This window comes from Nuphar pumila, chromosome 7, assembly GCF_984573655.1.
Source record: "Nuphar pumila chromosome 7, dmNupPumi1.hap1.1, whole genome shotgun sequence".
NCBI lineage: Eukaryota > Viridiplantae > Streptophyta > Magnoliopsida > Nymphaeales > Nymphaeaceae > Nuphar > Nuphar pumila.
In genome coordinates, this window is record NC_143255.1 from 100,816,829 (window position 1) to 100,961,007 (window position 144,179).

General features: G+C 38.0%; 4 protein-coding genes across 4 annotated transcripts in view; 3 read left to right on the forward strand and 1 right to left on the reverse strand.

The window, feature by feature from the left end:
* The first annotated feature begins 15,906 nt into the window (after positions 1 to 15,906).
* Positions 15,907 to 17,209, forward strand: LOC149832650 (uncharacterized). Its single transcript, XM_090012536.1, has one exon. It carries the CDS (start codon positions 15,907 to 15,909, stop codon positions 16,813 to 16,815), a length of 909 nt encoding a protein of 302 aa, XP_089868662.1. The 3' UTR covers positions 16,816 to 17,209.
* Positions 17,210 to 42,788: 25,579 nt separating this feature from the next.
* On the forward strand, positions 42,789 to 93,537 carry AKRP (ankyrin repeat protein). The gene is made up of 8 exons (XM_090014633.1): positions 42,789 to 43,634; positions 56,311 to 56,387; positions 58,338 to 58,436; positions 58,589 to 58,687; positions 91,009 to 91,107; positions 91,221 to 91,319; positions 91,591 to 91,766; positions 93,107 to 93,537. Exons 1-7 carry the CDS (start codon positions 42,884 to 42,886, stop codon positions 91,693 to 91,695), a joined length of 1,329 nt encoding a protein of 442 aa, XP_089870759.1. The 5' UTR covers positions 42,789 to 42,883; the 3' UTR covers positions 91,696 to 91,766; positions 93,107 to 93,537.
* Positions 93,538 to 94,762: 1,225 nt separating this feature from the next.
* Positions 94,763 to 96,313, forward strand: LOC149832652 (Tetratricopeptide repeat (TPR)-like superfamily protein). Its single transcript, XM_090013282.1, has one exon. It carries the CDS (start codon positions 94,763 to 94,765, stop codon positions 96,311 to 96,313), a length of 1,551 nt encoding a protein of 516 aa, XP_089869408.1.
* Positions 96,314 to 143,857: 47,544 nt separating this feature from the next.
* LOC149832653 (mechanosensitive ion channel protein 6-like) overlaps positions 143,858 to 144,179 on the reverse strand; it is a 3,805-nt gene continuing 3,483 nt past the window's right edge. Inside the window, exon 6 of the mRNA XM_090013284.1 lies at positions 143,858 to 144,137. Coding sequence (XP_089869410.1) covers positions 143,858 to 144,137 — 280 coding nt within the window. The remainder of the gene's footprint in view (positions 144,138 to 144,179) is intronic.

Sequence of the window (144,179 nt, forward strand, 5' to 3'; positions counted from 1 at the left end):
AAAATCAACAATGCACATAACATAGCGAACCAATTTAGTTTCAGAAATGTGCACATAAAATCATAATATATTGTCATACATCACAAGGAATCAAATAGACTCATCCTCATCACATGTTGGAAATACAATCTCGATGTTAGCCCTTTAGTAAGGAGATTTGTAGTTATTTTCTTTGTGTTGATTGTATCAATACACACTAAGTGATTCACAGTTCTTTCTTTAACAATAAAGTACTCTAACTTCATGTGTTTACATGAAGTGAAGCTCTTGTTATTATTAGAGAAAAATACAACAATTTCATTATCACAAAAAATCTTCAGTGGCCTTCTCAATAGAGTCCACTATACCAAGACATGAAATAAAGTTTCTAATCCATGTGCCCTGAGATGAAGTATCGTATAGAGCAATAAATTTTACCTTGAATATTTTTAGTCACTTGTAATTGTAAAAGCAACAATCTAAGCCTATTTGAGCGCTCTCACATCACTACAAGAAAAATGCCAATTAGCGACGGACACTATCCGTCGCCCATTCCGTCGCTAATGTGTTTAGCGACGGATTTGCGACAGATAGCGTCTGTCGCATAATTTTAGTCGCTAAATTCTGAAGGCATTTATCTGTCGCCAGTCCGTCGCTAATTAGCGATGTCGTAGTGACAGAGTATATCCGGATAAATTTCGTCGCTAAGTTTTGGTCGGCAAGTTAGCGATGGATTTAAGACAGAATATAATCCGTCGCTAATCCGTCACAAAATTAAAAAAAAATAAAAAAAAAGAGCCTCGAGGCGTGCGTCTCATTCGCCTTGAGGCACGCCTCAAGCCGAGGTGTGCGCCTCATATGCCTTTTCCATATTAAACACTGTGGAGCTAAACTCTTTCCCATAAACAATTTATTAAAAGGTAAAAGATCCCACAAAACATTGTTAAATTTTTATTTGCAAGGATTTCATAATTTTCTTCGGGCTCAAATTCAAACTATCACATTTGTTGACCAAGTGAAGAGCTGATATGAATATAACTACCATAAGAAATGTTGCATTATATACAAAATTATGTGACAGTATGTTCCATTGCAACAGTTTTCCATATTAAAAAATTGCACATGAAAAATGCTAAAATCTTGACAAATTGGATGTATAAGATACATTAGGCTGATATGATCTTGTGGACTCAAACTACTCTCCAAAAATCTTATCATTATCTAATCTTTGTTCAAGCATAGCCAACACTCAGCTCATCATAGTCATACTGGTCAGACTTGGACTACTCAGTCCAACTAGAAAAGAGAACTCTTTCAAATTATGTTTGAATTAAGAAAAACAATTCAGTAAGAAGATCATAGATGAACATAATGTCATCCATTTGATTAAACTTTATAACAAAATGTTGGGCCTGACTAAGCTTTGTGCATGGCTAAATACAGAGAAGATTAGGAAGAGGAAAAGGAGAAGTACATTTTGCATGTTAGGATACTTCCACACCATAATTTGGTTTTGGGAATATCCATGAGTGCTTACTATTTCATTTACATTTTTACTCCACAGAAGATTGCAAACCTGTAGCAGCATTATTATGAGGTTAATCAGCAATCAAGAAAATAAAGAATAGACATTACTAGAGAAAGAAAAAAACTTCAATCTTTAAAAACAACAAAGAGAATAAATAACAAACATTAGAAAAACAGAAAAAAGCTTCAATCTTTAACTGTAACAAAAATTTTACCTGACTTCCCGTGTCTATGAAATTTATTTTATTGTTGTTTGCAGTGTTCCAAAAGTGAATGCATCGGTCAGCAGTTCCACCACCTGATGCAAGAAGGCCACTTTGATGAGGTGACCAAGCAATGGCTTTCACAGCAACAGTGTGCTCTGTAAGCTTCAGAAGAGGTTGTTGTGAATGTTGATTCCATATCAAGAGCTGGTTCCAAAAAAATCATCCAGTTGTAAGCAATGATCAATTTTTAAAGCATAGAAAAATGTTCTCTGCATCAAATGAATTACTATCTTAGCATATTGCAGACCTGATTGTCATTTCCACCTGATGCTAGTTCTCTGTCGTCATGGGACCATTTTAATCCACATACCTATCATTATAGCAGGAAAAGTAGAAGATAAATGTTAATCTGTCCATCATGAACAAACACACAAGCACATATAATATGGGAGATAATCAAAATGGCATTAGCAAAAGCAGTACACCTCAGATTTTTGACCAACAAGTTTGCTAACAAAGTCATTAGGGGCACGAATATCATGTTGAAGGATGTGTCTGTCTCTATTTCCAGAAGATAGTATGCATGAGCTCCATGCTAGCACTCTTGTTCTTGTTTGATGACCATCCATGCTTCGGACTCTTTTGCAGCGAGTTCCATCCCATATCTGTTAAAGCACATGCAATTGGTAATCACTATCTAAATTGCACAAAATTATGTGACTGTGCATAGGGCTTTGGCCTGTTAAAATCTTCATGGTGAACGGAGAAGATTAAAATTGCACATGGAAAATGCAACAATGACAACTAAGCGACATGCAAGAAAATGAACAGATGACCGAAAAAAGGACTGATGTAAATTATAGTAACAGAAAACATAAATATAATCCACCTTCAAAGACTTACTCGTCGCCAACTATTCTCAAGGAATTCATTCACAAAAATGGCATTCTGCCCATACATAAGTGGTGAAATCCAGTAGCCCATAATCCACCATTTCTTAATATCATCTGTCGCAAATGAATACGATTCACTAAATAACTATAATTTTTAAGAAAATGCTTACATCTTAATAAAGAAGGATGCATCTATAAGAAAAAGAAAGAAAGAGAACAACCATATGGTAGCCTTACCCTTGAAGAGTATGAAACCACCAAGAACGACAATCTCAAGCATTGCGAAGGATCCAAATGTATTTGAAATAATCAGGTCACGGCCCAAGGAAGCAATTAAACGGAAAAGACCAAATGCCATTTGGTTAATTGCTAGAAGCAGGAGATATTGCCTGAACATCCTGTAGTTACAGCATGGGAGAACATTTTGTATTTGAATTGCATTAGATTCCAACTAAGGGATGCAATAGATTATTATTTCTTGTTCATACAATATTCTCTTGTTTAGGCAGAAAATGTGAAAGAGGCCATGATTTAATCAGATATACAAATAATCTTCAAAATGAAATTAATGTCTCACCTGCCAGCATTTGGATCAAAACCCACCACATAGTAAGTCAAAAACACCCATACAGCAGCCTCAACAATTGATACAGGGACGGTAGCAATCCATGCAGGGAGTGAATACGCCCATGCTGGATAGAAACGCAAGTCTCTTTGCTTATAAAAAACAGGCAGTTATGCAATTGTCATAGAAAGCTCAGCAAAGCCATTGAACATAAGTAAGACTAGCCCAAAAAACAGAGCACCCAGATAAATTACTCCATTATTCACAGTGTTCCATTGCATCTCAGTACGTAGAAAGAGTGTCATTGTGATAATGCCGACGACCGTAAGTTGTAACAAGATTAAAATATATAAAACGATTGAGCAAATCATGAAAAAAATCTTATCAATAAATTGAAAGTGCAATAAGGTTTAGGGAATCAGCAGTGTTTTTTTTTACTTTTATTTCTTGAACTTTTGTACAAGCCAAGCATTCTCAATTTCATCATAGGATTTGAGAATGAATGCATTTTAGGCCAACAAAAACCCCCAACAAAAAAGTGATATGTTAACGAGTGACAAAAACCCCCAACAAAAAAAGAAATTAATAAGCACGAACCCATCTCTCTCTCTCTCTCTCTCTCTCTCTCTCTCTCTCTCTCTCTCTCTCTCTCTCTCTCTCTCTCATAATGAACCATCGGCACCAAAATCCACACCTCTGAGCCCTCCAACTCCACCGTCAATGACCTGATCTTTGTCCAACTCCGGTCGTCGATTGCCTTCGACTGGAGCTCCTCCAGTGGCACATCGCCATATTTCTCAGCAAGGGGATCAGTCTCCTAGACAGCTGCGGCGGCAGTTGTGGCCGACGACAGCTTCCTTCCTCGCGGCCTCCTTGCTTAGGGCTTTGCCTTCCTCCTCCGCGAGCGAGGAGGGGTCGTCGTCGTCGGAGATGATGCGGATGACGACGGAGTCGACCTGGGGGAGGAGGGAGGCGAAGCGCCCTAAGCGTAACAAGAGAGAGGGAGGGTGGGAAAAAATGCACCCTAATTTGGTAACTTTAATCGAAAATTAGCGACGAAATTAGTGAGGGAAATATTTCATCATCAATCTGTCACTAATGTGCTATAAATGTTGCGGCAAAAATTTTTGTCGTCAATCAGTCGCTAATTAGCGACGGATTGGTGATGAAAGTTTTTTTGTCGCTAATTTCACGAATATTACGAAGATTGGCGACGAATAGGTTTCTCTCGCTAAGTCTGTCGCTAATTTGCGACGGAAAAAATTCATCGCAAATATTTGTCGCTAATCAGGGTTTTTCTTGTAGTGCTTCACATAGTCATTTGTGGTATGCTTTGTAGAAGTGAAAAATAAATACATAAATGTTTATATAAGATTCATATTGAAAATGTAAATGTGAGACATTTTATTATTCACCTTTTTTAAGGCAAGTATAATAGGGTCATTATCGTTCCACTTTGGTGAAAACAATAATACTCAAAGTTGCTTTGCCTTCTTAAGGAATTAACACTTAATTGGTGAAATTAGTAGAACATGTGACTAGAGAAAATTTGACATTGTACCTTTGGGTTAATAGCTTGTCTTCAATATCTAGTCTAAGAATGATAACTACTTTGAGAGGTGCTTTTATGTGCCATGCCATCTTGAAAGCACTAATATGATGCCCTATAACTCTTATGTGTTTTTATGCATTTTTTATAGAAAACCCATCCATTGAATTCCATTTGGAACATATCTTTAACCCCCGGTTGCCAAGTGTGTTTTCCAACCTCTATCGTGACCAAGGGAAAGCCTCACCCGAACATTGCAGAGTTTCATGTTTGGGATGATGTTAGTATCAATGACATCATTAATGTGTATCCCTCAAAGATCACTATACAAAATATTTTGAGAATTGGTAGGCCCTTTAGGAAAAGAAGACCCTGTTCCTTCCAAGGGTTAAACCAGAATTCTATTTCTTTGCCTCCCCCAATGATCCCTCGAATCCCTTCCAACAAAACCAATGTCCCAATCCGGACACCCCCTCTGCCCATGAGATAGTACCTTAAATTTCTTAGGAACCCACATAGATTCCTTATATAAGTATTTAAATTTAACTAATGAAATCCAAGAACTATTTTTATTTTGGCATATCCTCCATGCAAGCTTGGATAATACTGCTTTGTTAGTCTCTTCTAGATTCTTTATCTCAACAGCCCTCATAGTTTGGACTTACATACATGTTCCCAACTAAAAAGGTGAGTGTGCCTATGGGTCTCACAATCATGCCAAAGAAAGTTGCATAAGATTTTCTCAATATCCTGAATGATTGCCATGGGTAAGCAAAAACAACTCATTTAATAAAGATAAAAAGAGCTTAGCATTGAGTTGATTAAAACAATTCAAGCTGCCATAGACAGGAGCTTTTCATGCCATGATTCCAACTTTGCCTGAAACTTCTCTACCAACTTCCCACACATGCCCTTCTTTGATGTTATCTTAATTGGGGGAAGACCCAGGAATGTTATAGGGAGATTCTTCACTTGCCATCCACTAAGTTGTTAAATCTACAGAATCCTAGCTTGGAAGAGATTGAAAGGGGTGAAAATAGTTTTCTCCTTGCTCAACTGAAGACCTGACTGCGTCTCAAAATTATCCATTAAAGATAAAAAGTTTCTAATTGAGTTTTTCTAGTCTTATAGAAAGAATAAATCAATATTTGCATAAAAACTGTGTTTCCATCTAAAATATTTTACCTTCACTAAAGTCCAATTAAGGGACCTTTCCTTTCTTCTTGATTCATCTGATGAGATAATATTTTCATAGCTAACGGAAAGAGATAGGGTGACATAAGGTCTCCTTATCTGATGCCCCTGCCACTTGGGAAGATGTTACTAGTTTCTCCATTGATGATAACTATAAAGAGAGGGGTGTGTACACATTGCATGATAAGGTCAACCCATTTATCTTCAAAACTAAACCCATATAAGGTGTTCTCAAGGAGCTTTCACTATATTCAATCATAGTCTTTAGTCAAGTCTATTTTGAACAAGATGCATTTCTTCTTTCCATTCGCCATAGAATCCATTATTTCATAGGCAAGAAGAATATTGTCTTGTATTGATCTACCCTTCAAAAAAAAGTCATCTTATCAAACATTTCAGCACCCCTCTCATTATGTTAACCATAATTTTGGCAATTACTTTATACACAAAATTACATAAAATGATTAGACTAAATTGGCTAAACCTGTTGGCCCCCTTTACTTTAGAAATCATAACTCTATTGGTGTGATTAATACGCGTAAGCATTTTCCTTTTATTGAAGAAATCCATGTCTGCCTTATAAATATCCACTCCCGCTATAGTTCAGTATTTTTGAAAGAAAACACCTGAGAAGTCATCAGGGCTAGGAGCGATATCCGGGTTCAACTCGAAGACAACTTGACGAATCTCCTCCACCCTCACCTCTGCATTCATTTGGGCATTTTTCTTCATCGAAACTTTTGGTTTTGATTGCCCGTCAAGCGCTTCCCCATGTAAAATCTCCCCAAAAAATAGAGGACTGAAATAAAGAATAGCCTCTCTTGATATCTTCTTGGCCTTTGGTTTCTGACATGTCTTCCCTAAGGATACACTCAATATTCTTTTTCATGATATAGCGATTGACTATTGCATGGAAGAACCGAGTGTTCCAGGCTCCCTCTTTAAGCCATTTGCATCTTGACTTCTGCTTTCATAACCCTTCTTACATTTGACATAGGACTTGAAGCTCATCACACAGGTATAGCTCCTTAAGGACATTTCCTTCATTGCCAGATTTTAATTCCTTTTGGTAGGTCTCCATATCCTTCCCTATGGTTTTAATTCTAGAGGAGATATGTCTGATATATTCCTTATTCCATTTTTTGAGACCTTCCATCACTAATGTGAACTTAGCTACCAATCTTTACAATGAGCATACATTAACTCATTTCTCCCAACAATCTTTCACAATACCATCACATCCTTTTTTAAGTATCCAGAATTTTAAAATTTTTAAGGAGGAGACCATAAGGCGCCTAGTTTGGCTACCAAGCATAAGGCCATTGTGATCTAAGATGGTACATGGCAGAACTCAAACCAAAGTGTTTAAGTATTGATCAATTCATCTCTCATTAACAAGGACTATCGAGTCGACCCGTATGAAAGCAATTACCTTGTTGACCATTTTGCCATGTAAAGTGAGGACCAAAGTGTTTTGCTTCTATGAGCCCATGTCAACTGACCATATCATTAAACTAATTTGAGTCAAGGTGACCCATGTGGGAACCTTTATGTTCCTCAACATCCGTTGTGGTTAAACAAAAAATTTTAGGGATTTTTTTTTAATCCCTTTACATATTTTTTAGGAACACAGCGAAAACTCTTTTTAGATTCGGTTCAAATCTTGGGTGGGTTACAATTACCAACATACACTTGAAAGACTAGAATAATTAAATCAAATTATTAATTAAATTATAATAAATCAAATATGAGTCTTTCAAACATCAGAGTTTACATGACTAAAGAAAAATAATAGAATAAATAAAATCATTTAGTCCCTCCAACAAGCCTAAAGAAATATGAGTCTCTTGACGTCGCCCTAAGCCTTCTGTTATCGCCCTCTAGCTTATTTGTTACCTTAAATATTAAAATGTATGGGCATTAGCCATAGCCCCAGTAGAAAAATACCCTATACATAGGCATGAAAAGAACACAAATTCATAAAACATACATCATTTCCAATAAAATTAAATCATAGCATATAAACTCAGTACAGTTAAAGAACTAAAAAATAATAATTTAATCATGCAGGATTTCACAATAATTCATTCTTACCATCAAGTGATGTACCTGATAATTTCATTAGTAGTCAAGATCACAATCAATCATATCCATATATGACAATATATGCTTGAACTAGAAATTATACATGACATGCATAGAGATTTATTTCAATATTTTATATATCATTTAACCACTGGTGAACCTAATCTAATGCATTATTTTTCATTTCTTTCCTGAAGGGTACACACTCAAGATCTAATCCTGATTTAGCAATCAGATGGAGGTTTAATATGCTATGTATTTTAATTAACCCATTGATTCGAAGAGCCAGACCAAATATCCACTGAAGCAGACTTTAACCGAGAGAGAAACTTAACAGTAGTCCAGGGAATTGATTCCTACTTTGCAGAGCCTAACTGTCTACGTAGGATAAATTGACAACCTCAACCCCCTACACCAATGATTGGGGGCCCAAGAGGTGTCAATGCTCTCAAAATGTGTCAGTTGACGAGTGTACTCCATACCCTCTCCAAGGTAGGCCAATAGAACAAATGAGTTATTAGGTGTTATTCATATTGGGTCCAACTATAACACTCGTTGCACTTAGCACTAGGCTCAGCAACTGCAAGCTCCATTGGGCAGCTCAACAAAGTATGGCCTCGTAAGGCACAAACCCACACCTCCTACGGTCACTAAGGTATCTTAACATAACTCATTTGAACCCAAATCAAGGTACATACTCAACTTAAGGAGTACCCAAAAGTATCTCAAGGTACGTGCTCACATTAAAGAGTATTCAAGAGTATCTCAAGGTACATATTAAACTTAAGGAATACTCGAGAGTCCAATTAGAGTGTGTATATGTATGAGCATATTTAACAAAGTCAAACCAGGTACTCACAAGCACTCAACAAGTTCTACTGAACCTGACTCACATTTGAGCCCCATGTATGCATGTGTCACATGACTTACAACATATCACACTCCATGATGTATGAGACTCATTTCAATTTAACATGAATCATAAATTTCATAGAATAACACATGCATGATCATGCATACCATTTGATCTAATTAGCATGTTTAATTATCGTGTTTAATATGCAGTCTCATATTCCAGCATACCCAAATAATTTATATGCATGCATACAATGTATTCATGACAAATTTTATATTACCATATGCATGATGAATAACTCATATCAAAATCAAGCACATGATTTTAGAAACATAATTTCAAAAGTTAAGATATTATCTAAAATCAAGAACTATATAATATCATAATTTCCATGTTGTTAATGGGGCTGACAGACCATCAAAACAAACAGATATAACTCTATAAAAAATCATCGTCATGTCAAAGGATATTAACTTTTAATTTCAAATGGTAGATCTCAAAAAAATGATTAAATTTTCTCGTGAAAATTCACTGACCTAAAACTATTTTTCAATTCTTGATAAAACCTTTTAGAATATTGCTTCCCAAAGAAGCAGTCATCAGGCCCAATCTGAGAGGGATTTTGTCCTTTCAAATTTTTTGATCAAAGGTATGTTGGTTTCAGAATCATCTGAATTTGTCGAAAAACTCCATTATATGAATTTTTTATTTTTCTAGACCAGGCCTTGCCTGAGACAGTTCCAGATTTAGGTTTTCTGTAAAATCTTAAATCTTTCAAAATTTGTGTGAGCCTTCAAGATTATAAAAGAACAAAACATATTTTTCTTTTATTTTTCTCAGATCTATTCATATGATGTGAATGACATATCCAAAAATGAGTCATTAACTCAAAATCATTAATTTATTAGATTTTTTGCAAAATTGACTGTCAAGAATCGCTATGCACACAGAACATAATTTCTATCTTAGGTTGCAGCAGTCATAACCCTCACTTTTGTACCACCAATAAGGCCCAATATTTTTATGAGAAACCTCTCAGATTTCTAAAATGTCTCTATGAAAGGGTTTGGCCATTGGTGATCAGATTTGAGAGGTAAAATTATTTTACTACAATGGATCGGTCAAGAAAATCAAGAAAACATAAGAAATATAATATAAATCATGATAAAAAAAAAAAGAAAACTCAAGAATCGTTATATAATAACAATTTTTAATCATGCATCAACCCATGTTCAGTATCTATATATCATCTATAGTCATAGAGAGACGTCATATGATCATTATACATGCCTTGGAATCGAAACTATAAAAATAAATCATGATTTTTGCACAAAATAACTAGAGTAAGTGCTAGCATGCAAAAACACCATGAAACACATAAAATAAATTTGCAAGGCCATGATTCATAATGTAAATACATGCAAGAAAGCTAATATACATCCATTAATGCTGAAAATAAAGATTTTACCATCTAAAATTATGTAGGAACATGAAACTATGTGTTTCGGGTTACCTAATTTTTTGGTCTAGCCGTCCAGGCATAGATTTACCAAAAATGATTTTGTAGATCTTTTTTAAAGCATGATAATGAATTAAAAACACTTTCATAAACTTTTTTAAACCTATTTCAGATCTGATCTACCATGGATCGGCCTGTAGAATCGTCAAGGCGCATGGTTTATGCGTTTGCATTAGATCTATGCTATGTGTAGGTTGAATCCTACCTTAATCGGGTTCGCAAATGTAGATCAGACTTCGTCTTCCATCTTAGAACCTTAGAGGAGCTTCAATGGTTGTTGAAAGAGCTTTAAGAAGAAAGAAAGAAATAAGAAGAAGAAGAAGAAGAAGAGAAAAACCTCTCTCTCTCTCTCTTCTTTTTATATTAGAAAATCCACCAAAGGGGGGAGGGGGGACGTCCCTCCTTGGAGTCCAACCTTAATGTGACACTAGATAGTCTGATCCCTAAGAGTCCTATTCAAAAGACATTCTATCTAATCTTTTAATTAATTTAATTAACTATTATTTTAATCTTAATTAATTACTAATTAATCTAATTAGTTATGGATCCACTAGGGGGGAGCATCCCACCCTCTCTAGAATCCTCTAGGATTTTAAAAGACCTTTTAATGAGATCTCTAAAGTCTGAAGTGGATTCCATTTAGATTCAAATCCAAAATGATTTAGATTTAAAACCCCGTTCTAAATCCAAAAGTTTGATCTAGATCCAATCCCTATTTGGGTTGGATCGAAGAACTAAACAAAGAGATACACATCCAAAATGCATATCTAAACATAAGATTCAAATCCACATTGGATCAAACTTAGGTTTGGATCTAAACCTAACTCATCTAAGATTCAAAATAGTCATGCATCACCCTTGAACCCTTGTGAGCCACCCTAACCATACCTAACACCCTATTGGGCTGTGTGTGACCCCTTTGAGCCTCTCATGAACCCTGGTTTGAGTTCAAAATACTATTTATTCCACTTTGACTTTTGAATTTTGCGTGGATAAAAAATTAATTTTAACAAGAATTTAAAAGTTAAACTAAAACAAAGTCGCAGATGTTACACTCTTGACTTGCGTTATTGTGATCATACACTCCTAAAGACATTACCAAAAAGTTGCCTTTCTCCACCAAAATAGTAAAGAGCTGACTCGTTAGGAGCAAAACTTTCACTGAAACACTATTCGGATTCCACATGCACAGGATTCTACTATTTATAGTGGGTTTAAAATTTCCCACTATGCACCATCCTGGGAATTCATTTTGAATATTGGGAATTACATTCTCTGAAATTCTAGTTTCCAACATGAAAATGACATCAATTCCATGATCTTTAAGAACCCCCTGAAATATGTTTGCGAGCCCATCGCGTGCCCAGACCCCTAACATTCCAAGACATAATCTTCATGAATGGAGGTCTGTGGAGCATTGGAGACTTCATGGTCAATCTTCCCTACTTCCTCATTTATACTGAGCTCCTCCATACAGGTGCATCCTTCCAAAGTCACTTCCTGACATATCCCCTTCATTTAGTGGTTGAGCTAGAGAACAACCATCCTTCTCAACCATGTCAACTGTATCCCGTGACACTCCTCTACACTTAACACTGTGTCTCCCTTTGAAGTAAGGAGATATCCGTAGGATGCAGAACGGGTCGGGCTAGGCGCTGGATTCGGGTCCCAGTTAGAACCCGATAGGATATTCTTGGAAGAGTTGGGAAAACTTGGGGGCACTTCCATAATTTCGGGACTCCCTTGGGAAGAGGGAAAATAGTTGAAATGGAATGGGAGAGGAAGGTTAGTTACTCTGACATGGTCTGGTGAGGCAACCAAGGAGCTTGAATCGGGTCCGGAAAAAAGTGTTGTACACAATGAAAGGCAAGTAGGGGTTGGGCAGACCCCTGCTAGTTATTATTCAACTTACTACTGGGTTTTGAACCTGCAACGTCCCACCACAAGAGACGTGCACTGATAGCTCCTACCAAGCACGCGGAGCCCTGTTGGTGAAGCCAGCACTCCAATTGGAATGCGGTCAAAGACCACTTTGCCCCACCGAGGGCATTCAGTTTAAGTAGGGTGTCTTTTGTGTATCACATACAGCTCAGTGTGACAAATATTAAGAGTTATGAAAATCTCGCGAGAAATTGCCTGAAAGTTTAAAATGGCAATTTCTGGTGAGATGTTGTACAAAATATTATGAGATTTATGAAAAAACATAAATATCGTGATTTAAACGTGATATTTACGTTTTAAACAGCTATTTATCACAAAAAAAATCATGTGTTTTTATTTTTTAATATTTTTTATTAATATTTTCTTATAAAAATATTTTTAATTAATTTTTTTATTGCCAAAAAAATGCAAGATTTATGATTTTTTTTCAATTTCTCACGAGTTTTTTAAAAATGAGAAATTGCCGATAAAAACGTTTGTCACTATGATACAGCTCCATTTCACACAAATGTTATCAGTATCGGTGTGTATCGGCCTCAGAATTTTTGAATCGGCTATTTTTAATAAATGTAAAAATATATCAAAAATTGTTTTTTAATATTATTTTAATAGTTTTTAACACCTGTGACACGTGATAAATTTTTATTACTTTTTGGGCTGATACAGACAAATTCAGTTGAGTATCCATCTGCCTATACAGTCAGGGGTTGAGCCACACTGGAACTAGTGTGGTCACGTGCACGCCCTAGCTCAAAAATTTTCCCTATAGGGTGGGCACAAATGCACTTAGACTTTCGGGCAGTGCCCACCCTCACCCGCATAGCAGATCAGGTCATGCTGAACATAAGCGTTTTTGCTCATGCCGACATCGTGGCCATCTGATTTGCATTTTAAAAGCTCAAAAGTCAACAAAACCACGTGACATTCATCCAAAATGCAAACAGACGGCCACGATGTCGGCACCAGCAAAAACGCACGCTCATGTTCAGCATGACTTGATCTGTTCCCCCCTGACCCTGGGTATGATTGGGTCAAGGTTGGGCACACCTGAAGATAGGTGCACTTGTGCCCACCCTAGTCTAGATTATTGGCTCTGCCCTTGAATACAGCTGAGTAGGTGGCCAAACAACTCAGAGAACATTGACAAACTGTACTGTACATTAATATTTCTTTGAGAGAGGATCACGTCAGAGGTGCCTTGGATGTAGTTCATAACAGACACCCATCAAAACAATGAACAAGCTCATTGTGAGCCGTTCATTTTAAAACGTTCCGATGCCATTAGTCCTAAATATGAATGACATTAAAAGAAAAAAAGAGAGAAAAGAACGAAGCCCACCAAAGTGATGAGCATCATATTCATACAGAATTTGGATGCCGTTCATCTTGAGATCAACCGCATCTAGAGGTGGTCTACCGAATACCGTCCAAGCACGCTCTGACCTGATCCCGTCTCTATTTAATCAATCTGACCACGTTAATACTTTTGACATGACGTGTTGATTAAGAACTGTACTTTGAATTTAATTAGTAGTTTTGACTTAAAAAACGTAATATAAATTATCAGAACATTATGGGCCATTGACCGTTTAGGCTCTTAAAAATCTGCTTACCCAATATAATCAGATGATCCAAGAGACGTTTTTGACCAGACAAAACATGAATGAATGAAGCTCATGGGGTTTGATTGAAAAAAACCCAAGACCAAGTCCTATCTACTAAAGAGTCAATATCTTGTTTTTTAATTCTACAAGAAAATAAAAGGGATAAATATTTGGTACTGATGATGAAGAAATGAAGCTATTGATGTGGAAATCATAGGTGCAAGCTGTATTCAACTCGATCCAACGGTAGAAATGGATTCAACATGGTTTGTTTGCTAAGGATCAAAAAAACTTTGGATTGTGCTTTTGCTTTGGTTGGTTGTGAACTGTTGGTTCCTAAACTCTTAAAAACTTATTTATATGTCATAATTATATACTTCAAAAATGGTTCTCTTTCGAACAAACATGTAGGTTTTTTATCTATAAGAACTAATATATATGTGAAAATAAGGTGATTTCACTCAATAGTTGCATACCTTCGTTAGGAGAAACTGAAATATGTTTACCAACCAAATATGTATGCTGGTATAAAACGAGATTTTCATAGGTTTTTTTGCAAATCTAACCACGCATATGCATTCGGCGTGGTCCATTTGCTAAAAATAGAATGTTGGATCATTGTAATCAGATCAAGAAATGTGATTTTTTATGCTTAATATTTATGAAAATTCTAAGCCATTGATTTTCAACCTTTAAAAGAACATTCTAATTGGATGATCCAAGAGTCTGTTTCTATGAAAACCAAACATCCAGATCACATCTGAATGGTAAAAAAAAATTTGAAAAAAAGTAAAAAAAACTATGAAATCCTTGGTTCATACAACATGTTTCAGTTACCCCTTTCATTAGTACCTATATTTGCATGAAAAAAAAAAAGAGAAGAAATTTTAAAAGAGGTTAATATTTGGTGCTATGGAAGGCATGGCATGCATGTGGAGACCACCACCCCCACATTTTACATGTGGGGAAGCAATGGCAGCTAGCTCTCTTGAAATTCATCTATATATCCCCAAGTACATGGTTGTTTGGAATAAGTGAAATTGTTCAGTTTCACTAGTGCAGATGTTTGGAATGCGGTTGAGAAGTTGAAATTAAAAACTGAAAGAGCATTGGAAAGGTTGTTCGAGCAGTCATGAGTGTGGAAACTGGTGTAGTATTTGGCAACTACCACCTCATCTAAGTAGAAACTCAAATGTGGAAATGGAGGTGTCAAATACCATCCTAGTTTCATTTTCGCAATGAGTATTCCACATTTTTCACTCCGATTACCTCAGACGCCTAGTTTCCAAACGAGTCCTTAATATATCTTTTGAGAACGCCCATCACCCGGCCCTTAATTCGATATTTTCGTTCAGTTAGAGTTGTTGATAAGTATGAGCCCCCACTGCCGACCTTTCTACACTCCCCTTCTTCTCCCAGAGATTGTCCCCATGCTTTTCTGATCCACCCGTCTCTTTCTTCTCTCTTTCCTGTGGATTTTGGTTCGGTGGTTTTCGGTTGAGCGAGTGAAATTTGAACTCCCCAAGAAACCTACGCTCACAGAAGCTGACGCCATCACCACCACCACCATCCTCACACGCATTGCTTTCTTCTTCCTTCCTCTCTGTCCCCCTTTCTGCAGAGGCTTGTCCTTCTCCCCCCACCTAGTTGTTAAAATCTTGCTAACGAAAAGCGAAACACCTTGTGGGTATACTGCAGGGAATAAGGGGAGACCCTCAATTATGCGATGCGATGTGATTGTGCTGGTACTTTCATGTCGTTAGTTGGAGAGAAATCAAGAAGCAAGGTACCCATTTGCAGAAGAAAGAGAAAAATCTGAAGTAGAGTTTCCATCCTTTATCGTTTGCAACTTGAATTGCTGCTGCTGCTGTTATACAGTTTGTGTTCTCCTTCCAACCAAAACCACAATCATCAGCATCACCATCGTTACCATAACAAACATTCCTATAATTCGGAATTGGTGCGGGATCGATAAGGTGGGACGCAGAATGAGGGATTTAACTTCTTGTTTTGGGGAGAGTGGTGTTCAGATTGCCGATTTCTCGTCGTCTTCGTCGTCCTCTTCGTCTAGCGGGAGGCAGACGGCGCAGAATTTGGTAACATGTTTGTACCAGAGCATGGTCCGTGGCCGCCTTATCTTGATCACGGTTACATGGAGCAAGAACATGATGGGCCAGGCTATGAGCGTGGGTATAGATAATACCATCATCTGCGAAGTGGAATTCAAGCCGTGGATCTTCTCCAAGTGGAAAGGTTGCAGGACGCTCGACATCCATGGGGGCGACAAGATAGACGTCTTTTGGGACCTGTCTTCTGCGAGATTTGTGTCTGGCCCCGAGCCTCTGGATGGCTACTACCTCGCCCTGGTCGTCAACTGCGAGATGGTGCTCCTTTTCGGCGATTTGCACAAGGAGGTGTGCAAGAAGGCGAACGCGAGCTCGCCTGATTCAAGCTCGGTGTTTGTCGCGAAGAGGGAGCACGTCTTCGGCAAGAGCGTCTACTGCACCAGGGCGCAGTTCTGCAACAATGGAGGGGTTCATGATGTCTCCATAGAATGCGAGACGGCTGGGCTTGAAGAGCCGTGCCTGTCGATCCGGATCGATAAGAGGATGGTTATGCAGGTGAAGAGGCTGGCATGGAAGTTCCGGGGGAACCAGACCATATTGGTTGATGGGCTCCCTGTTGAGGTCTTCTGGGATGTGCATAATTGGCTGTTTGGGCAGACGATGGGGAGTGCAGTGTTCATGTTCCGGACCGCTCTTTCTGCGGAGAAGTTGGGGTCTAGCCTGAACTTCTCTGATCCTTCTTCGGTGTTGCCATGGCACATACTCAGGGAGAGGCAGTCGCAGGCGTCTTTAGGCTTCTCACTCATCTTGTATGCTTGGAAGAACGAGTAGACTGTGTATTCTCGGAGGATGATTTGCTACTTATCATCCCCATCATCCATTGCCTTCTGATTTGGTGCTCACAGAATATGCGTAGTGAGTGGTTGTTACTTGTTTATCCTCGTGCTGGATTATTGTTTATTCTTTATACGCTACCATTATTTTATTGACCGATAAAGATCAATGAACTTGTTTGTGTCATCCAGAATATATATTGGCATCGGGTCTTTTGATGATAATTGCCATAACATCTTACATATATGTATGTAAGTGTGCATCTTGGTTGCTAGATTTTCTTGTGTTTCATTCCTGCAAGGTGAAGTTGGGCTTGAGATGGGCATCTTGTTTATGTTAAAGTATCTATCACTTTGAAAACATTTCCTCTGTAGGGGAATTTAGATGACCATTTGAAAGTAGCCATTTCTCAACAGTTAACCAAATAAAGAAAGTACGGTTAACAGAATGTGTGATATAATGCTAACATGTGTTAGCTGTAATTCAAATGCAACAAACGCTAGATGTATTGGAATGCTGTCTAAATTTCAAGACAAATAAATCATTGTCAAGCCCTATAAACAAAGCACATGAAAATATGTATCAAGCTGCTTCAAAACTAGTAATCTTTGTTACTGTCTCTAGGATACAAAAAAGAGAGGAAGGAGCGGAGAAAAGGGTATGGAGTGGTAATGTGGAGACTAAACGTTAATCTATTAACACACACACATATTGTGTGTCTGTCAGCTGAACTCCATATCATGAAAGAGAAAAGAGAGTGAGAGATTTGTTTGCCAGAGACTGATATGTTCTTTAGTCTCTTCTGCATGTAATTAGCTGCAGATGCAAAGAAGCGCCATTAGCTTTTTTTCCCTCCTGGTTATGACCACTATAAAATCTGTCCATGCACCTTCGTAAGGGGCATGCAGATCATCTTTGCTTCAATGACTTATATGTAGAATTGTGATTCCTTTACTGTGTCATGCTACTCAGGCTTTAGTCTTCATTGCTTTTCTACTATGAACATCCTGCAATCGCTACATTTGCTTCTTGGAACCCATTGAGTAGTTGGAGCCGTTTTGGCATACCAAGTGTCTCTACATATCAGTCATGGGGTTTATTTCCTTTCACTTGCTTTTAATTGGAATTAGCTGGAGGGTGGATGCAGAAGCTCCAATGTGTAATGGCAGTATGTAGCAATAGAGCTATTTTTCTTCAGTCATTTGAATGTTCTTCTTGGCAGCACAGCGTTGAATTGATTTGCCTGGATGCCAAAAGCATTCTAGTTTTCAGTATGAGCGAGTATGTAGTTGAACCATTTCCTAATTTCATCAACTGTAATTTTATTAGAGTTGGATGGTTGATGCTGATTGTTTATTTGTGTGATGTTTTTTATACCAAGTCAAGTCACATTATCATAACCTAGAGTTCTCAGGTTCGAATTCCATGGGGATTATCCCCCAGTTCACTTATCAAAAAAAAAAAGAGGAAAATAAAAAAGGTCTGTCATCTGTGGGCCTTCCTGAAAATTATGTCCTTGCAGGAGGGTTATTTACTCTATGGACGTTCCAATTTGGTGGAGAATCAATCTCTTTGGATCGAAGGTATTGTTTTGCTGACTTTTGGGAAGACCAAATAATTTGTAGAAGGGAAAGTTATATTTTGTACCCATTGCCATTTTGTTTATTGGAATGATCGGATTATGTTTAAGGAATGTCATTTAGTTGTTCTTTCATAGTGTGCTATTTATGTGAATGTCTTTTGCATGTACATGTTATTTATTGGAATCTCCAGGCCATGATTATCCTCAAATTGTGAATAACTGATCATTAATATTTCAAATCCCTGTCATTGATATTTCTTTTTTATGTTTATTTGGTGAAACTTTCTCATGTTAATCCATGCTTATGAACACATGGTTACCAGAGGTTCATGCATATCCTTGGAAGCCAAGTCATGAAAGTAGACACACATATATAGTAGAGAATAACTGACTGCACCGATCCATGCCTACTGCTTCCTATGGGGCTTTTGGAGAGTTCTTTTCCGTGTTTTTCTGGAATCTAAGTGTACAGGTGTTCTATGTATTTGATTTTATATGAATGGAGTCTTGCAGCATTTGATTCTGATGCGCAGGTAGGTTTTTATAAGGTTTGAAAATCGACAGTGTAAAATTTTTATAAATATCATAAATATTCAAGGCTTACAAAATTATGTTTTTTTATCGAAAAACGTGATTCAAGTATCGTTTCCTAGCAAATCGACCATGCCGAATGCATCTGCATGGTCAGATTTGGGAAAAACAACTCGGAAACCCCCTTTGCTCACGGTAGGCTGCCATAGGCAGCTACTCCTCTCTCTCTCTCTCTCTCTCTCTCTCTCTCTCTCTCTCTCTCTCTCTCTCTCTCTCTCTCTCTATATATATATATATATATATATATATATATATATATATATATATATATATATATATATATATATATATATATATATATGTATATATATATGGATTTGAGAAGGTATATTACATAGAATTATAATTATAGCCCTTTACTTTTGGATTATGAAGAGTTTTTTATTCATTTCTCGAGCTCTTCCAAGTCTCTTCCCGATTCTTGCTTCTCATATATTTAAAAAATCAATACCTTTTGCTTCTGCTTCCAATATCTATGTCGCTTTTCAATTGTGCTCCCTTTTTGTCATCCTTGACTTTGATAATAGCATCTGCCCGTTGGTTTCTATGGTTTGTTTGTGCTTCTTTGTTCCTTTTGCTATTTCCTCAGATTCAATATCCATCTAAATTTCAAAGAGATTGAATCTAGAATATCTAAGGTTTGTGGGGTTCATATCTTAAACTCTTGGTCTCAATATTAAAATGTTAATTTTTATTCGTGAACATATATTGGCATTGAATGGCCCTTTATAGATAATATGTACCGCCTTCAATAAATAATTTCATTGAAAAACTTTAAGTTGAATTTTTTTAGTGCACGGTTCACAAACAGGTTTTTCTTATGCAATAAGGTGCAACTTCATGACGTAAGTCGCTAAGCTGATTACTCTTAAGCTTGTTTTAATTCTTGCTAATTTTCTTAAATGCAATGCCCTGAGATTAAACCTCTTAGCCTTGTTAATGGGCAATCTGATTCTGATGTGTATATTTATGTTTGATCAATAATGTATGCCAGGATTTGCATGCAGAAATGAACAGAAGTACAAAAAGTTTGAAAAGAAGTGTGAAGTTTAAAACCCTAAACATCTTGAGGTATTGCTAAATTTACTAGTTTGGGGTGCAAATGTGTCATGTAAGGTGTTACCCAAAAGCTTGAGATGTCAATAGTCTGATGCCTATTATGAATTCAATCTAAACATTAGGATATAAAGTTATAGCCAAAAATGCCAAATTGTGTACAGGTGACCGCTTGTACATGACTGAAGATGTCTCCTTATTTTGAAGTTCAAATCACTCAGTAAGGTGTTACTAGAATGCATGTAAGGAGTTACAACTCATTTCATGAATCATATTATAAATATTGGAAGAAAAAGTTGCAGCCAAAATAACAAAATAGTGGTGATTGTTGAAAATGCTTGGACTCAAAAGTTTCGAATGTGTGCAAGTTGTTCTGAGCATAGACAATATTCAAGCACACGTCCTATTTTTAGTATATGCAATTTCTGAATATATCATTCCAAATGTATGGTCTGATTTTTTTTTTCCAAAAGTAATAGACAAAATAGAATCAAATTGGTTATGCATATTAAAGTATGAAGCAAGCAACCTCTGTATTGTTTTTTCCAGAGCAAACACATGCACAAAGGTAACATCTTGTGAGTTGTTACTTTTGTGCATGTGGTTACTCATCTAAAGAAAAAGAGTTTCATGCACAGAGGGGATCCTCTCTTTAAAAAACCTAATCCCATCATTCCTAAGAAACCCCAGTAGAAACCTTCTTTCTTCCCTGGCATACCTCTGCAAACCTCCATTAATGGCATTCAAGCACATCTTCAATTAGAGGAGTTGGCATGCTAGTTTGAAAACGCCTATCTTATGCAAAACAAAAAGTGTCCACACGATCAACTCAAAGAATTTTATCTATTTGGCCTCTAAAAGCAAATTTGCAATTGACAAAAATAAGCAAAAATGGTGTAAGAACTCAAGGCCATCTGTGTATTATCATAAAGTACATCCTCTCAATGGAGATTTTCAGTTAAAGCCACTGTTCACTTTCTCTTGAGGCTCAAATCGGTATCGATCACTAAGGCAACTTTCATATAGTTTCATGCCACCAAAATAAGATCACCCCAAATCAGACAGCCTGCAGAGTCTCCTTATTGTTGTTATTTGGTTCAAAATTATAGCTTTTGAATCATCTCTTTTTTAACCTTCTTTTGTTTTTTAAGTTTTTGGAAAATTATTTTTTGAGGGAAACTCTACTACATTGAAAAAGGTTTAGTCCTATATTGATCGTTTTTTAAAAGCTCCAAGGGTTTAGAATTATATTGCGTAGAGTTGGACTGCAGGGTTTAGAATTATATTGCGTAGTTGATCATAGGTTATTATTATTTTTATGGTTTTGAACTTATAAAAAAGGTATTTTAAATTATTAAATGTCTTTTATTTCCAAACGGGTGTGCCATTTGGTTTTCAATGGTTGGGTACTTTGACTGTTCAATTAAAGGTCTTTTCTATCCCGTTTTTGGGGTGCCTAATGCGACTCTTCAAGCCTACTAGTATTCTAGACGTGTTTGGTCTCAGACACCGGGTGGTTTTGCTTTCTTATTCCCTTTCACTCTCTCTGTTCTTCTTCTTCTTTCATTTTGAGGCTGCTACCGTCTTGCCTAGTGTAGAAGGAAGTCGACATACCATGAGTCAAGCGCAGGCTTGGTTGTATCCCATAAGTGGAGTCGCATCGTACCCTGCTACATCTGAATCTATACCTGTGGGGGCGACTGTCACTTTTAAGAGAGTGCTTCATAGTGTGCCTCTAAGCCAACTGTCTGCAACCTTTCTTCTGCAGAAGACCTTCACATAACCATTTTTCTAACACTTGTGATGCAAAATGCACCCTAAGAGTGATTTAGAGTAATAGCTCATGAAGAGTGATTTGGGTTTTTTTGTAGGTTAAAGAACTATATTTAATGGATCATGTTTTTTCATGAGAAGATCATTGTAGATCTTGTGATACTTTTGTTATCAAATTTAACCAAGTTCCTGAGTTTTTTTTACCTAAGCATTATGTGCAGATGGATTTGCCATTAATTAAGATGAATTTGAAAATCAAAGTGAACAAGAGCAACCGCTTGGAGTTTTAATTGTCTGCTTGGGAGCTTTGTATTAGGATGGAAACACCACTTTCATGTATTGATAAAATATGGTTTTGCCAAAATGTGGTGTTGATCACGGAGTTGCCAAAAACATAGTCTTGGAAATGATGTTGAAATGTGGCGTTGAGCTCTGCTCCCAACATACCTCCCATCAAGGTTTCCAAACAGAGCCTAAAAGCCTCAAGCCCAATTTTGTTAGATTACCTATGGATTTTGAGCCCTTTTTTTTTTAGTTACTTGCATGTAGATCTTGATAAACCCAATGTCCTAGAAGAGGCATACTGGGAGTGAGATAGGATACAAAATGGGCCTAAGGATGCGTGCACGCACGCACATGCACACTCATGTGCGTGTGTGTGTGTGTGTATATATATATATATATATATATGTGTGTGTGTGTGTGTAGACTCCTACCAGTTATACAACTATACCATTGAGTTTTTGATGCATTGGAGGGAGGGAGGTTGCGACCATCTGGTTTGCTGAAATGGTTGGCACTATCTTCTAGAGCAATAACAAGTGGAAAGATAGCCACCCAAAACGTGGTGCTGTCAGGTTTTCTTTATTTCAATGGAGCCTCAATTAAACAATCGATGAAAACAATTGGAAAGAAGAACTAACAGGGCGTAAAAACAAACAACGCAAGCCAATGGAATAAACGAATGTCAAAAGAAAAGAAATTGCCGAAAGAAAAAAAAAGAACTGTTGTTGCGATTTCAATGTTCTTTGTCCTTCACGAAACCCTAGGCAGGGTATTAATAATGCCTGGATCGATCTGGGTCTCGGGTCCAGTCCTTGGACCAGAGACAACTCGTTGTCGTTGTACCCATGGCTGCTGGTGGATCGGGGCATTGACATTGTGCAGTGTTGCTTCCAGCCTAAGCTCGCCTTGAATAGGTACGCAGGGCACCAGACTCGCGATCAGATCCATTGTTTGGGTCTGATCGTTCATCCCATGAGAGTCCAGACCCATGGACCCGCTCGGGTTACTCTATGTAAACTGGGTCTGGTCCTGCTCTGCATCATTCTCTCCTGGTTGGGAAGAAGTCAGCTCTGACGACTTGTTGTCTCCACAGTAAGCATATAGATCAGACACATGGAAGATAGGCGGAACGTGCCAATCTTCAGGTAGTTCAAGGAGGTAAGACCGGTAAAATAGACCTGTGAGTCGGGGAAACCTTGTCTCCTTGGTGGGAAGAAGAACTATCTTATGACCCTTAAAGATAAATGTGTATGTGTTTCTACGGCCATCATGGATGGTCTTACGGTCAAACTGCCAGGGACATCCCAAAATGATGTGACACGAACTCATAGGGGCCACATCACACCACACTTCATCGTGGTAATGCTCTCCCATGAAGAACCGAACTAGACAACGCAGGGTGATAGATACCTCATTCCCTTTCTTGAACCATGCCATCTTATAAGGTTGTAATAGTTTTCCTGTTTTTAGGTTCAAGGTGGACACGACACTCTCGGACACCATATTCTCGCACGCCCCGGTATCAATGATAACACCACACGTGCACCCCTCACAATTGCACCGGGTTCTAAAAATATTATTTTGCAACCATTTTGTCGGGGCCGACTCTCGAGATGTGGTCAAAACGTGACGGATGGTTAACAAATTTTTGATGCTGCCATCGAACTTTATGACTTTCATCTCGTCATCTCCCTCAACAAGTGACTCACCCTCGCTCTCACTATCGGACGCTGACTCAACAATGCCCTCTGCGATATGGGTGTTTTTGCCCACAATGGGGCATTTGGACGCAACATGACCTAACTCTTGACACCTAAAACAACGAATGGTAGACTCACTGGGCTTACCTTTGGATCTGGTGTGGTACGTGGGTCCAGACTGATCGGGCTTGCTAGGGTCGACTCTAGGGGTGGACTTTGAGTCTTCTTTCCCAAGGGAGCTCGCTCCTCTGGTTGAGAAACTCAACTTGGGTTGACTGGGGTGATCACTACGGAATGTCCTATGTTTCTGCCTCTTTTTCAATTTTTTCTCCACAATCATGTCATAACTACTTGCCTGATCTGACTCGACTGTGATACAACTGAAGTCGTTAGAAATAATAGGACGGAGACCAGAAATATACCTCGTGACCTACTGGTGGGCGATCTCCTCAATCTGCACTCATAGGGAAAGACGATGGAACTCAACAGTGTACTCTGCCACAATATTGGTGCCTTGACGTAGGGTCAGGTATTCCTTGTAGGCCCTTTCAGCGTGATCTGACGGCACGAACTTAGACTGCATCAACCGCTGCATATCATCCTAAGTTAGTATGCGTTGCTATAGTCTCTGTCGCTCCCTCGACCTCTGCAACTCAACCTACCATGTCTGCGCTAGGCCTCTCAATCGAGTAGAGGCTAGGGAGACACGAGGGTGCTCAGCAACACCGTGGTAGTCGAAGAAGAACTGGACGACATAAGACCAGACGAAGAACTGCTCCGCATCGAACCGACCTGCGAACTCTGAAAGCTCCCGCTTCACCGCGTACGTGGAGGGGCGCTCTGGTGCTCTCTGCTGACGGGCCTCCACCATGCATGTGGGGTACTTGTTCCAAAAAGTATCATCATCCCACACTGCTTCATCAGTGTGATTCTGCTTGCCTGGCTGCTGGTGCTGATGTACTCCGACGATGTGTGGTTGATGCTCAGGTCGCGTCGGTCCCTGCTAAATCTACCTCGGTCTAGTTTGCCCATGGGTGGGAGCCATCTGTGGTCAATGTTGTGGCATCAGGATGACAGGAGGTCCAAAGTAAGGTGGATGGGTTTGCCAAGTCTCGGGCTCTAGGTGGGTAGAAACGGGGTAATATGGGTTTGGGTTATGGGTTGGATTGGGGTAGGGGCAATGGATCAGGTTTGGAATGGGGTTCTGAATCGGGGACGGGTTAATGGGTTGGTTTTGATTCGAGAATTAGGTATGGTTGGTATAATATTGGGTTGATTCCTAAATTACTCGTCGGACCTAGATTTGGGTAGGCTGGATCGGGGATCGAGTTATGTGGATAAAAGGCTTAGTTTGAACTCGATCCACGATCCATATGATTATGGGTCTGGTTTTGACCCGGCTCAAATTGAAACTCGAGCTCCGTCCGGGTCTGATATGGGCTTGGGTCAGCTGGGGATCTGAATTGGGGATCAAAATGAATAGGTTGGATTTGGTTTGGGCGACCCGCGAACCAGACCCAACTGGGTAGGTCGGGTACATGAGCTCTAGGCCTGGACCCGCTCCCTGGGACCCAAAGGATGGTCCCTAGGACCCGGGTCGGGGCCTTGATATCACAAGCTCAGGTTCGGACCCACTCACAGGGTACCGCCACCCTCTACACGCGGAGGGCCCGCGACAGCGCCCCCACGCGCAGGCCCAGGACAGTGGATCAGGTCGGTCCCTGCTCGGGCGGACGTGGTTGGGCCAGCAGCCAGGCCCAACATCACGCTGGGACCTGGCGAGCCAAACCCAGGTTGCGACACAAGTGTTGGGTCACGAGGCCAGGCCTGCGCACCCCAGCTAATGCTGGGAGGCACAGCCAGAGCTCCGTACTTGGCCTGGTAGGCACTAAGGGGCTGGTTTGTAGCCGTACTCGAGTCTGTCGAGAGGGGAAGTACCAAGTTTGAGGTGGTGGTGCGACCACGAGGATTCGATTGTAGCGACAACTATTTGATTTTTCGTACTGTCACCCACTTTTGCTCTTGTTTTCTGCATGGAGGTCGCACGTGCTTTCCTGAATGACTCGATGGCCTTGAGCCGTTCGTCAATCCCGTCCACGTATCTCGACAAACCCGCGACCTCTTTGCTGATGCACTGGAGATTTTCCTGAATCTGAGTTACTGCATCAAGCACCCGCAACACCGAATCTTCAACGGTGGTTCCCTCCCACTCTTTTCCTCTGATAGGATCGTGTCTCACCTCTTGAGCCATCCCGCTGCCGAAGGAGGATGCCTGGGCTCTGATACCACTTTGATGCAATGAAGGGAGGTCGGCTGAAATGGTTGGCATTATCCTCCCGACTGTGCAACGTGCAATGACAAGTGGAAAAACAGCCACCCAAAACGTGGTGTTGTCTGGTTTTCTTTATTTCAATGGAGCCTCAATTAAACAGTCGATGAAAACAATTGGAAAGAAGAACTAACAGGGTGTAAAAACAAACAACGCAAACCAATGGAATAAACGAATGTCAAAAGAAAAGAAACTGCCGAAAGAAAAAAAAGAACTGTTGCTGTAATTTCAATGTTCTATGTCCTTCACGAAACCCTAGGCAGGGTATTAATAATGCCTGGCTGGATCTGGGACTCGGGTCCAGTCCTTGGACCCGAGACAACTCATTGTCGTTGTACCTGTGGCTGGTGGTGGATCGGGGCGTTGATATTGTGCAGTGTTGCTTCCAGTCTGAGCTCGCCTTGAATAGGTGCGCAGGGCACCACGTCCTTGCGCTGGGGCACCAAACTCGCGATCCGATCCATTGTTTGGGTCTGATCGTTCATCCTATGGGAGTCCAAACCCATGGACCCACTCAGGTCACTCTGTGTAAACTGGGCCCAGTCCTGCTCTACATCAGTTTTGAACCCGCAAGTCCCAACACAAGGTACCAAACAAGTAGAGCCCATTGGTACATGCATGTATATATATATATATATAGCGAGTGAGAGTAGTGCGTAGGTGCATGATCACATGGAGCGGCGACTTTTATCGCCACTAAAAGTCTCAGCGGGGACCTTTAGTGGCGATAAAAGTTGCCGCTAAAGGTATGGAACCTTTGGCAGTGACTTTTGTCGCAATTAAAGGTGTTATTTGGCAGAACCTCGGGCAGAGCGTCCGAGTTCCTTCTGGTCATGTTCTAACCTTCTGGTCATGTTCTAACGTGATCATCCACCTACACATTTTCATATATATATATATATATATATATATATATATATGTTTGTAAGCATATGACACTAAAGAAAATGATAACCTGACATAAGAGATATGCTGAAAAAACGTTGATATGATTTTATATTATTGCATAAAGTTGATTACGACGTTTGGCAAGTTTTAGCAGAATACTTTGGTGTTGTTTGCTTTGACGTTTTCACATTTTTTGCTCTTTTAAAAAATAATTCTAAATGCGATGTTTTCTTCTAAAGAAATAAGTGTAAAATGCATTTGTAAGTTCAAATTAAGCAAACACTTACCATAAATCAAGTGCTCATGTCACAACAAAATTTGATAATAAAAATGATAAAAAAATGTGGTCAAATTGATTTGATCTAAAATGCAATGTTTTAGTAAATGAACAATGGTACACATTTTAGATTTGAAATCACTTGATTGGGCGTCATATGATCCCAAATCCAAAGGTAGAATATGTGTTTCGGAATCACACGAGATGTAAGTAAATTCAGCTAAATATTATTTCAAATCCCATTGTTCCATTTTTTCATATTTGTTTGCATGTGAGGAAAGGCCACATGAGATTACGTGTCTAGATGAAGCAAAGGATACATGGAAATATGTTTTGTTGAAGCACACAAAATTCGTTAAGAAATATACTTTCCTCCAATGTTGTCTGTATCGGTGCATATCGCCAGAAATCGATATGATACTGACCTGAATCAACTATTTTTTAATAAATATATAATATCTTAAAATTAATTTTTATTAATATTTTAATAGCTTTAACACATGTCACGTTTTGATTGACACATAATATTTTTTTATTGTTTTTTGATCAATTCAGAATGATTCACTTGAGAATCGGTATTGGCCTATTCACCTGAATTGTTGGCCAAATACAGGTTTCCGATACTGACAACATTGCTCTCTCTCTCTCTCTCTCTCTCTCTCTCTCTCTCTATATATATATATATATATATATATATATATATATAATAGTTGGAACTTATAGTAGGATGTTTTTGACCAAATCTAACTTAGTAGATATGTTCAACATGGTCAAAATAGTAGGAATCTAGTCATGGATCATATTTTTTCAATGTCATGATTTTATAGGAGTTGAAAGTTTGGTACATTTTAAGCCAGTGTTTTCAACCTTTGTAAAATCTTATATACATGTTGGCATAACGTGAAGCCTAGACACATTTAGAGGGTTAAATGTGTAAAATATATCAAAAAATTAAAATTATTACAGTATTTTGCTAGGAGGTTCCTTACTCACAAGGGTAGCAAACATTAACCATATATATACAAACAAGTTAAATGAAATGTGTTAAGTGGGATTTTCAGCTTTTCTGGGTGTTTTTTTCTTCAATTCCAACCCATGGATGTGTTCATTATGGTTGATTTACTAAGAATGGATACTTGGATCATGGATGTTTTTGGGCTTTCCTTGTTTTATTTTTAAATTCTGATCATATGAATGTGTTCTCTGTACTTGATTTTATAGGGATTGACTCTTGGAACATTAGGCTTTGACACATGGGTGGGTTTTTATAAAATTTGAAAAATCAATAATCCATTTTTTGTGTAAATTTTTTAAAGCTCCAATTACTTTTTTTTTTCATCGAAAATGCTTGATTTGGATATGTTTTATTTAACATGTTTTATTTAGGCTATGTTTGGGAGCACTGTTGGAGAGGAGATGAGAGTGGAGATAAAAATGGGAGATGAGTAGGGGTGTCAACGGGTCGTGTTTGGTTCGAACCAGATCCAAACCTGATTTGAGATGATGGCTTCAAGTCTAAACCCGGGTAAGGATTATATGAACCAGATCCAGTAAAAAACATTTTTTATCATTTTTACATTAAAAATTTGTGGATCTTAATTGGAACTCAGGTGGGGCCTGGGTCAGGTATGAAATTTCACAAACCATACCCGGCTTCATATATTAATCAGACCCTTCTAATCGGGCTTTCTTATTTATCACCAAATACTTCAAGCTCTCATGAAAAAAAAGGATCTAGATCAAACGGTGTTGGTGCACAGTGAGTTGCATCTAACGGCTAGTAGACCAAGATTGTTATGCTGAGATGCTGATGGGTGAATTCTGTGTTTTTGTTTTTCCTGATTTATTTAGTTTCTTTTTTTTAATAATTTATGTTAAAGTTGGATGAAAAAAACAAAAAAAAAAAATTGGAATTTTCATGAAAACCAAATTCAACTATTTGAAAGGTCAAAAATTTCCTCAAAGTGAGCCCTACTTTTCAAACAAGTTGTTTAAACAAAAGAACCCGCCTTAAACATAACTTTTCACTCCAATGTTGGATCAAAGTAATTCGTAATAAAAAACTTTATTTTTGGTTTTAAGAGGTCGAGAATGTTATTTCATGGGTCAAAAGTTCATTAAAACTGATTTTTCTTTGAAAAGTCCCAAAAACTCAAAAAATCATTGAAAATATTCTTCAAATAACATTATCAAACTGAACATTGTAAAATACCCTTTTAAAAATGTGTGGGTGGGTCAAACCCCACCCATTGACACCCCCCTTAAGATGATGCTAGAGATGTCAACAACATCCTTGTGAACAAGGTTGCTAAGACCGTTGGTAAAGGCATACCTTTTAAACGCCTCTACCTTCAATGGGTCTTGAGGCGCTGTATTGAGGCTTCATCTTCATCTGCAATATGGTGTGTCTTGAGATGCCTAAAGATTGTTTCATAGGTGCATCCAACAAAGATTGTTTTGTGGACGCTATCATGGCTGCCAAACTGACATGAGGTCCAACCTTTACGCAGCGGTTTGGCCCACTGCTCATCTTCCAACCTGCACTGCTCCCTCTTGTGCAAGGCGAGTTGGCAGGATGTGGGTACTAAGTGGTCAAGACCCACATCATGTCACTTTTCTTCATGTGCTCTACACGAGAGGGTGGTGTGTGTTGTTAGCTACATCGCGTGTTGGGGGGGTCTCAATGAGCGTCACGTATGTAAGCACATGGGGCTCGTATCCCCATGTTTGTTAGCATCAGAGCCTAATGTGGTTGCAAAGACTTAAGTACCCTTTCTTGCTATTCTTGCCATGAAATGACGATTCGAGAAAATAACAAAAATGTTCACTCAAAAAAAGAGAAACGACGGTTTGAAAAAAAGACAAATATTCTCCATCCAGAAAGTCGAGGATGATGTTAACTCTTCAAAGTCCAAACAGCGAAACAAACCTGAAACACTCTCTCTTTCTTTTCCATTTGAACTTTTTGTCATCATCATCTTCTTCTTCCTTCTCCGTGAAACATTGTATTAAGGGAGGCAAATAGCCGACGATTCGATGGTGATCGTCGTCCTCTTTCTGCTAGCAGTGGTTGGAATGCTGCCCTCAACCAGCAGGCAATCGACTGTGGCGGCCCCTCCGCCGCTTTCGAGGGACACCTACAACAGAATCTTCCTCTAGTACACCTACAACAGAGTCTTTCAAAGCACATTCTGTCTACCCCTACGTCGGCAATACTTTCGATCAGAGCTATGCCTTTCAGGCCACCCTGACGCTGCTCAACACAGGCGTTCACACCCTCAAGTCTTGGAGGGCATTCATCGAGTGCTGGCACTGCGAGGTTCTCATCTAGACCTACAATGTCGTGCTCTTCGACAAGACCCACCTTTCAGCCAAATCAATGGCAAATCGCTATGCGATTTTCGTAAATCACTATATCGAGTAGCGATTTACGAAAATCGCGTAGCGAAAATAAATGGCAAATCGCTATGCAATTTTCGTAAATCGCTAAACCGAGTAGCGATTTATAAAAATCGCGCAGCGAAAAAAAAAAACAAAAAATTGCAGAAAAAGGGTGTTATGAAAACCTCGAGCAAGAAACAACTGAAGGAAACATATGAGCGCCATGATCAAACATAATACTTTATTGCTCTTTTTCGACAGTTACAAGAGGGAAAGAAAAGAAAGAATTTATACAAGGCTCTAAAAAAAATTGTTCTTACCCCCCCGCCCACTGACCGCACAGCGGAACCCGCTCCGGGGGGAGCCCCCGGACCCCCCTCCTGTAAGGGCAAAAACTCTGAATCACGCTCCACAACTCATCAAGTTGAACCATGCTACAGTATAGGTTCGTCTACTGAATGTGCACAGAGGCAGTGTGCAGGTCAGTCGGTGCTTGATGGAGCAGTGTGGGATCGTATGCTGGATGTGCACAGAGGCAGAAAGAGAAGGGAGAGAGTGAGACAGGGTTGATGTTCATGGCCTTCTTCAGGGAGGATTCCTTTCTCGGATAATCCTGCAATGCAGGGACTGGGTCTTAAATAACCATCTTCGGGGTACTTAAGTCTTTGCAACCGCTCCTTTTCTAGAATCATCATTTTATGGCACCAATGGAGGAAAGGGTACTTAAGTCTTTGCAACCGCACACTGATGCTGACAAACATGGAGATACGAGCCGCACATGCTTACATACGTGGCACTCATTGGGACCCCCGAATACGCGATGTAGCTAACGGCCGTCTTGGGGGGGGGGGCATATAACCTGCTTCGGCTCTACATTGTTGGTTTGTGTTGCTTGTTCTTCGTTTTCTTTCTTGGTGATACCTTGTTACCTTTGCATTGTGTTAACAGAGTGTTGTGTTTGCATTGAATCCTATAAACATTAACGGTTTGTGGGCAGATTATTGCATCCAGAAGTAGCATGAAGGTCCAATCAATTTGAATGTGCTTTTGCTTTCTTTTTCATTCACAATGTAAAATTCTTTAGTTTAGAAGCCCTCTTATTTGTCAGCCATGTTGATACCAACTTTGATGAATGACTTTTCTAGATTGAATTTGTGGTTGTGTTGTGGTAGGTCTTAAGTGTAATACTCGTGATTTTTATCAGATAAATAAACTTAGATTTTAAGTCATTAAGGTGATACAAGAATATTTTATTGTTTTAATTATTTATTCATACTTGGATCTTAGATATCGATTAGTGAACATCAAAATGAATATTTAATAATTGTTAGGTCAAATGGATTTGTATCTCTGGTATTGGATCCTCATTATGAGGATCAAATTTGATATTGGATCCAAGATGAATGAAGCGGACCAACGAAGTTTAAATCAGACTTTTTGTGAAGAATTTGCTATAGCGGATCCATATATATGTATAATATCATATACATATATTTGAAAAAGGAATAATAATAATAATAGTAATAGTAATATAATAATAATCATATATTAAAGATATATATATATAATTTTAATGTGTGGATCCATATGGATCCAACATGCGGATCCACACCGCAAGAGAACTGTGGATCCACCTCGCTGCTGGATCCCAGGTCTCGGACCCAGACCCAGGCTGCGCCCCGTGTCATGAGGTATGCAAAAAAAAAATGAACGACAGTGTGGCTCGATAAAACTGCGTTAGGGCTCATTTCTGAACCCTAACACAGCAAACGAAAGGAGTTGGGAGAAAGGGATGTGTCGTCGCCACTGGTGAGGGTAACAACCCTCTCTTTTCGGGCACCCTCCTACAAAATGGGGTCCCTGAGTCTCTACCTCCTACTCTCCTCTCCTCTCCTCTCCCTCTCCCTCTCTCTCTCTCTCGGTCTTCCTCAACTCCCTCTCGTTTCCCAGTTGTCTCTCTCGCTCCGTCGCACATGCCCTATCGCTTTGTTTCTTCCCTCTGTCTCTCTGTCTCTCTCGACCCGAGCTCGGCAGTGGAGCATTCGACATTGGCTGACCCTTTTCTCGCGACAGCAGTCTCCGATCATCGAAAAAGCGCCGAAAGAGGTAGGAATTTTCTGTGTTCTCCTTGTTGGGTACGTCATGGGTTGAGACTATGGTGTGGGTTGTCCGAAAAACCCCAAATCTTCGATTTGGGGATTTCGACTGCTGTGAAGGGAATCTCAAATCTGGTTCCTCCCTTATCCTCGGATTTCTTTTAAACTTAATGTCATCGAAAACACCAAATCACCGATTTGTGGGTTCCGGTTTTCTAAGTTGGAAAGGGGGCATTGGATTTGCTGTGTATCCCAAAGCAAAAATCTGGGATTTTGGTTTGTCGAAAATCCCAAATCCTCGATTTAGGGATTTCGGATTTTCGATAGTAGATTTTCCTATGGTTGCTGCTGATTGTTTGCATCAAGCATGCTCAACCCATTTGAGTGGGTTTAACCGATACAAGGGTAGAATCTGGGTTCTACATGCGTGCTTAGCATATTTTGTCTTTAAGAAAATCGGTATTGTATCTGCAAATCTTGTCTAAATTGGGGTTTGTAGGGGTTACTATGTTTCGTAGAATGTTAAGTTCAAGCATGAAACACAGTCTTGCACAATCTATGTATTTGATGAACCACGACATGCCTTTTTGCCTTTGTACACCTGTATGCTACGAAGGATGTTTGCACAATCTCTATATGAGGCGAATTATGGAATATGTTGTTATTCTATGTATTCGTATGCAACCTCACCTGCTGTATGCTTGCACAACATCTTCCTTTGATGAATCACAAAATAGGTTCGAAAAAGAAGAGAAGAATTTGAGCTTAGCTTGCTAAATGGCGATACAGATTTCTTTATAAGTGAACCTGTTATTTTATAAGATGGCCTCCTAATATTGTTTTCTTCCTCATTCAATTAAGTAGAGGTTGCAGGTTCTCATAAATCTTTTGAATCTCTGGGGTTGCATTCCTCAGTTATGAGTATGTCGTCTGTTTACAGCCTCATATGAGAATTGCAGTAACTTCTGACCCTTGAAGACAACCTAATACAAATTACACTGACGTACACATATAGAGTCAGGTCACCTGTAATTGGTTGAATTACTTTCCAAAACTTTACAACAAAATCAGGGATTTTAGTTAATCATAAGACAACTTATGGGAATACCTTACCCTTTTTCTGTAATTGTTTTATTAGGAAGTCTTTTGTATCCTAGTGGTAAGGATGAGTTGGAAATCATGAAAAAACCCTCTAATAAGCTAACCATTTCTAGTGAGACATTTCACGGGAGCACAAATTAATGACAATGATACACTCTCCAACACTGCAAATTTTGAGGATGAATTAATGACTATAACATTGATGGAAATTGTAACTGAAGTGGCCATTTCTTTCCCTTAAGCCGTAAGGTGTCTTGTATTCACATATCTATGCGGATTTGGTATTCTGATTGTTATTGATTCAATTGAAGCATTAGTTGCTGCCAAAAGCAATCTTATTAAACCCAACAGGAAACCAATACTTCAATGATTTCTCTGTTAACTACCTAACATAGATAAATTTATGTTTTATTTTGTAGGCTATCAATAATGTTAAATATATTGAATATGAATTCAGTGGTTGTCGATTTTTATAACATGAAAGTCTGGATTTTAATTGAGCTGCCATGTCAGAACTGATATAAGCTATTTGCTTATTAGTTGTCAACTTTTTCCATGGGGTAATTTGTGATTTCCAGTTCAAGATATTATGATTCATGTAAAGTTGTTGTTCGACTACATGTTAAGTTGAAGATTAAATATGCATTTTCAAACTGCATAGGAAGTTGATGCTCAAAATGACTACTAAGTTGCATATTCAGTTGAGATTTAGTTGCATATTTGTTGGGGATCAAATGTGAATGTGTTTGGAGAAAAGCATATTGTTGTATTATCAAATCTCTAAGATTACACTGCATGCTCAATAAAGAACACCAACAGTGTCTTTGCTTGTTTGGCGGAGCTTTTAATACATGTCACCCTATGTTGGGATGTCACAAGTCAAAACCTAATGGTACGTTGTGGCACATTGCTATTGAAGAATAAATAAATAATAATAATGATGATGAATGATGATCTGGTAACCGAACCTATGGGTCGGTTTGTTGTGGACATATGAATGTCAAGCCAGTGTGTTGAGGGTCATGCATAGACCATCAAAGTTATGATGTGAATCCACATGAAAATGAGAATATAATATTGTTGCCCGACTGGTTTAAAGGCACCGGGGCATTCGTGCTTGACTGGTTTAAAGGCACCTGAGCACTCTGAGTGGGTTTGTGCAATGAATATGAAAAAAAAATGGATATATGTATACCTTGGCAAAATGACTAAGGTTGGGAACTTACTACTATGGTAGTAGGAGGTAGATGGGGAAACGCCCCCATACTTCGGGAAAATAATTAAATGAAAAGAGTAACCCACTCAGATTCGAGCTTACCTTGGAGTGGGTAGGTGGTACAAAACTCTGGGGACGTGTTTAATTGTTTCGAGCTAAAATGACTCGTTGGTCCCCAGTCCTCGGAGTTGGGGGACCCAGACTACCAATATGTGCTAGGTGGTAGCTCTTTGTTCTTCTACAGAAGTTAGGGATGCATCCTGTTTTGGTTTTAGCCTTTGGAAGGCTCTCTCGGTCACTGGCCGCTCCCTTAGGGATTACAGTTTCGGTTAGAACGTTCGGGTCAATAAAATACCCCTGAATAATAAACCCCCGAATGTTCTCTTCCGTTACGAGTGATTTGGCCCGCGAGTACCCGCAGGATAAGATAATATAAACACTATTTAGAACAGTTAGGTATCACAGTGAGTGGAGTTATTAAATAGACATTTGCATATTCTTTCAGCATGCTTTATATTATGAATTTGTAATGAACTGAAATCCTGAAATGTGCAGATACGAGGTGATTGAACTATTACATGAAAGTTATGCATGTTATTGTTATTTGTTGTTGCATAACATACCTCACTTGCTTATTAATGTTGCATACTATACTTTATCTGCTCAATTATTGTTATTGTATAACTGCTTACATGCTCAAGTTTATGATTGTTGATTTCTGTTGCATAATCTGCTTACTTGTTTAGATATATGTTGAAAATCACCTTTGACACTCACATCACATGTGAGATTCATGATATACCTGCATTAAGAGTTACAATTTTCCTACTTAGACGTGGTAGTCTAATTCCTATAATTTTTATCATTTTCAGACAAAGAGTAGACCTATGAGCTGCTGAGGGATGAGGCATCGGATCGAGATTTTTGGATTTATTGTTCCAGGGATTGCTTGGCTTGATTGTAATTTAATTGCTTATATCATTTAAAACTTTGATGTTAATTTTCATTGATAATGAAAGGAAATAAATGTTTTGGGTTTGCTCTCCATGGTAATGTTCCGAAATGCTTAACTCTATAATATTTCTTGTTTCCGCTGTTATAAAAAAAATTTCCTCTTAAATTTGGGTTAAAATTTTGGGGCGTTACATTAAAGACTCGGGTTCGTGTTTGTTCTTTTCTTCAAGCAGGCCTTGGCAAATGAGTTGAAGGAACCTTTATTGGACAGAGAGAATTCATTTCTTAGCTTATATCAGTTGTAAGTAATCTATGTTTTTGTTTATATCTTAGTTTTTCTGGATGCATGTCCTAAATTAATGTGAGTGCGCATGATAACTTGCTTATAGTTTTTCTGAACTACTTACGTGAACTCTTTGCTGCAAAATGCTGGGGCAATTCATTTTGCATCAAGTTTTACTGCAAAAATAAGGTAGAATGAATTGAAATTTTATCAGGAATAAGATTTTTTTTTTTACAGAAAAGGGTAGAAAATTGACCTGCTTTACTGGTTCCCTCAAAAGTGCTTCTTGATATTGCTTTGACCTTCTGCTTCCTTACATGTTAAGGATCTTTTTATGGATTTTAGTTTCACTTTGGCTTTAAAAAAATGGGACTTTTATGCGTCTGTCACTTCATAAATATGTTGAACCAGAATTTCATTATTCTATGTTAATTCTCTACTGCATGCTTTTCCTTTACCGCCAAAAAACATGGTTAAGTTGATTCAGATAAGCTCTTAGAAGAAGAAAACCGGTGTTATTGCTCCAAAATGTTTTCTGCAAAGAGTGAAGAAACAAAATTACCCTGTTCATAGTTATATGCATCAGGTATTGTGGCAGTCATACTTTTTGTTCACCCCTTCTGGAAGGTAACCCAACTTTGCTTTTTTTAGGGAGGGTTATAAGATGCACATGAATTCTTGAATTTCCTATTAAATGAGTTTGTTTGTATTTGGGAAAGAACCAGGTACTGCAAATGGTTCTCTAGAGAATTCATCTTCTTCAGAAAAGACTGCAAATGGGCATTGCAATGTTCAAGCAAATGGCATTCAGAAGGAGCCTGTGACTACATGGGTTCACAAAAATTTTCCTGTACTCACTATTGTCTGTCAATCTAGCACCTTATTGAGTAACAAAATGTGAGTTATTCCAGATGAACTATTTTGCAATTTGTGTCAAGGTTCCTTGTAAGAGATGAAAAAACACATCAACATAACAAGGTGCCTGCGGTGTGAAACAGTAACAGCAGGGGATGAGTCATTTTTAGATTTGAGCCTTGGCATTGAACAAAACAGTTCTATCACCGGTTGTCTCAAAAATTTCAGTTTACTAAGACATTGAATGCTGAGGATAAATTCTTTTGTGATAAAGGTTGCAGGTTTAATTTTTAATCCTTATCTTGATCTTTCCTCTCAAACAACAAATGTAATTGTATTGCATGATCTTTAGTTGGTGGGAGGTTGTGCAACTCAATTTGCTTATTTGTTGGTAGCTCAAATTTTTTGTCATTTGCTGTAAAATATGGTCAATTTAAAGTTGTTTCATATGTCTTTGAGCCCTTTGTCAAACCTGCTTCCATTTGTTTACATCTTTTGGCTTTTTCTTTTTGCTTTTCCTTATTGCTTGGTAAGTTCTTCTTGATATTGGAGGATCCTGATGAGTTGTGGAGACTGATTCATTGTTTTTGCTCCAAAAGAATTTTTTTTTGGACTTATGTTTGGGACCCAGTTTTCAGTGGATCAAACCCGATTTGGTTAGAGTTAGGGTTGTCGCCCTTGCCTTGTTTATATTCTCGCTTTTCTTTCCCCATCTTGTAACTGTTGGATAAGAGTAATAAGATTTCTCTTTAAGCGGTTGTGGTTTTTTACTCTTTCGGATTGGAGGAGAGGTTTTTCCACGTAAATCAGTGTTCTTCTTGTGTTTTGTTTGATCATTTTTGTTCTTTATTTCCTTTTGGTTGTTTCATGCTCGTGGTTTTCCTAACAGATCCGACCCATAATCTATTAGAACTGGATCTGGATCCCAAATGAATCGAATCATATCCGAAATGGGGTCCATACACTATTTACACTTGAACTGGTTTTGTGATCAATACGAGGTGTTCCCGAACTGGTTTAGAGCCTTTTTTAACTGGTTTCTATCGGTTTTTCACTAGTTTCTAAATGTAGAGACCCTGGTTTCATGAATCATTGAAAGAACATGGATTTTTGTACTCGGTTTTAAGGGTTTATAGGCTTTTTTACATGCTTTGGACCAATTTGACAATTTTGGGAACATTTCAGGCCCTTAGTTGACTAGTTTGTGGCCATTTTAGACCGGTTCAAAGCATTTTTAGACCGGTTTTAGCAAGAGGACCCTGGGTTTTACCCAAAAGAACATGTTTTTGTTATTTTTCATGCTTTATAAGTGTTTATTATCATGAAAGCATGACTTTTTACATGCATTCGATGTTATTTAAAGTTATGCATGATGTTTAAGCATGAATTATGATTAAATTTTGATGTATTTTCATCAAAATTTATTTATGCATGTAAGTTGAAGCATAAACTTGTATTTTTTATGATATAATACATATTTTGTCATGAATATATATGCATCAACATGTGTGCATGAACATACTCTATAATATGAATATGTTTGTGGTAAAATACATCGATTAACTGACTCATGCAATCACCAAAGTGATCTGAGTTTTGTTAATTGAGGATTCTTTGGGATGTGTTAAGATTTGATATTATGATTGTGTGTGACTTTATGAAACAATGATTCTACCCAAAGATAAATCATTGTGTTCTAAATTTTGCATAGAGTATAATAATAAGATGTGTATACCAGCCTATGAAGCATGTTTGTACCCAAAGGTACAGTATTGAATTACTTCTAGTTATATGATCTATTAGTTTCACCAATTGAAATCAATTTCTTGCGAATTGAGGAGACAAAACAACTATAAGTATTATCTTTTTTACTAAAGCTGAACGATAATGGCTCAATTATGCTTGTCTCAAAAAATGTGAATAATAAAGGGTCTCACATTTACCTTTTTAATATAAATCTCATATAGAGCGATTAATTTCACACTCATACAAAGAATAAAACAATCACTCTGAAGGTTTGTCTATAAGAAGTGAGAGCACTTAAAAGGATGTCTATAAGAAGTAGGAGTACTCAAATAATCTTAGCATATTGTTTTTGCAATCGCGAGTGGTTAAGAATATTCGAGGTGTTATCTATCATTGCAGGACAATGAAGAAATTTTTAAAAGCTATTGGGGTAAAAATTATTTATTTTATACAGGATTTTATCTCAAGCCATATAGATTAGAAACTTCATTGTGAATATTGGTATAATGAACTCTATTGGGAGGTCATTAAAGATCTTATGTGATAATAAAGTTGGCGTATCCTTCTTGAATAATAACAAGTGCTCAACCTTGTGTCAACATACAAAGTTAAATTATTTTGTTGTTAAAGAAATGACTGAGAATCATTTAGTATGTATTGATACAATCTGTATGAAAAAAATGATTGTGGTCCCCCTTACTAAAAGGCTAACATCAGGATTATATCCCCAACATGTAAAGGAGATGGGTCTGTTTGATTCCTTTTGATGTATGATAATACATTATGGTCATATGTGATTACATTTGTAAAGTTAAATTAATTATCTATAACTTTATGTATTATTGATTCTGCATAAAGAATCTTTCATTCGGTTAGAAAAAATAACTAAATAACAATATTAAAGAACCAATAGAATGGGTTAGAGACTAATCTATTCATGAAGGTAATTTTAACATGCTAAGACACTGAAAATGAATTATATTGTAGTGCATAAAAATATGACATTTCATAAAGAAGTATTAATCTCTATTATTCATTCTTGTGATATAGGATAATATATGAATCCACAAAAAAATTGAATCAAGATAATAGTAAAACCTTGATAAAGTGTTTTTATATGTCAATGGGTCAAGTGGGAGAATATTGAAATATGGATCGAATCTAACTTGATGTGACTCAGTTTGACATGGGTACATCATGGGATGGCATGACTCATGAGAGTCACCCAAGGATAACCACTAATTGTGGTAACTACCCACTCCTCTCACTACAGGCTTCTCTCAGAAGCTTATAAGAAGGGGCCTGGTTGTTTGATGAGTACAACCAAAGGGGTATCCTCTTTTTTCTCACATTTGGGTTCAGGGTCCTACTCATTGTTGACATGACAACCTGGGTTCATCGTGGGCGTCGATAGGTTGAGGAGAATGCCGAGCACTTGCGTATCATTTCATCAATGGTGTATACTGGTATGTAATCCTGCATTTACATTCCGATTCTATTTTGAAGAACACCAACATGATAGAGATTGGACGGTACCCATTGGAAGATTGCTTGGTGACATGCTGCTTTTTTTTTATTGACTGATGGTTATGTGAGATAAATTTACAAGTGAATAAAGAAAACGATATATGTTGAGCACCTTAAATTTAGAATTGCCTTAAAAGCCATTGAAAGGTTAAAAAAATATATATAAGAGGGCATAATTGATATTGAACAAAGAATTAGAGGAAAAAAAAGGGATAGTTTTAATTAAAAAATCAATTAACAATATTTATTTTTATTTCTAAACTTTGATCCCCTAAAAAAAAATTCTATGTACACAAGTGCAGGGCATTGGATCCCTGTTTGCTATTGTTTGGATATGGGTCCATATCCAATTGATGAGATCTGGTAGAGTAATCTAATTGTTAAACAGGATTCATTGCATTCGTATCGGAAATTGGATGGAAAACAGAAACTAAAGCGGTAGATTTACCTATATCCCATTTGGTCTAATTTGATAATGCTTGCATCCAAGACGAATTTGGATCCTGTTAGCTGTTTTGAATCTAGTCTGGTTAGCTTGAATGGCTAACACCGAACAGGATCCAGATTCAATATTATCCTTTTTCATATGAACTTAAATTTGTTTAGGTTGGATTTAGTGATGTTTGCAAATCAAATGTGTACTTGTATCATACATTCATACGAGTGCAAATAGGCTTACACCTCGTTGCGCCTGAAGGCTTACTCATATTTTTCAGAAATTCCTCAACACGCCTCACCTTTAAAAACCTTGTTTGTGAGGATGTAGTTGGAAATGACCTAAATCCACTACCAACACCAGCCTAGTCTCCTAAAACGGGGTTCCCAAACACCTGTGAGTAAGGTGTCAAGGGGTCTGGTTTACCTGGACTTGACCCGAGCCAAACCCTATAGGGTCCAGGTATGGTGATAAATAAGAAGACCCGATTAAGACTCGGTTTCGGACCCGAAGGCCTGATTAATACATGGACCCGAGTATTTGTGAATTTTTATACCAGACCTGCACCCAACCCGAGTTTCAATTAAGACACACACATTTTCAATATAAAAATGATAAAAAATATGGTTTTACAGGGTTTGGTCCGGGTTTGGTTCATTAGTTCTTATTGGGTCCCGGTATGGTTTTTCTTATAATGAACCCAATTAAACCCCAATCCAAACCCGATACCATACCCAAAAATCAGTTCCAAGTCTAGTTTCACTTGGGTCCTACCCAAAGCAGACCCATTGACAACCCTACTTTCAACACCAGCCTAGTCTCCTAAAACGGGGTTCCCTCACACCTAGGGGTGGCAAAACCTGACACGACCCGCCAACCCGCCTGTTAGGCGGGTTCGGGTTTGGAAAAAATGAACCCGTTTAATAAACGGGTCAACCCGCCTAACCCGTTTATTAAACGAGTCGGGTTCGTGTTAGGGGTATGCCAACCCGCCAACTCACCTGACCCGTTTAATAAACGGATTAGGCGGGTGGGTCAACCCGCCAACCCAACCCGCCAACTCGTCTGCCAACTCGCCAACCCGACCCGCGAACCTGAGAACCCGTTTACCCTACCCAACACATTTATTAAATGGGTTGATGGGTCGTGTCGGGTTACCCGTTTATTAAACGGGCCGGGTTCGTGTTTGCCACAGCGGACCCGTTTAATAAACGGGTCGGGTTCGGGTTGAGGTATGCTGACACGCCAACCCGACCCGATTGCCACCCCTACTCACACCTGTGAGGGTAAACGGTGTTAATTACACCCTCACCCTCATTGAATGCCATCACTCTCATCTCCTGCCATATGTGGCTTACCATATTTGCATCACCTATGTGTAAAACAATTTTATTCTTGGTGAATTAACAACATAATAAGCTAATATGAATGCAGATGACAAATGATAAATTGCTGAAGTCTTTTTTTTTTTTTAATTTAGTTGTACAAAGAAATAGGAACTGGTAGATCATAGATCGACCCTCCACCGTAGGGCACATGGGGGGCTTGGGCTTGTCCAGTATTCACTGTATTGACTTGATAATATGAATAAAACATAGGGAACACCTCAATATCGCCATTAGGTATTCAACCTGTGTCACAAAATGTCGTTGGTATTTTATTAACATCATAATTTATTTGTTGATTTTTGATAGGTCGACATAAATTAATACCTACTCTCAAAAGAAAAAAAAGGTCGGCATAATATCAAAAGACATGATATTTCAGAATATCGATTATTTATAAAATGTCACATTTCTATCACGATATTGACGTGCTAAATTTTTTAATAATTTTCTCATTTTTATAGTCATATTTTTTACGCTTTTACTGGGATTTTCCCAGAAAATAGACCGTTTTGATGACATTGATTCGAAAAGACGACTCGCACGCAGGAGGCGGTGAGAGAGAGAGAGAGAGAGAGAGAGAGAGAGAGAGAGAGAGAGAGAGATGCGTGCCCTTTCGTCCTCCGCATGGCTGCGCAACCCCACGGCCTCCGCGCTTCCTTTCTCCCCCGATTCGAGATTCCCTTGCTCGCTCCCTCGGCCTTTCGTTAAAACCAATCTCCGTTTGTTTCCCCTCCAAGCCTCCAGTACGCGCACCGCACGCTTCTCTCTCTCCGCTTCCCCAGATTCCATCGTCGAAGACGCAGAAGACGTTGTCGTCGGCGACTGTGTTGTCTTCGAGGAAGGCATCTTCGACGATCCTTTCCCTCAAGAAGAGCGCCGGCAGCAGCGGGGGACGAAACGCCCAAATCGGCGGAAGAAATCTGCCGACGGTGGGAGCGCAGAGGAGAGCTTGGTTCCCGAGAAATGGAAGGACGTCCAAGCCGAGATCAACTTGACCAAGAAAGAGAAGCGGCAGATCGCTCGGGAGGCGGAGTTCGCTAGCCGGTTCGGGAGGAGCAAGAAGGAATTCGATGCGGAGCAGTACTCGGCTTATCGATCGCTCAAACTGTCTCAGTTGAAACCCCTTGTCCTCGATAACCCAGATTACCCTCTTAGGAACATCGATTCCGACGGAGAGGACGAGCGGCGGGCAGCGGAGATAGATGGGCACGAGCGGGTCGAGAATCCAGTGTCTTCTTCGAGCGGGAGGGTTCTACCGAGGAATCCTAGGTTGGATGTTGATGGTGGCTCGTTTCTTGACGTAAAACACTTGCTCGACAACAGTCATGAAGATGGTACCAAGGAATCTCAAGGTATTTGTTCCCCATTATATGCTACCCTTAGTTGCATCCTTAAAACTATTTCGCTTCATTATGGATGTTTTTTCGGTAGTTTAGTCTTGTTCTAGTTGATATTTTGATCTATCATCTTTACGCGTGAACTTCTACTAATGATAGGTTGGGCACTGCAACTGGTTCGAATTAAAGTTCTTTTTTTTTTATCGATAATGGTTTTTCGATAGTTAGTTTTGTTTATCACATCGTCTTTTTGATGGATTCCTGTATATCACTTCCTATAATTACAGTTGATCCCCGTCCTCTTTTGGGTTTATATTGGAGTGCTCTTATTGACCTAGGATATCCTTATTATCTACTGCTAAATCACGAGAAAAGAATTTGCTGATCCATTTACATGCTCTTGCCCAATTTGCGCATTGTGGCTTAGAGGTGTGGTGATGAGGTTGTTTAGGTGAACTTCTCACTCATTAGTTCAATTATTCTTCATCCAGTACCTTGGTGTGCCGATGCATAACTTTTGACAAATTCAGTGGACCAGAATTCTAGACTCTAAGATTATGTTGCGGGTGTGAAATGATATTGTCTTCGTTGGTTGAGATGTTTATCTGACTAACGAGGGTCTAAGGAAACTTGAATTGAAGTTTGACTCAACAACCAACCGATGGATTTGTGGGTTCTTTTTGTTTGATCGAGTAACTCCTGTATGATGCTTTAGGTAAGTCATCTCTGATTTGATCATGTTACCTCTAAGTGGCCTCGTGCATGGTCAACAGAGGAACACAAAGAAATACATCTGGATTTTTCATGATAAGGATTTGTTTGCTCTTACACTGTTTAGGCCTCAGAGAAAATTTAGATGTGCCATGATGCAATAAGTTAATCACATAACTCATGGTGAGAAAAGTTGGAAAATTTAGTTCCAAGTTGCAGTTGATAGAGCTAAAGATCTTCCACTCATCTTAGATACTGAATGTGGATTTTTTTTATGTACACATATTTTTGCATATTCAATAATTTCTTAAAGCTTCAGCAGCCATTTGTGTATTCCTTTTCCTAGAGCGGTTCAAGAAAATATTTAGTCAACCAACCTTATATTCGAGTAGTCTCATATGGAAACAAATAAAAGCCTTAGATTCTCAACAAATATAAACGGTACACCATAGACAATACTTGTGTTTTCTTGTGAACCATCAAAGAGAACATTCTCTACTCCTAGTTCTAGCTTTTAACCATGGGATGAAAATTGCTCTTCTTCAATAATAAAAATGCAGGAGAAGAGCAGGCATGGATCTCATAGAGCCCTTGAAAAAGTCTATTTGTCTATGTATTCTTTACTTGTATTTGTTATTTTGTATTCCGAGTCTAGATAATATATCAGACCCGACTCATACGGTAAACGAAGGATATATATACATGTTTTAGGTCACAATTTCAGTATTGAAAATCGTGACAGCCGCAACTCTTCCTTTCTCTTTCATCTCTCTTTTCACATGTGACAGATCCTAGTGAAATCTGACATGGTATCAAAGCAGAGATCCATCTAGGGCTTCGAAGCTGCTTCCAGAAGGTCTGACCTGAGAGATCAACCTGCATCCAATCAAGAGGTTTTCTTCTTCCACACTTTTCTTCTATCTTCTTCTTCTTTCTTTCATTTACTCCTTCTCTACTATTCTTTGTGCCTGAATATTCAGATTTGATGTGAATATGCGTTAGACCTGAAAGGCTCCAATTATTCTTTCTATTCCCGTATTACGGTTTGTATTGAATATTCAGATCTGATCGTGTACATGCGTCAGATCTCAAATTTTCTTGATCGTGCATATTCTCCGTCTCGCACCTCCTCGTTCTGTCAGATCTGAAATACTCAGATCTGATCGTGAATATTCTTTGTCTCGCAATTCCTATTTCTGCCAAACCTTGTCTGAAACAATCGGATCTGATCATCCATCAATATCAGGTCTGGAATATCATATTTCTTGATTGCTGAATCACACAAATCGTTGTGCCTGCAAATCGTTGTGCCAACAAATCGTTGTGCCTACAAATCGCAGTGTCCACAAATCGCTGTGCCTACAAATCGTAGTGCTTATAAATCGTTATGCCTGTAAATCACTGTTTCCACAAATCGCCTTGTCCACAAATTGCTGTGCCTACAAATCGTTGTGCCTGTAAATCGTTGTGCCTGCAAATCGTTGTGCCTGCAAATCGTTGTGCATGAAATACACCTGTTGTCAAATTTCATATTCACGAAACCCTTTTGTTCTTGAACCAACATAGTTCCCATCTGCGATTTATTAAAGTCTGTTCAGCGTGAACTGTTATGCTCCGTTTCTTGCATTTATCACAGCAAAAAAAAAAGGGGGACAAAGGCAAGAAGGGACGACCAACAAGTTTCTCAAGCAGTGGACTGTGCATCTCGTGAATACCTTGTGAACTTTGAAGCTATGGACTCCTCTCATTCTTCCCAATCTGGTCTCTTTTCGAGTTTTCTCAATCAGCTTGTTTCTGAAAAATTGGCCACCTCAAACTTCTTGATTTGGAAAAGACAAATCATTCCTTTTATAAGGAGTCCGGGTCTCTTGGGTCATTTGGATGAAACCACTTCAGTGCCACTGTAATTTGTTGCGCGAGAAGAGAAGGATGATAAGGGGGCAATCTCAATTGCGTATGTCAAAAATGTAGAATATCTCAACTAGGAAAAGAAAGACCAGTCAGTGGTCGCGTACATTACTTCTACACTCTCTCAAGAGGTACTTATTGCAATTCCTGACAATTGCACAACCATGCAACTTTGGGAGAGACTGGTTCAGACATATTCACAAGTTTCTCAGGCAAGAATGATTTTTCTCAAGAGAGAATTTCAGCTACTGAGAAAAGACTCCATGACTATCATGGAGTATCTAAACAAGATGAAGACTATCACAGATCAACTTGCGGTTATAGGATGTGCAGTGAGCGACAATGATATGGTGCAGCAAACCTTGAGTGGATTGGGATCAGAATATAACATGATTGTTACTTCATTACTGTGTTTGCCTGCTCTTCCCACCTTTGATGAGCTTCAGGCTAAATTAATTCAGTATGAAAGGCTTTTCTGAGGACAATCACACTCATACAAATACCCAAGAGGTCTTTGCCACAAGAATGACTTATGGTCGAGGACGAGGGCAAGGGCAAACTGGACACGGGGGACATGGATTACTTCCCACTCCCACCGTTACTCAGAGATCAAGACCCATTCCCACATGCTTCATTTGCAACAAAAGGGGGCATATCAAGGCGAATTGTTGGCATAATCCTGAAAATAAAGGAAAGTCCCATCAAGCAACATTCAAAAGGAAGTCCAGCAACACCAAAGACAGTGAAGAGATTAAAGAGTTGTTAATATCTACCTTGTCGGGATTGAATCTAAAGTAGAATGAACAAGGAACTTGGTTCGTTGACTCTGGGGCAGCAACTCACGTGACCGGTGATGCAGGTAAACTTTTCAAACCTATTCCCTATTTTGGAAAAAATAATATTGTCACTAAAGATGGATCTTACCACCCTGTTACTCACATTGGAAAGTCTATCATCCCCATGTCACATTCTACTCTTGAACTCTCCAATGTCCTTCATGCTTCCAATATCAAGAAAAATATTGTCTCTGTTTCTAAACTTGTTGATGATAATCATGCTTCAGTCGAATTTACTCCCTTCTCTGTGCAGGTCAAAGACCTTTGCATGAGGGAAACATTCACTGAAGGAAAGAGACAAGGCAATATGTATGTCTTTCAAGAAGATCTATGTCATTCGGCCTGTCCTGCTCACCCGGATTTGAAGTCTCCATTAGAGTTATGTCTTTCTGAAAATGTTCTTAATATTTCTAAATGTAATAAGCCTTCTCTATGACACTGTCGTTTAAGACATTGTGGGAGTCATTTTATTGAGAAACTTGTTTCTAATAATCTCATTCCAAAAGAAAGTCTCAATGTGGAACAGAGAAGTCAAAAGTGTTCCGGTTGTCTTTTATGCAAGAGTCATGTATTACCTTTTCGTTCCATTAATAAGAGAGCTTCAAAGCCTTTTGAGATAATATGTTCTGATGTATGGGGGCTTGCTCCAGTCATCTCTGGATTTGACAACAAGTACTATCTAATTTTTGTTGACAGTTACTCTTGATACACCTATATATACTTCATGAAAAATAAGTCGGAAGCTTTCCTTTTTGTTTCAGAACTTCCTGTCCTTGGTAAAAAATCAATTCTCCGAGTCCATTCAATTTTGCCAATGTGATGGAGGAGGGGAGTTCACATCCAGTGACTTCATTTCTTTTCTTCAAAATAATGGGATAGGAAGAAGAGTGTCTTGTCCACACACACCTCGACATAATGGGTATGCCTGAGCGCAAACATAGGCATATTGTTGAAAGTGCGATGAGTATGCTTCATGACAATCATCTTCCCATTAATCTGTGGACAAAAACCTTTCATTCTGCTGTACGTGTGATAAATAGACTGTCCATGGTTGTTTTAGAAAATAAGTCTCCTTATTATTGCCTTTTCGGAATCCATCCTAATTATCATGACTTACGTGTTTTTGAATGTGTTTGTTATGTGCATATTGATCAGTCCTTGAGAAACAAGTTTCAAGATAAGGCTCAGAAGTTACAGATGTTATGATCTCATTAGCAGACACATCAAAATCTCGAGAAATGTTGTCTTTGACGAACTGAACTTTGATTATAAAATTGACACAAGTGATATGTCCTCTATTTAAGTTGAAGTTTATTACCCTTAGCTGAATTCAGAGCTCTTTGATAGTTCGAATGAAGAATGTCATTCGGACTGTATGCAACACGAAGAAGAGAGTACCAAGATCGTTGGTACATCGGAAACGCAGAACTGTGAAGCACCACCACCATTGGAATCAGGAAGGTATAAGAGCATTTCCTACACCAGACAGAGAACGTCTGCTTCAGGACTCCTAAATCGGGCTCAAGAGGCTGCACCTACCTCCTCACACATCCTTGACGTCAGGAGATCCAGTCGCATGCGGCATCCTATTGATAGGTGGGTCAACAACAACAATTTCTCCATGGATTTTCAACTCTTTTTGACTGCTCTCAACAAGGAAGATGAACCTATTGTGTACTACCAGACAGCCACCTCTAAGAAATGGGTAGAAGCTATGAATGATGATGCATGAATATGAAACCTGGGAAATTGTTCCCAGGCCGCCTGACATAAATGTGGTAGGATGCAAATGGGTCTACTAAATAAAATATAAACCAGATGGGACCATTGAGAGATACAAGGCAAGACTCGTGGCGAAGGGTTTCATATAAGAAGCAGGACAAGTCTATGACGAGACTTTTGGTCCAATGGTGAGAATGGGAACAATTCAAATCATTCTTTCCTTAGCTGTTGAACATGGATGGACACTGAGTCAGTTTGATGTTAAGAATGCTTTTTTGCATGGAGATTTGAAGGAGGAAGTTTACATGTAACAACCACCTGGATACTATGAGGAAGATTGTAAGACAAATGTATGCAGACTAAAAAAGGCTATCTATGGCCTAAAGCAAGCATCTCACTCTTGGTTTGATAGCTTCTCTCTTGAGATTCAGAAGCATAGCTTTGCTCACTCCCTACTAGATCACTCATTGTTCATCTTTAGAGGGCAAAACATGATCACCTTATTGCTAATTTATGTTGATGATATTGTCATCACAGGAAACTCTGAGGATCATATCAAAGAAGGAAAGAAACTACGGAGTCAGAGATTCAAAATGAAAGACCTTGGTGCCCTGCGTTATTTTCTTGGAGTTGAAGTTGATAGCCGAACTGATGGGTTGACTCTCACCCAACACAAGTATACGATGGACGTTCTAACCAAAGCAGGTATGAAGGATTGCAAATCTCTAGGGACTCCAAGTATTCTTCACAAAAAACTAAGTGCTCATGATGGAGACTTGTGTGAGGATCCCACCAGGTACTGCAACTTAATAGGGATGTTACAGTATCTCACATTCATTCGACTTGATATTGTTTATTCAGTCAATCAGGTGTCCCAGTTCATGCATGAACCGCGTACTGGGCATATGGAGGTTGTTAAAAGGATACTTAGATATCTGAAAGGAACAATTGGGGATGAATTGATATATTCTCCAAAACCATCTGTTCCTGACATGTGCGACTGTGCAGGGGATCCAGATGGACGAAGGTCTACATTAGAATATTGCATCTTCATTGGAAGAAACTTAGTATCTTGGAGCAGTAGAAAAAAAGGCCATTGCTAGATCAAGGGCTGAGTTAACAAGATACTATGATCAAAACCTTAATATTCTTGATGATAAACACGTGCACACATGCACAATAAGCACTCTTAGAACACTTGTGCACAAAAGCACAACTCACTAAATCTCACAAATGCACAAAGGCATAAAAGAATAAAAAGCTTTATTGAAAAACACTTGGGCTTTGATCCAAAGCCATAAACTTACAAGAGGGGGAATACCCCTTTATATAGAGGAAGTGGAGGCCTTGGAGGGGCTCCACTTTTAGTCGTTGGAGCCCCTCCAACGGTCACAAATGTGACCGTTGGAAGGGGCCCAACGACTAGATGGTGGGCCCCTCCAAGGTGTACACTACCTTTTACAAAAAGAAAGGAAATAAAAAAGAAAAGAAAAAGAAATAAAAGAAAAATAATTACAACATATTCGAAAAATGAATATGTGCAAAATGACTAAACTAGCCCTACGACTATTACAAGAAATATATATATATATATATTTTATATATAGAAAGATACATGCACATATATATTTCATATATATGTACATGTATCTTTCTATATAATATATATATATATATATATATATATAATAGCATTGATTTGATATTACAATTTAACACCCCCCCTCAAACTTAGGGCATGATGACCGAAAGTTTGCCAAGAAAGAAGTTGAATCGCGGAGAACACAATGCTTTGGTGAAGAAATCTGCCAACTAATATTCTGAAGTAACATACGAAAGTTCTATGACTCCTTTTAGATAGGCTTCTCGAATATAGTGACAGTCCATCTTAATGTGTTTGGTTCGTTCATGAAATGTATGATTCTTGGCAATATATATTGCACTCTTATTATCACAGCATAGCTTGGTGGGCCCTTCTATTGTGATCCCCATGTCTTCTAACAACTGATGAATCTATATAATTTTTATGGTAGTGGTTGCCATGACATGATATTCAACTTCGGTTGAGGAGAGAGACACTTTTTGTTGCTTCTTGCATTTCCATGAGATCAGTGAGTCTCCTAAAAACACACAAAAACCAGTGGTGGAGCGACGGTTATTTGGGTCACCTCCCTAGTCAGAGTCAGTATAAGCAATTAATTTTAATTCAGAAGAAGACAAAAATACTCCCTTATTTAGTGTGCACTTTATGTATCTTACGACCCGTAAGATGACACTCATGTGAACTGCTATTGGTGTATGTTGAAACTGACTTGCACTATGAAGTACATGAGAAATATCTGGTCTAGTAATACTCAGATACATCAATGATCCCACGAGCTGTCTGTAGGGGGTGAGATCGGAAAGAGGAATACCATCATCAATCTTTATTTTGGCTCCTACTATACCAGGAGTTTCACAAACCTTATCATCTGTAATACCTGACCTGTCAATAATCTAAGAGGCAAGCTTATTTTGAGATAAAAAATACCCTCTATGAGAGTATGCTACTTCAATACCCCAAAAATAAGTTAAGAATCCCAAATCAGACATTTCAAATCTATCATTCAAAATTGATTTTATGCTTTTAATCCCTTTAGAATCACTTCCGGTTATAAGATATCATCCACATATAAAAGCAGAATGACAATCCCTGCATTGTTTTTTCTAACAAATAAGGCAGTGTCTATGAAACAGGATGAAAAACCATTTTCTAACATTACGGAGTTAAACCTATCATACCAAGCCTTGGGGGTTTATTTTAAACCATAAAGTGCTTTTCGAAGACGAAACACTTTCCCTTTGGGAGTCCCCATTCCTGGTGGAGCATCCATATATACCTCTTCATTCAGATCACCATTTAAGAAATCGTTCTTAACATCCATTTGATAGATGTTTCAGTTGTTGATGAAGGCAACAGTGATGAGACATCAGACAATGACCATTCAGGTCACATGGGCAAAAGTTTCTTCATAGTCAATTCCGTATTCTTGACTATATCCCTTTGCAACTAATCGAGCCTTATATCTCTTAAGAGATCCATCGCTCTTAGTTTTAACTTTAAATACTCATCTACACCCTATTGCTTTCTTACCCTTAAGAAGATCTTGGAACTCCCAAGTCTTTGCCCTGTTGAGAGCTGAAAGCTCACATTCCATTGCTTTCAGCCATTCATCATTCTTTTTGGCTTCTTCGAAGTTTCTAGGTTCTATATAGGAATGAATGGCACTAAGGCAGACTCTATGTTTAGGAGTAAATGAATTATATGAGATAAACCTAGAAGTCATCTTTCTACTTCTCTCAGTTCTTCGTAGGTTTTCATCATTTGTTGAATTGGAATCACTAGGTTCACTATATTTTTCAACTGCACTCCTAAAACTGGTTCTATCTCTATGAGTATATGTTATAGGATCTCTCAATGCTCCTTCATTACTATGTTGGGAGATAGGTTGATGGGATGAGCCATCTTCTTTATCATTGACGTCATTATGAATGAAATCGTTATCACTATCATCATCATGTGCTAACATTTCAAATAAAAAAGAGTAATCCATGTTTTCTTCAAAGGGTTCACTCTTTTCAAAACCATTAACATTTTCTAGAAAACTCACATTTCTGGAAACATATAGCTTATCATTCTTAATATCATAACAATGAAACCCTTTTTTGGTTTCGGAATATCTAAGAAAGGCGCAGACAATGGCTTTTGGTTATAGCTTATCGTTCTTGTCAGTAAGAACAAAGCATTTACAACTGAAAATTCTCAACCGACTATAGTCGGGTTCTTTGGTATACAATTTTTCAAAAGACGAGATATTGTTCAAGTTTTTAGAGGGTAGCCGATTTATCAGATAGACAGATGTTAGAGCTGTTTCAGCCCAAAAATCTTTTGGGATGTTTTGAGAAACAAGTAATGTTCGAGTTGTCTCTATTATATGTCTATGCTTCCTTTTGGCTAATCCATTTTGTTGAGGGGTTTTCGGACAAGATCTTTGGTAAAGAATACCATGACTTTCAAGATAATTTTTGAATTCACTTGAAAGGTATTCTCCACCAGAGTTCGTTCTAAAATTTTTTAGATTCTCATCAAATTGGTAAACAAGTTCTTTAGAATTTGAAAGGGAATTGACATAGTATAGATTACCCTTCCTAGAGCCTTCCTCAGTCAATCTCCCGGACCGACGATCCTGTATCCAACATTTGTTAGATAAAAACTTTATATCACACCCATGATCAGAGAGTTGAGAAACGAAAAGCAAATTCAAGTTTAATTTGGGTATAAATCTAATTTTTGGAATAAAGAACCTTTGTTTTTCAAAATTTTCTATTCCTTTTACTCTAAGAGATGTTCCATCCGCGGTTGAAACAAAAGAAGGAGAGGGATTATTTGAACATTCGGAAAAAAAAACTAAAACTTGGGGTCATGTGAAAATAAGCACCCGAATCTAAAAGCCAAGAGGTCTTACCGGGAGGAGAAGAGGTTGACATGGCGGCTCCAAAAATAGCCCATTTTAGAAGAGGTTGAAGTGCATCCATGATTTGTTGTAATGAGAGAGCTCAATTTGAAGATGACGATCACTCTTCTTTTTGAGGTTGGGATGTAGTAGCCATGGCTAGTAATTTTTTCCACTTTGGGCAAATAGGCTTAATGTGCCCCGGTTCCTTACAAAAGTGGCGTAAAAGCTTGCTATAATCTCTCTTTCCTCCTTGACCACATGAGTTTTGATTCTTGAAGTGAGGAGGCTTGTAAGTCCTTAAGTTACTCCCCGGTCTTGAGACGACATTAACACCTTCATTTTCTTCATTATTGGAGGGTGTAGCTAGAATACTTGGGTTGTTCTTGCTTATACTCATACGAGTCTCTTTCCCACTTAGTTTAGTAATTACATCTTCAAGAAAGGGGGAAGTGAGGCGGATAAAAGAGAAGACCGAATTTGTTCGAATTCGGGCCTAAGTCCATTCAAAAAATTGAAAAATCTATCTTCTTCCAATTGTTTATGACGAAACTCTATGGCTTTTCCACTCCATGTAGGTTCGAGCATAGCAAACTTGGCCCAAATAGAAGAGAGTTCGGCAAAATACTTCCTTATAGTCATCTCCCCTTGATAAAGAGTTAGCACCCTCTTTTGGAGGTAATATTTATGGGACAAGTTCCTAGAGGTGTACATCTTCTCAAGGTACTCCCATGCTTGAGAAACTTTCTTAAACTTGATAATATTAGCATTAATTCTTGTTTCTACGGATGAGAAAATCTATGAGAGAATTTTAAAATTCCTCATCTCCCATTCTTCATGCTTTTTGGTATAGTCTTCAAAAGCCGACTCTTTCTTCGCCTTCAAGGATTTTTATTTTTCCTTTCTCCATCAAGGTTATCTTTGGCTTCGGTTCGGGAATCGAGTCTTGGATATAGCCCCAAATCCCTTTTCCTTTAATATGAGCCTCCATGTTTTCGACCCAAACGTGATAGTTGGACTTATTGAGTTTGAAGCTGAGAGAAAAAATGAGAATCTTTTTCACCCATTAGAGAGGAGAGATGATGAAAAAGAATACGTACCACAAAGGATTTTTAGACCTTTCTTGATAGAAGAGTTTTCTAAAATATTAGATGAACAAATGGATCCACTCTTATCACCAAAAAATCGAAGGCACACTTTTCGAGTCACAAAAAAAAGTGAGAAACCACACGATCTTTCTTTCTCCAACCTTGCTCTGATACCATGTAAAAATATCTTTAACAAGATACTATGATCAAGACCTTAATATTCTTGATGATAAACACGTGCACACATGCACAATAAGCACTCTTAGTACACTTGTGCACAAAAGCATAACTCACTAAATCTCACAAATGCACAAAGACATAAAAGAATAAAAAGCCTTATTGAAAAACACTTGGGCTTTGACCCAAAGCCATAAACTTACAAGAGGGGGAATACCCCTTTATATAGAGGAAGTGGAGGCCTTGGAGGGGCTCCACTTCTAGTCGTTGGAGCTCCTCCAACCGTCACAAATGTGATCGTTGGAAGGGGCCCAACGACTAGATGGTGGGCCCTTCCAAGGTGTACACTACCTTTTACAAAAAGAAAGAAAATAAAAAAGAAAAGAAAAAGAAATAAAAGAAAAATAATTACAACATATTCGAAAAATGAATATATGCAAAATGACTAAACTGCCCCTACGACTATTATAAGAAATAAATATATATATTTTATATATATGTAGGTAGGTACGTGTACATATATATGAAATATATATGTGCATGTATCTTCCTATATATATATATATATATATATAATAACATTGATTTGATGTTACAATTTAATAGCCGCTACTGCTGAAGTCACATGGGTCAGGCATTTGCTAATTGAAGTGGGAGAAGTGATATCTCGGTCTATCTTGCTGTGCGACAATCAAAGTGCTCTCAACATGTCATTCAATTCGGTTTATCAAAGTTGTGCCAAGCACATTGAGATAGATCAACATTTTGTGAGACAAAAGGTTGAATAAAAGGAGATCGAGCCCAAATTTGTTAACACTGAAAGACAAGTTGCAGACATATTAACAAAAAGCTTGACCAAGGATCATTTTTGGACACTTAAAGGCAAGTTGTTCATGGTTCAAAACCACGATCAACTTGAGGGGGGGTGGGGTGAAAAAGTCTATTTGTCTATGTATTCTTTACTTGTACTTGTTATTTTGTATTCGGGGTCTGAATAATATATCATACTCGACCCATATTGTAAACGAAGGATATATATACATGTTTTAGTTCACGATTTCAGTATTGGAAATCGTGACAGCCGCAACTCCTCCTTTCTCTTTCATCTCTCTTTTCACGTGTGACAGATCCTAGTGAAATCTGACAGCCCTTCCCTCCTTCCTTCCTAATAAAGTACTTTGGAGTCTTCATTCATCTCTTGAGAATATGTACTTTTGCCTGGTTAGATCCTTTGGGGGGTTGTTACTAGTTAATAGGTCCATAATAACAAGTTTACCCCAACCATGAAATATGTTTCCTACAAGGAAGATGGAAACTGTAAAAGAGAGGAGAGATTAGCAACGGAGTTGTCTAGGCTTTTCCCTGACCACTAGGGATGTCCAGGACATATTATGTATCCAAAAATGTGTATAATTGCATATCTGCCCTTTACAAATGTATTTTCTTACAAGTGTATATAACTCTTTTAACTAAAAGATGAATATGCCCCTAGTGGCTAGAAAATGTCTATCCTTAACATGCCTCAAGGTATGCATAGTTTTGAGCCAACATGGATTTTGGCTGGCCTCATAACATGAGTTAGGTTCTTTTGCAACTTCTATGGTGCTACAAATGATTTAAAATCCATAGAAAAACCTCATAATTAATTTATTGAACCTACTTTTTGGGCAGCTGTGGATGCGTATATGCTAATATTCTTTTAGAATATAAATTTGATGTAATTCTTTTCCTTTGTTTATTGATTTTATTTATGTAGGTACTCGCAAGTTATTTACGAAGGAGGAGAAGTTACTGTTAAATAGAAGAGTACCTAATCTGGCAGATGCTACTTCAGTAAGTTCTCATTGTAAAGTTTTAAATTTCTGTATTAAGTTTTGATTGAATTTTCTGATGCATCTTGACTATAGGTGTGTGCATACATACGGAGTTGTTAGCTTCCATGGTGATATGTGGATGTTAACATATTCACGACAAGTATATACTCCTAATAACTTGAAAATGACATGGTGATTTCATGGTAATTTGTATAAGGAGAAATGACTCATTTATCACTGTCACTCTAGAAATGAACATTGTAGTTTAGCATGTTTTCTTTATAAAATTTATAAAAAATGCTCCTGCTGATGAAAACTAATGCACGAAACTGCCATGTCATTTTAAATTGTTAAGGATATAAGCTTGTGTCGAACTTGTTAATGTGCACATATAGTGCAGGAATAATTTGCTTTAACAAAATTATAAAAAATGGCATAAAAATCCCTTTAGATTAAAATATTTCAGTTTAAGGAAATTTCCTACTCTTAAGAAGAAATTTAGAAAGGAAATATTTACCAATTAGAGGTTTTTTTTCAGGTACGTAAGGATTTTTTTTTATACAAGAACCTCCTACATCTTTGTGACTTGAAAGGTAACTCATTTGATTTGGACCCCTCTGTGTGCGTATGGACCAAGTTTAACAACCCTTCCTTACAGAAGAGTCTAGATCAAACAAGTTAACTTTTCTGTAGTGGGGGTTCCAAATCAAGGATTGCATGTAAACAAAATAAGTGCTATTTTTCCTATCCATGGATTTGATTTAGTTGGCCTGTTCTATAAAGTTAATCTTTTTTTCAGTTTCCTTAGAACTAAGCTTAAAAAATAATATAGATGAATAATTTCTTAAATATTAAGATGAATTTTATAAATAAGAATAGCTATGTCAGAAAAAGTTTCCATGTTTGTTTTGAAAATTTTATAAGAAAAAAAATGCAACGGATTATCCCTGCATCAACTTTAATAGGTGTTACACAGAAACTCTTGCGAGTGTTTGTTCTTTCTTTCATGCACTTGTCAGCATTTTGTAACGAGTACAACAAAACATGATGAAGACTCCAAGTTACATTTTCAAACTATGCATGTTTGACCATACTCTCTTTGCTCTATCTAGGAAGACAGAATGAACACATTATCTGGGTTAAAATTAGTAGTGGGATTGGGAGACCTTGGCTAATGTTTAATGGCCATTATATATGACTAGATAATTGGCCCACCCATATGGTTGGGCCTTATATAATCAAATGGTAAAAAAGGTCTATATCAAATACATTTATCAAGATTGAAAACAAAAATAATTAGAATCGTAAACCTGGACCCTAATTAAGATGGGTTGGGTTTGGGTCTAATTCTTAGACCCGATTAAAAAACTTGTATATTGAAGACCCGACCCGATACATACCTGTACATGTTGACCTATATGAGTCCACAATTTCCAGCTGCACTTGGACCTAGACCCAAACTTCAATTAAATTGAGACGGGTTTTAGTCTAACTTTTAGACCCGATTTGGAATTGGGTCTGATAAGACCTAACCTGAACCTGACCCAGTTACACCCCTAATTTGCTAATAACCAAAGGCCTTGACAGTTATGCATGAAAATGACCAACCCCATTCATAAACATTTTTCTTTTTATGGCCAATGAGAGAGAGAGCAGTTATAAATGGTAATTAATTTTTTTTAAATTACAATGTGCCATGTAAGTAAGACTTCCTTTTTTATGAAAACTTTATGTAAATGCCTCTACAAATTTTTAAGTACATTCTCAATTCACATGACAAGAATGTCAATTAAAACAAAGTTATAAAACCTCCAATTTTTTTTACCTGATACCCTTGCTTCTGCTTTTATAATATTCATAACTTGTGAAACTTCGCACAATTTATTTTCATGTACATGTTCTCATATTTCTGGTAATGAAGTTTATGTAAATTGCATTAATTACTTTTCTAACTGGAATTGCTTTTCAGAGTAAATGGATACCAGTACAGACTCTTGCTGCATCTGGACAGTTCTACCTCCTTGATATGTTGCTTAAACATAATGTTGATATCAACGCTGTTGATAAGGTACTTTCTTTAGTGACATCAATTATTCTGTTTGTCATACATTATGTGTTTCTGTGTAGAGATTGAAAGGATACTATGGAGTTCATTTTTGTTGTTTCCGATACTATTTAACACCTTTCCCTTAGTTATGTTACCTGTTCCTTCACTTTTAGGATGGCTTGACTGCGCTGCACAAAGCTATACTTTGCAAGAAACAGGCTGTTACCAACTATCTCTTGAGAGAATCTGCAAATCCTTTTGTTAGAGACAGAGTGAGTATATATGAAAGCAAGTTTATTCATATGTTGTACTCTTCAAGTCTTTTTGGCTTCTTATAGAACCTGCTGGCCTTTTACCTTCTTTCTCTTGGGAGTATTGGAAATCCTTTTGTTAGAGATAGAATGAATAAATATGCAACAGAATCTATTTATATGTTGTTCTTTGCAGTAGTTTATGTTGCTGCTGATGAAACCTTCTGTCCTCGTGATTTTGAGTAGGTGAAGGTTATATCTTTAAACTTTTTTATGATTTTATGAAACAATTTGATTTTGACTTATCGACTATTTCTTGCCATTTATAACCTTTATTTATTATGTTTAAAGTTTGTATTATCTTATTAAATTAACGAGCCTAAAGAAATAAGGTTCGTGACCGTTCTCTCCCTTCCTTTTCTCTTGTGCATCTTCTTCCATCCGCTTCTCCATTTCATTTTGTTTTGAAAATTGTTCAACATATTAGTATCAAAGGTTTTCTTGTACAGCTCAGACATGGACAATCACTTTGGGAGTTAATGATTGGATAGTATGTTTTTTAATCTTTGTGAAAGTTACCTCTGGAAGAATATATTGTCCTACTTTGGTTAAGATGTGGAATTATGTATGTTTTGATGTTGATGCAATTATTGTTCACTGTTTCAAAGTCACACGTAGTATTGCTATTATGTGATGTAGGATATTTATCTTCAGTAATTCTTAGAACTTTGTGAACTATCTAGTGACTAATCTGCTAAGTAACCGCGACACACCAATTGGGCTGCCCTACCTGTGTTGACATAGGTATGGGTACCGGGCGCAGTGCGGGTACACTGTGGGTCGCATCCCACATTGTGTTGGGTCGGGTCTAATTAGATCCGAAACACAAAAAAAAAACAAAAGCAAAATTTCCCCGCCACCCCGTCCCCCACCCTCGAAACCCTCGATTTTCCCCTCTCTCCTTGGTATCGCTCTCGAAACCCTTGACTCTCTCTCCCTGGTCTCTCTTCGCCCCCTCTTTGGCTCTTGTCTTCGCCCTTCTCTCTCTCGCTCGATTTACCCCTCTCTCTCGTCTTCTCCCCTCTCTGTCTTCTCTCTTGTCTTCCCCCTCTTTGTTGATTTCCCTCTCTCATCTTCCCCCGCTCTGTCTTTTCCCTCTTTCTCTCGTCTTTCTCCTCTTTGTTGAATCCTCTGGAGATCTGTTCCTGCACAATAAACGGACAAGAAAAAAAGAAAGCAAAAGAGAGAAGACCTGTGGATTAGAAAGGAAGACGTCACACTAAATCTGACATCTTTTATTATATTTATATGTCGTAGTTTGTTGTTGTTGTTGTATATGTGTGTGATGTGTTACATTATGGATCTGGACCTAGATCCAAATCCATATACAAATAGTGAGTATTCTTAACATGCCCCCTCAAATTGAACATGGTAATGAACCATGGACAGTTTGGATTTCAACTACTAGTGTCGCTACACAGTAAGAGCTTTGGTAAAAAGGTCGACAATCTGATCTTCTCCTCGAATGAATATCGACTGAATTTCTTTTGTTTCCACCTTTCCTCTGACAAAGTGTTGATCAATTTCTACATGTTTCATCTTACCATGTTGAATTGGATTGGTAGAAATGGCCACTACACTTCGATTATCACAATATATTAGTGGGCTAGAGATGTGTTGGTGGAGACTAAAAAGAATATGCTTAATCCATGCAACATCTACAATAACTGTTGCCATAGGACGATATTCCGTCTCTGTGCTCGAACGGGCTATTGTTTTCTACTTTCGACTAGCCCAAGACACTAAATGAGTTCCCAGAAAAACTCCATAACCTATCACAAAGCGTCATGTAGAGGGATCATGGGCCCAGTCGGCATTAGAGTAGGCAATAACTTTAACAGAGACTTGAGAACTTAAGAAAGTAGGTCTGACATAAATAAGGTCATCTGAAGGCGTACCCTTAATGTACCTGAGGATTCTCTTCACTGCTTCCATATGTCTCACAATTCATTGAAAAAGCCAAGTTTGGGCGTGTAAAAGTTAAGTATTGTAAGGCTCCAAAGATACTACGATATTTCTCAGGCTCAGGCACATCAACATCATTTGCAAGAGTATTACCCAATTGGGCCTGAATTGCCATAGGGGTATGGACTAGCTTACACTCTAGTATGCCACTACGGTGGAGTATGTCTCTAGCATACTTGTGTTGTGAAATAATGAGTCCATTTGCTTGTTGATACATCTGCACACTTAAGAAGAATCGAAGAAGGCCCAAATCCTTCATGTGAAACCGCCCATGGAGAACAAATTTCAACTTTTTAATCTTAGCACCACTCTTGACGGTAATAATAATGTCATCTACATAGACCAAGATAATAGTAATATCAGATTTGTCACAGTGAACAAACAAAGAATAATCGCAGTGGCTACGCTCAAAACCAAGAGACCGGATCACGGTACTAAAAGTGTCAAACCATGCACGCGATGCTTGTTTCAACCTATATATAGATTTCTTTAATCTGAGCACAGTAGACTAAGTATCACCCTCAGGATAGCCAGGTGGATGTTCCATATATACTTCAAATAAATCACCATGAAGAAAAGTATTTTTCACATCTAACTGAAATAGATGTCATCCATTCGATACCGCTAGAGATAAAACAATATGAATCGTCCTCATTCGAACTACTGGGCTAAATGTTTCATCAAAATCGAGTCCATGTTCCTTAGTGTAACCTTTGGCTACTAATCTGCCTTTAAAATATTCAATGCTGCCATCAGATGTTCGTTTGACCTTGTACACCCAGCGACATCCAACAACATTCTTGTCTGCTGGTCGAGAGACTATCTTCCATGTATTACATTCATGAAGAGTTTCTATCTCTTTATTCATAGCATCCGTCCATCGAGGATGTTTGTTAGCTTCAAGGTAAGAACAAGGCTCTTGTGTAATATCGAGAGATGTGGCATACACCTGAAAATCCAATGAAAAGGCTTCATAACTGACCCATTTATCAGGCGGGTGACAGATATGAGTGGATGTGCGAGTGGCAACAAGTGGTGGCTGGATAGCATTATCATTCAAGGAGGGAACAAATGCTGAAATCAATAGACTACCAGTGGCTGAATTGTAGGAGTGCTGGTATCACACATGATGGGCAGCTGGGCAGCATTATGAACATCATCGTCATTGGGCTGATTATGTAAACTTGTTGGCTGATTACTCGCATCTAATAAATCTCAGTTTTTTCTGCCGTATACCTGCTTGAAGAATTGAAAATTGGACTGTTGTATTGGCGGTGGTTCAGCAGAAAAAGGAGTGGCTGCAACATCATCATTGAAGGCGGGCTGCATATTTTGAGGAGATGACGGCCAAAAGGAGTGCAACACGGAATTTCCGGCAGCGGATGATATTGCTCCACATACATTCTCGTGAAAAATATGTCGTGAGATAATTTTATTTACAGCATGATCAAAACATCGATACCCCCATATACTCCAATGAATTGACACACAGTTGCCGATGAGATAACTTATGACACAAGGAATCATCAATGTGAACAAAACATCGACACCCACCATATGCACGTAGCCAAGAGTAATTAGGATATGAACCATGCAACAAAGAATATGATGAATCACCGCCAAGATTGGACAAAGGCATTCTATTTATCAAACATACGGTTGTATGAATGACTTCTGTCTACAAACCAGTTTTGAGATTAGCATCATACATCATAGTTAATGTTGTTTCCATAATATGACGGTGTTTGCGTCCAACCACACCATTTTGCTGAGAAGTCCTTGGACAAATCAACTCATGCTGAATTCCATTATCGAGTAAAAATTGTGTGAGTTGATTGGACATGTATTCACTACCACCATCACTTCGTAAGGCTAAAATTTTTCTCGAGAATTGAGTTTCAACATGAGCTTTGAATCTACAGAAAACAGAAAACACTTGATCCTTGGATTTAAAGAAATATATCCAAGTGAAATGAGTAAAGTCATTCATAAAAATAACATAATATTTCAATTTTGATAGAAACATAACTAGAGAAGGTCCCCAAACATCAGAATGAACAAGCTCAAAAGGAAAAGTAACTCTCTTATTAGATCTTGAAAAAAGTTCATGACTCTTATAAATACGACAACTGATGTAAGAAAAAGAATTTTTTCTGTGTTGGGCAAAGAAAGAGATCCTTGTGGCAACAATGGTTTAGCACGAGAGAGTGTTGTTCCTGAGTGCCCCACGGATTTTCAACAGGATTATGATGCTGGTGGAAATTAAGCTGCCAAAAGCCAGCCATAAGAGCTAAGTCATGTGAACCAACAACAGACGAAAGATATGAGGTACGAGTAGGAGCCTGAATAAAATTTGCTGGAGCACGCAGACCTGCACCTGTTAGAGGTGGGGCCGCAGTTGCAAGTGCCCGAAAACGAGGAGGAATCGGTACAGTAGGATGGCAATAGGTAAGAACGTAATACCAATAACAGTTGGAACAAGTATGACCCTTCTTCCCACATATCTGACATACTATGATTGTTTGATTGGAAGAAAAAGTCGGTGTAGGGAGAATACCTGCTCTACGTCCACCAAAATTATCCCTACGGTCAAGCCCTCTTCTTCTGTAGGGATTGAAATTTTGGGCTGCAACCATAACCTTATGATGCACTTCTTTATTCTGAGATCCTGATGATATATTAAACATGGCCTCATGCTCCAAGTGTGTGGTTCTCAATTTATCAAAAGGTGGGCGAGGCATAGGGCTAGTGTAAACACTAATGAACATGTTATATTCTTGGCCAAGCCCTCTGATGGTTTTCGTGCATATATCTTCATCTGACAATGGTGATCCGATGGCAGCAAGTTGACCCACTAGAATCTTAATCCTATCAAGATATTCAGCTAAGGGTGAATCTCTTCTTTTAATCTCTGCAAATTATGCTTTCTTGGGAGTAGAAATCTCTTCGTACCATTGATGCAGAGTATCTCACAGAACTTTTGCCGGAACTCCAGATGGGATGTGTAGAAGAACTTCATGAGAGAGAGTGGCTGTGATGAAGGCTACATCTGACTGATCATTCTTCCGCCACATGATAACATCTGGATTTCTGACCATGGTATTCGAGGATTTCTCTGTACTTCCATCCTGCACTGAAACTGTTTGGGAAACCAGTTCCTGAGGCACAAGGATCGTCCCATCAAGGTGACTCATCAGATCATGGCTGAAAAGAAAAGGGATGATCTGCTTCTTCCAGGTGATAAAATTGAAAGAGACAAGTTTTTCTGTAATTATATGGTTGAGAAAAGAGGCATTGATAGCAGCCATTTGACGAGACGACATAAATTTTTTTTTAAGAAAAGACCGACGGGCACGATAAATAAAAGAAGATTCAAAGATCAATGAAAGAATAACAAAGAAAGCACACAGAATCAGTTAAAGAGAATTTTTTCGACCTTAAATAATATCTGCATTTTTTTTTTGCACGGATTTTTGCTTTGGTCAGATTAGAGTTCAACAACGAGGATACACGTCAAAAGTGATGTGTTTGGAAACAAAAAAAACCACGTCAACTAATATTGATGTGTTTTTTTTTAATCAAGATCACGTCAGATTGATTGGACGTGATTAGGGTTTTTTTTTTAATTCAAAACCAGACAGAAGGAACCGATTTTGAAATCGACCTAGGAGACATCTTGCAAAGAGGAAGGAGGATCAGATTTTGCGAAGAGAAAGGAGAAGATCAGATTTGGCTAGGATCTGATCAAATCTGTTGTTGATTATCAGTTTTGAACCTGACATAAAAGAAATGACGTCAGATCTGACTAGATTCAGATCTGATTCGAAGAGAAAGAAAAAGGGATTTAGGGTTGAAGAAAGAGAAGGATTTGAAGGTGAAGCAAAGAAAGAATAGCCAAGATCAATGAGGTTTACCTCTTTTCAAGCTCTTATACCATGTGAAAATCCTCCGGAGATCTGTTCTTGCACAAGAAACAGACAAGAAAAAAAGAAAACAAAGAAAGCAAAAGATAGAAGACCTGTGGATTAGAAAGGAAGACGTCACACTAGATCTGGCGTCTTTTCTTATATTTAAATGTGTGTGATGTATTACATTATGGATCTGGATCTAGATCCAAATCCATATACAAAAAGTGAGTATTCATAATACCCCCCTCTCTCGTCTTCCCTCTCGGTCTTCTCCCTCTCTTTCTCGTCTTCCCCGTCTCCACCATAGATTCTCTCTCTCTCATCTTCACCATCTCGTTTCTCCTCTCTCTCTCTCTCATTCCACTTTCTCTGTCTCGTTTCCCCCTTCTCTCCGTCTCTCTCGGTGACATTCCGACGACCCTTGGCGGGCGGTGAAGAGGTACTTGCCCCATTTGGATGCCTTTCTGTTATTTTTCTTTGATTACTAAAAGTATGTTATTTTGTGAGAAAAAAAGGTTCTCTTTTTTTGTTGAACATGGGGATTTTGAAGTTACCTGTTTTATCATTTTGTTGTAAGAAACACATGTAGATGCTGGTTGTCCAGTTCTTTCCTTTGATTAGCATTTGGTGTTATTGGCCCTTAACCAGTTCCTACTTGTAAGATTGACTGGGAAATTAATTTGCTCTTAGAAGATTTGGATCTTCAATCTCTGTTCTAAACTTTATATTCAGTTTCTAATTTTCAGTTTATATTCAGTATATATTTTTAATTTATAATTTATAATTTAGATATATTCAGTTTTTAATTTTCAGTTTGTATCTATTCAATATATATTTTCAAATTTCATTTTATATTTTAGATATATTCAGTTCCTAATTTTCAGTTTGTATTCAATTTATAATTTAGATATATTCAGTTTATATTTTCAGTTTATATGAATTTACATAGGTTAGTTCTTGATTTTGTCATGTATAGTTTGTTGATTTATTCTTATATGGTATTTCTGCTTTGAATTGTTTGATTGTGCGATAGGGTGGCTGATAAAGGAAAGGAAGTTTGTTGTAGCTTGTTGCTTCTCAGTTCTTGAATTTTGATTATTTGAATAAAAGTTGTTAGTGTTAAAAATTGTAATCTCATATGTAAATATCCCATAATATGTAATCTTTTTTTTCAGTTTAGCTACAATAGCACAGGTTAGTTAGATTTTTTACTTTTAGTTTATTTTTCAGTTTTGGACATAGCATAGACCTTTTGTTTTTTGACCAAGTCAAAAAGCAAAAGCTATTGTTTTTCAATTTTGGACATAGCATAGCCCTTAGTCAAAAAGCAAAAGCTATAGAGAGTCGTTGGACACTCTAACGACTCTATTTAGAGTTGTTGGAGTGTCCAACGACTCTCCCTTGCCATCTCATTTCATGTATAAATATGGGGTGTTACCCCATTGTATTATATACTTTTTGTGTGGGTTTTGTCCCACTTGAATGAAATATTTTCTTCACTTTTCATTTGGAAAAATTCTTGAGTATTTTGTGTGTGAACCCTAGTGGTTCTTAAGTGTTTGCTTTGTGTATGAACCTTTATGGTTCTTGAGAGAGCTTACTCATGAAGAAGCATTTGAAGTTTGTTTGAGGATTCCATTTTCTTACATGGTATCAGAGCAAGGTTCAAGCAATCAAGATAAGTCTTTTCGTGCATTGGGAAACGTGTCACACGAGGTTCTTACAAGTGGTGATCGTGTGGAGGCGTAAAAAGCTTGAAGGATATTCATACTCACCATTTGTGGTAGAGTATTTTTTTATTTATCTTTTCTCTTTCTTCTCTTATCTTCTTTTCCAAATATTGTAAAATTAATGACAATGATAATGTCACCGTTAAGCCCATCAAACTAAATGATTTCAACTATGTCACATGAGCTTCGATTATGAAGAATCTTATATGGGTCAAGGGTTTATGGAGTTTAGTAGATGGAATCAATGAGGAACCTACTCTAATTCTTACAAAGGATGAAGGAGAAAAAGAAATACCTCTCATGGAGGTAGAAAGAGTTAAGACCATGTCTACTTACGAGAAAAAGTGGAAAGAATGGCGTATGGGACATGCCAAGATCATGGCTTGGCTTATTTCGAGTGTTGATATAAAGAAATGCTCAAGTTTAGCAAAAATTGAGCATGCAAATGAAGCTTAGGACTATCTTAAGAGAATGTATTCTCTTAAGGATATTGCACATGTGTGCAATCTTTAAACCAAAGTAAGAAATATAGTTCAAGGAGACAAGAGCATTATGGAGTATTACAATGGCTTGTCGGAATTGTGAGAAGAATTAGCTCTTCTTGAAGCAAAGTGGCATTGTCCACAAGATATTGAACTCTGCCAAAACCAAATCATTGCAGAGCATTTTTTTCATTTCATTAGTGGATTAAGATCGAAATTTGAATCTACTGAGTCTATCTCCTTCATCGTGGAAAAGTGCTTTCAATAAAAGACACAATAAAGGAGTTAAGTATGGAAGAAAATAGACTCAAAAGTAGGATCTCCAAGAATGATGACGAATCAGTTCTAGCCAACTTGAAACCCGAAAACTATGTTAGAACTTACAAACCTCCTAACTATGGAAGAGGAAATGATGAAAAACAAGGAAATGATTTTGAAAGAAGAAAAATCATTTGCTACTATTGCCGTGAACCGGGACATGTAAAAACCCATTGCTCAAAATTAAGAAGGCCCTATGAGAAAAAGGTCGCCGTCGTCGGACCACCACAAGAATCAAGCGAATCTTCCATTGGAAGCATGTCTCTGGCACAATTGGTGGAGGCTTTTGGACCTCTACTCAAGGGAGCATCTTCGTCTACAGGAGCTGCAGTCTCTTCAGTTAGCACTTTCGATCCAGTCTATGGCTTCCTTATTTTCATATGACTCCAAATATTGAAATGTTGTCTGAATGTTATAATTCAAATGGGTTTAATATTTTTACTGCTGATAGAACATCACTAGAAATTAAAGCAATAGGGAATTTTGAAAAAACTTTTCAAAACTTAAAAGGGTTTCATATTCCTCAAATTAGATATATTAAAAAATTGAACCTCAATCTCTTATCTGTTTCTCAATTATCTGACCATGGATATAACGTTTTCTTTTCTTCTCGTGGTTGCCAAGCAGTCAAGGAAGCTGATTGGGGAAGGCCATAGAGAAGGAGGACTATACTACAACAACAACTACACCTTCATAAAAAAAAATGGGGTCGGCGATATGAACCAAAAAAGAAAATCATTTCGGGTCTTCCACATGAATCCTTCTCCTCCAATCATTTCTATCCAATGCCATGTCCTCAGTGAGGTTCAAAGCATTCATATCCTTTCTTATCATCTCCATCTAAGTCTTCTTAGGCCTACCCCGACCTCTTTTAACTAATATATTATCCCATTTCTCCATCCTTCTAACTGGAGCATCATTAGGCCTTCGCCGAATATGTCCAAACCACCGTAAACGATTCTCTCTCATCTTATTTTCAATGGATGCAACGCCTACCTTCTTACGTATCTCCCCGTTTCAAATCTTGTCTTTTATTGTATTTCCACACATCCATCTAAGCATACACATCTCAGCTACACTCTTTTTTTGAATATGATGTCTCTTGGCAGCCCAACATTTCGTACCATATAGTAAAGAGGGCCTAATTGTCGTCCTATAAAACTTTTCCTTCAACCGCAATGCCATTCTACGATCGCACAACACTCCGGTTGCACTTTTCCATTTTATCCACCCAACCTTTATCCTATGATTTACATCTCCATCAATTTCTCCATTCTTTTGAATGATAGATCCCAAATATTTGAAACAATCATCCATCGATATTTCCCGCTCACCAAGCTTCACTACACTCCCATCACTACTTAGTTGCTTACTAAATCGACATTCCATATATTTTGTCTTACTCTTACTCAACTTAAAACCTCTGGCTTCCAATGTCTGTCTCCATAATTCTAACTTAGCATTAACCCCAGCTCTAGTCTCATCAATCAAAACAATATCATCAGCAAACAACATACACCACGGTACATTTTCTTGAATTGATCTCGTAAGCTCATCCATCACTATAGCAAATAGGAAAGGGCTTAATGCAAATCCTTGATGTAACCCAACCGTTATAGGAAAATTGGTTGTCACCCCTCCACAAGTGCGGACATTGGTTACTACTCCGTCGTACATATCTTTAATTATACTAATGTACTTGAGAGAAACACCTTTCTTCATCATTGACCACCAGAGAACATCCCTAGGTACCCTCTCATATGCCTTCTCCAAATCAATAAAAACCATATGAAACTCTTTGTTCCTCTCTTTATATCTCTCAATAAGTTGTCTAAGAAGATGTATAGCTTCCATAGTTGATCTTCCAAGCATAAAACCAAATTGATTCTCTGATATCATGACAACCTTCCTCAACCTATACTCAATCACCCTCTCTCAAAGTTTCATAGTATGACTCATGAGTTTTATACCACGATAGTTTGTGCAATCTTGTATAGTACCCATATTCTTATATAGGGGCACCAACGAACTCTTCCTCCACTCATTAGGCATCTTATTTGTCCGCCAAATCTTGTTAAAAAGATTTGTCAACCATTCCAAGCCTTCCTTACCCAAGCATTTCCAAGCCTCGATAGGTATACCATCAGGGCCAACTGCCTTTCTTGATTTCATTTTCTTCAAAGCCTCTGCAATTTCTTTGTTTTGAATCTTGCGCATGAAGTAACAATTCATCTCATGAAAAGAGATATAGAAGTCTCCAAGATCTTAAGCATGACTTTCATTAAAAAGCTTATCAAAATAATATTTCCATCTCTTCTTAATCTCCTCATCTTTGACTAAAACCCTTTGCGTTTCATCTTTGATACATCTAACCATACCCAGATCCCTCGATTTCCTATCTCTCCTCTTTGCAAGCCTGTAAATATCCTTCTCGCCCTCTTTGGTATCCAACTTGTCATAAACCTCTTTATAGACCTTATCCCTCGCGTTTCACACTACTTTTTTAGCTTCCTTCTTTGCTACATATACTTCTCCAAATTCTCATTACCACGACTCTTAGATTCCTATAACACTCTCTTTTAACCTTAATAGCTAATTTGACATCCTCGTTCTACCATGATGTATCCTTACCTAGCGGTGCACCGCCTTTATACTCACTCAATACCTCCTTAGCCACCTTTCTCATGCAACCTGCAATCTTATTCCACATTGATTCTGAATCCTCCTCGGTACACCAATCAACTTCCTTAACTACCTGCTCTACAAGCATTCCTTGTTTAGCTCCTTTCAGTGCCCACCACTTAATTCTAGGATCTATCCTATGTCTATCCCTTTTGCGGCATTTTCTAATTCTAAGATCTAAAATTAAGACTCTATGTTGTGTAGCTACACTTTCTCCCGATATAACCTTACAATCAATGCTAAACTCCCTATCTCTCTTTTTAAGTAGGAAAAACTATCTTACTCGTATTAACCCCACTTTTAAATGTTACTAGGTGAGACTCCCTCTTCCTAAACCAAGTGTTTGCTAAGATCATATCATAGGACAAACCAAAATCTAAAATCCTTTCTCCACTTTCATTTCTTTCTCCTATACCATAGCCTCCATGGGTACTCTCAAATCCATCCCGACTAATGCCTACATGTCCATTTAGGTCACCGCCGATGAAAAGCTTTTCTCCATACGATATCCCTTGTACTACTCCATCTTAACATTCCTAGAATTGACACTTAATGAAATCATCTAAACCTACTTGAGCTGCATAAACACTAATAATATTAATAATATCCGTACCTAATACTAATTTAATAAGTAAAATCCTATCACCCTTCCTACGGACCTCAACTACATTATCTATAAGCTCACGACTAATAACAATCCCTACTCCATTCCTATTCCTATTTATTCCTGTATACCAAATCTTATATCCCTAAGGTTCTATCACTCTTGCTTTCTCACCTACCCATTTGGTCTCTTGTAGACATAAAATATCAATCTTTCTCCTACACATAACATCTACTAACTCTACCAGCTTACCCGTTAAAGACCCTATGTTCCAAGTGGCTAACCTAAGTTTATGTTCTTGAACTATATTCTTTACCCCCACCCGTCCAACAAAACGAGAGAACCCTTGCCTATTTGACACCACACCTGGGCGCCGGTGTGATGCGTCGCTTCTGGGCGACGACCTAGCAACCCTTGCCCATTTATCACTGCCTTCGGGCCTATCTAGTACAGTGCGTCGCTCAGTAGTGAACGCCCCAAGAGAAGGAGGCCTATACTACCTGGATTTTTTGGAAATTCTCAAGAATACGTTTTGTTGTAATGTTCAGAAAATTGACTTGGATTTATGGCACAAGAGACTTGGTCATCCTAACATATCCAAAATTCAGTTTTTTCCAAATATGAAAACCTTTTGTAATTCTGAGACATTTAAATGTGAAAAATGTATTCTTGGAAAAATGAAGAGATTACCCTTTCAAGAAAGAAATTTTATCTCAGACCTCTTGAGTTAGTACATTCGGATGTATGGGGTCCTGCACCTGTCATATCAGAAGGAGGGTTTTCATACTACATCATTTTTGTAGACATACCTGGGTTTATTTTCTCAAACATAAATCCGAAGTATTTTTACATTTTCAAATATTTTATAAACTGGTTAAGAACCAATTTAAGAATGACATCTCTATATTTTGCACTGATTCAGGGGGAGAGTATTTATCAAAATAATTTAGTGATTATTTAAATCTACATGGAATTTTACATCAAAAGTCATGCCTATATAATCCACAACAAAATGGTTTAGTAGAAACAACAAGAACTCTGCTCATTACTCGTCAAGTTCCTAAATTTTTTTGGGCCGAAGCTACGCTAACCGCAATATATCTCATTAATAGAATGCCATTATCTTTGTTAAAAAATGTATCACCCGTTGAAAAACTTTTTAAACAAACTCCAAATTATTCGCGATTAAGAGTATTTGGTTGCAAATGTTTTGTTTGTGAGAATGTGTTTCTAAGTTATTGTCAACAAAGAAGAAGGAGAAGATGCGTTGAGCAAGGGGCGACAACTGCTGAAAATAATCCTCGATACACACTCGTGCCCTATATTTCATATTATATATGTTACAATTTGGATCGGGTCTGACGGACCCAATAATGACAGTAATACAAAAGACGTTACATAAATGTTACATAAGGCCATCGGGTCCAGGGGTCCAGATCCAGACCCATGAACAAACAATGTACAATCTCCATATCCTCCCTCTAGTTGTGCATGGTCTTGCACCATGGACAACTTGTTCTTCAAGAACCAAAATCGTATGCTCGTAAGCCCCTTAGTGAACAAATCAACCACCTGATCAGTCATCGAAATGTAAGCTGGTTCCACTTCTCTATCTTCTACCTTTTGCCAAATGAAGTGCTAATCAATTTCTATATGCTTTATGCGACTATGATGAATAGTATTGAAGGCAATCTGTATGGCACTCTGATTATCGCATAAAAGGGTAGTGGGCAAAATATTTTCTCCTATTTCAGTCAAGAGATGCCTCAATCATGTAACCTCTGTTGTAGCTGCTGCCATGGATCAGTACTCGGCCTCAATGCTGGATCGAGAAACTGCACGTTGTTTCTTGCTACTCCATGTTATTAAGTTTCCATTAATGAAAACACATTACCCAGAAACCGACCGTCTATCATCTGAATTCCAGCCCAATCGGCGTCTGTATATACAACAAGTTGATGTCTCTCACCCTTAGATTTAGACTGATGATAGACTAGGCCATCTCCAAGAGTTCCTTTTAAATATCAAAGAATTCTCTTAACTGCATTCATATGTCCTGTGCGTGGGTCATGCATGAATTGTGAGACTTGATTTACTGCATACACAATGTCTGGTCTAGTGAATGTGAGATATTGAAGCATACCCACAAGACTTCGATACTGCCTAGGATCTCCATATGTCTCCCCATCCTGTGAGCTAAGCTTGTGATTAAGTACGCTAGGAGTAGACAACGGTTTGCAGTCTTTCATACCTGCCTTATCCAATAGGTCTAATGTATATTTGTGCTGAGTTAACAAAAGATATTCGTCATGCCGATCGACCTTAACCCCCAAGAAATAATGCAAAACACCCAAATCTTTCATCTTAAACTGCCAACTCAATAAGTCTTTTGTAGCTTTTATATGTTCAGTAGAGTTCCCAGTAATAATAATATCATCCACATATATGAGAAGTAAAGTGTTCACCTGATGATTTTGGAAAATGAACAGTGAATGATCGAGATGAGACCTAAGGAACCTGTGTCATTGAATTTCAAGTGAGAAGCTATCAAACCACGAACGAGAAGCCTGCTTTAACCCATAGATGGCTCTTCAGAGTTTACAAACATGTGTACTGGGACTGTGTTCTGCATAACCAGGAGGCTGCTCCATATACACTTTTTCTTTCAGGGTGCAATGCAAAAAGGCATTTTTAACATCAAGCTGACTGAGAGTCCATCCATACTGAACCGATAAAGACAAGATTAATCAAATGGTTTCCATCTTGACCACAAGGCTAAAAGTCTCCTCATAGTCGTGCCCATATTCTTGAGTAAACCCTTTTGCTACTAGTCTCGCCTTGTAGCGCTCAATAGATCCATTATGTTTGTATTTTATCTTATAAATCCATTTAGTCCCTACAACATTTTTGTCTGAGGGTCTAGGGGCAATCTCCCAAGTCCCACACTCATGCAAAGCCTTCATCTCCTCATTCATAGTCTCAACCCACTTGATTGACATAGAAGCTTGTACAAAACTAATGGGTTCATCCTGTTTTTCAATCTGAGAAATGAACAATTGTAATTCTGTGGAAAAGTTGTCATAACTTATCCATCTCTCAATGGGATGACGAATCCTATCAGACTTCCTGGGCTGCATGTCAAGACACTGCGCATTATTTTTATTCCGTCGCACGTAGACAGCCCCTTGATACTTTGTGATATCTGAGACATGTATTGCAATGTTATGTGCATCTGATGACTCTTCCCTTTGCATCTGTGCATTTGGCCCATTCAGTTCAGCAGGTAATGAATGATGTGGTGAAGAGCCATGTCTCTCCATCTGATCAAATAGCTCAGTCGCAAGCCATGGTTGATAGCTCTCAACATCTTTGCTGTGCCCATTTACCTTCACTAAATCCTCGGTATTGGTCTCATCAAATACAACGTTTCGTATTCTGATTCGATTAGTGGTAGGATCATAGCAACGATACCCTCTGTATTGATCAACATAACCAACGAACTTGCACATGTACGCTTTGTCCTGAAACTTGTTACGTTGAGAACTATCAATATGAACATAACATACACAACCAACCAATCACAATTCATTATAGTTAGGGTGAACAACAAAGAGTATAAAATAAGGAGATTGATTATCTAACAACTTCATTGGCAGGCGATTTATAATTTATAATGTGCACAACGGAATGAAAGGCTTCAGTCCACAAACTTAAGGAGATGCGAGTATCATGTAACATGCTCAATGCACTTTCCACAATGTGTCAGTGTTTTCTTTCCGCCACACCATTTTGTTGTGGTGTATAAGGACAAGAAATTCGACGGCTTATTCCGTTATCTTAAAGAAATTCAGTAAATTCCTTTGATAAATACTCTCCCCCACCATCACATTGGAAATGTTGAATTTTAGACGAGAACGGGTTACAGACTAGAGCATGAAATGAACAAAAGAGCTTAAATACCTCGGATTTATGCTTCATAAAGTAAATCCAAATGTATCTGGAATAACTATCGATAAACGTAACATAATAGCGACTACTTGATAAGGAAGGAGGGTTGTGGGGCAGGTCTCCAGACATCAGAATAAACAATCTCAAAAGGCATAGAAGCTCGTTGATTTATTGAATTGAAAGGAAGATCATGACTCTTACATAATTGACAACTGGAACAAAGTGACAAATTAAACTTAACACTCAAACTAGACCGTGGAACAAGTCCACCAAACGCAAGTCTCTAAACAGATGAGCAATTACAATGACCCAAACGACGATGACAGATTCTTGGCTTATTACACTGAGATAAACAAAAACAATTTTCGGATGACAATACCTGGACAACCTGTGATTTTGGTGAAACATCACGAACAAGTGAAGACTCCTTGATGACATACATATTCCCCTGCCGTTCTCCTTCAACGAGCGTCTTCTTTGTGAGAAGATCCTTGATACATACAAAAGGAGTAAATTCGACAGAAGAATTAGTATCATCAACACGACCTCCTTGACCATTTCTTACCTATTCTCGTCCTCCTTTAAAACCACCACGCCCCCTTCCTAGCACCATTCCTGTGACTAACACATCCTGATCCTGGCCTCTATTTAAATGCAGAATCCTGGCCTCTGATATCTGTGAATAAGTCTGCGCCAATATCTGCCACAGCTCCATAGCCGAACATTCATCTAGAATGGCCACTAATACCTCTTGGGAAAGGGTAGAGGTAATGTATGCCATAACCGCCTGATCTTTTCTCCTCCATGCTGCGAATTCTGGATTATGAACCAATTTGTTGGAAACCTCCCCTTTATCATCTCTCTCATCTTGCAAGACAAACTCTGGTGGTGCATGGACAAATCCATCAAGATATCCAGAGAGATCCAAACTCCTAATAAAGGGCAATATTTGCCTCTTCCAAGTCAAGTAATTCGAGTTGGTGAGTTTCTCAGAAATAAGTTGGCCAAGGAAGCTCGATGGGAGAGAAGGAGAATCCATGAAGAGAATAAGAATAAATATTGTTGAAGAGAAGAACGAGAAATCATGGTTTTAAAACTCGCCGAGTCAACTCGTTGACTCGGCTGACTCGACTCTCCGGCGAGTCAACCAGGCAAGGCAAACTCGGTTTGCCAAGACTCGGGCGAGTTCTGGGATGTTTGAAATTTGATTTTTGAGTTTCAAATTACAGTTTTGAAATATATAAGTACATATATTTTAACAAGGGTTACCCCCAGATTTTGTATAAAAAAGAAAATAAAAATTATTTAAAGATAAAAAATCATTTAAATCCATAGAATAAAATCGCCATGCTGTTGGAAGTTGGAAGTACTGTTCACCCGGTGCTATCAACTTATTCTAGCAAAATATTTTAAAGAAATGATTCTCACTATATATGGTGGGTCAAATGTGCCTATAGGAAGTCACATTTAGGTTTCATCATCCATTTGTTACGTGAACAAGCATTGTCCAGATTCAAATATTAGTAGTCTTTTTATAGTTGTGCCATTAATATATTTCCTGTATAGTTTTCATACATGAGAAAATTGCTTATTTATGTTGATATTGGGCATTCTGTAAACTTTCAATATGCACATATATCCCTATTTTACATTTATGGATTTGTTAGAGAGGGAATTGAAACTTTTAAAACAAGCTAGCATATATGATTGGCCATTTTAGGAACCGTAGGTAGTGCCGTGTTGATTACAGTTATGGCAAAGAAATGGAAAACTAGAATTGCCTCCTTGCCTGTTCCTTTGCTATTCAAAGTACATTTCCAGAATGTGGCTAAGAAATGGACTTAATGATTATCCACTCCATTGATATTCCATGATGTGCCTTATGTAGAGGTTATAAAATGAATATCATTATATCAGGGCACATATTTGTCCATATCTCCTTTCTGCATGCCATATTAAGTAATTTTAAAATATTGTTTTTCTTGTTTTTCTCCTTTCAGCCTTATGTAGAGGTTATATGTTTAAATGACAATTTATATATTGTTTTTCTTTTAAAATCAAAAGTTAACAAAACCTGGTCCGAGTCACCGAGCTGACCCGCCGAGTCACGAGTCAATAAAGAACGAGTCGAGTCCCGAGTCACGGGTTTTAAAACCTTGCGAGAAATAGATCAACAAGACAGTCCAACAAGTCAGAGAAACAATCGGCCCAACAATCTGAGTTCACCACCTATTTTTTAGGTCTGGCTCACTGCTTCTCTAATACCTTTAGTGGATTGCACGATCTGTACTGGTTAGAGTCTGATTAGACTTTTCACAGACTCCAAAGATATAAAGTCAAGTTTGACGAAAATTGGGTATGCAAATTTGAAACCCAATAAAGTCTGTAAGATGAGTATTCTGACGTGAATAGTCAGATCTAATGCTAATGCAAGACAGGAACAGGTGCAAGGCAGGAACAAATATGATGCACTAATCAGATCTGGAATCAACGAGAAAGATGGGTAAAAAATGGATTTGACGTTGGCAATAAGAAGAGAAACAAATCTGGAGGAACATATCTGATGCACCAATCAGATCCGGAATCAACAAGAAAGATGGGTAAAAAATGAATTTTGACGTCCGGAATAAGAAGAGGAACAAATCTGGAATGAAAACCAGATCTGAAATCCAAAGATTAAATCAAAATAAAATTAGAAGTTTGATTTTGAAGACCAAAGATTGAATCGAAATAACAAAATCAAAAGTTTGATTTTAAAATTAAAGATCGATAGTTTTGGAAGAAAAATATGGAGCAGATGGAGGAAACAAAGAGAAAAGATAAGACAGAAAGCTAAAGAAAATAGAAGGCAAATTTTTTTTTGCTAACCTGGAACAAAAGACGAATCTCTCAAGATACTTTCTGAAATCTGTTTCACGCCCTTGAACTGAAGTCAGATGCGATCCCACTCTGATACCATGTGAGAATGTGTGTTTCAAGTTATTGTCAACAAAGAAGAAGGAGAAGATGCATTGAGCAAGGGGCGGCAGCTGCTGAAAATAATCCTCGACATACACTCGTGCCCTATATTTCATATTATATATGTTACAATTTGGATCGGGTCTGACAGACCCAATAATGACAGTAATACAAAAGATGTTACATAAATGTTACATAAGGCCATCGGGTCCAGGGGTCCAGATCCAGACCCGTGAACAAACAACGTACAGTCTCAATATTGTTTTCTCCAACAAAAATGACAAGCTTTTCCCTCGGGCCATTCCTTGTGCATTCCTTGGTTATGCAAGCAATCAGAAAGGTTATAGATGCCTTGATCTCAGAACTAAGAAGTTATATGTGTTACAAAATGTATCTTTCTTTGAAAATGAAAGTTTCTTTGAAACTAAAAACGTTAGAGAGGTTGATGAATACTCCTTGTTGGACTTAGTTCCAGAAATTAATGAAGAAGAAGTTGATCAAGAAGATCAAAATAGTATAATCAATATTGAAACATCTCATCCAGATTGCATTCAATACTTCAAGCGAGGAAATCTAGAGCAACCTTGTGCTCTAAAAAAATATATTAAAGCACATGATCAAATAGAAACCAGAAAATCATCTAGGGTGTCAAGAGTACCCGAAAAATTTGTATCCTATGTATCTTTTTCACCAAAACATCAAGCATATATTGCCCTATTGCACTCCTATATAGAACCTTCAAAATATAATACAACAAAAGAACATTCAGAATGGGTCGAAGCTATGACAACCGAGTTAAATGCATTGGAAAAGGCGAACACGTAGACTATTCAAGATATTCTACCTGGGAAAAAGCCCATAGGATGTCGATGGGTATACAAAGTTAAAACTAAGAGTGATGACACTTTTGAACGTTTTGAAGCTCAACTAGTTGTCAAAAGCTATTAATAAGAATATGGAATAGGCTATGAAGAAACCTTTGCACCAGTCGCTAGAATCACCACCGTAAGAACTCTAATAGCCCTTGCCTTCATAAAAAAATGACATATCTTTCAAATGAATGTCAAGAATGCATTTCTCAATGAAAGTCTAGCCAAAGAAGTTTATATGGAACCATCTCCTGGCATTGAAGTTCCTCAAGGAAAAGCTCTTCGGTTACCTAAAGCATTATATGGTTTAAGCAAGCCCCAAAGACTTGGTATGATAAATTCAATAAGGTTATGCTTGATTTTGGCTTTCAATTTTGTCTTACTGACATAATTTTGTTTATTAAGAAATCTAATGCAGGGATCATCATTCTTCTTCTCTATGTGGACGACATGATCATCACAGGAAGTAATAAATAGGGAGTTGACAATATTAAAAAGTTTCTCAAAAACAACTTTGAAATGAGTGACTTAGGTTTTTTAAAATTTTTTCTTAGTATTGAAGTAACTTATTCTCTTAGAGGTTATTTACTAAGTCAATCTAAATTTGCTCTTGATATTATTGACAGGTCAGGAATCACAGATGACAAACATGTTGATACTCCTGAAGTTGTGAACATCAAAATGAAAAATAACGATGGGAAACCTCTTGAGAACCCAACACCTTATAGACAACTTGTTGGGGCGTTGTTTTACCTCTCCATCACAAGACCTGACATTGCGCATGCTGTTCACACAACAAGTCAATTCTAGCATGCTCCCACTTCTGTTCATATGGGAGCTGTGTTACACATTATTAGATATATTAAAACTTTCATTTTTAGAGGACTGTTTTTGTCTGCTTCTTTCACACTAGAATTAACTGCATATACTGATACAGATTGAGGAGGAGATCCAAATGATCGACACTCAACTACTAGACTGTGTATGTTTCTTGGAGAGTCATTGATGTCATGGAGGTGTAAGAAGCAACAAAAGGTCTCTCTTTCGTCTACTGAAGCCGAGTACAGAGCCATGACTACCACTATCATGAAAGTAGTCTTATTGAGACGACTACTTCATGATATGGTTGTTACAAGTACAAGTGCATCACGACTATGTTGTGACAACAAAAGTTTCATTTACATTGCCAACAATCGGACATTTCACGAACGAACCAAGTATTGAGAATGTAATGTACAGGTGTGGTTCTAGACCCATATTGTCTTGTTTTATGTTACAGGTTGGTATTATTGGATCTGGAGCGACAAACCTGATCCAATGTGTATTGTTTATATAACACTAAAATAGGGCACGATAGTAGTGTGCGTGTGCGTCGTGATATCAACTGCCGCCTCCCCTCCTTCCAACCCTTCTCTCTCTTCTGCAGTGTACGAGATTCAGGTTGAAGGTACGTTCTTCTGCAGTGTACGAGATTCAGGCTGTAGGTACATGATTTCTTACATGGTATCAGAGCAGGTCGGGTTCTAAATTCCAGGTCAGGATTCTTTTCTCCTCTTCTTCTATTCTAAATCTGATTATTTTCTTCTCTTCTATTCTAAATCTGATCTCGTTAGATCAGATTTCATCCTCTTCTGTCAAAAAAAGTGATCTATCAATATTGGGTTGAATCTCCTTTCTTCCCTGAAACCTTTACTCAATTTTTTTTAAGATCCTGCTTTCTTCTTCCTCAATATCAAATTTAAACTCGTCGCACAGTCTGACCAATCTGTTTCTCTTCTTCTTTTCTCCTCTCTGACGCTAGTGCTTTCTTTCAAGCCAGACCAAATTGAATCTGGTCGTGACAGACTGATTCCCCTTGTCTGCCGTTTTTATTCCTCAAAATCTTTGAATGGATTATTTCTTTTTGTGCCCAGACCATTAAATTAGATCCGGATAAGATTTCCACAACTCAAAGTGAAATCAGATCTGAATCGAGTTCTTTGTTTTAACGTGATTTTTTCTTCCATCTTCACATTTGTTCCTTCTAAACCTTATTCAAAGTTCCGATTTAAAAAATTTCACGTCATTGTCGTCTGTTACTAATTACTCTGGACTGTTTACACCAATATATTCTTCGCAGCAAAAAAAAAAGGTTTTATATTGCTACAATCAGACTGCTGGTCAAAGTGTTTTCTTGTTATCATTCCACATGGATTCTCCTTCCCTTCCTTCTAGTTTCCTTGGACAACTTATATCTGAGAAACTAAATAACTCAAACTACTTGACCTGAAAACGACAAATGTTGCCTTTTACTAAGAGCTTGGACCTCTCTGGGTATCTTGATTGAACAATTCATGTGCCATCAGAATTTGTCTTGCAGGAAGAACGAGATGATAAAGAGGAGGTTTCCAACAAATTAGTCAAAAATTCAGAGTTTGCAACGTGGAAAAGAAAAGATCAGGCAGTTGTGGCCTACATTACTTCTACTCTCTCTCAAGAGGTATTAGTGGTTATTCCAGATGAATGTTCAGTCAGAGAGTTGTGGCAGATATTGGCTCAGACCTATTCGCAGATTTCAGAAGCTAGGATTTTGCATTTAAAAAGAGAGTTTCAGCTCTTAAAGAAAGAAGGTTTATCGGTTACAGCGTACATAAACAAAGTCAAGAGCATCACAGATCAACTAGCCATGGTGGGTTGCATAATTCTTGACAAAGAAAAGGTTCAACATGTACTAAATGGTTTGGGATCTGACTACCACATGCTAGTCACCTCTCTTTTGTGCCTCCCTTCATTGCCCAGTTTCAAAGATCTACGGGCTAATCTTTTGCAATATGAAGTCACCATTAGAGGTGAGGAAGCGACTCTAAACTCCAATAATCATGAGGTTCTTGTCACAGGAATAGCGTCAGGGCGAGGACGTGTGGGTTTTAGAGGTGGACGTGGATATGGGAGAGGCAACCAAGGAGGTCGTGGGCTACTTCCCACACCTAACATGTCACTCAATTATATCCAGGGAATCAATACTCTAGAAATATACCGACATGTTTTCAATGCAATAAAAGAGGGCACACTAAAGCAAATTGTTGGCATAATCCGCAAAACAAAGGCAAATTTAATGGTGTCGTGCCTTCTACTAGAGGACAAGCAGAGGACAGTCCTAAAGGTGATGAAAAAGAAAATGTGAAGAATCTCCAGATTTCTGCTCTTTCAGAATTGAGTTTCAAACAAACTGAGCAAGGGACTTGGAACAAACTGTTTACCATTCTCCTAGCATCGTTAAAAATATTGTTTCTGTTTCTAAACTTATCGATGATACTAATATGAGATTCTCCGTGGGCTCAGCCTTCACTGCAAGAACTAAAAAAAGAGAGAGAGAGAAGAGGGAGATTCACAATGGCTGGGGGCGGCGCACGTTAACCCAACCTCCCAGCCCTAAACATTATAAATAGGGAAAAATACAAATGCTGGAAAAATTACAGACATGCCATTAATGAAATGGCATTGAGCATGTGTTAAAAGATAAACCATAACGTGCGTATGGATCTGGATCCAGATCCATACGCATACCATATTTTCACACCCTCCCTCAAGTTGTACGTGGTCTTGGAGCATGTACAACTTGCTCTTCAAATACCAAAATTGCTGTCCTGTTAACCCCTTGGTAAACAAGTCTGCTACCTGTTCGAACATGACGTAGTTCTATCTCCTTCATCTCGACTTTCTGCCGTATAAAATGTTGATCAATCTCAATGTGCTTCGTTCTGCTATGCTGAATAGGATTACACGCAATGTTTATTGCGCTTTGATTGTCACATAGAAGAAATGATCGAATAATTGCCTCTCCAAGATCACTCAATAAGTGTCTAATCCATGTAGCGTCTGCCGTGCCTGCAACCATCAACCTGTATTCAGCCTCTGTACTTAACCGTGCCACTGCCTTTTGTTTTCATCTGGATCCCCTGCCCAATCTGCGTCTGTATAAGTGATGAGTTCATGCCCTCTATGCAGGTTATCGTTCTTGCGATAAACAAGTCCATCTCCTATAGTTCCTTTTAAATATCGTAAAATGCGCTTCACAGCTTCCATATGACCTTCCGTTGGAGCATGCATAAACTGGGATACCTGATTGACAACATAAACTATATCAGGTCTGGTAAAAGTCAAGTACTGCAGCATCCCCACAAGGCTTCTATACGTTGTTGGGTTGACACAGAGATGGCCATCTTCAGAGCTCAGCCTTTGATGTAATACACTCGGAGTGCTGACTCGTTTGCAATTCGTCATCCCGGCTCTTTCTAGAAGATCAAAAGTGTATTTTTGTTGCATGAGTGTCAATGTGTCTTGTTGCCTGTCAACTTCCACACCAAGAAAGTACCTCAACTCCCCTAAATCTTTCATCTTGAAAGTTTTCATTAAAAACTGCTTCACGTCTTGCACATGATTATCTGAGCTCCCAGTGATCACAATGTCATCAACATATATAAGAAGAAGTATAACGATGCCTGTCTTTTGGTAAATAAAGAGCGAGTGGTCCAGAGAGCATCTTCTAAAACCATAGCTTTGAATTTGCATAGAGAAACTTTCAAACCAAGAACGTGACGCCTGTTTCAACCCATACAGAGATTTCCTTAGCTTGCACACCCAGGCAGTATGATCCTTTTCGGCATAACCAGGAGGTTGCTCCATATACACTTCTTCCTTTAAAGTTCCATGCAAAAATGCATTTTTAACATCAATCTAGCTAAGCCTCCATCCTCGGTCGACTGCTCGGGATATGATGACACGAATTGTACCCATTTTGACTACTGGACTAAAAGTTTCATCGTAATCTTCACCATATTGTTGTGTGAATCCCCGAGCAACAAGTCGTGCTTTATATCTGTCGATACTTCCTTCAGGCTTATACTTTGTTTTATAAACCCATTTTGAGCCAACTACATTCTTTCCTTCTGGCGAGGTACTATTTTCCAAGTCTGGCACTCATGAAGTACGTCCATTTCTTCATTCATAGCTTCAGTCCAATGACGAGATTGAAGAGCTTGATTAAAGCAAGTGGGTTCATCTTGTTTTGTGAGCTGAGACATAAACAACTGGAAATCAAGAGAAAAGGTCTCATAGCTCACCCATCGTTGAATAGGATGCCTAATGCGTGACGGCCTTTGAGCCGGATCATTAGCGATGCTTTCCACATTCCTCTACTTTATATTTTGTCCCGTCTAGTGTATATCTGTCCAGAGAAGCGTTCTACTGGGGTTGGTTCAACACGCATCTGTGAGTCATCCAACCCCCGGCTCAAGCCAAAGGAAGTACAATTCGCCTGACAAGTTTCTTCTGTATTAGCAAAAAGATCTGCGCTCATCCATGGATCATATACCTCTACTTCTCGAGATGGCAACGCTTCAGAGTCATTTACCTGAAAATTTTGTTCATCAAAAACAACATTCCTAGAGGTCCTAATACGTTTTGTAGTAGGATCATAGCATCAATAGCCTTTGTATTCATCCGCATACCCAACGAATCTGCACTTAACGGCCTTGTCCTGAAACTTATTTCGCAGAGATGAATCAATATGTACATAACATACACAACAAAAAACACGCAACTCATCATAAGAAGGATGTTGCCCAAATAAAGTATAATATGGAGAGTGCTGATCAAGAAGTGCCATAGGAAGACGATTTATGACATGAACAGATGTATGAAAAACTTCTGTCCAGAGACTAACGGGCACATTGCTATCATGTAACATGCTCATCGCACTCTCGACAATATGCCTGTGTTTCCTTTCCGCAACCCCATTTTGTCGAGGTGTATGAGGGCAAGAAACCTGTCGACTTATTCCTTTATCCCGAAGAAAGGCAATAAACTCGTTTGATGAATACTCGCCCCCACCATCACATTATAAGTGCACAATATCACAGGAAAATTTTGTTTTGACCATCGAATGGAATTTCCGAAATACTTGAAAAACTTCATGCTTATGTTTCAAGAAATATATCTAAGTATAACGAGAATAAGAATCAATAAAGATAACATAGTAACTACTACCGGAAAGAGAAGGAATAGGTGCGGGTCCCCAAACATCGGAACAAATAATCTCAAATGGCTTTGAAGCCCTTTTATTAATAATATGAAACAGAAGAACATGACTTTTGCAAAGTTCGCATGAGGAACATTTATTATTATCTAAAAATGAACATAAACTAGACTCTGGAAGAAGACCATCAGATACAAGATTTTCAACGAAGCCTCGACTACAATGACCCAAACGACTGTGCCAAATGTCTGGCTTATTACAATGAGATGAATTAAAAACTTTCAACGAAGGAAAAAGCAAAGACTCTGAAGGCGAAGACACTGAAGAATGCTTGGACGACTTCAACTGGAGGACTGGGGCTGAAGGTGAAGACATGAGGGAATCTCCTTGAAGACGTACATGTTTCCTTGTCACTCCCCCTTAGCGAACGTCTCCTTCGTTCGTAGATCCTTAACATAAACAGAAGAGGGAGTAAAATCGACGGAAGAATTCATATCGTCAACAAGTTTAGCTACAGAAACAATGTTCTTTTTAATATTAGGAGCAAGGAAAACATTAGACAAATGAAGTGAGGACTCTGACATAGGGATATGTGCACTGCCAGTATGACTAATGGAGTGACAAGTTCCATCTCCCGTAACTATACTACCTTTTTCAGAATAAGGCAATAAGTAAGATAACTTACTGACATTACCCGTAACATGAGTGACAGCGCCAGAATCAACATACCACTCGCCTTGTTCATTTTGCTTGATCGTCATCTGTGACAGTGCTGATAACAAAACTTGTTGCATATCTGTAGATGACACTTTCGTGTCCACAGTAGTAGCAGACTTATTTTCAATATTGTTTACCTTTCCTCTATTTTCTAGATTAAACCAACAATCAACTTTCACATGTCCTCTTTTGTTACATAAGAAACAAGTGGGCACTCTCCTCTGATTCCCTGTATTAAAAGCACCAGAAATATTAGGTGTAAGCAAGATACCACGACCTCCCTGCCCAAAACGTCCACGGCCTCTGCCTCCTTGATGCCCTCCATTTCCTCGTCCAAAACCGACAGAAGTGTCCATGGCCAAAACTGAATGAGAACGAACTGATTAATTTCCTTCTGCTCTTTGTTTCATAATCATCTCATGCTGGAGAAGCTTCGCTTGAAGATCGTCAAAAGTAGGCAAGTGAGGAAGGCATGACAAAACTGTGGTAAACATGTCAAAATCAGGGCCCAATCCATTGAGGAGTTGTTGAACTTTATCTTTATCTAAAATAGCACTTCCAATAACCGCCAATTGGTCAGTAATACTCTTCAAGCGGCCTATGTATTCCATGACTGGCATGGAGCCTTTCTTCAACCTTTGAAACTCATTTTTTAAGTACATAACTCGAACTTCTGATATCTGAGAGTATGTCTGAGACAACTTACTCCACAGATCTGCCGCAGTGCAATCATCTGAAAGAGTAACCAACACTTCTTGAGACAGTGTTGACGTAATATAAGCAACCAAAGACTGATCTCGCTTCCTCCAGACTGTATACTCTGGATTCTTAAAAGAAATAGTAATTGTGTCGCCTTTCTCATTGGTGGTTTCCTGCAAAATAAACTGTGGGGGTATAGGAACCAAACCATCCAGATGTTCATCGAGATCCTGACTCCGTATAAAAGGAAGTATTTGTCTCTTCCAGGTCAAAAAATTAGAGTGAGTAAGTTTTTCTGAAACAAGCTGACTCAAGAAATTTGCAGAGGGAAACTCGCTCTGATACCATATGAGATTCTCTGTGGGCTCAGCCTTCACTGCAAGAACTAAGAAAAGAGAGAGAGAGAAGAGGGAGATTCACAATGGCTGGGGGCGGCGCACGTTAACCCAACCTCCCAGCCCTAAACCTTATAAATAGGGAAAAATACAAATGCTGGAAAAATTACAAACATGCCATTAATGAAATGGCATTGAGCATGTGTTAAAAGATAAAACATAACGTGTGTATGGATCTGGATCCAGATCCATACGCATACCATATTTTAACAACTAATTCTTCTGTCGAATTTACTCCTTCTGTATGTGTCAAGGACCTTCTCACAAAGAAGACGCTCGTTGAAGGAGTACGATAGGGAAACATGTATGTTTTCAAGGAGTCTCCTCCAGTTCATGGTGCATCAATAAATTCTCATCATATTCATCCAATATTATTCAAAAATTGTTTCAGTTTATCTCAATATAATAAGTCAGAGATTTGGCATCGTCGTCTTGGTCATTGTAATCATTCATTTATTGAGAAACTTGCATCCAGAGGATTTGTTCCACAGTCTAGTGTGAATTTTGAGGTTGATCCTCACCTTTGTTCTAGTTGTCAATTATGTAAGAGTTGTTCTTCCATTTCATTCAATAAATCAAAGAGCTTCTGTGCCTTTTGAAATTGTTTATTCAGATGTCTGGAGACCTACCCCACAAACTTCTTTATCGGGAAGTCGTTACTATGTTACTTTCATTGATAGATACACTTGGATTTATTTTTAAGCTTTTCTCCTCGTTCTGTGCCTTAGTTGGTAATCAGTTTTCAACTAAAATTCAAAATTTTCACTATGACGGTGGAGGAGAGTACCTATCAAAGCAATTTACTGAATTTCTTCAAAATAATGGGATAGGTCGTCGAATATCTTGTCCACACACCACAACAAAATGGTGTGGCGGAAAGAAAATACAGGTATATTGTAGAAAGTGTGCTGAGTATGTTACATGGCACTCGTATTCCTTTAGATTTATGGATGGAAGCCTTTCATTCAGCTGTCTATGTCATAAATCGACTCCCAATGAAATTGCTAGCAGATCAGTCTCCTTATTTTACACTCTTTGGGGTTCATCCTGACTACAATGAATTGCGTGTGTTTGGCTGCATATGCTATGTTCACATTGACAATTCTCAACGTCATAAGTTTTATAACAAAACATCCAGGTGTAGGTTTGTTGGATATGTTGACTAGTATAGATGATATTAGTGTTATGATCCCATCACCAGCCGCATCAGAGTTTCACAGAATGTAGTGTTTGACGAGACTAATATTGATGATTCAGGAAGCGCAGAGGGACACAGTAAGGATGCTGAAAGTTATCAGCCATGGCTTGTTACTGAGGTACTTGATCAAATGACGACGCATGACGTACCCTCATGCCATACACCATCCGAAGAACAAGATAGTACAAATGTACACAAAGAAGAAGAAAGGCCGACAAACACATAAGATATTAATATGCCTGTAGTTTCGAATGTTACAAAGTTTCAAGGGATTACCTATGTGCGGCGAAACAAAAACAATGTTTAGCAGCGACCTATTGTGCAACCCAGGAGGCTTGAGAGGATTCGTCATCCTATTGAAAGATGGGTAAGTTATGATAATTTCTCTACAGATTTACAGTTGTTCATCTCCCAGATTGAAAAGCATGATGAACCTATCAGTTTCTCACAAGCATCTATGTCAATAAAATGGGTTGAGGCGATGAATGAGGAAATACAAGCTTTACATGAGTGTGGGACTTGGGAGATTGTTCCCAGACCATCGAACAAGAATGTTGTTGGATCTAGATGGGTCTATAAAATCAAGTATAAACCCGATGGATCCATTGAGCGTTATAAGCCGAGGCTAGTAGTGAAAGGGTTCACTCAAGAATACGGGCAAGATTATGACAAAACCTTTAGTCCTGTGATTAAGATGGGTACTATTCGATTAGTCTTGTCCTTATCAGTTCAGTATGGATGGACTTTAAGCCAACTTGATGTCAAAAATGCCTTTTTGCATGACAGTCTCAAAGAAGAGGTGTATATGGAGCAACCCACTGGTTATACAGAACATAGCCCCGATACACATGTTTGCAAGCTACGAAAAGCCATCTATGGGCTAAAACAGGCCTCCCGCTCATGGTTTGATAGTTTCTCTGTTGAAGTTCAAAGACATGGATTCGTTCGATCTCATCTTGATCATTCACTTTTTATTTTTCAAGATCGTCAGGTACGCACCTTGATTTTTATATATGTGGACGATATCATTATTACTGGAAACTCTGATAAACATATAGAAGCTACCAAGGTTTTACTGAGTCACCAATTTAAAATGAAAGATTTGGGGGTTTTACGTTATTTCTTGGGGGTTAAGGTGGATCGACAAGATGAAAACCTTTCATTAACTCAACACAAATATACTTTAGACCTATTGGATAAGGCCGGCATGAAGGATTGTAGACCCCTATCCACTCCTAGCGTCCTCAATCAAAAACTTGGTTCTCAGGATGGGGAAGCATATGAAGATTCCAAACAATATCGGAGCATTGTGGATATGCTCCAATATCTCACATTCACTAGACCATACATTGTATATGCAGTGAATCAAGTCTCTCAATTTATGCATGACCCACAAACGGAGCATATGAATGCTGTCAAGAGAATTCTTCGATACTTAAAAGGAACTCTTGGAGATGGTCTTGTTTATCATCAGTCCAAGTCCAAAGGAGAACAACATCAACTGGATATATACACAGATGCAGATTGGGCTGGAGATCCAGATGGTCTTGTTTATCATCAGTTCTTTCTTGATGGGAACTTGATAGCGTGGAGTAGTAAGAAACAACGTGCAGTTGCACGATCCAGTACAAAAGCTGAGTATCGATCTATGGCAGCTGCTACTGCAGAGGCTACATGGCTTAGACATCTTTTGACTGAAGTCGGAGAATCTACTCTACCCACCGCTCTCTTTTGTGATAATCAGAGTGCCATACATATTGCGTTTAATCCCATTCACCATAGCCGCACAAAGCATATAGAGATCGATCAACACTTCATTCGACAAAAAATAGAAGATAAAGAAGTTGATCCTGCTTATGTTTTTACAGCTGATCAAGTGGCAAATTTATTCACTAAGGGCCTTACCAGTATGCGCTTTTGGTTCTTGAAGAACAAGTTGTCCATGGTGCAAGACCATGCACAACTTGAAGGGGAGTATTGAGAATGTAATGTACAGGTGTGGTTCTAGACCCATATTGTCTTGTTTTATGTTACATGTTGGTATTATTGGATCTAGACCGACAGACTCGATCCAATGTGTATTGTTTATATAACACTGAAATAGGGCACGATAGTAGTGTGCGTGTGCGTCGTGATATCAACTGCCCCCCCCCCCCCCTCCTTCCAACCTATGTCACATGGGTGCGGGTGCGACACGGGTGCGGCGCAATTTTAAAATTTTTGGACACGGGGACTCGGCTATATATATATATTATTTTTTAAAAAAGTGCACAGGCACAACACAGTATGTGTCTGTGACTGTGCACAGTCACAATTATTATTATTATTTTTTAAAAAAGTGCACAGACACAACACAGTCTGTGTCTGTGCACAATCACAATTATTATTATTATTTTTTAAAAAAGTGCACAGACACAACACAGTCTGTGACTGCAGCACAATCCACTGTGCACAGCACTCTGCACAGCTCTGTGACTCTTTATATATATTTTTTAAATAAAAAATATAATTTTTTTTCACTTTTTAAGGGACAAATGGACATTTTTGGACTCGGTCAAAGTTGACCGAGTCCAAAATATGGACGGACTCGGCCTCGATTCGTTGACCGAGTCCTACTCGGCGTTGACCAAGTCGACTCGGCGTTGACCGAGTCCAGGCCGAGTCCGAAGCCGCACCCGTGTCGGGGCGTGTCGACTCAGGTGCGGCACCTCCCTAGCCGAGTCCGTGTGAGTTAGCTTCCAACCCTTCTCTCTCTTCTGCAGTGTACGAGATTCAGGCTGAAGGTACGTTCTTCTGCAGTGTACGAGATTGAGGCTGAAGGTATGTTCTTCTGCAGTGTACGAGATTCAGGTTGAAGGTACGTTCTTCTGCAGTGTACGAGATTCAGGCTGTAGGTACATAATTTCTCACACCAAGCATATCGAAATGGACTGCCACCATGTACATGAGGAATTCCTACAAGGCACCATTGATCTTCCATGTCTCCTCAGAATTTCAATTGACATATTTCTTTACCAAACCACGCGCTACTCCTCGATTTCACTTTCTCTTGGACAAACTTTCGGTTATTCAACCGTAAGTTTGAGGTGGAGTGTTAAAAATTGTAATATCATATGTAAATATCCCATAATATGTAATTTTATTTTTCAGTTTAGTTACAATGGCATAGGTTAGTTAGGTTTTTTATTTTTAGTTTATTTTTCAGTTTTGGACATAGCATACCTTTTGCTTTTTGACTAAGTCAAAAAGCAAAAGCTATTGTTTTTCAGTTTTGGATATAGCATAGCCCTTTTGCTTTTTGACTAAAAAGCTATAGAGAGTCGTTGGACACTCCAACGGCTCTATTTAGAGTCCTTGGAGTGTCCAACGACTCTCCCTTGCCATCTCATTTCATGTATAAATATGGGGTGTTACCATTGTATTATGTACTTTTTGTGTGGGTTTTGTCCCATTTGAATGAAATATATTCTTCACTTTTTCATTTGGAATCTATCTTTTGAGTATTTTGTGTGTGAACCCTAGTGGTTCTTAAGTGTTTGCTTTGTGTATGAACATTTATGGTTCTTGAGAGAGCTTATTCGTGAAAGAAGCATTTGAAGTTTGTTTGAGGATTCCATTTTCTTACAGTTAGCATGTTACTAGTTGAGTTTGTTAAATGTTAAATTAATTTATGAATTTGATTCTTTATATATATATCCATGTGTCCGTACTCACATTGATTCTTTAAATTCCATACCCGAACCTGTATTTGTACCCAGGTGACAGCTAATCTGTCATGTGCCTTTTCCTACAGGATGGTGCCACGTTGATACATTATTCTGTACAGGTTGCATCTATCCATGCAATTAAGATGCTGATACTGTACAATGTGGATGTTAACCTTGCTGATGATGTGAGTCTGATCTGGGACTTGCTCTATTTTTCAATTTGCGTCTTGAAAATTTCTGCCTTTAGTCTATTTATTTGTTAATATTTATCAGTCACAATTTATCTGTCCCTTTGTAGTATGGATGGACGCCTTTACATCTTGCTGTACAAACAAGACAAACGGATGTAGTACGACTCCTGTTAATTAAAGGAGCTGACAAGTCCTTGAAAAACAAGGTAACACTCTCCAAACTGCTTTTTGACCTTACCTGGACTTGATATATGTGGATTCATCAAGATTGTTAATACACACATTTCTGGAGTATTATCTGTATCCTCCTGTACAATGGTTGAAATGAAATTTTTGTCATATACGGAGGCCAACTAAAGCTTTCAAAATATTTGTTTGCCTCCAAGCCCCGGATATTTTTGCATGGGGTTGGGTTGGGCTTGATGTTTCATTGTTGTATGTCAAAACACCCGATTTACTTATTGATTGATGTTCCAGGATGGGTTGACCCCGCTTGATATGTGCCTCTATGCTGGTAGAGATTTACGTACTTATGAGCTCATTAAGCTGCTGAAGCTGTTCCCTAAGTTACGACACAATTAAACAAGAAACTGGAGCTTTAGCACTTGCATCTTGACATGGCTTCCACCACAGCATTTTATGTGTGCCTTTGTGTAAGTGGGTTGGATTTATTATTTTGATCCCTGCATAGAAATTTTTTCTTCTGTGTACTTTTTCCTCTTTGAACTTGAAATTGATTAACTTTTCAGCTTTCATGTCGTAACGTATACTCATCATAGCTGTTTGTAATACATGATACCAAATGGATACAAGCTGCTCATGACCACCGTAGATCCTGTTACATTTACATAACTTTATTGAGATAAAATAGACAAATGCCTTGTGTATGTTGACATTCCAAGCAGCACCTTCATTGGCTTTGAGTGCTATCGTGGAGAGCAACTAAGAGTAGCACTTGCTGCATACAAGCGGGAGCCTGTAAATGAAAGTGCAAATGGAAAATGCATGACAGTTGGTGGCTTGGTTTATGTCTCGAGAATGATTTTGTTACAGTTATTCGAACTGAGCTCCCAAATGCTTATGAATTAAACAGGAAAATCAGTAGCTCCTGAATACTGTTATCTCTCAATGTCCTAAATACTACAAAAAATCATAGTTACAGGTATTTTTTGCTCAATCTAAACCTGTAGACACATTTGTCATTGTTGTTTAGTGTAGTAGTGCTTTGGATTGAATTAACTTAACTGGGATTTTTTTGTCATCAAGTTTAGTGCCATATGAGGTGTTAATTTTGATCACTCTAAAACACATCTACACAAGTGCTCATCTAAATCATGTTTTTCTACTTACTAAATTATACATAATACATTTGTAAGTTCATATTAATTGTGCAAATGCTTTTTCAAGCCCATTTATGGTTTAGTATGCTTTAGGAGATAAAGACTGTTTAGGACCTGCATATTACTCAATTATATATATATATATATATATATATATATATATATATGGGAGAGAGAGAGACAGAGGTCCTAACCAGTTATCTGAAGGACTGGATGGACCTGTTGGAACCGTTGGATTTGTTTAGATTGTAAGGTCATTATAAAAAAAATAAGCGGGAGAGAGGTCCTAACCAGTTATCTAAAGGACTGGATCGACCTTGGATTCGTTTAGATTGGATGGTCATTATCAAAAAGATAAGTGGGGTTGCTGGGATCCCAACACTTGCTCTCTCTCTCTCTCTCACACAGTCGATTTTGGTGAAGGAAACCCTAGGCCTTCAACATCCCCCACCAGACAAATGCAGGTGGTTCTCCTCTAATCACTTTGTTGAGACTAAGACTCAAATTCACCAAAGCCGGCCTTCATCCGGTTGGCTGTTGCTATTATTGAAAGTCATCAGTGTTAATTTTTGGTTGTGGTATAATGATTTATTAATTGGGAAAGTTGATATGCTGTTGATTTTCTAATTATTTTTTATATGTTTGAAATGCAGCAACAATGATCAACAGTGATATACCGACGGCCTTGTCAGTGCTGAATTTAGGACGCACCCACAATTCCAATAGCAAATTGAATCCAGGAAGAGTATTTTATGGATGTAAACAAATATACCGACTTACCGATGATGATGGTTCTGAAGATGTGGAAGCAAATAATTTTAAACTGTTTATTGATTCAATATGAGAACACCCCAAGGGAGCTCGTGTGTGCATATTCAAAGCTACTCCAAGCATAAAAAGTAGTTCAAGAACGATGGAACTCCAACGATAGGATGGATTAGAAGAACGAGGTTCCTTGATGCTTATAGTTTGTCAAAATGTGGCTGTTAAATTTTAATATTTTAAGCCGAGACCCATTAAAAACTCTATGATGATCTAGATACCGTTTGATTTCAGAAAATAAAATGTATATTTGAACTTTGCCACATGCATACTAGGTACCGTTGGATGAACGTGAAAGCTTGTATTTTTTTTGGTGACGAGAGCTTGCATATGTTGCATGAACCGAAAGACAAATAAATGTGCTCATTGATCTTCACATCAAGCTCAGGCAGCCCAACACACATACACGTGTGTGTGTATATATATATATATATATATATATATATATATATATATATATATATATATATATATATATATATAGAGAGAGAGAGAGAGAGAGAGAGAGAGAGAGAGAGAGAGAGAGAGAGGTTCCTTCTAACAAGGGTGTAGATGGTATCAATCTTTTTTTTTTTAAATTTGATCTACATGATTTATTTAGTAAGAATTGACTTTTGAATCATCCAATTAGAACATGTGAGCAGTTTTTTTTGAAGAATTCAACAATCGATGGCACAATTTTTTAAAATTTTAAAGCTCATAAAAACATATATTTTTGGCGGAAAAGCATGATTCAATAGTTGATTCTATTCATTCTAAAAAACATAGTTGATTCTATTGAAAATCAGTATCGTCTAGAGAGAGCGAGAGCAAAAGCGAATCAAACTATGCCAGAACTTAAATTAAACTGAATCAAAGTTCAAAGGTCAAATGGCAAGCCTTCAATGGGCTTTGCCCTTAAAGTATAAAGTGGGGTTTTCCCTCCAACACGTATTTTGAGAAAGGACAAATAATTAATGAAAGGGATTAAGAAGCACACGTAATTGAGAGAGACAAATATACTAATCATAGTATCATACTATCCTTGCCAGCAGTCGTAACTCTGGAACATATATCAATGTGGTTGCCCAGCCCGTCCCATATTCCATCGTCCACACCAACTGAAACTGAAAGTGGGAAACAGTCCAAATCAGGATACCATGTTCCACAACCCGGACCCAAACTTAGCCCCAGCTAACTCAATAGACAGGGAATTCCCTTACTGAGGCCGTCGCACGCAAACGAACACTCTCTGCATGCTCTCTTCTTCTTCTTGGACGACCCTGATACAGGACAAAGCCAGAGATGGTGACGTCTCCGGCGTCTTCCGCGCCTTCGCTCGGCTGCGTCGCGCGGGCCTCCGGCCCAACCACGTCTTCTTCACCGCCCTCCTCGGCATCTGCGGCAGGCACCACCTCCCTCCCTTGGGCGCCTCCCTCCATTCCCTTCTCCTCAAATCACTCCCCGCCCTGAAACCGGACGTGGGTATCCACAATTCCCTCGTCTCCATGTACTCCAAGTGCGGAAAACTATCGGAAGCCCTTCAAGTCTTCAGCTCCATGCATGTTAGGGACACCGTCTCCTGGAACGCCATAATCTCTGGTTGTATGGCGAACGGTTTTGTTCATCAGGGTTGGGAATTCTTTAAGAGGATGAAGTCGGATCCGACGTCAGCCGTCCGTCTCGATTGCGCTGCTCTGACCAGCGTCCTTGCTGCTTGCACCGAGCACTGCTTCGTTTCTCACCTTAGGATGATCCATTGTTTGGTGGTGGTTAATGGTTTTGGAGGAGCGGTTTCGGTTTGCAACGCGCTCTTAACGGGGTACTTCAAGTGTGGTGGGTTTGAGTGTGCAGTCAAAGTGTTCGACGAAATGTCTGAGAGAGACGTTATATCTTGGACTGCTGCTATTTCTGGCCTGGCGCAGGAGAAGATGGCGGTTGAGAGTATTGGGTTGTTTCGGGAGATGCGTGCTTCGGATGATGGGGTTCAGCCGAATGCTTCCACGATCAGTGCTTGCTTGATGGCGTGTTCTTGCTTGGGTGATTCGAAGCTAGGCAGGCAGATCCATGGGTTTTTTCTTAAGATGGGAGTGCCTGGGGATGTTTATCTTGAGAGCTCTCTAGTGGACGCGTACGCCAAATGCGGGCTGATGGAAGACGCTCGTAAGGTCTATGAGAGGAGTGAGCACAAGGATACGGTGTCCATGACAGCGATGCTTGTTGGTTTCTCTTTGAATGGTTATGAGGAGGCAGCTCTTCAGCTTTTCTGGCAGATGATGACAGAGAAAAGGGCAGAAGTACAGCTTGATCAGACCTTAGTTTCGGCTGTTCTTGGAGTATGTTCCTCGCTTTCTCTAGGAAGGCAGATCCATTCGATTGCGATAAGGACATGCTTAATTGAAAACATCTTTGTGGGAAACAGTTTGATTTCCATGTATTCCGACTGTGGTGCTCTAGAAGATGCTGTAAAAGTGTTTGGTGAGATTGGTGAAGGAAAGAATTTGGTTTCGTGGAACACCATGATTGATGCTTTTGCTAATCACGGCCATTTTTTGAGAGCTCTGCAAATCTACGATGAAATGAAGAGCAAGGGTCACCATCCATGCGATATCACATTCCTCTGCCTTCTCCATGCTTGCAGCCATGGAGGATTGATCGATCAAGGGTTGCAATTCTTGTATTCCATGATTGAGGAATGGAAGATGGAGCCAAGGATGGAACACTATGCTTGCATTGTTGACATGTTGGGAAGAGCTGGACAACTTGATAAAGCAAAGGACATGATCGATAGCATGCCGATGCAGCCTGGTGCTATTATTTGGCAAGCACTTCTTGGTGCTTGTGGAATTCATGGGGATGAAGAAACTGGAAGATATGCTGCATATAAACTGATGCTTTTAGAGCCAGAGAAGTCTGAAACCTATGCTTTGATGTCCAATGTTCATTCCATGGGTGGAAGGTGGGATGAGAAAGCTAGAGTTTATGGGGAAATGAAGAAAATGGGGATGAAAAAGGAAGCAGGTTTGAGCTGGATTGAGGTTCAAAGCCGCATGCTGTGAAACATTAGGTTCACATATAAAACCTTCAAAATTGACGTGAATACATTAATTGTTTCTGCTGAGGGTTGCACAGGCTCTCCAAAATTCAAGCTTACCTGAAGACGTTCACGACTTGATAGTGAGCAATCTGGTTCACAGACTTGGACTTTGCCCGAACCACTTGATGGGATCATCCAGGTCGTTGGATTGGATTTGCAGCGAACCAGCGATGCAGGGGATTGAACACTGGTGCTTTTCGATTGTGAACAGAAGAGAATTTGAGAAGAATGGTTCACAAGACAATGTGGAGAATCAACTGACTTCCCTTTGAAAAGAATGTATAGCATTTATCATGGGCTTCTTCTTGCAAACGAGCAGCATGCTTTTCTTGGATACCATCTATCAAACACTCACGGCCCACCAATGAGCAGCCTGTTGTGCTTGGCTCGATCTGTCATGGAGGACAAGCAAGCCTACTTCAAACTTGACACATTTCTCCCGGTGCACCAACTTTGTGGAAGCTTCTTTCTGATTGTATCTTAAGAAAGGGGTGTGGATCAGGTCCAACTCTCCAATGTACCTTGGATACCATCAATCATCAAGATGATGGGTGACGCTCAGAACTAAGGATGCAAATGGGTCAGATCCAGGGTGGAGGTTTTGCAATCCTTCGAAGCCTCATTTACCAGGAACTACTGATCTCAGTCCCTTGCGCTCTCAATCTGCTCCCATGACAAGGCTAGAGCTGTGTTTGACAATGTTGTCAAAATGGGTTTCTAAACCAAATCCATTTTAAAAACGATCCAAAGAATCGGCAGATTCAGGCTTGAATTGAATTGGGCTGAATCGGTCAATTTAATTTATTTTTTCAGATCCATTAAAAAAAAGTTACAATAATAGAGAAAAAATTTGATTCAACCTTGATCCAGCTCAAATCGGGCTGATTCAGCCCAATTCTGCTGATTCTGGGTTGAATTGGCCGATTTTTTTTAGTATAAACCCTGAAACAAATCAAATTGGACCTGATTGTGTCCGATTCTGATAACATTGGTGTTAGAGATTCTTCACATCACATTTGAAAAGAGAGATTTGTTGCTCAATCCTGGAGAGCCCAAAGTTCAGATTACATACAAATTTTTATTTTTTTTTAAAGGCAAGCTGGGGTTAGGCAGACCCCCCACCAGTTATTATTCAATCGTACCACTGGGGTTTTGAAACTGCAAGGTCCCACCACAAGGAGACGTGCACTGACAGCTCCTTTTTTTTTTTTTTGAAAGGCAAGCTGGGGTTAGGCAGACCCCAGTTATACAACTATACCATTGGGTTTTGAACCTGCAACGTCCCAACACAAGGTGGCTAGTTGCTCCTACCAGACAAGCTGAGCCCACGTTGGTAGAGTACATACAAAATTGGAAAAGAGGAAGGCTCCACTTTTCTGAAGTTACAAATTTTAGGACACAGGTTTCAAACTGTCAAATAGAAACCCCGGGTTAACGTTCCTCATCTCAACAAACATGCTTCCTTTGGTTTCCCATATTGATCTTTGGAATTGAAAAATACCCATTTATCTCATAAAAAGGAAAAGAGGAAGGGTGCGTTTGACAGCTACAGACCTCAGAAGGCACTGATGTGGTGCACAGGTCTCACGCCAAGATCTGGGGCATAACACAGGATCTCATATCTGAAATCTGACTTTTGTGAGATTAAAGGAGAAAAGGGGCATCAAACGAACCGTAAACGTTTTAAACATTTGATTATAAATGATACTTATTGTAATTTGACTTGAAATTTAAACTAAGCATAGATAAAAATAAAGGTTAGGTCCTTTTTTCCTGTAGTTTTCTGAACGCCAGATACCCATATCAGGAAATTAAAAAACGTGAGACTACATTTAAGAGAATTAGGAGCAAAAGTAGGTTTGTCAATGGATACTCAAACCCACCCAAATAACAAAGTTTGGGTTCGGGTTTTGCTGGGTCATGAAAATGAAAGGAAAAATGATTGTAATTTTACGCGATGCCCTAAAAACTCTACAATTTATGATATTCTTTCGATGTTCAAAATTGCAAATATCAGACATCATTAGGACACTTTTACCCTTCATAACTATGAATTTCGGCATTTTTGAGATAAAATTACACCGCACGTCGAATATGTCCAACACGCACTTAAATCCAGAATCGTAGGTTTTTTTTATATAAATTTTGCAAAATCTCGATAAAACTGAAACTACAAAAATCGCAAATATCTTACTCTTTTGCATATGTTTCATATTTCACATAAATATATTTGCGAAGCTCTACTTACTATTAATTTCGCAAATAGCTTACTTTTCACATATAATTCCTAAAATCGCATAAATTTACGTGTGAAACTGCACTTACGACTTACCACCAAATTCACAAATATTTTTACTTATTCACATATACGACACAATATCACATAAATTTATAACTATTTTTGCATTTTGCAAAACTCACTAAATTCACAAATATCTTACACGTTCTCTAAAAAATAATAATTTTAGCCTATTTATCAAAACCCACTAAGTACGATATTTGAGATATCTAAAGATTCACAAATAACTTCATGCGAGCGCGTTCAATATATGCGAAAAGTAAGTTATTTGCAGAATTAGTAATGGGAGTTTTGCAAATATATTTATGCCAAATATGAAACATGCACAAAAGAGGAAGATATTTACAATTTTGATTGTTTCAATTTCACCAAGATTTTGCAAATAAATTTATGCGAGAATGAAAAAACCTACAATTCTTGATTTAAATGAGTGTTGAACATATTCGATTGACGGTACAATTTTATCACAAAAATGTCTAAATCCACAGTTGCAAAAGGTAAAAATATTCTAACAATGTCGGATATTTGCGATTTTGGACATCGAGAGAATATAAAAATTTGTAAGATTTGAGAGAATCATGTCAAATTACCCATACTGTATGGTCATTTTCCAAAATGAAATCTCAAACCTGGATCCATATAATTTCAAAAGTTATCCAGCAAAAATCATAATCCCAACCCACCCTGCATATTGCTTGGTGCCTGTAACCGCATCCACGTGAAGTGCAATAAAATAAACAATGCTGACTTACTTTCCCCATGATACTGACCGGACACAGGTGTTGTCAATCCAAAACAACTAGCCATATCAATCATCAGTTTTGTACATAGAGCACATGGAATATACATAGGAAGTGGAGGCATAATTCACAAAAGTAGGCGAATCTGGTGATTATTGTTCAATGTGTTAAATTCCTCTATTAAAAAGGTACCTAACATGAATCCCTCCCAAAGTGAGTTTGCATTGTGTTACCACTGAGTATGTGCATGAAATATAACAATTCATTCTGTCACTCACTATCTATGTCACAGGGACTCGGCATAGAGGCCGCCATGTTGACGCGACATGATGCAGGTGCCAGTGCAGCACTCGGTGCAGTCAACCCGCACCCAAGATTATTTAAAAATATTTAACATTTTGTCTTATCATTAACGACATATTTTACAAAGTTTTTGAAACATTGTGCATTAAATGCCTTGAGCCACGTATATTTTTTTATTGTTTTTACAAAGTTTTGTCATAAAAAGTTGAACCATGTATAATGAAGTAAGCAGAATTACAAATAACAAAGTGTAGAACCTTTACAAGTCCAATAATGAACAAATACAAAGAGATAATGCTAAAAGGCAAACAACAAGCACTTTAAGTGCATACACAAATCCACAAAAGGATAATGCTAAAAGGCAAACAAAAGTAAATATTATTGAAAATGTGAAAAAGAAATGATTTACATGTAGGGGTTACACCCCTATTTATATATACAAAAAGTGAGGGAAGCCATTGGGAGTGTAATACTCATGGTTTAAAATAAAAAAAGATGTTTTGGATCCATGTTGGATCCAACCAGATCTGGGTCCTTGCCCCCCCCCCCCCCCCTAGGGGGTTTTAAGAAAACCGAGACCCCCGACGGGATCCCCTCTCCACGTAAGGCGCAACCCGAACTCTAACCCTAACCCTCCCTGCACCTCGTTGGAGCATCGTCGAAGGCGCTGGTCTCTCTCTTCCCCTCGTCCCCTCTTCCTCATGCCAACCCACCCTCACCGGAAAACCCCGAAACCCCTGACACCCAACCCCTTCTCTCGGCTCTTCCCTCAACACCCCGAAAGTCCGAACCCCGATACCTCACCCCCGTCAGGATCCCTGCTTGTTGGCGCCATCCTAAGTACGAATCTCTGCTCTCTCCCCCGCACTTTCTCCTTGTTACCCCTCTTTCTTTGGTTCCTCCCTCCCTCCCTCTGCGGTGGACACTGGAAACCGCCCAAGGTGGTTTCCCCCACCTCTTCCCTCGAGGTTGTACCCAACAAGGTTAGCCTCTGCTGCACCCCTTGTCGCCTCCCCTTCCCTTAGTCGGAGGCAGCCCCGATAGGGCCAACCACACCCCCTCTGCACCCTTCCTCCTCCTCTGTTTCCCCGAATGGCTGCTGCTGTGGTAGGGACGACCGACAGGGGGTGGCTTAGACTGCTCCCCTATCGACTTCCCCTGCCGACACTTTCTTTTTTTTGGTCTTCTTGAACCCGATTCAGGCTCGAGTTTTGCCGCTCTGCCTCACCACCAGTGGCGAGCAGGGGCCTTTGGCCCTTGGCAGTCGCGGCAGCCACTGCCTCCGGCAGTGGCATGGACGTCGACCTTTTTTTTGGTGACAACTGCAACATTTTGTTGCAGTTGTTCCTTGGGTCGGCCTACTGAGCTGAGCTCGGTTTGAACCGAGCCCAACCCTGTTTTCTCAGCAGAAGGACTGAGCCTAGGCTCAGTCTTGTCTTATTTGGAGGCCAGACCCAGCTCGGCTATCATTGAGCACAACCCGAGTCGGCCTCGTAACCTGAGCCGACTCGTGTGCGCCGAGTCTAACTCGGTTCCTCCAAGCCCGGCTCGATCCGGTCTCTTCAAACTAGATTCAAGTTCGACTACTGTGACATAATCGTCATCGCCTTTCATCAAAATCTAATTACAGCGTACCACTTTGTCACAACATACAAGACACATTTACCGAGGTACAAGCTTTTAAAAACCTACGCTCGAAATAGTCAGCAAGTTCGACCATCTTTGAGGTAGGGAAAAGTTGCATATGAGGACAAATGACAAAACACTTTTAACTATATATATATATATATATAACTTAAGGGCAGTTTTGCGTATTCTTATCCATTTAAAATTATGTCATTTGCTTTGTTGTGCTGTTATGTGCACAGGCTACTGCTTACACAAATTATTTAGTCGTTGTACGATTTCGTACATCATGCACTGCTTACATAATTTATTTAGCCGATATATGGTTTCGTACATCGTGCATCGCTTACACAGTTTATTTAGCTCTATGTATGATTTCGCACATCAAGTCTTGCTTTATATCATTTACTTTATCGCTGCGTTGTAACATGCACAGGCTTATGCTTTGTTATATATATATATATATATATATATATATATATATATATATATATATATATATATATATATATATATATATATAACTTTATAAAGTATGCAGTTTTGCATACTTTTGTCTACCTTATATTATGCCTGCATGTGTTTAAAGTTTGCGCATCCTTACCAAGTCTTTGTTTTTAAAGAAAGGATTTCACATGCAAGATTTCAAAGCTTGTATTATTCGTTGTCTCGAAAAGCAAAACAAGTAATTGGTGTTTGTGTTTTTGCAATTGAGTTTTTCCTCAAAACATGTGTAACGAAAAGGCATCGACTACGTAGCCCTAGGTGGTGTGTATGTTCGGTCCTTCATTTTGGTATCCGAAATAACTCAGATATTCTGAGCTAAATCACAGGACTTTAAATTTTCTAAATGATGTTGATGTTTCTTCCAGAGAAACTGATATCTCTCTCATCGTAGTGATACTATAAGACATGCACGATATGTTAGTACTACGATGATTGAATAAGAGGTTTATGGTAACCTTGTAGCATTCAAATGCACAATGATAAAAAAGAAATCACATAAATGGTGATAATCGCCTTTACAAACAAGATGCTCAAGTTGGTTTAAAAGACCAGACCATGTAGAATGGGTCGTTAGTTAAAATAGAACCTGACATACCCATTCTTCTCTTTGGTTTCGTCAAGAGAGATTATGTGATGATACAAAAACTCTGATAGACAGATTGTTAACAACTATGTTCCTCGAGTAGTAATTGAACTCGGTGTTCTCGGTCATCGGAGTTTGGAGACTGGGCTATAAAAAATTATCCTAGGTGGTAGGTCACAATGACTTCTACAGAAGTATGAATGCATTCCCTTGAACAAGTGCCCTCTGGGGAATTCTTTCTTGCTCATTGGTCATTCCCTTAGGAGCGAACTCAGCTAGTTGTCTCGGGTATCAAAATACATAGCATAACAAACCCTCGGGCAGTCTCAGTTGTTTCTACGCTTCTCTTGTGCGTACCCTCAAGACAGATAATATTGAAACAAGATTATCATGCTCAATTTACTTATTCTGAATTGCATATCACAAAAGGAACAACATATATGTTAGCTTTGTTTTAAATTTTGATATCTATACACCTACCAAATTTTTATAAGTCTAACTCATTTAATGGGTACATGTGATGATTAGGTTGGTACGACAAGCAATGACACGATGATATAATGATATCAAGATCCCACTCTTTTCTTGACGTTTCGCTCCTGAGGACATTTTGTAATTTGGTATAAGGGTTTCTTTAAAATTTCACCTCGTTTTGAATCTATATGGTTTCAATGAATGTACGGAGATACAAATCCATTGTGCAAAGAAAAGTTTGCCTGTAATGCGCCCAAGGTTCGTTGACTTATTATTTCAAACACTATTTTTCGCTGAACTGCTATTTTAAACTCTAAAAAAAAATTGATTATAAAGCTTTTAAAATTTTCCTAAAAAGTTATAAGTTCGAGATTTTGGGGCGTTACAGGGAGCTCCCCCTTTCATAGAGTCATTGGGGAGCTCCCAACGGTCATAATTATGACCGTTGGGGCCCCAACGACTCTATGGAAAGGGGGCTCCCAATGTGCAAAAGATGTAAAAAGATAAAAGAAAAAAAAGGAAAAAAAAGAAAAAATAGTTTTTAAGAAACAACTATTTATTACATGTAAAAAGATAAAAATGCCCCTATTGGGCAATACATACTAGAACAAAAAAAAACAAATATATATATATATATATATATATATATATATATATATATATATATATATATATATAACACTCCCCCTCAAGCTTAATGAATAAAGAACCGAAAGTTTGCTAAGAAAAAAGAGAAAATGAGGAGCAGGAAGAGCTTTGGTGAAGAAATCAACCAATTAATATTCTGAGGTGACATACGACAATGTGATAGTTCCTTTCAGATATTCGTTACGAACATAATAGCAATCCATCTCAATATGCTTGGTGCACTCATGAAAAGTGTGATGGTTTATAATATAGATCACACTCTTATTATCACAGCACATCTTCGATGGTGATGAGATGATGATACCCATATCATTGAGAAGACTTTTAAAACACACTATTTTCATTGCCGTTGTAGCCATAACGCGATATTCAGCTTCGGTTGAATATAAAGATACCTTTTATTGTTTCTTGTACCTCCAAGAAATTAATGAATCCCCTAAAAAAATACAAAAACCAATAGCTGAGATTTTATCATTTGGATTATCACCCCAATCAACATCAGTATAAGCAGTTAAATCAAAAGACGAAGATGAGGATAAGAAAATCCCTTTCAAAATGGTGCTTTTAATGTATCACACAATACTCATTATTGCTGCCATGTGCACAGTGGTAGGTGCATGCTGAAACTGGTTGGCCGCATGAACAACATGAGCAATATCAGGTCGGATGATCGAAAGATAAGTGAGAGATCCAATTAATTGATTATATGGAGTAGGATCTTCAAGCAGTACACCATCTTTGAGTCTTAATTTAACATTTATGACTTCAGAGGTCTCCACCTTCTTTTCATCTGAAACTTTTGACTTAGTACATGTGTCAACAACTAATTTCATTTGAGAGAGAACATATCCTCTAGGGGAGTAGGCAACTTTAATTCCTACAAAATATCTCAAGAAACCCAAGTCAGACATATCAAAAGTTTTCTTTAAGATAAATTTAATTTCAATAACTCTTTTGTTGTTTCCTGTGATGATTATATCATCAACATATAAAAGAAGAATTATAATAGTAGTATTTGTTTTCTTGACAAAAAGAGCAATGTCAATATAATTAGTAGTAAGTAGAGCTCATTCTTATGGGGTCATGCCAAGACGGGTTTCTTGTTGAAATACCTTGGCAAGAGCATCTTCAATAGACATAGCTTTGGTCTTATGAATGAGAGAAATCCTTATTCAAATTTTGGTCTTAAACCATGAAGAAATTGAAAAAAATGTTCATTCTCAATTTGCTCTCTTCTAATTTCAATATCTTTGGAAGCCACCCATTTAGGCTCAAGAAGACCTAATTCATCCCAAAGAGAAGATAAAATGCTAAAGTAATCACGGATACACATGTCTCCTTGCTTAGTGAATCTAATTTTATCTTGACAAAAATATTGTCTAGCAAGATCCTTTTAGATATACATGCCCTTAAGAAAAGACTAAGCTTCATTGGCTCTTCTAAATTTAGCAATGTTAGCACATATTTTTATGTCAATATTTTTCATAAACCATGCCAAAATTTTGGCATGGTTACTTTCCCAATCCTCTACCTTTATTTGATGATCATTAATGACTTTAAGACGATCATCTTCAATGAGAGTTTTTTGACATCTCCTTCAACTTTGGTGAGCTTCAACGATGGTTCAAGAGAGATTTCCATCACAAAACCCCAAAAGTTTATTCCCTCTAAGATGGTTTTCTATAGCCGATGCCCATATCAAGTAGTTGGATCCATTAAGTTTGAAGGAGAGCTCCACTCTTGATTCATGCTCCGTGACGATAAGAAAAAGATTGAGACAAAGAAAGTAATAACACCTTTGTCACGACCTTCAAACACCACAAGAAATGCTTTCAAGATCAAGAGAACTCAAATAACTCTGATACCATGTAATGAAGTAAGCGAAATTATAAATAACCAAGTGTAGAACCCTTATAAGTTCAATAATGGACAAATACAAAGAAAGTAAACAAGCATTTTAAGCACATAGACAAATCCACAAAGAGATAATGCCAAAAGGCAAACAAAAGTAAATATTATTGAAAATATGAGAGAAAGGAATGCTTTACATGTAGGGGATGCACCCCTATTTATATACATAAAAAGAGAGGGGAATCATTGAGAGCTCCCCCTTTCATAGAGTCGTTGGGGAGCTCCCAACGATCATAATTATGACAGTTGGGGCCCCAACAACTCTATGGAAAGAGGGGGGCCCAATGTGCAAAAAAGTAAAAAGATAAAAGAAAAAAAAGTAAAAAAATAAAATAAGAGAAAATACTTGTTTTTAAGAAACAACTATTTATTACATATAAAAAGACAAAAATGCTTTTATCAGACAATACAGACTAATATATATATATATATATATATATATATATATATATATATATATATATATATATATATATATATATATATATATATATATATTAACACTATGTATATTCTTTTATACATTTTACAAAGAGTCATAAAAGATGCTTCACTTTTAATATTTAAAGTTTTGTCCCTGCATCAGTCGAAAATGTTGTGCATTAAATGCTCTGAGCCATGTATATTCTTTTACTGTTTTTACATAGCTTTGTCATAAAAAGTTGAGCCATGTACATTCTTTTATACTTTTTACCTAGCTTTGTCATAAATGCATTAATAAAAAAATAAAAACTGCATTTGAATTGATTTTTGCATTAAATGGAAAGAGGTTTGGTCTAATTTCAAGCAATTATTTTATTGTTGAATGGTTGGATCTACTAATAACCTGATTATGCTACATACCTGATTAACTAATCGGATCTTGATTTTGTATGAATTTTCTGCATTTGAATTTGGATCCTAATTTTTATTATTTCTGGTGAAAAGTAGTTTTTTTCATTAGGACCTTTCTTTTTATATATATATATACACCCTCCCGCACCCCTGCACCCAAATTTTTTTAAAGGGCCACATCACCATACCCACACCCACACCTATGTGACATAGCTCACCATTTAAATGTATAAAAAAACTAGTTTGTCCACTGGGTTTCTAATGTCAAACAGGCCTGAATCCCAATGTGTAGCATAGACCTCAGGGGCAGGGGTCCTAGCCTCGAAGTTTTATTCTGCCAGCACGACGACTGTAGGTATGGCAGCTTGAGCCACTGTGACCAGGTCTTCATGCCCGACGCGGTTTCTTCGGGTTATAAATCCAAAAGAAACAGGCCAAAATCTGATGAGGAACTCCATATAGAGAGTTGACCACCTGGTTTGCAACTGATATCTTTGTCATTTTCAGGAGCCTTGTAAGTTGCAAATGAATAAACGAGATGTTTACTCCTTGCCATATTGAGCATATAAAACTTCAAAAAGATTTCATTGGAACCCTCTCAAGAATGGAAAGAACAAAAATACTATTAAAAAATGAATTTCCAATCAAAATTCACTTTACTCAAATACATCCAAGCGAAATCTGCCCAGAGAGCTTAAAAGCATGCTAATAGAATGAACCATTTAGATGCATAATTTCATGTGACAGTAAGCAAAAAACTGGCGTAGAAGTTACAAGGATGAAGAGGATACTAGTTATATGAGAGAAGGGAACAAACCATGTGGACTAGTTAGGTGACAAGATATAGGAAATTGAGAAAATCGATAAATAATAGTTACACCGGTCATTGCAAGAATGAATATAAAGTAATATCAAAAGCTGCAACTTTGCGGAAATCATGAACTTTTAACACGTGGAAAAAGTTACAGAGAGAGTTGCATTCACAGTACTATCATCATCCCCCATGTACTTGTCAGCTTCAACAGCAAGGGCCTCAAGGTTAGGTGATGAACCAAAGGCAGGTGATGGATGGATGCTGAAGAGAACACCCAGAAATAAATGAATCAACATATTGACATAGATAAATAGACAAGGTAAACAAAAAAAGGCACTAGTTGTTGTAGAGGAAAAGAAGAACCAGGAACTCAAAAAGAGTTTAAAATTTATAAATGCAATATCTGCACTCAAACTTTCTGTAAAATCTATCTCCAATCAAGAAAATGATGAAAACATACAAGCATCAAATAGGAAAAGATAAAGAGATGCCAAAAGTAAACTGCCATGGAAACTTATTGGACCTCTGTCTACCAGTGTGACGAAACTAGGCAGACCTGCTAAGCATTTTGAAGATAGCAATATGTGATCAAAGTTCAAACTATGCAGAATTGCCGCAATCAAATGAATAAATGCAGAACGCCATTATCATCCCGTCTAACCAGGAAATTATTTCCTAGGATGTCTGAGCGGTAACAAAAACTCAGGACTAAATTTTTTTGGCCAAAATGGATACAATCCGTTGATCAAGAACATATGAGAAGTAGCCCAGCAACTTGCAAACTAGAGCAGTCCGGTTACCGATCTAGTTCCTCAAGAAAATCACAACTACTCCAATTTCAAATAATGGTACAAAGGTCAAGCAACTCAAGCCCACAGACAACATCTAAGGAAAGCCACCAACAGTGACAAGGCTGAAGACAAACAAACCCCACAAAGCGTAGAGACGAATTTACCTGAATGACGTGAACATCAAACACCGGCCTCTTGGCAGGTTCTTTTGCCAAATGAAGCAACTTCTTGTGTTTAAGAACATCTTACGCCCTCTCCACATTGACATCCAATGCGTACCTAAAACGACTCACAGAGTGCGATTCCATCAACTTCCATTATGTGCAACTGTGCACTTCAAGACACAAGATTTTCCTCGTATTAGCAAGTTCTGCTCACTAATCAGGCCATCTAATAACGAGAAAACATTTGAAACAGAGGAAAGCATCTCATTGCAAGCTATATATAGTCAACAATATTTTAAGGACATTACAAGAATTTGGTTTTTAGGCAACAAATCTCTACAATTAAGCCAAAGCGAAGCGAAAATAGTCCACAATTGAAGGCCAGTACGCAAAAGGAAAGAAACAAAAAAAAGAGAAGAAAAAAAAAAGCAGAAGAAAGAAACAAAGGTAGAGCTTGATCTTGTACTTGATCAGTTCAAATCCTAACTCTCTTTCGACCCCAATCATCCAGACCAATAATCAAGCGCCAGAATCATCGATTATAAAGCGATAATCGACGACGATGACACAGACACAGACACACGAATCGAATCGGGAGAGATACCAGAGAGGAAGGCGACTGAAATGGTTCCAGAGCTCTTCTTCGAAGCCCGGGATATGGACCTCCTCGTTGCCAGACTGCCGCTGGAGCACCTCGTTGAACACCTAGAGCTTGTGGCATTGCTTCCTCGGGTGAACCGGCCACGAGTCTACCGTCCTGCTGCTGCAACTCTCCGTGTCTACTTCAATCACCATCGACGATCTCCTTCCTTCCTCGAGCTCTAAAGCAAGAAGAAACAACGATTCTTTTTAGCAGCTAAGATCTCGGGATCGATGCTCACGAGTCATCGTCTCGATCGAATTTCACTGAGAGGAAGAGGGAAGGAACGAGGGAGCCCAACAACTCTCAAACCCTGCCCCTGTTGTCCGCTTTCCCTCAGTCCGGATAAAAATAAAAAAAAACGTGGGTCGGCGTGTGGCACAATTATGCTGTCGGCGTCGACTCTGAAGATGCAAAGCAGGTTATATGTTCCCCCCCGAACAGGGGAGTTAGCTACATCTTATGTTCGGGGGTTCCAAAGAGCACCACATATGTAACCATGTGCGTCTCGTATCCCCATGTTTGTCAGCATTAATTAGCGTTGAAGTTTGATGCGATTGCAAAGACTTAAGTACCCTTTCCTCCATTGGTGCAAAAAAAATGATGATTCTTGAAAAGAAGTGGTTGTAAAGACTTAAGTGCCCCAAAGATGATTATTTAAGACCCAGTCTTTGCACTGCAGAATTATCCGAGAAAGAAATCTCCCCTGGAGGAGGCCATGAACATCAACCATCTCACACTCTCTCTCCCTTTTCTTTCTGCTTCTGTGCACATCCAGCAGAAGATCCTACATTGCTCCATCAAGCACCGACTGACCTGCACATTGACTGTTATGGAGCCTGATTCAGAGTTTTTACCCTTACAGGAGGAGGGTTTGGGGGCTCCTCCCAGCGTGGGTAGCATCATTCAACTAAATGAGTTGTAGATCCTGATTCAGAGTTTTTACCCTTACAGGAGAGGGGTAAAACCTCATCTCACTCTCTCTCTACTTCTGTGCACATCCAACAAACGATCCAACATTTCTCCATCAAACACCGACTGACCTGCACACTGACTGTAGCATCGTTCAACTTGATGAGTTGTGGAGCCTGATTTAGAGTTTTTGCCCTTACAAGAGGGGGGTTTGGGGGCTCCTCCCAGCGTGGGTAGCATCATTCAACTTGAAGAGTTATGGAGTCTGATTCAAAGTTTTTACCCATTCATGTTTTAAGGCATTAGATCTCATGTTTGAACATCCATGCATGTGCAGTTTTCTTTCATCATGTTCAGTTGCTTTCTATATTATACTTTGAATTCTGATGCATTTTAGATCTATCGATTTGTATGTAACCAGAGCTCATTTTAATCTGATTTGTTTACTGCAATTTTATGCATATGTTTTCATGCTCTCCACCAAAAAATCAGATCATTCTGAGTTTGTTTGACCCACTTTAAAAATCAAGATTCAGAACCTGTTATTTTGCACCATCAGGATTTTAGCAGAATCAGGACCAACTTGCGGGAGTGATTTCTCCATAACCAGAGATGATCTTTCCAATCCGTAAAAAAAGTTGTTTTTTAAATTGAATCTAGTTTGTTCTTACCAAATTTAAACGATTTCTATGGTGTTTTCATACCAGTTTTGGGTCTAAAACCATAACCCTGTCACCCTGTGTTATTTTAACGACTCAGATTTTGATCCATTTTGTTTGAATTTTTTTCCCTAATGGGAGATTATTTTTCAATTCTATAAAACGGGTTCTCTTTATTTATGTGTCTAGTTCATCCCTGTAAATTTTTAGAATTTTTCATGGTCAATTATTATTTTATTTTAATTAAATACCAGAACCTTGTATCCAGATTTTATAAATGTTCTGATTTTGGCCCCCATATCATGACTGTTGTAGCACTTCTTCAACAAATCGCTATTTGATTGATAATATTCTTCAGCAAATCGTTGTTATGATTTTTTGGGGTCTCTAATGAGTCCCTACTATGATTTGTAGTATTTTTGGGTCTCCAACGATCCCCACAACGATTTATAGTGTTGTCCGGTCTTTTAACTACGATTTATAGTGCTTTCGGGTATCCAACGAGCCCCACAGCGATTTATAGTATTTTTTGGTCTTTTAACTATGATTTATAGTGTTTTTGGGTCTCTAACAAGACCCACAGCAATTTATAGTGTTGCTGGATCTCGCTATAGCGATTTGTAGTGTTTCTCGCTAAACACTACAGCGATTTGTGATACAAATCGCTATCCGAATCAGGACCAACTTGTTAGGGTCATATCTCCCTAACCAGAAATCAGATTTTAAATCCGTAAAAAGTGGTGTCTTCATTATGAAGTCTAGTTTATTCTTGTAAACTTTCAGCGATTGTTATGATCATTTGATACCCCATTTGGATCTAAAACCAGACCCTTATTAGTCTACCTTATTTAAGTGACATAGGTTTTTATTTCATTTTGTAAAAGTCATATCTCCCCAACGGAAGATCATTTTCCAAATCTGTAAAATGGGTTTTATTTATCTATGTGTCTAGTTTATATTTAAAAAGTTTTATAACTTTTTATGCTCATTTGATATTTCAAACCTGTTAAAACCGAGACATATTATTATTCTCTTTTAACTGAGTGGATGGAAGTTAATTATAACTTGTTGGAGACATGTCTCGGTTTTTAACAGGTTTGAAATATCAAATGAGCATAGAAAGTTATAAAACTTTCAAGATATAAACTAGACACATAGAGGAAGAAAACTCTATTTACGGATTTAAAAAATGATCTTTCGTTGGGGAGATATGACTCTTACAAAATGAAATAAAAATCTATGTCACTCAAATAAGGCAGACTGATAGGGGTCTGATTTTAGATCCAAATGGGGTATCAAATGATCATAAAAATCACTGAATATTTACAAGAATAAAGTAGACTTCATAACAAAGACACCACTTTTTACGAATTTGAAATCCGATCTCTGGTTAGAGAGATATGGCCCTGACAAGTTGGTCCTGATTCAGATAGCGATTTGTATCACAAATCGTTGTAGTGTTTAGCGAGAAATACTACAAATCGTTATAGCGAGGTCCAGCAACACTATAAATCGTTGTGGGTCTCGTTAGAGACCCGAAAACACTATAAATCATAGTTAAAAGACCAATAAACAATACAAATTGCTGTGGGGCTCATTGGAGACCCGAAAGCACTATAAATCGTAGTTAAAAGACCGGACAACACTATAAATCGTTGTGGGGCTCGTTGGAGACCCAAAAATACTACAAATCATAGTAGAGACTCATTAGAGACCCAAAAAAATCATAACAATGATTTGCTGAAGAATATTGTCAATCAAATAACGATTTGTTGAAGAAGTGCTACAACAGTCATGATATGGGGGCCAAAATCATAACATTTATAAAATCTGGATACAAGGTTCTGGTATTTAATCAAAATAAAATAGTAATTGACCATGAAAAAATCTGAAAATTTACAAAAATGAACTAGACACATAAACAAAGAGAACCCGTTTTACAGAATTGAAAAATGATCTCCCATTAGGGAAATAAAATTCAAACAAAATGGATCAAAATTTGAGCTGTTAAAATGACACAGGGTGACAGGGTTATGGTTTTAGACCCAAAACTGGTATGAAAACACCATAAAAATCACTGAAATGTGGTATAAACAAACTAGATTCAATTTAGAAAACAACCTTTTTTACGGATCTAAAAGATCATCTCTGGTTAGGGAGAAATCACTCCCGCAAGTTGGTCCTGATTCTGCTAAAATCTTGACGATGCAATATAACAGGTTCTGAATCTTGATTTTTAAAGTGAGTCAAACAAACTCAGAATGACTTGAATTTTGGTGGAGAGCATGAAGACATATGCATAAAGTTGCAGTAAACAATTCAGATTAAAATGAGCTCTGGTTACATACAAATCAATAAATCTAAAATGCACCAGAATTCAAAGTATAATCTAGAAAGCAACTGAACATGATAAAAGCAAACTGCACATGCGTGGATATTCAAACATGAGATCTAATGCCTTAAAACATGAATGGGTAAAAACTTTGAATCAGACTCCACAACTCTTCAAGTTGAATGATGCTACCCACGCTGAGAGGAGCCCCCAAACCCCCCTCCTATAAGGGCAAAAACTCTAAATCAGGCTCCACAACTCATCAAGTTGAACGATGCTACAGTCAGTGTGTAGGTCAGTCGGTGTTTCATGGAGAAATGTAAGATCGTTTGTTGGATGTGCACAGTAGTAGAGAGAGAAGAGAGAGAGATTGAGATGGTTGATGTTCATAGCCTTCTCTAGGGAGAACTCTTTGCCTCCCTTGATTTCTTCTCTAGAGAGAGAGATGGTTTTACAGTGTTTTACGGAGAAGGAAGAAGAAGATGACGATGAAAAGTTCAAACTGACATTTTTGATGGCTCAGGTTTGTTTTGTCGGATGACCATCGGATTGCCGGCTCACCATCGGATCGTGAGCTCACCATTGTTTTGCCGGATCACCATCGGCAAAACGATTAAGGTTCGTTTCGCTGGGTAGACTTTGAAGAGTCAACATCATCCTTGACTTTCTGGATGGAGGACATGTTTGTCCTTTTTTTAAACTATTTGTTTTTTCTTTTTTGAATGAAGGGCATTTTTTGTCATTTTCTCAAACCATCGCTTTATGAGAAGAATAACAAGAAAGGGTACTTAAGTCTTTGCAACCACACCAACTCCAATGCTAAGTGATGTCAACATACACGGGAATACGAGCCCCATGTGCTTGTATACGTGGTGCTCATTCAAACCCCCGAACACAGACGTGGGATTCAGTGAATCATCGGGGGCGAATATACACCACCCTCTCCTGAAGATGATACCCAAATGAGAATCGAGGGATCACTGCCACCTCATCAATCTGTCTGGTGAAACTTGTTTTTACGCAGAAAAACGACAGAATCAGATCGAATCTTCTCCTTATGAAAAAAAGACGACTTGGTCCTCTTAAGAATCAGCCTTTATATATATATATATATATATATATATATAATCCAATCGAACTGGTTCTGTCCTTATTCGGTTTCACTTAGATATTAAAAAGAAAATTAGAAAATGATTCTTCTACGCACGTAATGAGCCGATTTTTTAACTACATTGCATGGCAGGTTTAAAGTAGTTAGTATCGGCCATGAATTGTTTCGCCGATTCAGCTCTATCGACTCGTACCGATATTCAAGTGAATCGTTTTGTAACATCCACAAGATAATAAAAAGTGTTACTTGCTAATCACTTATGTCCTGTCACACAAAGATACTTCAAGACGTATTTTTTTTTAAAGACAAGCCCGAGGTTTGATAAACCTAATTGTCACTTCGGTGTTCACGCATGTCTTTTTGCAATTATCGTTGAATATTTAAATATAAAAACTCTTATTTAAGACAATATATATGTATTTGAGATTTTACAACTTTTCAACACAAAGAGACTATCACTCCACCCCCATAAGTCATGACATATTTTTTTTATATTTATATACTATTATCAATGTATTCTGCTTCTTACTCACTAAATTTAAAAGAAATAAGTGTGAGAGATTTTTCTTTAAGACAAACTGGGGTTAAGCTGACCCCTACCAGCAGCCACCCAATGTGGCAGAGGAATTCAATCTTGGGCATAGTTGTCAACCCATGTATATCATCAATTCTCTTCTCCCTTATCCTCTCAAGTGTTGAGAAACAAGCATTTTCTAAGTGTAAATAAATGAAAACAATATAAATATAACAACACAAATAAAAGAAACACATAAGATTTACGTGGTTTTCTCAAACTAAGGTACGTCCATAGCAACCGATAGGTCATCACCTTCCACTATCTTCAAACAAAGTTTACAAAGTGGCCAAAAGGCATAAGCCTTACAAACACACAAAGATGTAGAGAAATAACAAGAGGAAAGACCTTACCGAAAAAAGAACAAATGTTCTGAAGAACCAGCCGCACGAAGCAGCCCAAAAAAGAAGTGGAAAAACCTCCTCTTGCTAGCTTAACCGCCCTTCCCTAAACAGAGAACGAAATTTATATTTATTGTAGAAGACGAAATGCCATCCACAAATTGCTATGAAGCTGAAGCGCCAACCACAAATCGCTATTCAGCTGAAGCACCATCCACAAATCGCTATGCAGCTAAATCGCCAACCACAAATCACTATTCAACTGAAGCGTCATCTCACAATCACTATGCTGTTGAATCACCATTCACAAATCGCTATCCAACAGAATACATAAAGCAACCTTGAGACAATCAAAGGTCGTTGTTGGGAATCCCTCCACAATAATAAATATGCGTGGTTCCAATGAGCATGTCAATAAATGTCAATTAACAAAAGGTTCTTATACAATAAATAGACGAGTCCCACAAAAGAGGGAAACCCAACAATTCTCCCCCTCTCGACTTATGTGGAGGCTTCGACCATTTCTGCCAAGAGTCGACACTTCTCATGCTTGTCCTTAGGCAATGCCTTAGTCAACATATCTCAAGTATTATCATCAGTGCGAACTTTCTCAAGATGTAACAGTTTATCATTCAAGACATCACAAATCAAATAGTATCTAACATCAATATGTTTTGATCTTTAATGAAATGAGGAATTCTTGCTCAAGTGGATTGCACTCTGACTATCACAATGAAGAACATACATTTCTTGTTTTAATCCCAACTCTTGTAAGAATTTCTTCATCTATAGTAATTCCATGCTTGCTTTTGTGATGACGATGAACTCAGCTTCTGTGGTGGAGAGAGCTACACATTTTTGTAATCTCGATTGCCATGCAACTGCTCCCCCTGCAAAAGTAATCAAATACCCATAAGTAGATTTCCTATTATCGACATCACCAGCCATATCAGAATCTGTGAACCCATTAAGAATAGACTCACCTTTTTCAAAACACAAACTCATCTTTGAAGTGCCCTGAAGATACCTCAGAATCTATTTCATTGCCGCCTAGTGTTCTTTCCCCAGATTTGACAGAAATTGACTAACAACCCCAACTGCATGAGAAATATTATGTCGAGTATAAACCATGTCATACATCAAAGAACCAACTGCTGAAGCATAGGAAAATTTCTACATCTCATTTTCTTCTTCATCACTTGTAGGACATTGACTTGAGCTAAGTTTAAAATGGCCTGCAGGTGGACAATTAACAAACTTTGCTTTGTCCATATTGAACCTCTAAAGAACCTTTTTAATATATATAATTCTCTTATGATAACCAGAGTAGCCCATGTGACCTATCATGAACAATTCTTATCCCAAGAATTTGTCTTGCAAAACCTAAGTCCTTCATGGAAAATGACTTACTCAGTTCTAACTTCAGCTTGTTGATCTTGGTTATATCTTGGTCCACAATTAGCATATCATCAACATAAAGCAAAATAATAGTAAAATTTTCATCTGGAAATTTCTTCATAAACACACAATGATCTATGGTGGTTCTTGAATACCCATGCTTAGCCATGAAAGAATCAAATTTTCTGTACTACTGTCTTAGTGCTTGCTTCAATCCATACAAGCTCTTCTTTAGTTTGCAAACCAACTGATCTTTACCCTTGTCAATGAAACCCTCAGGTTGCTCCATATAAATTTCTTCTTCTAAGTCACCATGCAAAAATACAGTCTTCAGATCAAGTTGTTTAACTTCTAAATTCATACTTGCAGCTATTCCAAGTGCAGTTCAGATAAAGAACATCTTCACAACTGGTGAGAAGATTTCATCAAAATCAATTCTCTTTTTCTGACCAAAACCTTTCACAACAAGACGTGCCTTGAATCTAGGTTGCGAGTTATTCTCATCATTCTTTTGCCTAAAGACCTATTTATTTTTTAAAATCTTATTTCCTTTAGGTGGTTTCATCAAATCATAGGTGTGATTCTCATGCAATGACTTCATTTCCTCTTTCACCGCCTTAAACCACTCGATTTTGTTTTCATGCTCCAAAACTTCTTGATAAGTCTCTGGCTCTCCTTGATCTGTTATCATCACATACTCATGTGAAGAGTATTTTCTAGACAGTTGTTTCTCTCTGGTAGATCTCCTTAACCGTGATTGTAGAGATGACTCTTAGGGTAACTTCTCTCCCTCAATCTCTGGATCAACATTTCCTTCCTCTACATTATCATGAGATGCTTGCATCTCCTCAATGATATCCTGATCAACAGGTAAATCAAGAGGATCTAAGTCAACAAGATCCCCAGTGCTAGACTCAGTTGTCTTAAGCTTGTCAATGTCTTTAATAGTCTGATCTTCCAAGAAAATAATATCTTGACTTTTGACAACTTTTTATCAATTAGATTATACTATCTGTAGCCTTCTTCATGCCCATAGCCAAGAAATATGCATTGCTTTGCTTTAGGATCAAGCTTGGACCTCTCATCCTTTAGAATATGAACAAAAGCTCTGCAGCCGAATACTCTCAAGTGATCATAAGAGACTTTCTTTCCTGTCCAAACTTTCTCTAGAATATCGCCATTTAACAGAATAGAAGGAGACAAATTGATAAGATCAATTGTTGTCCTCATTGCCTCACCCTAAAAGGATCTTGGCAATTTTGAATGTGACAACAAACATCTGACTCTTTCAAGAATGGTGTGATTCATTCTCTCTGCAACCCAATTCTATTAAGGTGTCTTTTTTACTATCTTTTCATGCCTGATGCCATGATTGGTGCAATACTGATCAAATAACCCAATGTATTCACCACCATTATCTGAGCGAATACATTTTAACTGTCTACCAGTTTCTCTTTCAACCATGGCTTGAAAGTGCTTAAAAACATCTAGAACTTGATCTTTAGTTTTCAGTGTATTAGCCAAAACTTTTCTAGAATGATCATCAATAAATGTAACAAAATATAGTGCAACACCAAGTGTCTTAACCTTTAAGGGACCACATACATCAGAATGTACCAAATATAGAACATGAGATTTTCTAGATGCAATGTTTCTATGAAATGATACTCTATTTTGTTTACCATGAAAGTAATAAACACATGTTTTTAAAGATGTACCTTTTATCCCCGCTAGAAGCTCTTTTATGAACAAAACTTGCAGTCCTTTCTCACTCATATATCCGAGCCTTCTATGCCATAGATCAGTAAAAGAATCATTTTTCACAACATTCACAACTCCCTTACAAATCTTTGCTTGCATAGTGTAAATAGAGCAAGTCTTCTTTTCTTTTGCTAACACCAGAGAACCTTTGGATAACTTCCACCTTCCATCACTGGAATTGTTGTTATAGCCTTCATCATCCAACTTTTCAGCAAAGATTAAATTTAGTCGAATATCTGGTACATGCCTCACATCTTGAAGCAACAATTTACAACCAATATTTATTTCCAAGCAAATTTCACCTATACCGATAATTCTTGTCACGTCTTTATTTCCCATTTGAACATTTCTAAAATCACCTTTTGAGTAAGAAGTAAAGAAATCAGCCCGCGAGGTAACATGAAATGAAGCTCCAAAATCAATTACTCAATTTGTCTCTTGTCCAATCAAATTAATGTTAGTATCATCACAAATAATCATGAGTTCACCATCTATGACTTCAACTGTATCATTTTGCTTTTCCTTTGAATTTTTCTCTTTGTTCTGCTCTTTGAACTTGACTTTTCTGCACTCCCATTTCATGTGCTCTTTCTTGTGACAATAATAGCACTCGACATCTTTCTTTGAACTCGAGCTTGAATGACCTCTCGATTTGTCACAATTGTGAGGAGCTCTACTCTTACTCCTACCTCTCCCACGATTTTCCATCACAAGAGCCTCAGAGTGAGAAGGACCTGATGATTTTCTTTTTGTCTCTTTATTCAATAAATTGCTGGTAACTTGACTCATTGTTACCATTCCATTAGATGCGGAGTTACTAACTGTGACCACCAAGGTTTCTCAACTTTCAGAAAGTGAACTAAGAAGTAACAAAGCTTGCAACTCATCATCAAAGGTAATTTTCACGGTGGTCAACTGATTCACAATGCTCTTAATCTCATTCAAATGTTCTGCAATAGAAGTACCCTCTTTATATTTGAGATTCACAAACTTTCAAAATAAAAAAACTTTGTTTACTGTCGTCTTTCAATCATAAAGACTCTCAAATCTGGTTCAAAGACCATGTGCTGAATTTTTAGTAGAGACATGATAAAAAATACTATCAATCCATTGCTGAATGAAACCGATAACTTTTCGGTCTAGCTTCTTCCACTCGTCATCTTTCATTTCTTCTGGTTTGCCGCTATTACCCTCTATGAGTCCATCCAAATCTTTATAAACCAAAAAATCTTTCATTTTTGTTTTTCAAGTCATCTAATTTGTGCCATTCAAACTAATCATACGCCCAACATTACTTTTCATAATTTTCACACACAAAATACAATAAATCAAAATTGGATTAGCCTGACTTTGATACTAGATGTTGAGAAACAAGCGTTTTCTCCCAAGTGTAAATCAATGGAAGCAATATAAATATAACAACACAAATAAAAGAAATACACAAGATTTATGTGGCTCCCTCAAACTGAGGTACGTCCACTGCAATCGATAGGTCAGCACCTTCCACTATCTTCAAACAAAGTTTACAAAGTGGTCAAAAGGCATAAGTCTTACAAACACACAAAGGTGTAGAGAAATAACAAAAGGAAAAACCTCACCGAAAAAGGAACAAATGTTCTAAAGAACCAGCCGCATGAAGCAGCCCCAAAAAGAAGTGAAAAAACCTCCTCTTGCTAACTGAATTGCCCCTCTCTAAATAGAAAACAAGATTCACATTTAATATGAAAGACGAAACGCCATCCACAAATCACTATGAAGCTGAAGCGTCAACCACAAATCGCTATTCAGCTGAAGCGCCATCCATAAATCGCTATGCAGTTGAATCACCAATCACAAATCGCTATTCAGCTGAAGCGCTATCCATAAATCGCTATGCAGTTGAATCACCAATCACAAATCGCTATTCAGCTGAAGCGCCATTTCATAAATTATTGTGCTGCTGAATCGCCATTCACAAATCGTTATCTAGCAGAATACATAAATCGACCTTGAGACAATCAAAGGTCGTTCTTGGGAATCCCTCTACAATAATAAATATGCGCGGTTTCAATGAGCATGCCAATAAATGTTAGTTAACAAAAGGGAGCTTATTGTTTCTTATAATTTTGATAAGAAATTATTGAGTTGACATCTCTTTTCTCTGTTTGTTTTTTATTATGATTGAAATAACCATCAAATCATTAATAAAAAAGTGTTACGCTGACACGAGTGAGCCTTAGGTTTTCAATAAAGGATAAGCTTAGAGGCACCTCTGACCATAGATGCCGATCTTAAAAAATGAATGACACCCATCAAATAGTGAATGAGGCTCATCGTGAGCCGTTCATTTTAAACCATCCGGATGTCCATCCAAAACATGAACGACATTGAGGAAAAAAAAGTTATGGGCATCACATTTATACAATGGATATTGATCATCTTAGTATCAAGAATATCCAATGGAGCTACGACGGTATTACTGTCAAAGCTGATCTCTTAGTTTTTTCCACCACCTATCACTTTTCATGTGCAAATCCTTTCCTATGCCCGAGAGCCTTTTGATAAAAGGTTGAGCTGATAGGATTTTTTAGAAATATGTGTCTATTCATATAAAAAGCATTTTGTTTTCAAGGGCAGATACGAATATACTCATATTACAAAGTTGGTTTAAAACACTAACAACCCAAGGCATGACACTGCTGTCAAAACTGATCTTAAGAGGCTTGGTTCTGTTAATTAATAACTAATCGATCCCTTGCCAAAACCAAATAGGAGTCAAATCGTCCCTCTTAAAAAAAACCAACCAATATTTTTTTATCTAAATCAGCATAATTGAGGTGATTCTCCAGTGAAACAGTTTACTTAAATATTAAAATTCATATATTTTATAAAAAAAATGAAATTAAATAAAAAGCAATGTTGAAATGGATTGATAAAAAAAAGATCCAATTTGATTTGGACAGACAGTTTTTTAATAAACTAGTTTCAGTAACACGTTTAAAGCAGTAAGATGTCACTTGCGTCCCATGTCATGAGGATACTCAAAGTCACTATGGCGTCATGTATTGTCTTCTTATATATTATCAATAATGCGTTGGTGGATCACTATGGTGTCATGTCTTCTTATACATTATCAATAATGAGTTGGTGCTCTCCAAACTAAGAGAGAGATTATTCTTACAAATTTTTGTAAGAAAAACAAAAGAAATATTTATCGTATTACACTCGACTGTTCACCTAACTTTGAAATTTTAAATTCTTGCATTGAATTAAGTATATGATCTGGTATAGCCTCTCATACGTTTTAATTGGATTCAAAGACAGGAATAAACATTGGTTGTCTCTAAAACCCACATGGCACTGATATTGGAAAATATAAAGCAAGTGAAATAAATACCATGATTCCCATGGGTGTCGCCCTCTGCGCAAGCCAATGCGTAGCATAGGCCTCGAGGGCAGGGGTCCTAAACTCGGAGTTGTACGTTGTCGGCACGGTGACGTAGGTACGTCAGTCTGAGCCAGCTCGACCAGGTCTTCATGCTGGGTGCGGTTTCTTCAAATTAGAAATCCAAAAAAAGTGAAATAAATACATATGTGTGGGCTCATTAAGTGACCCGATTCTTGGCAGAGGTTCCTCATCATAAAAAAAGAAAAAGAAAAGAAAAGAAAAGAAAAGAAAAGAAACAATACAATCACAAAGAAACCACATCATGCATATGCTCCAAACTCTACTCCAATTTTAAAGTACTTGAAAGTAAACTTCAGTATATGTCTCTTTTTTCATACCAAACTCTCTCTCTCTCTCTCTCTCTCTCTCTCTCTCTCTCTCTCTCTCTCTCTCTCGCGGCTCTCAAAGTTGGTATGAAGGTTTTTACGTGTCGGGAAAAAAAGAAAATAGACAGAATGGATCAATGCCGCCCTTATATGACACTAAGCATAACAAAGTCCGATCAGAAACGAGCTTATTTTTCACTTGTGGAACCTGGGCTGCACCAGTTGTTAGGATGGGTCCAGTAGGATCTCAAATTATTCCCTATGCAAACTCAATTACACCTATGACAAACACCCCAACTTTGGTTATTTAAAACTTTCTCTATTTATGGGGCTAGACTGAATTGATCAACTATACTCACGATGGCCATAATTGCACTTTATTTTCTTGGCCATGCAAAACCGCTGATGAATCTTGTAAGATTATGTATTTAAAAGAAATTGCCAAAATAAGTTCTGTTTTTTTAAAAACTGCATACAAAATACTGTTATGACCAACACCCTAACTTGGTTTGAGAAGGTCTGATTCAAAATGATCTGATTGGATTTGAATTGAACCGATTTTATAATTTTTCTGAAAAAATGTTTTGCTTAATGAGCTGATTTTAACAGCATTGCATGACAGGATTAAAGTAGTTAGTGTTTCCCATTATACAAAATAGATGTCCCTTCTGTCCTGTCCTGTCCTGTCCTGTCACAAAGATACTCTGATTCACTCGTAATCTTTTTATATACTGTTATCACTCTTTTTTTTTTTTTTGAAAAGCAAACTGGGTTTAATCAGACCCCACCGGGTACTATTCAAAGTACCACTGGGTTTTGAACCTGCAACGTCCCGCCACAAGGAGACCTGCACTGACAGCTCCTACCAACCACGCTGAGCACCGGTTGGTTAGTAATGCACTCTTCCTCCCCCACCAAACTTAAAAAGACGAGAGTGAGAAAGAGAGAATATTCTCACATCCTCTTATGAAATTAGAATATTAGAGAAATAGAGGGACCGACACTAATCAGATGTGCATCATCAATCGTCCGCTCCTTTGTCAAGGATGTTTGTTTCTATGTCCTTTCCTATGAAATGGGCTCTTTTCCATTAGAAATAGGGTCTCTTTGTTACAAAGGGTGAAACAAATGTCTATGAAAAATATATGATCAGACTCACATAATAAATTAAAAAAAACTTTCCAGTCAAAATATGTTCATACTCCCCCCCCCCCCTCTTTTGGAAGAGCACTTTCCCTCCAAAGCATAGTTGCCAGAAACTGGTATGGGTACTCGAGGGCCTAAAAGGTTTCAGGTACATTTTTATTTGAAACACATATTGATATAATTCTAAAAAAGAGTGATACAAGTTTCTAATAAACATTGTTACATTTTCTAAAAAGAACTGGTACAAGATGGATATATATTTTTTATAAAGATAATTACAAATTACAATAGTTATATGAAAAATGATTGTATTATCATTGCAAAATAGTGGGCTTCTCGACTATCAAATTGACAAAATTCTCTGTATATCCAAAATGACTGATTATTGACTTTTTTAAGACATTACTTTTTGCACATGCAAAACTGTTGCGGTTAGCATGACATATAGGTACGTTGTAGGAAGTTTGCAACCTTTCAATAAAAAAAAATTTATGAACATCCGCAAATACAATATGACCTTCGCAAACCTTGTGAACCTCACTTAAGTAAATAGTCTTTAAGGAGCTCTACAAATGAAAAAATGATAGAATTGTCATTAAAAAATGGTGTGTTTCTCTCAAAATACCTAGCAATATGATAAAATCCTTCGCATATCCAAATTTTTTGATTTCTAATTTTTTAAAGATATTTTTGCTTTTCACACATGTGAACTGGTTGAGGTTCACGAGATATATAACTATGTTGTAGGAAGTTCACAACCTTTCAATTAAAAAGAGATTATGTGAATGTCCGCAAATATAGTACGACATTAGATGTTATAAATATTGCTATTTAGATTGATCACTTTTTAGATGATTGCATTATATCTAAAAAAAAGTATACTAGCGAACCTTTTATCTCTATTTTAATAAATAACTATTGTCTGGCCTTGGCTGCTAGATGGGCAGTCAAGGTTGGACTGCCATGGGCGTGTCCCATATGCACAAGTCAACGTGCAACATGGGCCTTAAGAGTGGGGATCCTAGCATCGGAGTTTTATGCCACCAGCATGACGACCATAAGTATGGCAGCCTGAGCCAATGCAACCACCTCTTTGTGTTGGGTGCAATTTTTTGAGGTTAAAAATAAGAAAAAAACTATTATATAATTTTATTAACTAATAATTTGGATTGGCAAGTCATAGAGTTAAAGCTTTGGCTTTGGGAGAGAATAACCAATTTGTCAAGTTGCAAAAGTCATGCTACAATTATTGGGTTATAAAAAATTTCAAATTATTAAAATAAAAAGATTTGATTAAATTATCTAACAATCTTGCTATATGGGTTCGTCCAAATTTGCGAATGTATCTAACAACGCCAAGTTCATTTAATTAGCATATACTCATTTTGTTCTCTCAGCCTCAGTTTTAAAAATGAGACCGGTGACAACACTGAGATGGTGAGATAGGCAAGATCTAAGAAATGACCATTGAAAGCTCTTGGTTAGCCCAGCCAATTAGCTAGGTGATTCTCACTAGTAAAACTCCAAGGGCATGTTTGGTTTGAATCACATGAGAATCAGTCTCTCATTTGAATGAGATAGTGATTCTCATATGGCCACAAATTTCATGCCCAAACCAAACATGAGATTTGAGGCTGCAAATCACTTCACCCGTGAGATTTTTGAATCACATGATTTGAAATCACAATTTGTGGTTCACGGTTCTACTAAATTGTACAATAGGTGAACGTTGGGTTCACCTCCTCTTGTTCTCCTCTCTCTTTTATAGGAAGAAGATGAACACGGAAGAGGAGGGTCAAAGCATCAGCTCGCCCAAGAAGAGAGAGCTCACCGGAAAAAAAAACAAGTAACCTTTTCCCTGTTTTTTTCTTTTCTTTTTTTGGTTGAGGGAGCAAGGGAGAGCTCGTCGGAATTGATCCCGGCAAGTTCAATGAGCCAGCCATGACATTCATTCCCTTTTTTTTTTCTTTCGTTAGGTGTGAGGGGCAGGTCGACTTTCATTATTTTTTTTTCTTTCGTTAGGTGCGAGGGGCTAGTCAGCTTCACTACAAGAAAAATGCGTAATGGCGATGGATGCTATCTGTCGCTAATCCGTAGATGTACATGTTTACGACGAATTTTGCGATGAACTAGCGATCCGTCGCATAACCCTAGTCGCTGAATTGCGATGAAATTTATCTGCCGCCAATCCGTCGCTATATTGCGACGGATCATATACGTCGCGAATTCATCGTTAAACAATGATCGATTTGGTTAAGCGACATAATTTAATTTATCGCTATTTCCATCGCTACCATTCATCGACAGATGAATATCCATCGCTAATTGGCAACGACTTAAATTCCGCTGCAAACCGATGACTCTCAAATTGGCGACAGATAATATCCGTCGCTACTCCGTCGCTAATTTGTAATAAATTTTTTTTTTTTTGAAATATTTTGAAAATCTAGAAAAATTTCTCATACAATTCATATATCCTGCTTATAAAAAAAACAGTACAAATAAAAAATGCATACAAATTAAACAGAAATGCTAAGTTAAGCAAACTTTAACTACCAAGTACAGTCCTTGCGAAGTTATAATTAGTTACAAGTTTGTCAAACAAATTAAACAAAAAAATCTAATCCTCGCCAAGATTTTGGGCATCATCCTCTTCATTTTCTCGATCTGCCCCTTCCTCCATGCCTCCATCAGTTCCTCTACGTTGATATCATCTCCATCATCCAATAAAAAAAACCAAAATGTTAGTATTTATAAACAAAACATAATGAAATATATTATATGCAATCCATCTAATCTAATGCAATAAAGTAAATGGCTGAATGACAAATAGACTAGTAATAAACTGAAAGACATGAACAAAATTATAAGGAAAAATTTATAGCAATTCAATCATGCATACCTGACGGGTACCTGAGCTCATGTTGAATGCAGATGAAGTTCTTTTGTCCTGAAAAAAGTTGCACAACTCATTACGGACAAGGTTGAGAATCACCTTATTTAAAAAGTGTTGCATTTTGTCCTCAAGACGCTGATAAACACCATCCCAGGACATAGCAGGGTCAATAGGACGTTGAGAGTTTATGTTGGCGGGAGAACTCTGTGAGCCCAGGCTGCAGAAGGAAATGACTGTTGTGATGTTCATGTTACTTCCAAACCCGAATACATGACTCTTTTTGGGTTCAACTATAGCAGTCACCCATGCTGCAATATCAAAAGATGGATGCTGAGTGGAGTCATCGTCATATCGTTATATCATTTGTTGCTCGTATGACTCCTACAAAATAATAATTAAAATATGAATTAATAATTAAGAATTATAATGTTTATGATAACATAATTCAAAGTAACTTGTATATTACAATATTTATTAATACAATAAATACATATTGTTGTTGCTCTCGCCTTCTCTGATACAAAATCTCTCGTGCTCTTACATTTATGTGTTTCAACAAACACATCTTTGTAAGGCACAATGCTTTCTTTTTTTGTTTCCTACAATGTGACATGATATAAAAAATTGATTAATAAGTATGCAGAAATACTCACAAATTTGACAATATATATATATATATATATATATATATATATATATATATATTGATGACTTACCATTTTCTTCTGGTGGCTCCCAAAAGTCTTAGATCCACCTGTGTGTAGATGCGCATCGGACATCGCTGCTCGGTTTTGTGCAGCCTTTGCTGAGCGGTTTTGAAAATCATTGCTCGCTCACTTGCCGCACATGCCCTTCCAATAATCTCTCCTGACAGTAGCCGGCCCATGGCCCTTCCATTGCAGTGGATCATCTATCCCACCAGCTATTTTTTTTGCTGCAGTCTTCTTATTGTGCAGCATGTGGGCAAATCGATTGACAGTCACCTTCTGCTACACTACCCTTGCGTCCTTCTCCTCGTTTGCACTTGCGAAGCGATGGGAGGCCTACAAATACTTTCAGAACATTAGCACATATTTCAATAAAACACTGCTTGTTATGATAAATGATTGCATACCATGAATGAGAAAATTAAGCTGTCCAACACCTCTCTCGGGTACTCTTTCCATTGCGCTACCGGTCCTGAAAGATGATGCAGTAATGACTTTCTAATTCCTCATATCACTTCTTGTTGCTCAAACCTCGCACTGAACATGAAAAGATACACATTAACAATCAACCGTCAATATACATTTTTTATAAGTTAAATATTGAACAAGTGACAATGAAATGCTTACGGTCGACCATCGATATACACTATTTGAATTACTTGTCGTGGGTCACACGAAGAAGACCTTGCATTTGGCATATGTGGGTCATGTGTAGGCGAAACAACACCTATAGAACAATGAGTTAGAAATTCATATAATGTAAATTTCAACTAATCAAATATACAATTATTTAAATGATAAGCCTATCGAAGGAGCCCCTGAAGATGAAGGCTCAGACTAGCTACCACTGGGTGCTTGACGACTGTGTCCTCCATGAACCATATCCTAACAAATTAAAATGTACTGGCAATACATTCAAACATTGCATTACATTTCAATATATTCAAATCATTCTAAACATTCAGATCAAATTGAAAAAACCTTCATGCAAGACATTCAAACATTGCAACACATTTCAATATATTCAAATCAATACAATACATTCAAATCATTCAGATGAAATTGAAAAAAACTTCATGCAAGACATTCAAACATTACAACACATTTCAATATATTCAAATCAATACAATACATTTCAATACATTCAAATCATTCTAAACATTCAGATCAAATTGAAAAAACCTTCATGCAAGACATTCAAACATTGCAATACATTTTAATACATTCAAATCAATACAATACATTTCAATACATTTCAATACATTCAAATCATTCAGATCAAATTGAAAAAACCTTCATGCAAGACATTCAAACATTGCAATACATTTTAATATGTTCAAATCATTCATATCATTCATATCAAATTGAAAAAAACTTCATGCAAGACATTCAAACATTGAAACATATTTCAATATATTCAAATAAATACAATACATTTCAATACATTCAAATCATTCTAATCATTTAGATCATTCAGATCAAATTGTATTACAAGTTGTATTTCACTAGCTCGTGAATGACTCATCATCACTTGTCTGACTTTCATAGTCTTTTTTTTCCTCCTCCTCATCTTCGTCATCATCTTCTTCTTCTTCATTTAGCGTTCATCCACTTCGTATATCATTTGGATCACATTCTTCCATGCACGTGCCATCAGCCAATTGAGATATGACATGCATACCATGTGCGACATCGTGACCATAAGAAAAGTCATACATATCATCTGATTGATAGTATTCATCCTTTTCAGCAATCTTGTCTTCCTATAACTGATCATACTGGGGGTATAGTTTAGACTTCACCTTACAAACTGTCCAACATTCATTTCTATCTGACTTTCTTGTAGTCAGATATGATGTATAGTACACTTGTTGAGCTTGCGAGGCTAATATGAATGGTTCATATGTTTCAAACCTTGATTTATGATTCACCTCCACAATGTCTGAAGCTTTATCAACTCTTGTTGCTGTAGGATCAAACCAACGACACTTGAATAAAGTTACCCTATTATTTATGCCTAAGTAAGTCAATTCCATTATTTCTTCTATAACACCATAGTAGTCATGTTTATTTTCATCGTAGTTGTTACCCTTGACACACACGCCACTATTCATCGTGACTTGTTGACACCGTAGTCTTTTGTATAGAAACAATAACCATTTACGATGTACCCGTTGTAACACTGCACAACTTTAGACGACCATTTTGTAAATCACATATTCTTTGATCTTTAACATCACCATGGTGAACCTACAAGCACAAACAAGGACTATGATCACGACAAATTAAGTATCTTATTGATGTATAAAGGAAAAAAATGTATACAATCGTCCTTACCAACTCTTTCAACCATGCCACAAATTTATTTTCACATTCTTTTTGTACTTCTGCAACAGTGAGTTGTGAAAGTTTTCTTCGCAACTCCAGATCAAATCGTCTACACTTAATATAAACTTATTTTACCGAACCATGTACACACGTATAGAACTTAATGTTATGCATTAACTATACTTACTCAATGTATAGGTCAATTGCTGAGCAATTGAAAAGGATATATATTTGTGTTGCGTCTTGCTCTCGATCTTCCAAGAGTCTTGACCGACAACTCCCAAATGCATGTCCAAGTGGTTGAAATATAGACAATTTGTCAGTTATAGTTAATTATTCTTCATCATCATTATGAGGTGGGCATGCATAATGTGTTGGAATGTGAGGTTCAAAGTACATAGATGAGAAATTTGAAATCTCTTCCAAGGTGTACGCCTCACAAATAGAGCCCTCTACTCTTGCTTTATTCTGAACCTTTTTTTGAGGTCAAACATGCATCTGTCAACAATATACATCTCAGATTATAATAAATTTTGCAAGAGTATTGAAAAGAAAATTTTAAATAAATATATATCTTTCAAATAGGTACATCCACCGATATTGCATAGGTCCACCAACCCTAAGTTCATAGGAAAAATGTATGACCACATGTTCCATGATATCAAAAAATGCTGGTGGAAATATCTTCTCTAGCTGACAAATAGTAGTTACGACAGATTCATCGAGATTCTTTACCTCAGATACTACAACTTTAGTTGCACACAATGTTCTAAAAAATCTATTAAACTCGGACAATACCCCCCATATAGGTTTGTCTAACATATCATGGAATGCTAGGGGTATCAACCGTTGCATAATGACATGATAATCATGGCTCTTCAATCCATATAACTGTCTCTCGTTTATCTTCATAGCTCGAGCAATGTTAGAAACGTAGCCGTCTGGAAATCTCAACTGTCTCAACCATTGACATACCAGCTTTACTTGATCTGGACCAAGCACATACCTTGCCTTTGGTTTCAGTACTTTGCCATTGTACTTTTTTAGTTTCAATTCTGATCTTTTACATATCACTTTTAAATTCATACGTGCCTTCGAATTATCCTTCATTTCCCATTCACATTCATTATTGTATTAAATACATTATCGAACACATTTTTCTCTACATGCATAACATCCAAATTATGTCATATCAATAAGATTGGCCAATATGGTAGTTCCCAAAATATAGATTTTTTGTCTAATTGTGATCCTTCCCAAATCCAATAAAGGGCATTGCTCTACGGGCATTTGTCAGTTCACATGAAAAGTATCACAATCTTCTTAAAATCTCTATGCCAGACAACCTTGTTGGTGAACCTTCCATTTCAGTTGTGCCTGCTCGAAACACATTCTTTTGTCATCAGAACGGATGATCGCTGGGTAGAAATCAACAGTGACAATCAAATCAGCACGACTTCCTTCCATGCGTCAATCTAAACGATTTTGTATCTTCCATGCAGTACGGACATGCTAACCTCCCATGTGTGCTCCAACCAAATAACATACCATATGCAGAGAAGTCACTGATTGTCCATAGAACAACAACCTTCATATTGAAGTTTTGTTTTTTGTGGGCATCGTACGTGAGAACACCGTCATCCCACAATATTTTCAGTTCATCAATCAATGGCCTCAAATATACATCAAGATTTTGACCGAGAGACGTCGGACCAGGGATCAATAGAAACAAGAAAAGATTTTAACGCTTCATACACAAGCTTGGAGGAAGGTTGATCTACCCCCAAATAGATTAAATCCATCTGTACATAAACCTAACCTAACATTTCTCACTTCCAAAGCGAAGTTCTGATGAGTACGATCAAAGTGCCTCCAAGCTTTTGCATCAACAGGGTGTGTGATCTTGTCTTCGTCATGTCAAACTTTATTTGCATGTCAAATCATTTGTTTAGCTGTCCTCGAAGACATATAAAGACGTTGCAATCTAAGGGTGAAAGAGAAGTAGCAGAGTAACTTATACGACACTTCTTTTGACATTGTACTATCATTTCTCTTTGTCTTTGGTTTGAACCGAGGATGTTCACATGATGAACATGATCTGCTTTTTTCTTGATCTTTAAAATACAACATGCAGTGATTGAGACAAGCATATATCTTTTGATACTCCATACCTAGAGCATTGACCATAACCTTCGCACGGTAGAGATTTTATGGCAATTTCTCATCTTTGAGCAACATACTCTTCACAATAGAGCACAGGCGATCAAAACATGATTGACTCAAATTAAACTCACACTTAAATTTAGTAGTTGAAAAACTGCAGACAGGATAGTGTGACCCTCGCAACCATTCCACAGTGGTTCATCAACATCTCTAAGTAAGTCATAGAATGTATTAGCTGCATCGTTTGTTGCTTTTTCCTCTACCCCAGTTAGTGCATCACTATGTCCCAAAGCAGAACCCATTTCTGGTCCTGCGACATCAAATATCAGGTCCACATATGGATTATCGTACACCACATCTACCTTTGCATCATAATTATTCTAAAATTCTTCACCATGAAGCATCCAATTTTGATAACCACTAACAAAACCCTTCATGTATAGGTGATGTCTAACGCCATGAGGTTCTATAAATCTATTGTTCTTACACATCGTGTATGAGCATCTGATCCGATCGATAGGATCCACTGTACTAACACTTGCCGTTGCAAATTCAATAAAACTGTCAACACCATCCATATATTCATACGACACCTCATTATCAACTATCCTACGATACATCCATTCATGGTTTGCAGTCATTTTGTCCTAAAATATTACAGATATTTTCATCACCAGTTAAAAGAAAATCTTAATAATGCTATGATGACACAAATATATTCATTTGAACAAAAAATTCATGATACAATTTCACATAGAAGGCATAATCAAATGAAAAATAACTTCATGTAAGCATGGACACAGAAACATCAAACATTGCAATACATTCAAATCATTCATATCAAAACAATATCAAACATGTACCTGCAGCAAACACACTCCAATATCCCACTAACTACTATCATGCCTAGCATGAAATCCGTACTCCAAAAATAAGAATACTTCTATTCTCATACATTAAAATCATGCTCAGCATGATCTCTAAATTTCATCAAAGCAGTCCTAGATATCCACAACTAAGTGAGTGTGTGAACAGAAAAGTGTTACATCTAATAAATTAAATAACATGTGATGCTCTTGCATCACTTACTCACCACGGGTATTTACCCGATTTGAATTGCTTTTGTCTTTGCATTTTTTTCTTATTTTTTTTTGAAATGCATTTTTAGTCACATGCGATGCTTAGCACTATGCATCGCGCAATTAGCTCAGCAACGTACCTACGAAACACATATATACAAAACAAAACAGGGAAGGGGCTCGACTCCTCCCTGACAAAAAAAAAGATAGGGGGCTCGACCCCTCCCTGGCGAAAAAAAAGGCAAAAAAAGGGGGGGGGGGAGGGAGGAGCTCCTTCTGAGTATCCTGTAAGATAGGGAGGGAGCTCAGCCCCTCCTTGGCGGGAAAAAAAGGGGAGGGGGGCGAGCTCCTTCTGGGCATTCTGTAAGACAAGAAGGGGGCTCAGCCCCTCCCTGGCAAAAAAAAATGGAGGGGGCCGAGCCCCTCCCGCGACTCTCGTAAGACAGGGAGGGGGCTCAGCCCCTCCCTGACAAAAACAAAAATGGGAGGGGGTCGAGCCCCTCCCGCGACTTTCGTAACACAGGGAGGGGGCTCGGCCCCTCCTTGACAAAAAAAACATAGGGAGGGTGCCGAGCCCCTCCCGCGGCTCCCGTAACACAGGGAGGGGGGTCGTCGGCCCCTCCCCGACGAAAAATTTAATGGCCGGCCTGAGCATCGGGCGTCGGCGAAGGGGGAGGTCGGCAGAAAGAGACAGGGGAGTCGGGGGTTACCTGAGCGTCGGCGAAGGGGGAGGTTGGCAGAAAGCGGGGGGGGGGGAGGTCAGTGAAGGGGGAGCGTCGGGCAACGGCCAAGGGGCGGCGGGCCGGGGGGCGACGGGAGGCAGGCCGGGGGGCAATGGGAGGCGGGCAAGGAGGCAACGGGAGGCGGGCTGGGGGTAGAAGGGAGGCGGGTCAGGAAAACACGGCGGAGAAAAAACAGAAAAGAGAAAGGAAAAAAAAACAGGGATTTACGGGAAAATTAACGACGGATTCACGGCGGTCAAATTTCGTCGCTAAGTCGTCGCTATTTGGCGATGACTTAGCGTCGCAATAGTTCTGCCGCTAATCTGTCGCTAAGTTGTAACGGATATGGCGACAAAATAAAATCCATCGCTAATCCATTGCAACGTAGCGATGAATTATCGATATAATATTTTCTGTCGCTAAAATCGCAAATAAACGATATTTTAGCGACAAATATCTTTCTCTCGCTACTCCGTAGCCAATTTACGATGAATTTTGTCCGTCGCAAATGTCTGTCGCTAATTAGCATTTTTCTTGTAGTGCTTTCATTTCTTTCTTTTTTTCTTTTTTTTATTTTTTTTTATTTTGCTTCTGTCAGTTGGGAGGGTGATATAAATGGAGATAGCCTAATTTATGAGAAATACTAACGACTACGATTATATCTAGGAAAAGCTAAGAAATATGAGAAATAACTAGAAATCTAAGAATTTAATGCAAAGCAAGGAATAAATCAAATAAACTAAAAATTAACAAATATGAAATTCAATTCAATATGAACTTTAAACTTTTTTGTCAAAATATTCTAAGTCTTTCTTATATTTATAAACGAAATAATTCTAATCTTAATAAACTCCCTAAACTAATAACCCTCTAAAAGATAAAACTCATCGTAATCTAATAAAGCCTAGATCTTGAATCCAAGATCCATTAAAATTATTCAAATACCAAACTAAATATTCATATAGAACATGAGTCAAACCAAGAAAATCCATCGTAAGGTGTACTTGAGTTCAATTAGAACCAATCAGATCCAAGTTAATCTTAATAGGACCCAAGTGACTTAAATGAATAGGTTACGACAAGTTGAATTGGATCCGATAGGGTTTGACTTGAGTAAGAGTTAGAAATGGGGTTCAAGGGCTCATATGGGTAAGTAAACTGAATTTGGGTCAGATACTTAGATACTTAGACTCAAAACATGGGTTTAAATTTGATCTGACAATGAGTTTGGACCAAAATAAAGGGGTTGAACCCAATATGGAGGTGGGACCCAGGACCGGACCCACAACATATGGAACCGTGTCATTATAGGCCAGAATCAGTGGGAACTAGTTCAAATCTAAACCCGAACTAGTCCAAATCTAAACCCAAACCCACTGAAACCAGCTTTTGCACCTGAAAACTGGGTTGAGAACCGGTTATGAGAATTGGTTAGACTGATTCTCGTTTCACGAGATACCCCTTCCCGTTTTAGGGCAAGAGAGGGCCCCCACTTGGTTTCGACTGCGCCGGAGCAAGGGAGGGGCCTCCAGCCTTCGGCCGGCCACCCTGCTGGTCAGAGAGCACCGACAACCTGTGGTCGGTGGTGGGTCTGCTGACAGCCTACAATAACCCAACAGCGTAGGAGGCAACCTTCACTATCGCCATCTCCCTATTCAAGCTAGCGTCGCTTCCAGCAGGCAGGGGTTGCATCGGCCGACAAGATCTAGTCAGCAGGGCAACACTGGTCAGGCTCCCCCCTCTGCGGTGGGTTGGAAAGCACAGGAGGATCAAGTGGCCTCCCACCCTATTCACTTCAGGGAAGAGGGTTAGGCAGTGGTCCAGCTGGCCTGGGCTCCTCCCGCCGGCCGGGGTCAGCCGATGGAAGGTCACCGGACATGGCTCTAGTGAGGGGTCCAGCTGCTCAAACTCGACAGTGGTGGGGTTGTAGTCGGACTGGGAGCGAGCCCAGTTAAAAAAAACAAAGGGAGACAAAGATGGTAGGAGGGAGCCGAATGAGGCAAAGAGGTCGAGGAGACCTGATACAGGCAGGAAGGGGTTCTGGCAGTCGGTCAGACAGGTTTGGTGGGGGCGTTCTCCGTCAGTGGGGATGAAATCGACAGGGGACACACCCTCTTTTCCTCTGTTCTGCATGCTGGTGTTATTTTCTGCAAATAAGGGTAAGCCGGTCGTGAGATGCCCTTCGTTGGTGCGCAATCCAACATTGGTGTGAGGTCTGACTAGCGAGATCCATCAACTGGGCAGTCTATCGTGCGGGGTAACGAGAGAGAGGGAGGCAATGAACAACAAATCAGGGAGGCTAGAGAAACTAGAGCAGGGTTCACCGATGGTGGTGAAAGTGGACTTGCCGACGGTTTCTGATCTAATTTGGCAGTTTGTTGGCGAAGTATCTTCCTCAACAATAATGCTAAGTCCGGCCATATTGAATCAATTCTTTTTTCAGCCTTTTGCCTAATTGATCCATCCAAATATATTCTCCCACTTGGTGCTCAAACTGGTAGACACATGCGATCAAAGTGTTACTCTCGTATAATTTGATGTAAACCAAGAGATAGCCCGCTTTATGAGAAATTCTAACTATATCCAGAAAAAGTTGAAAAATACTTAAAATAATTAAAAAATACAGAATTTTAACACAAATCTGAGAATAAATCAAACAAACTGGAAATTAACAAATATGAAATTCAATTCAATTCAATAGGAACTCTAAACTTTTTTGTTCAATTTCTTAGGACTTTCCTATATTTATAAGGGAAGAATTCTAATCCTAATATCCTCTCTAAACTGCTAACTCTCTAAAAGATAAACTCATCATAATCTAATAAAACATAGATCTTGAATCCAAAATCCATTACAAATTATTCAAATACCAAACTAAATAATATGGATCTCAAATGATCCAATAGATTATGTGTATGTAGATATGGTTCTTATCCTTTTAAAAAGGATAGATCATGCATCATTATTGATGTAAATTGAGATGACTTGATTTTTGAGGGGACACTTTGATACCAATTGATGTTAATCAAGAGGGCTCAATTTACAAGAAGATGTTTTGATACCAATTGATGTAAACCGAGATAACTTGATTTACGAGAAATTTTATCAATTATGATTATATTTAGGAAAAGTTGAAAAATATGAGAATTTAATGCAAAGCAAGAAATAAATCAAATAAGGTAAAAATTAACAAATATGAAATTCAACTTCAATCTAAGCTCTGAAAATTTCTCTCCAATCTCCTAAGCCTTCCCTATATTTATAAGGAAAGAATTTTAATTATTAATAGACCCCCTAAACAGCTAAAATTCATCATAATCTAATAAAACCTGAATCTTTTATTCTAGATTCTTTACAAGTTATTCAAATAACAAACTAAATAATATAGATCTCAAATGATCCAATAGTTTCTGTGGATTTAGATATGGTCGCTCTGCTCTTGCATCAAAGGGGCTTCAGTCTTCTTTTTTTGGGTTGTCATCGGCCTCCGTTGGGTTGAAGGGGCTTGTCGACCTTCTTTTTTCTTTTTTTCTTTGTTCTTTTTGCTTTCGTCGCGTAGGATATCGGTGGATTTTTATCACTTCCTTTAAAAAAACTATTTTTAAAATATCACCGGTTTGAAAATTCTTTCTTTATCTTGATATGAATGAAATAAAAGCAAAACCTTGTTTGTTTTTTGTTTTTTTATAATTATATATTGTTATTTTCTTATATATACCAATATTTCTTGAGTTTAAAAAAAATCTTAATTTTATAAATAGTGATATTTTGAATATTACAATATTTGTATTTTTTTCCTAAGAATATTATATGTGACATTGGTTAATGACTATTTTGATGATTCAGTGACGGTGGTGTTTCTGGAGTGCAGTAGTATTTCTTGGTTTATTTTGCAAATTTCGTAATTGAGAAATCCATGTCCAAAAACTTATGATTTGTTCAAAAATCTATAATTTGTTTAATACCACTTTATTGGATCCAAATTTAAGCCTAACTGGATTCAACTATGATAAATCCAATCCATGTCCAAAAATTCATAATTTGTTTAAAACAACTTTATTGGATCCAAGCTTAAGCCTAAGTAAATCCAAATATGATAAACACAAAACCATGATCCAATAAAAATCCATGTATAGGTCCATTAAATCCAATCCATGATCCACTATATGCCATTGATACAATCCATGGCCTATGATCCATTAAGTCCAAAAAATCCATAGATCCAATCCATGGTCATTAAATTAAAAAAAAAACATTAATCCAACTACATATGACATGAGAAAATGAATTTGGATGCCATTCATTAAGTGGATGAACTGCATCGAGAACAACATTAACGGTTTAGCTGCATCTGACCTGATGCATTCTCTGTTAGAAAGAGAGATGGGATCAAGATTCATGTCACTCTTACAATATCATGTCATAACACTTTTGGATGTCGTTGATCTCAAGATGAATGGCATCGAGAAGCTGTACCGATGAGATGCCCATCATTTGGATGGGCTCCACTCTTTTTCTCGACGTCATTTTTGTTTAGGATGGACAACATGGGAATGTTTCAAATTGAACAACTCATAATGAGCTTATTCATTGTTTTGTTGGTTGCCATTCATTTTTAAGATGAATGACATCCAAGGCGCCTCTGACGTGATCCTCTCTATTAAAACACATACTTATCCATACATCCACGGTGGTTACTTTTCGTATCAGCGTGAATGTGCATTCACTATTTTTGTGATGCATCAGTTACTTTCCAGGTCAACACAAATGTATCCACTACATTTGTGCTAATATGAAGAGCGCCTCTTATCTCATTGTTTCATTGATATACATTTCCTTATTTTGTAACTACATCCTTCATTCTACATTCTTTATATTCTGTATCCATTTTACCGAATACAATAACAAAAACAGAGAAATTATTCCTCTGCATTTTCTTTTATTGTGGTATCAAAGCCTGTTCGAATTCGAGGAGTCTAAGTGGGATCGTGCTGGCATAATCTACTATTTCAGCATTTTTAGCAACACTCCTTCCCTTTCCTTAGCAGTAGGCATCCTCTGTAGTTTTCTTTTGCTTCTGTGACAAGTTCTACAAAGCACTGCTATTAGATGCAGACCACATTTTAGATCTAAGTTGGCACCCACCATGTCAATTAAAGAAACAAGCTCGTCAACATTGTCATGCACGACATAAGACCATACGAACCCATTTTACATTCACCACTCTGACTCACCAGGTATTATGCTGGTTTCTCAGGCCCTTACAAGCAAAAATTTTACTATGTGGTATTGCGCAATGAGCATGGCACTCAACGCGAAAAACAAAATGGGTTTCGTGGATGATACTGTTACTAAACCCATGAAATTAGCGTCATTAGTTGTTGCCTGGGAAAGGTGCAATAACATGGTGCAGTCTTGGATTTTAAATGCATTACATAAGAACCTATCTTCGACTGTTATATATGCCCAAAAGGCAAAAGAAGTATGGTCCGAACTGAGATAGAGATTCTCCCAATCTAATGCTCCCTGAATCTATCAGATTCAACAACAAATCATCAATTGTAAACAACAACATTCTTCAGTTGTTGTCTACTTTACCAAACGAAAAGGATTGTGGGATGAGTTGTCTTCTTATGATATTTTACCGCTTTGTATTTGTGGAGCTATGAAATGTGTTCATAATATACAACAACAAGACAAGTTAATGCAGTTTTTTATGGGGCTGAATGAGAGCTATAACCACGTCAGGAGTCAAATTCTTTTGATGGATCCAATACCCATAGTTTCCAATGCCTATTCGCTCATCACTCAAGAAAAGAGACAACGATATTTGAATGTCGATGCTCCATCTGATTCCATTGTTGCTGCCAGTTTCTAGTCCAAAGAATATCCTAAAGAAGTAGTAACAAGGGGCCATGCAAGACCACGCCCTTGCTGTGATCATTGTGGTAAAGTAGGGCATATAAAAGCAAAATAGTATCATCTGGTGGGTTTTCCAAACAAATTCAATTCCAATGAACAATCACGGCCCAAGGAAAATGCCGCAAATAGTTTGGGTCAAGCTATCTCGTTCAAGTCTGAACTTTTCCAAAGGTTTGTTGAATTCATGAACCAGTCAAACCAAGCCACTATAGAGCTCAAAGTGAATCTGGCAAGTAAATCGCTAAACTCGCTAACATGTCTTTCAATTAAAACCATTTGGGTCATTGACACCAATGCAACAGATCATATGACAAATATGATATCCAGTCTTGAGAGTCCTACCCTTGCCTCTTGTCCACCAATTAGCTTACCAAATGGATCAGAAGTTCTTGTCTCTCATATCAGCAATGTGACGTTATCCCCCAACATCATTTTGAAAATGTCCTTCATGTTTCAAACTTCGATTTCAACCTAATATCAGTTTCCAAACTTTGCTCAAAATTAAATTGTAATGTGATCTTTAACAGTGAATCTTGTTTTATGCAGGACTGTCACTCGATGAACATGATTGGGACAGGTAGAATGTCAAATGGCCTCTACATCCTTGATGAAGACTGCTTGCAACCATTTCTCTAAATTCAAATAAATCTGAACTTTGGCATTATCGTTTGGGTCATGTTTCTAATTCTCGTTTGAAAACTTTAGCTGATTTAAATTATGTCAATTCTTGCATACAAATAGTTGATTGTTCCATTTGCCACATAGCCAAACAGTCTCGCTTGCCTTTTCCAAATAGCTCAATATCATCTCAGTCCATTTTTGAGTTAATCCAATGTGATATATGAGGTGAATATCAAGTACCATCGTTATCTAGAGCTCATTATTTTTTAACCATTGTAGATGACTTTTCAAGATCAATATGGGTTTACCTTATGAAATACAAGCCTGAAACATATGGTATTATAAAAAAAAATTAACCATTGTTCAAACCCAATTTGGAACCAATATAAAGAAATTTAGATTCAACAATGGGACATAATTTTTCTCCAATGATATGAAAAACCTTTTACGAGAAAAAGGGATAGAGAGACAACATAGCTACATTGCAACTCCCCAACAAAATGGGGTAGTTGAGCGCAAACATCATGACCTTTTTCAAGCTCATCTTTCCTTAAAGTTTTGGGTAGAAAGTGTTTTGACTGCTGCTTACCTTTTGAATCGATTGCCATCTCTTACAATTTCAAATAAAACTCCTTATGAGATACTGCATGTTTGTGTTCCCAAGTATGACCATTTAAGAGTTTTCAGAAGCTTATGTTTTACTACTAACTTACACAGAACCCACAAGTTTGATGTGCGTGCCACGAAGTGTATATTTTTGGGTTGCCCTTATGGGCAAGCAACATACAAAGTATATGATTTAGAAAATGAAAGGGTTTTCACAAGTTGAGATGTCAGATTCAATGAATTTAAGTTCCCTTTCAAAGGTTGAAGTGGGTTCCAGAATGATGGTAACATAGTTATTACATTGCCAGTTCATGACATATCTATGAAAAACTTCCAAAAAATTCCTTTCAATGAGGGTCAGTTTCAAGACACTTCTGATGTCAACATATAACCTCCAGAATTATCCAATCCAGATAAAACTAAGGATCAAATTGAAAGTAACGACCCAAACACCCAAGCACTATCACCTTGCCTCCCTCCTGATTCCCAACCTCGTAGGTCTTCGTATCCCAAAATTCTACCTAAACATCTCAAGAATTACTAATGCTTTATGACTTCACCCGTCTTCAAATCAAGTTTGTTGGGTGATGGAATTGCAAGAACAAGAGGTACTTGTCATCCCATTCTCTCTTACCTTGTAGACAAAAATTTATCTCTTTCACGTAAAGCTTTTCTCTCTAATCTGACTTGAATCCAAGAACCTGCTAGTTTCTTTAAGCTATGCAGGACCCAAAGTAGCAGGAAGCCATGAAAGTTGAGATTCAAGCATTGAAAGAGAATAAAACTTGGACACTCACCATGTTACCACTAGGAAAAGACTTCATTGGATGTAAATGGGTCTATAAAGTTAAGTTCAAATCTGATGGATCTGTTGAACGGTATAAAGTCCACTTGGTTGCCAAGGGCTATACTCAAACAAGAGTGGATTATAACGAGACATTTGCCCTTGTTGCCAAGGTAACTACTATCAGATGTGTTCTTGCTATTGCTGCCATACACAATTGGCATTTATTTCAAGTCGATGTCAACAATGCATTCCTTCATGGGGATTTGCAAGAAGAAGTTTACATGAGTTTACTGTCGGGATTTTCACGACAGGGGGGAGAACCTTGTTTGTCGGTTAAATAAGTCTATTTATGGACTTAAACAATCATCTCAAAATTGGTTCTCTAAATTATTTGAACTACTCAAAGAGATAGGGTATTTACAATAAAAGACAGACTATTCTTTCTTTTCCAAAATCAACAGAGCAGGTAAGGTGTTCGTTGTTGTTTATGTTGATGACATCATCATTGTTGGTGACAACCTTGAAGAGATGGACCACCTTAAGTCTATTATCAATGAGCATTTTAAATTGAAAGACCTAGGGAAATTAAAATATTTTCTAAGCATGGAAGTGGTGCGGTCAACACCAGGAATATTCTTATCCCAACAGAAGTATACACTGGGTATTCTTCACGATGTAGGTTATATGAGTGAACAACATTGTGCTTTTCCTATGGAGTAGCACCTAAAATTTGACAATGAGCATGGTGAGCTTTTAAAGGATCCAACCCCGTTTCGAAAGACAGTCGAAAATCTTATCTACTTAACCATCACTAGACCTAATATTCTACATTCAGTTCATGTGTTAAGTCAGTTTATGAATCAACCCCGAGTGCCCCATCAAGAAGCCATGTTTAAATTATTGAGATATTTGAAAAAAAACGTCAACTTCAGATTAACGGGTACTGCGATTCAGATTGGATAGTCAACTTCAGATTAACGGGTACTGTGATTCAGATTGGGCGTCGTGCCCCCATGACCCGACGATTGACAAGCAGGTATTGTGTGATGATTGGATCAAGCCCCATCACATGGAAGACAAAGAAACAAACTACTGTATCTAGGTCGTCTGGCGAAGCAGAATACTGATCCATGGCACTTGCGTGTTGTGAGCTAACTTGGATCAAAGGTTTACTTGTAGATTTGGGGATACAACACCATTACCCGATGAATTTATTTTGTGATAATCAGGCAACCCTACACATAGCTGCAAATCATGTTTTTCATGAGAGGACAAAACATATTGAAATCGATTGTCATGTAATTCGTGACAAGGTTCAAAGCAGAGAAATCCAAACCTGATTCATATCTTCAGCAAATTAGATCTCTGATTTGTTCACCAAGTCTTTGGGTCGAGATGCATTTCAAAAGCTACGGAGCAAGTTGGGTATGATCAATCTAGGAGGCCCAACTTGAGGGGGAGTGTTAAAACGCATACTTATCCATGCATGCACGGTGGTTACTTTTCGTATCAGCGTGAATGTGCATTCACTATTTTTGCGATGCATCAATTACTTTTCAGGTCAGCGCAAATGTATCCACTACATTTGGGCTAACATGAAGAGTGCCTCTTATCTCCTCATCGTTTCATTGATATACATTTCCTTATTTTACCTCCTATGTTGTAACTACATCCTTCGTTTCGTTCTGTATTTTTTATATACTGTATCCATTTTACTGAATACAATAACAAAAACAGAGAAATTATTCCTCTGCATTTCCTTTTATTACTCTCTTAGAAAGAGCCTCTGACGTGAACCTCAAGTCAGATGCAACTAGCTCTGACAGTGTAAAATCAGAGATGCCTTGGATGCTGTTCATCCATGTGATTAGCGGTAGACAGGACACCATGGATGGATATATTGTTTCGTAGATGGGTCCCGGGATTTTGTTTTTGAGAGCTCTTCATGATTCTGACTAGTGGTATATACAATGAAAAAATGAAAGGCTGAAACAAAAACAAAAGTGATGGTATTTTGGCTGACATTCATCACATGGATGAACGGCATCTAAAGCAGCTCCGATGGTATCTTATGTGCGAAACATGTCTCTCTCATTTAATCTCCCTGTATCGTATCACCAGCAATTCAGGTGAATCAGATAAGTGAATCATTTTGAATTTGGCCAAAAAATAATTAAAAAGTATTACATATCAATCAGAACGTGACACATGTTAAAGCCATTAAAATAATATTAAGTATTTTTATATTTATTAAAAAATAGCTGATTCAGGGTTAAAGCGTATCGATTTTCTGATGTCGTATCGGCAGATACTGAAAAATATTGTTTAGTTGTGCATATACATAAATCTATATTTCGTGCTTTATTATTATATCATATATTTTCAGCACACATGATATCATGACCATCATCTAAAATTTTAACACCAAATAATTTCTCAATATTTATAGACTGATATTCAAATAATTGCTCAATATTAGACCATTGTCAGAGAAACTCAGGACTATATCAGAAATTTCAGAAAAGGGGGTAACTGGAATGAGATTTCAGGTAAAAGGTCAGTCATAAAAGTACAAAAAGTTGCATTTCCAACGTATCCTATAATATAAAAGATTTTTAATTCAATCCAAAAATGTTTTTCGATACCATCTACGGTATCACGCACCAGCTGTTTTTTTTTTAACTGTTATAGCCTGTGTTGTAAATCAAACCCTACGTCTTCTTCTATATTAATTGGAAAAAAAACACTGGATTAAGAAAACTTGACTGAAATCTTTTCTTTTTTAATCTAAAAATCAAAGTCTCGCCCCCATACAAACTGATCCATTTCTAACACACAAGGGCTCCTGGTTAGTTAGGTCGGCTTAAGGCATCAAGTTGGAGGAGGTCGAAAGTTCGATACGCGGTTTCTCTGTGCAAAGCAAAAAAAAAAATGCTCTCCTTTTCAAACAACTACAGAACAGACGACTGCATACTGAACACTGCCAAGTAAGGTAAAGTTATTTCATTGCATCAATAGAATAAAAAAATTTAAAGTATCATAATACCATCATCAAAATTTTCATGTGGACCCATGGAGGGATTGATCACCTCCACCCACAGTGAGAAAATGCCATCTGCATACCATCACTGTACAAATGCAATAGCCACAAAGCCATGCACCGAATCAAGATGGCCCAACAAAAAAGTAATGCTTATGAAGCCTTACCTTCACAAACAAAAACGATGAGAACCAGGTTTAACACCTTAATTTTCATGAACAAACTTCGGTTGTGACTCAACTTCAGACTAGAAAATTTTCCTAAAGCAGCAGCTTCTGACATATGAAACTTGTGATCAAGGAAGCCGCGCCTTATCATGTCATCCAGGTTGATGGAAGCCTATTAGATGTCACAGGGAGCATGTTTCTTACATTGACATCCATAGGCAGCATACGGTATTCAATATCTAGCTCCCTGAAAACTTTGACCATCTCTTCCACCACATGAGCTCTCCTAATCCACCTCTCCGCCATACTTTGATGGTTCATCCGGTGCAGCAAAGAAACAGTCAGTTTTAACTTGTTCATGTCTACCACATCCTTCACAAAGACTGTCGGATTTGGGTGCCAGTGATCCTTTTTGCTCTCAACGTATCTGCTCCATTGGAAAACAAAATTATGTAGGGATGAAAACAGA

Coding starts and splice junctions, on each gene's coding strand:
- LOC149832652 (XM_090013282.1), top strand. CDS start 94,763: ATGTACTCCAAGTGCGGAAAACTATCGGAAGCCCTTCAAGTCTTCAGC.
- LOC149832650 (XM_090012536.1), top strand. CDS start 15,907: ATGAGGGATTTAACTTCTTGTTTTGGGGAGAGTGGTGTTCAGATTGCC.
- AKRP (XM_090014633.1), top strand. CDS start 42,884: ATGCGTGCCCTTTCGTCCTCCGCATGGCTGCGCAACCCCACGGCCTCC. Junction 58,688..91,008: donor ATCCTTTTGTTAGAGACAGA/GTGAGTATATAT, acceptor CTTTTCCTACAG/GATGGTGCCACGTTGATACA. Junction 91,320..91,590: donor ACAAGTCCTTGAAAAACAAG/GTAACACTCTCC, acceptor TTGATGTTCCAG/GATGGGTTGACCCCGCTTGA.